General features: G+C 44.3%; 2 protein-coding genes across 2 annotated transcripts; one reads left to right on the plus strand and one right to left on the minus strand.

Annotated features, from left to right (window-relative positions):
- Positions 1-1676: 1676 nt before the first annotated feature.
- Positions 1677-28534, minus strand: Fmo5 (flavin containing dimethylaniline monoxygenase 5). The gene is made up of 8 exons (XM_032897657.1): positions 28362-28534; positions 22104-22292; positions 20290-20452; positions 18950-19092; positions 14454-14653; positions 10675-11027; positions 3656-3728; positions 1677-2771 (listed from the first exon to the last, which is right to left on the minus strand). The coding sequence occupies exons 1-8, from the start codon at positions 28494-28496 to the stop codon at positions 2426-2428; spliced, it is 1602 nt and encodes a 533-aa protein (XP_032753548.1). The 5' UTR covers positions 28497-28534; the 3' UTR covers positions 1677-2425.
- A 25244-nt stretch (positions 28535-53778) lies between these two features.
- Chd1l (chromodomain helicase DNA binding protein 1 like) lies at positions 53779-108531 on the plus strand. Its single transcript, XM_032897658.1, has 23 exons — positions 53779-53921; positions 58951-59063; positions 59888-59994; positions 60507-60621; positions 61577-61608; positions 64914-64995; positions 68829-68991; positions 71443-71598; positions 72230-72322; positions 72928-73024; positions 84312-84385; positions 85427-85537; positions 88648-88762; positions 89613-89766; positions 91336-91504; positions 98260-98408; positions 99802-99965; positions 100528-100739; positions 101726-101824; positions 103717-103787; positions 105952-106066; positions 106851-106959; positions 108195-108531. The coding sequence occupies exons 1-23, from the start codon at positions 53813-53815 to the stop codon at positions 108265-108267; spliced, it is 2682 nt and encodes an 893-aa protein (XP_032753549.1). The 5' UTR covers positions 53779-53812; the 3' UTR covers positions 108268-108531.
- The last annotated feature ends 35648 nt before the right edge of the window (positions 108532-144179 follow it).

Raw genomic sequence — 144179 nt, forward strand, 5'->3', positions numbered from 1 at the left:
TAAAAGTACTCGCTTTGAACGATCCTGTGGTATTAGTGTCGATAAGCAGAGACTCCATTCCTGGCGGTGTAGCACTTAAGTATCTTTATGAGCTAAGTGAGAGGAACTTTACATTGTAAAAGAAGAAAAATAGAGACGCTAGGCTTCAGTTTATTTTTGAATGAAAGCAATCTTCAGATTAAAAAAAAAAATCCCAGGCCAATTTTAATAATGACTAACATTCAGTTTCTAAAGGACTGGGGAAGGAAAAGGGGCCCAGAAACCAGAAACCAGGGCTCAGCGCTCAAGTTCACAGAGAGTCCACTGATATTAGGCAGCTGTCCACATCTGCACATCATCAGGAGAGTTTGAATTCTCGTGTATCTGCGTACATGCATTTATTTGTGTTAGGCCACTCCTGCAGTGGGGCAAATTACCCCCTGCTTTAATGACTGGCAACAATCCATTCACAGACACACTACACAGCACTTCTGTTCTGAAGATACACCGCCTGGCACATGCAGTACCTGACCGCAGGGAGTTAAGTGCTTCTTCGACTCTGTAGTTCCGCTCCTGCCTTTCTGAGCTACACGCAGCACACAGGAAGAACTGGTCTGGGCTGTATGCCCCTAGTTAATAGTAATACTAGTTAATATTAGTGCTAACTGAAAATGTGGACAGTCTCACTGATTCCTACTATGTAGACTCTGAAGGAAGGAGAGGGCTGGGCGGGGGATAAACCACACTCTCTGACCCCACCTCAACTGTTGGCATTACTTACTCCTTTAGCCGGAGCCTAATACTAGCCCTTCAAGATCAAGCCAGGGCAGCTAACTAAAAGCCTGGAATTCTTTAATCAACCTGTGGGAGACAGCAAATTATTTAAAAGACTTTGAAGCCTAGAAGGGCAATTTCTTTCCTCATTTTGTATTTTTGGTTGTTGCTTAAGCCAAGTTCTTGCTATGCAAACCTGGTTGGTCTGGAACTCACAGTGTAAACTAAGCTGGTCTTGAACCTGAGGTGACCCTTTGCCAGGTCCGGAATCACAAGTTTGTTACACTATGTCCAGTCTGGTAGTTTCTTTTTTTAAGGAAATAGAAGCAGGAGATAGGGAGACGGCTTGGTGAATAAGAGCATTTGCTGTGAAGGCAAGTGGACCTGAGTTCAAATCCCCAGCACCCACCTTAAAGATGGGCCTATTCAGTTACTAAAATTAATAATTAGTTAATTTATAAAATTAATGTTATTAAATGTTATTAATGTTATTAAAATTGATAATGGATCACATTAAGAGTTCTGTGGACGGGGTTAGGGATTTAGCTCAGTGGTAGGCGCTTGCCTAGGAAGCGCAAGGCCCTGGGTTTGGTCCCCAGCTCCGAAAAAAAAAAAAAAAACCAAAAAAAAAAAAAAGCTGCTATACCTAAAGACTATACATGGACTGACCCTGGACTCTGACCTCATAGGTAGCAATGAATATCCTAGTAAGAGCACCAGTGGAAGGGGAAGCCCTGGGTCCTGCTAAGACTGAACCCCCAGTGAACTAGACTGTTGGGGGGAGGGCGGCAATGGGGGAGGGTGGGGAGGGGAACACCCATAAGGAAGGGGAGGGGGAGGGGGATGTTTGCCCGAAACCGGAAAGGGAATAACACCTCAAATGTATATAAATACTCAAGTTAATAAAAAAAAAAAAAAAAGAGTTCTGTGGAGTCAGCCACTTATTTATTAGATTGACTTAGAGATGCCACCTTATTTCATAAACACCAATGAACATCTATTCAGCATGTGCCACATGTTGGAACTTAGCTAACAATGTATTTTCTGTCTTGCCCATATGATACCCTCACTGTATTAATCACGAGGCCAGAAGTTCCTCATTGTCTGCACCCTTGATCTTGGACTTCCAGCCCTCAGCACCAGATGGTTCTTCTTTCTGTACTGTCCCTCCGTGGGGATTCCAGGAATAGGCACATGGGCTCTGCTTACAAGGTCAAGTTCTAGCCAGTAAGCGCTTGATGATGTGAGCAATCTTTTCAAGTGGTGTTGTCATCCAACGAGGTCTAGCTGTGCAATATTAGAAACACAACAGAGTCAAGCACTAAGAGAACTCTGCTAATGACATACAAAGATGACAAGAGAGGCCTGAGCTCACGGCCTGGAAACTACCGGGAGAAATTAGAGGCTCAAGAGAGAGAGGAGATGAATTAATTAATGAAAACCCAGTATCACAGAAGGAAAAACAAGAAAGACTAATGATTGATGGAGGAGAGAGAGGGGGAGGAAGGGAGAAGAGAGAAGGAGAGAGGCAGAGAGAGAGAGATTGATTGATTGATTGACTGATTGTGATTGATTCCTGCGCAGTATGAAGCTGAGTGTTCAATCTTGTCATTTCTGAAGGTGTCGCTAGATGGCGCTTTCCAGTGGAAGCGGGAGCATTGAGCCGCCACATCTAAAAATAAGCCAGGATGACAGCCAGGAAAGTGACAGCCAGCATGAGGACACGCACAGTCACCAGTGACGTCCCAGAGCTGTCCCTTCCCACCACTCTTGTCATCAGAGGCTTTCGTATACGATCTTCTGTGGTGAGAATAGTTTTTCGGGCTCCAGCCCACTTCCCCGGGCCCTGTAGACGATACTGGACCGGAGTACAGGGTCCTACAAGTAACTGGAATGCCAGCTTAGGGTCGGTGAAGGCCAGAGACAGGAGATTGGGCCTGACACCCACCAAATCTGCAATGTCTTCCATGGTGTCTATATAGTCTCCCTGGATGGTATGACGCTGGCTGTCCACATACCTAAAGCAAAGAAGACCGAAGTCTTAGGCTATCGGCAATTCATGTAAACAGCAAGGCAACCAATCAGCTAATCGGTGCTTTGTGTGTCTATTTGGGGTTTGATATCGTGCTTAGAACTGCGAAAAGAGTTAGGACGATCTGTTACCTTTCCTAAGGCCCTTACGATGCACTAGACTCTGTAGGTTGATGTCAGTATGCATGTGAAGGCGGACAAGATAAAACGAGAGCGCGCACGGTTCGCGTGACGCGCACCTTTATTGTTTACAGCAACAAGACTAACGCATAAACACTCTGCTCAAGAAGGTCAGACATGGAGAAGCCTTCAGGTAAATATTCTGGGTTGGATGGGAAGATAGAAATGGAGAGAGAAGGTAGATAAGAGAGCTGTGGCAGCTTCAGGGCTTGCGGAGGGAGTTATAATGCGTGGGTGGTGGGGCGTGGGGCAAAGGATGAGCAGGACCTGCAACTCTGCTGCACAACTTCAGGAGTCAAAAGGCTGGAAAGAGAGCCCCGGGTAAGCGCTGTTAGAAAGGCTTACTGCTTGCCCCTACAGGCAGGGGAGCGTATCCTAGGATAATTTTCCTCTTTCAGCTGACAGCACAGCTAGCGTTTAAGTGACCCTCACCAAAGATACACCCCACGTTCATTCGGTGTGGTTGTTTTCCCCTCCTCAACTTCTTTTAGGCCCTAAGCATAGCCTTTAAACATGACCGATCGGATTCTCTCTCCTTCTTCGTCCACATGGAAACCACAGGCGCCATCATTCCCTCTGCGTCACAGTGTAATAGAAATCCTTAAGCCCACACATGGAAATTAAATATAGCACAATATTCTCCTTATTGAGAAATACAAAGTGTCCATATGTCTTCCTGAGAGCTTCTTACCTTTTTGCCATTTCCTCTCGAGTCTTATTTATTTCTGCCATCATTTCATTTTGGGAGGGCAATTTCTTTAGCCCTAAAGAGAAAAAAATTAAAATAGAGGCTTTAATTACTTCAGAATAAGCAGTGATCCTATGGCAATCACCACACTGTGGAGAATTCAAAGAACTACAGGGCCTCGGAAGGGGTTATCAAATGCATTCAGTCCTGTCTCTACCAGGATGAGAGGGTAAATGTTGAGCACCCCACATCTGGAAAGCAGACATTGGAAATGCTCCCAAATCCAAATTTCTTCTAAGCACTAAGGAGATGTCTTAAGGTGCTGGAGAGATGGCTCAGAGGTTAAGAGCATTGGCTGCTCTTCCAGAGATCCTGAGTTCAATTCCTAACAGTCATATGGTGGCTCACAACCATCTGTAATGGGATCTGGTGCCCTCTGGTGGCCTGCAGGCATATATGCAGGCAGAGCACTGTATACATATATATTATGTATATATATGTGTACACACACACACACACACACATACACACACACACACACACACACGAAGATGCTATAAGTAAAAGATGCTCCACAATGATCTCATGTATCAGGTCACACTCAAAGGCAGGCACCGCAGTATAAAGTCCCATAAAATGGGTATGCACAATGGTATATAGGAAAAAGCAATTAATTTCATGTTTAGACTAGGGTCTCAGCCCAGAGATAACCTGTTACACAAACACAAACTGTCTGAACTCTGCAACTGGGGATACTTCCGGACCCAAGCATTTCAGATAAGGAGCCCCCCTCTTTTCCTCTGAAGTATACTGATGTGCATAGGTTCCTTTAGTCTGCCTTGCAAGATACGTTTTAATTATTTCTCTGATTTTTGAGATTATAATACAATTATATTTCCTTTTCTCTTCAAACCATCTTTTACACCTCTTCTTGCTCTTTCAAATTTATGACCTCTTTTTTCATTTATTATTACATGTATATATGCATGTGCATATATGTTCCTAAATATAACCCGTCCAGTCTGTATAATGTTACCGGTATGTGTACGTTTTCAGGGCTGATCATTTGGTATTGCATAAGCAACTGGCGTGTTCTCCCCGAGGAGGACTATCTCCTTGCCTGCTCTCAGCATTTCTTACTGCCTATAGTTTTTGTGCAGCGTTGATGTCCTGTGGTCTTTCCTCTTCTACTTAGGCATGTCTATTTGCGGTCTTTGTTCAGTTCATGTTTGTGTCTATTTGCGGTCCTTGTTCAGTTCATGTTTGTGTCTATTTGCAGTCCTTGTTCAGTTCATGTTTGTGTCTATTTTCGGTCCTTGTTCAGTTCATGTTTGTGTCTATTTGTGGTCCTTGTTCAGTTCATGTTTGGGCAGCCATGTTGGTGGGACTTTTGGGGTGCAACTTCTCACAGAAAACTCCCTGATCCTCCAGACATTACAATCTTTCCAGCCCACTTTAAGGGATGTGGAAGGGAGGGGAAGACAGCCATGCACTGGTATCTTGATGATAAAGACATAGACATTTATACTTCAGGAGAAGATGGAGGGAAGACGACTCATCATGATATTTTATACTCAAGTCCCATGGAAGGTCAACCTCCCTGAGTTCAGTTATTTGATAGGATGGGGGTACAGTCGAGGGCAACTCATAAACTCAGTCTTCACAATAAGTTTAAGTTCTGTGTGCAAACAGTTCTGAAAGTGATGCCAATGGTATCAGCTAGATAAAGTCCAAATAGTATCTGAGCCAAAATGACTCCAGACTAACCAGTCTTCCTCACAGAAAATGACTGCAGACTAACCAGTCTTCCTCACAGAAAATGACTCCAGACTAACCAGTCTTCCTCACAGAAAATGACTGCAGACTAACCAGTCTTCCTCACAGAAAATGACTGCAGACTAACCAGTCTTCCTCACAGAAAATGACTCCAGACTAACCAGTCTTCCTCACAGAAAATGACTGCAGACTAACCAGTCTTCCTCACAGAAAATGACTGCAGACTAACCAGTCTTCCTCACAGAAAATGACTCCAGACTAACCAGTCTTCCTCACAGAAAATGACTCCAGACTAACCAGTCTTCCTCACAGAAAATGACTCCAGACTAACCAGTCTTCCTCACAGAAAATGACCAGACTAACCAGTCTTCCTCACAGAAAATGACTCCAGACTAACCAGTCTTCCTCACAGAAAATGACTCCAGACTAACCAGTCTTCCTCACAGAAAATGACTCCAGACTAACCAGTCTTCCTCACAGAAAATGACTCCAGACTAACCAGTCTTCCTCACAGAAAAGTAGGCACTGGGCACACTCCATAAAACTCTGAAACATTTAATGAAATAGAGCTTCCCTAATGCAATAAAGACTGTTATTAAACAATTTTCTAACTTCTCCTTAAACATGTGTGGTCACGGAGACCTTATCTATTCCCAAAACGTGGCATGACTGTTTGGCTGCTCTATTTGCTGGAACATTCTTTGTAGTAACCCTCACATCTACTTTTACACCACTTGAAACACTGGGCCTAACTCTGCTTCTGGGTGAGGGTTGCGTTTTAACACGTGGCAAGCTTTGAAACAAGAAATTACAACTCTTTAAAGTCATTTCATTATTAGGTCAATCTTAAGTCCCTTTTTAACAGACTACACGTCCTCTGCCATCTTGGTGGTTTTCCTTTTCTGAGCACACCAGACACTCTCCTGATAGCCTCTCTAAACATGGAATCCAGAAACCCAGTGTCCAAGAAGATCCTTCTGTGTTTTCCACGTGTCCTCTCATCTGAGCCATGAGAATTGTCCCTTACACTTCAGGAGGAGACACTGTAATGCTTCCTGCTTCAACCACAGGTCTTTAGGGTGTTTAAGAAACTCATGTGGGGGTGCTGGAGAGATGGCTCAGCGGTTAAGAGCCCTGACTGCTCTTCCAAAGGTCCTGAGTTCAATACCAAGCAACCACATGGTGGCTCACAATCATCTGTAGTGAGATCCGATGCCCTCTTCTGGTGTGTCTGAAGACAGCTACCCTGTACTCATAAATAAAATAAATAAGTCTTAAAAAAAATCCAGGTCACTTCTCCTGATTTAACCAAAAGTTTTACTTTTAATAACGGCGCACATTATGAAAGAGGTCTCCTTTCTTGGCTGAGAGACAGCCAGTTCATTTTAAAAAATTCTATAGCTAAGACAGACAAAGATGTGTAGAATAACCTGATGTAGTTCTTTCTTGATTCATCACCTCTACTTTGATTTAAGCATTCCCTTGTTTGAATATAATTTTTAAAATCGTGTTTAAATTTCGCTGGTCCAGTGTCCTCAAATAGCATATGGCCCATTGGATAGAACTGAGAGAAATTGAGAAATGATAAAAATTGGAAAATTTGATCAACCATCAGCCATGAGTTTTCAGTAGTGAGAGAAAGCTCTAATTCCAACAAAAACTCTTGCTTATGTTAAATTAAACAGTAATGGCAATGAATTGTAGTATTACAACTGTATAAGGAACCTTAGTCGGTTCCCTCTGTTCCATACTGCATTACATCATCCTCCCACCCAATTAAGCCAGGCAGCCGGAGGCTCCTTCCCGGTTTCCTTGCATTCCTCATGATTTCGGAAGCCATCTGTTTTATCCTGAAATGGTGCCGGCTGACAGGTTCTTCTTCTCAAACTGATGTTATGCATCCGTCAAAACTTCACTCTATGGTTCTGGTTGGACCCTTCAAAACAATACTGAGCAGATCTACTTTCTTCTACGGGCCATGCATTTGAAAATTTAAAAGGAAAACCTTGTTCTTCCTTAGGTTTGACTTCTGTAGCCTAAACTTCTTAGCTACTTGCTATGCATTCAGATGGTGTGCTTTCAAATCCCTTAAGTCCTATGATTTTATGTGTCTGATTGTTCTGTCTGTCTGTCTGCCTGTCTGTCTGTCTGCCTGTGCACCATGCTTGGTGCCCCTGCAGGTCAGCATCAGATCCCCTGAAACTGGAGTTACAGGTGTTTGAGCCACCATGTGGGTGCTGAGGAATGAGCCGCAGTTATCTGCAAGAGCAGCAAATGCTCTTAACTTTTGGGCCATCTCCTCAGCCCTGTTTGGGCCATTTTTATCTCTTCCTCTCTTCATTACATTTTTGCCTTTTTTTTCCCCATCCCAAAATTTATTTTCAGGTCTGGGTTTTAGTCTGATTAGAAAAGAACAGTTTTACTATCCTCAGACCTCAGGATTCCACAGTGATGTTGGATTTCAGGAGGTCTTCAGCAAGGCTTGTCACCCTAATCAAATGAGCAATGGAGACGACTGAGAAACACTAAACTTCCACAGAGAAGATAGGTTGAACTCAACTCAGGTTCAGTGAAAGTGCAGAAATATTAGTCACTAAGGTAAGCTCTGTCTGTCCTGAAGACAGGCTGGTGGTAACTTTAAGATTTCATCTTGATTTTTGACTAAGGAGCTAAAACCATCCAATGGAAAAAAGATAGCATTTTCAGCAAATGGTGCTGGTTCAACTGGAGGTCAACATGTAGAAGAATGCAGATCGATCCATGCTTATCACCCTGTACAAAGCTTAAGTTCAAGTGGATCAAGGACCTCCATATCAAACCAGATACATTCAAAGTAATAGAAGAAAAAGTGGGGAAGAGTCTTGAACACATGGGCACTGGAGAAGATTTCCTGAACAAAACACCAATGGCTTATGCTCTAAGATCAAGAATCGACAAATGGGACCTCATAAAACTGCAAAGCTTCTGTAAGGCAAAGGACACTGTTGTTAGGACAAAACGACAACCAACAGATTAGGAGAAGATCTTTACCAGTCCTACAATAGAGGACTTATATCCAAAATATACAAAGAACTCAAGAAGTTAGACCGCAGGGAGACAAATAACCCTATTAAAAATGGGGTTCAGAGCTAAACAAAGAATTCACAGCTGAGGAATGCCGAATGGCTGAGAAACACCTAAAGAAATGTTCAACATCTTTAGTCATAAGGGAAATGCAACTCAAAACAACCCTGAGATTTCACTTCACACCAGTGAGAATGGCTAAGATCAAAATGCTGGCGAGGATGTGGAGAAAGAGGAACACTCCTCCATTGTTGGTGGGATTGCAGACTGGTACAACCATTCTGGAAATCAGTCTGGAGGTTCCTCAGAAAATTGGACATTGAACTACCTGAGGACCCAGCTATACCTCTCTTGGGCATATACCCAAAAGATGCTCAACATATAACAAAGACACATGCTCCACTATGTTCATAGCAGCCTTATTTATAATAGCCAGAAGCTGGAAAGAACCCAGATGCCCTTCAACAGAGGAATGGATACAGAAAATGTGGTACATCTACACAGTGGAATATTACTCAGCTATCAAAAACAATGACTTTATGAAATCCATAGGCAAATGGATGGAACTGGAAAATATCATCCTGAGTGAGGTAACCCAATCACAGAAAAACACACATGGTATGCACTCATTGATAAGTGGGTATTAGTCCAAATGCTTGAATTACCCTAGATGCACAGAACACATGAAACTCAAGAGGGATGATTAAAATGCAAATGCTTCACTCCTTCTTTAAAAGGGGAACAAGAATACCCTTGGCAGGGAATAGGGAGGCAAAGTTTAGAACAGAGGCAGAAGGAACACCCATTCACATGTGGCCCATACATATACAGCCACCCAATTAGACAAGATGGATGAAGCAAAGAAGTGCAGGCCAACAGGAACCAGATGTAGATCTCTCCTGAGAGACACAATCAGAATACAGCAAATACAGAGGCGAATGCCAGCAGCAAACCACTGAACTGAGAACGGGACCCCTGTTAAAGGAATCAGAGAAAGGACTGGAAGAGCTTGAAGGGGCTCGAGACCCCATATGAACAACAATGCCAACCAACCAGAGCTTCCAGGGACTAAGCCACTACCCAAAGACTGTACATGGACTGACCCTGGGCTCCAACCTCATAGGTAGCAATGAATATCCTAGTAAGAGCACCAGTGGAAGGGGAAGCCCTTGGTCCTGCCAAGACTGAACCCCAGTGAACGTGATTGTTGGGGGAGAGTGATAATGGGGGAGGATGGGGAGGGAAGCCCATAGAAGGGAGGGGAGGAGTTGGGGATGTTGGCCCGGAAACCCGAAAGGAATAACAATTGAAATGTAAATAAAAATACTCAAGTTAATAAAGAAAAAAAAAAAAAGAGAGATTTCATCTGGAGATGCCTTGTAGCCTTCAGCAAGGCTTGTCACCCTGCTGACTCACACCAGATCTATTATCCTAAACTTGGACACCTTTTCACACAGAGCTGAAGCTGGAAGAGGGGCCTAAGGGGGGAGGGACAAAGGACTTGAGAAATCTAATATTCCACTTTCTGAATGGTTCTATAAGCATCTCTTAGTTCAGTGGTTCCAAACCTTTGTAATGCTGCGATTCTTTAATATAGACACTCTTTAATAGTGACCCACAACTATAAAGCTATTTTCGTTGAAACTTTATAACTGTAATTTTACTACTGTTATGAAGCCTAATGTACATAACTGATAGGAGACTATTGTGGAAGGGCCATTTGACCTCCAAAGGGGTCAACCCACAGGCTAAGAACTGCTGTCTATGGCTGAAATTAAGTCATGCTAGTCTATATTTGACTTTACCTCCAATGAAAGAATCATTAATGCTGCACACATATACGATCTGCTTACAACCAAGATGAGTAGATTCTAGTCTGTAGTGCACATTGGAGTCACCTGGAGAACATTTTTCTCAATGATCGTAAGGTAACACTGCCTCTGAACTGAGCATTTCAAGGAATGGGATTAAAGCAATGGGAGTTAAGAAAGATTTCTGATGTGATTTTCATGTGTATCTATGGATATAAATGACTACTTTTGGAGTCACTGAAAATGAAACTTCTGGCACTAGCTCTGTGCCCGGCACTGTCCGAATCATACTTGTCCTGTAGGTATTTATAAGCACTTGTCTGGGTATAGTTAAAGCGTTTCACCAACCTGTCAATGTGCATCATCACTTACCTTTGAACACCTGAGTGGCCCAGCGTCCTTGGAGCTCTGAAATAGGCATAATGGCTCCCAAGGGCTGAATCAAACCGATGATTGCAAGAGTTGGTTTTTCCAGGTTAGGGGGAAAGACCTTTTTATACAAGGAGACCTTGTTTTGGACTACTTTGACAGAGTCCTCAAGAAAAGGAAAGGCAAAGCTGTAGCCTGTGGCAAAGATGACCACATCAATGTCATCCTCCCTGGAGCCATCTTCAAATATGGCGGCTGTCTCTGTGAATTCCTTCACATTGCCTTTCACCTTCACCAAGCCAGAAATGATACGATTGGGCAGGTCATCATTTATCGTTGGATGCTGACTCAGAGCACTGTAAGTGGGTAAGGAGGATAAAGAGGTGAGGTGAGAGGGAAGAAAAAAATAAGCATGCGAACTTCTGCTCTGGTGGTCAAAGGCACACATGCTCACCCTTCTATCTGGCCAAGGGAGCTGTGGAAGGCCTGCCATATACTAGCTTGGAATACATCAGGACATCAGTGCTGCATAGCTTGGAAAGGGAGGGTATTGGGTGAATGAAGGGCGAAGAATTTTATCTGAGGAGTGTATAAGTGGTTTCTCAGGTAACAGCAATGTTCTGAGGTATGGTCAGGATACTGACCAACAGTTTTCAGATAACTCTCAAGAAACAGCAGAAATAGACCAGAAACATTATGTTCAGTCCAGTTCCAGTTCCAAAGGCCCAAGAGATAGACTTAAATCATTATTTTCCAAACCACAAACAGATCACATATGTATAGCAATCTATAGTCTATTGCAGATAGCTTTTCTGTGAATTAAATTACTTGACTCTCAGTCTTCATGATGGAAGTTGGGTAGGTGTCATTATCCATGGTTTATAGATGGGAAAACAGGCCTGGAGCAGTTGCATGACTTCCCAGAGTTCCACACTTTAAGTTCTTAGACTGTCTGTCAAAATAGCTTTGTATACTTCTGATGGGGTAAGGAGTGTCACCTGGTGATATCAGGGAGTAAGGTGCCAGGCGTCTGCTTCCAGCTTCTCGAGTCTTTTCTTTTTAAATTAATTATTTATTTAATGCATGTGAGACACTGTCACTCTTTTATGACACACCAGAAGAAGGCATCGGATACCATTACAGATGGTTGTGAGCCACCATGTGGTGCTGGGAATTGAACCCAGGTCCTTTGGAAGAACAGCCAGTGCTATTAATCACTGACTCATCTCTACAGACCACAGAATGGAGATTATTAAAGACACTATTATGTTACTGCTTCTTAATATTTCTCTTAAAGGTTGGATTTATTATTTATTTATTATTTTAATTATTATTTATTATGTGTGAGGGCATGTGTGTATGTATATGCGCCATGTGCAAATCTAGCTCTTGTAGAGGCCAGAGACATTGGATCTTCTGGAACTGGTTATACAAGGGGTTGTGAGCCTCTGCTGTGGGTGCTGGGAACAGAACCTGAATCTTGTGCAGGAGCAGAAAGTACTCTCAACCCCCAATCATCTCTCTCCAGTGCCATTTAAAATATCTGTATGGCTTTGCACTGGCTCCTTCTAAATATTATTTAGAAGACCAAATAAGCTTTCATGCCTCATGAACATGAATATACTTAATGTAATATAATAAAGGGAAGACCATTATACAAGTCGGAATTTAGAGATGATTAGTATTGTTTCTATAAAGGTCTATGTTAAAAAAAGAGAACTGGAATTATTATTTCAGATTAAGAAAAATTATGAATATATAACAGACTGCAGGAGTGTGAGCAATACACTTTAGAAAGCATAAAAAGCTATAAATAATACTGTTGGGGAAACTGTTGAAACTTTAACGTGCTAATATTTTAAATGTATTTTTATCAATTTTAAATTTTCTGACTGTGATACCTGTGTCATGGGTATTCCAAAGAATGTCCTTTTTCTTATGTGATACATGCTGAAATATTTTAGGTAACATGCCTTAATGATTACAAGGCACTCTCTTGTGCGCTGTTAAAACATGTGCACCTATGTATGTGCACATGCTGCATAGACGGCGATCTATGGATACTTCTGGAGGGGACGGAAAAGAAAGAAGATACAGTGAACTGTTCAAATTGGAAATCTAGGTGAGAGGTGTACGTGAGTGGACTTTGTATTTTCTAATTGTGCAACTTTTATATAGATCCAAACACTTAACAAAAATAAAACAAAGCCAGGGGAATGATGGCTCAACAGGTAAATATCTCTCCGGGCAAGTCTGACAGCCTGAAACTACACAGTAGAAAGAGAGGAACGCCTCTCACAGGCTGTCCTCTGGCCTAGACAATGTGGACCCTGCATGTGACTCTGCCCCGCCATCAAACAAATAGATAAAATAAAAAGGGCACAAAATAAAGCATTTAAAAAAATTAGTCTTTAGAAATGTTTCCATAGAAGTTTTAACAATCGATTGTATGTGTGTGAGTGTGCGTATGTGTGTCTCTCTGTGTGAATGTATGTGGGTTCATGTGCCACAGTGGTATACAGAGGTCAGAGGTCAACTTGTAGGGGCCAATTCCTTCCTTCTACTGTGTGGGTCCTGGGGATTGAACTCATCACGCTTGGCAGCCAGCGCCTTTACTCTGGAACTGTGTCACCGCTCCAGGTCCATTCCTTGAGTTCTAATGTCACTCTATGTTCCCACTATGTCCCTCTATGTTGCTGGTGCCCCCCCCCCACACAGAGACACTACAGTCCTGGAGACTGAATGCAAACTCACTCACACACACACACACACACACACACACACACACACACACTATAGTCCTGGAGACTGAATGCAAACTCACTCAGACACACACACACACACACACACACACACACACACACACACACATTATAGTCCTGGAGACTGAATGCAAACTCACTCACACACACACACACACACACACACACACTATAGTCCTGGAGACTGAATGCAAACTCACTCAGACACACACACACACACACACACACACACACACACACACACGTCCTGGAGACTGAATGCAAACTCACTCAGACTGAGTCATCTACTGTGCTATATTCCAACCAGCTTGTATTTCCACCTCTTCTCATTACGTTGCTCAGGCCGGCTAGTTTTGACCTAGGAGTCGTCCTGTTTCCACTTCCCCAGTAGCTAGGATTCTCGTAATCCTGTACCACCAGGTCTGTCTCTGTATGGATTTTCAAAAACCACATTTGTTCTTTTCCTTCTTATTAGCATTTTTAAGGGAGCATTGATTTTCTAGAATATGCGTCATTTCTTTTGTGTTGACCTTCGACAAGTTACTTTGTCTTTATAAGATTCAATTTATCTTTTACTCAGAGAATGAGCATTAAAATAAGGCCCGCTGAAAGGCTGGGAAGATAGCATAGGGCTCACTGAGCTCTCAGCCTACAGAAAGTCCTCCGAAGGCAAGGTATTACTGTTGCCATTAGGGCTACCAAGACGCCCTTTCCCCTGTCTGTCTCGCGCTCGCTGTGATGAGTGCCTGGCTCACAGCAGGCTTGCTGGATGAGCGAGCACTATCGCCCACTACTGTTCCGCTGCTGTCGTTGAGGGACACATATGAAGAGCTGACAGCAGAGAAGAGCTACTGCCAGAGGAACATGAAATCCTACAGAGCAGCAAGTCGGAAAAGGGAGTTCTGAGCCTGTGGGCGTTCTTAAAGCTTCGGTAACGGCAGTGCTATACGAGCCCACGTCAGTGGCCCTTGTCTTTGTGCCTTGGCCATCTCCAGCCCCACCCCCATCTTGGAAACGTACCCGTGCTTAGGCTTCAGGCCAAACATTTCATGATCAAACCTTTGGTTCAACTGTTTTTCCATGTATCTGTTTTTCAGGGCGGAGCCACAGATCTTGGACAGATAGTTGGTAATTCGAGAAGAAAGCAGAATATCGATAGGATACCCACGCTTCCCTACGCGGTTCAAGATCCAAGCTCCTCTCCTGGTACTGAGGAACACCTAGGGCGTGGGAGACATGGTTCGTTGTGATCAGTCTGCCTCACAGTCCTTCAAAAGTAGCCCCATTCTCCTGAAGGTTAAGTTCAAACTCACCAGTGTTTTAGTCCCACAGAACCTTGTAAACAGAACGCCTTGCTGTTTCCTTCCTATACACTCCTATGGTTAAGCTGGTGCATGTGCTGGCCATGGATACACCTTGCTGGGACCTCCTGCTACTTGCAAAACAAGCCCTTTTCTTATAAAGCCGTGGTTTTCAACCTTCCTAATGCTGCAACACTTTTATATAGTTCCTCATGTTATGGTGACTCCCAACCACAAAACTATTTTCTTTTTAGTTTTTTTTTTTTTTAATCTTTATTAACTTGAGTATTTTTAACTTACATTTTGATTGTTATTCCCCTTCCTGGTTTCCGGGCCAACATCTCCCTAACCCCTCTCCCTCCCCTTCTATATGGGTGTCCCCCTCCCCATCCTCCTCCCATTACCACCCTCCTCCAAACAATCACGTTCACTGGGTGTTCAGTCTTGGCAGGACCAAGGGCTTCCCCTTCCACTGGTGCTCTTACTAGGCTATTCACTGCTACCTATGAGGTTGGAGCCCAGGGTCAGTCCATGTATGCTCTTCCAGTCTTTTCTCTGATTCCTTTAACAGGGTTCCCATTCTCAGTTCAGTGGTTTGCTGCTGGCATTCGCCTATGTATTTGCTGTATTCTGGCTGTGTCTCTCAGGAGAGATCTACATCTGGTTCCTGTTGGCCTGCACTTCTTTGCTTCATCCATCTTGTCTAATTGGGTGGCTGTATATGTATGGGCCACATGTGGGGCAGGCTCTGAATGGGTGTTCCTTCTGCCTCTGTTCTAAACTTTGCCTCCCTATTCCCTGCCAAGGGTATTCTTGTCCCCTTTTAAAGAAGGAGTGAAGCATTCACATTTTGGTCATCCTTCTTGAGTTTCATGTGTTCTGTGCATCTAGGGTAATTCAAGCATTTGGGCTAATAGCCACTTATCAATGAATGCATACCATGTGTGTTTTTCTGTGATTGGGTTACCTCACTCAGGATGATATTTTCCAGTTCTACCCATTTGCCTATGAATTTCATAAAGTCATTGTTTTTGATAGCTGAGTAGTATTCCATTGTGTAGATGTACCACATTTTCTGTATCCATTCCTCTGTTGAAGGGCATCTGGGTTCTTTCCAGCTTCTGGCTATTATAAATAAGGCTGCTATGAACATAGTGGAGCACATGTCTTTGTTATATGTTGGAGCATCTTTTGGGTATATGCCCAAGAGAGGTATAGCTGGGTCCTCAGGTGGTTCAATGTCCAATTTTCTGAGGAACCTCCAGATTGATTTCCAGAATGGTTGTATCAATCTGCAATCTCACCAACAATGGAGGAGTGTTCCTCTTTCTCCACATCCTCACCAGCATTTGCTGTCACCTGAGTTTTTGATCTTAGCCATTCTCACTGGTGTGAGGTGAAATCTCAGGATTGTTTTGATTTGCATTTCCCTGATGACTAAAGATGTTGAACATTTCTTTTTTTTTTTTTTTTTTTTTTTTTTTCGGAGCTGGGGACTGAACCCAGGGCCTTTGCGCTTGCTAGGCAAGCACTCTACCACTGAGCTAAATCCCCAACCCTTGTTGAACATTTCTTTAGGTGTTTGTCAGCCATTCAGCATTCCTCAGCTGTGAATTCTTTGTTTAGCTCTGAACCCCATTTTTTAATAGGGTTATTTGTCTCCCTGCGGTCTAACTTCTTAAGTTCTTTGTATATTTTGGATATAAGCCCTCTATCAGTTGTAGGATTGGTAAAGATCTTTCCCAATCTGTTGGTTGTCGTTTTGTCCTAACCACAGTGTCATTTGCCTTACAGAAGCTTTGCAGCATAGAACTATTTTCATGTCTACTTCATAACTGTGACTTTGCTACTCTTATGAACCATAACGTTATACGGTCTTTGCAATGTTATATGGACTTGTATAATGGTCTTTCCTTTATTATATTACATTGAGTATACTCATGTTCATGAGGCATGAAAGCTTATTTGGTCTTCTAAAATCCCTGTGTTTTCTGATGGTCTTAGAATGACCCCTTTGAAAAGGTCATTTGATTCCAAAGAGGGTCGAGACCCACAGGTAGAGAATGACTGTCATAAACCCTCCTGCATCCATAGTCTTTTGGGTCTCAGATCAAATCTGCTCCTTCTGTCAGGACACCGCTGACCTTCTAAGGCGATCATTTCTCTCCATCTCCTGAACTTTTCCTAGTACTTGCCACCTATAGAACTCATTAGAAAGCACAGAGATGGGGCTGGAGACATGGCTTGGTGGGTAAGGCACCTGCAGCCACCTAAGCTCCATCCCTGAGGCCTACGTGGGGGAATGAGAGAGCCTGCTCCTGTGGGCTGTCCTCTGACCCCCACAGATGCATTACTCCATGCGCACCACTCCTTCCCCACACAGAACAAATAAGTGTAAGCATTGAAAAAACACCTATAAATCCATAAAGCTGAAAGTGACTGCACATCACTTAATCCAAAACCCTCAGTCATTTTTGCTGCCAACACTGCTTGCAGTGTTAGAAAACCTTGTTTATCATTCGTATAGTTTATATTATACCATTTGTCACCAACAACCCCGTTAGAAATATCATACATATCTATCTCACTTATTTATAAGCTCTGGACCTCTGAGTGTGTTTCCGCAGAGCTATATATAGCCTGTGCACCATCTCCCAGCACATCGATCTCACTCCTTATTGATATTGGTTACCTATAACCTATAAGTAAGCTGCTGTGACTGGCCCTTCACATTTTAAGTGACACAGTGACTCTTAAGGAAGGCCCTGCCAGCCCCACTTTATGGTTGAGGGGCACAGAGAGAGCAAATCACGCAGCCTAAGGTCATATAATTAGAGAGTGGCAAAGCTGACCTTCCTACCGTGTCTAAGAACTATTTCCCTGATTGTTGCAAACATGAAGACTGCTGGTGGAACTATAGCAGACTATAGTCTTCCTGTGTTGCACACTGGCCAAAGTCCACGTTCAAAACTGACTACAAGCTACGTTCAGTTACCAGTAAGATTATTACTTCTCCTCATCTGCATCTCCCCTAGTGGTGGGTTCTAAGGCTGTAGGAAATGTGTATTGCTTCAAGGTCTTTGTCTAGGCTCTTAGGCAGTGAGCTGCCTGTCCGCAGCGGGAGGACCCTTTCCTCCACACATACATTTCCACCGATGGAAACCCAAGGGCTCGTGTACTGAATGCTTCTGCATATCACAGATGAGAGCACGTGCACATTCCTAAGAACCAGATGGTCTGCGTATAAGCTGCACACTCTCAGGCAAGGTTGGTCCATGTTCAGAGGTGGACTAAGAAGCTCCCCACTTACTCAACAGTGACAGCAAAAACATACAGCCCAAGGTTACTGTGAGAAATGGCGTTTTTGTAAACGGCGATATACAGGAAACACTCGATAAGTGTCTTGTGCCCATTACGCTTTAATTTCAGTTTCCCATCTCTACCTTTTTACAATAAACAACATATTTATAAATGGTATTTTAAAAGGACTGTGTAAGGAAACTATTTAGTCAGTGTAGTCCTGTCTGTTCATCAAGTCACTACTCTATTGGCAATAGGGAAATGTCTACCTGCTTTTTAGTAAATGTGATGATGCTGTTTTTCTGCAAATATGCTTCAAATTACTTTAACGAAAATCCTTAATGCTACAATTTTCTTAAATGATATTTGCTCAGTAACTCTGCCCCATAACACTTCTTCTCAGTACTGTTTCCATGCCTAATCATGGAGGTGATTTCCTACATTACCCCAGGAGTTAATTCTACACTTACTAGGAAATAATGACGTAAGCACAAAAGGACATTTCTCTTCACAAAATTATGCTGGGCTGGAGAGATGGCTCAGTGGCTAAGAACACTTGCTACTGTCACAAAAGACCCAAGCTTGGCTCTCAGCTCCCACGTCAGGTGCTCACAGCTTCAGGAGAATCTGATGCCTCTGTATTCATGTGTTCATGTGTACACACACATGCACACACACACACACACACACTATAATAAAAATAAATCTTTAACTTCCTTGATACATTGATTGCATTACACATTTGATTTACAGGATCTATACGGAGCATCAGCCCTAATGCTGGAGCTTGGGCAGCAGACAAGCCCCGTGTATTTGCTGCTGGCCTGGGTGGGACCTGTGCCAGTCTCTACACTCCTTGGTAGGCCTCCCTCCTTGCTAAGAGTGAAGCAAAGTAAACCACTCATTCATGCAAACCTGCTTGGCTGTGTGGCTGATCTCTACGGCCAGGTCTCCTCCAGAATTCCCAATGCCAATGACAATGACCCTTTTCCCGGTAAATTCCACTGGGTTCTTATATTCTCGACTGTGGAAGTACTTTCCTTTGAACTTTTCAATTCCTAAAAGAAATAATTATTGAGGGTGGAGCGGTTTGTATGAAGGATATTATTTGTCAAAGCATGTATTGTTCCCTTTTGTGGAATTTAAAGTTTAACCTTCTATTTCCCACACTCTCCTTTATTAAGCAACTCTTCTTGCCTTTCTGAACACTTTTGCTTCTTTCTTCTCCCGTTGCCTTTGTGATTCCCTGCCATAAGGCATCTGCATTTTGAATTTGCAGATACAAGTCCAGATGGCCTCAGAAAACTTCCCTTCTCCTCTATCTGTTCAACCCCACACCTCTATGTGCACATTGGGCCTACATAGAATGTATTTTTAAAGGGAAAAGGTCCAGGCCAGAATCATGAAATAAAATGCTTTAAGCTTTTGCTTCATTCTTAGAAATTCATTATTTCCACCGTTTTCTTCTTCAATTTAAGAAAAATCTCTGATTCCAATTAGCACAAATCAGGGACTCCAGCCTTCCTTTTGGTCCTTGGGAAAACACAGTCACCATGAGTTTAAACGCAGTCCCGTGCTATTGGACAGAGAGACAGTCATTCTGAGAAGCAGGTTGAAGATGGATTTCATCACTGGACAGATACTATACACACCTAGATGGTACAGGTCAGTCAAAAGACGCAGTGAACCTGAGTGTGTGAGGCTGTGTTGGTATAATATGGCCTATGATTGTATAGCACAGATCTCAAATACATAGGGTTCCACAAAGTATAGTATTGTAAATGTATAATCAGCAAGTTACTTATTGCCCAGTGTTATGTATTTAACAGGTACACATGCTATAACTTTAAATAACTTGACAGTGCCATAGATTGGTATACCAGTATCACCATAAACAGTGTCTCGTGCCTTAGTATCACAGTGGCTAAGCCCTTACTAGACAGCAGGATATTTTCAGCTCCATTACAATGTTACAGGGCTAACGTTGTACATGTAGTCATTCCTTGACAAAGATGACATTCGTGGCTCATGACAGTAGACAGACCTCTAATCTTCTTCTAGCCTCCAAACTGTAATCCTTTCCACTTTCAAAATGGCAGTAATACGAATTACAAAATACAGGGGAATGCACTTAATTAGGGTAAGGCTTTACTTTTAAACCCCACAGTAAGAATCACTCAGACCATTCCCCTCCCATTCCTCAGAGGTCATACCATAGCCATGGCTGCAGCGTCTTCCCTCAGTGGGTCACTCACCAGGAAAGCTGTCCAGGGGCAGGTGAGGGTCTGTGTGATGACCTGTGCAAACAAGGACTCCATCGAAGACGTCTACCTGCTCTTTCCCTTCATGCTCAGTGACCACCTGCCACTGGCCTGAGGTAGAGAAATCAGGCTGCTTCTTCACGCTGCACACTGTGGTCTAAAAGTGACAGGGATCTGTAGTTACAGCCTATAGAGTATATGTCTTCCCTGAGACAACTCCTTACAGAATGTTATATAAACAGTTGTCACGGGCACCGTCACTTACGGGGTTTCTGTATGACTATTTGATTCGCACACAGCGGGAACAAAGCTTGGGGCTTCTGCCAAGCATCAGCGACATATGCACTAATGGCCTGTCCCTCCTCTATCCCCTGCTATCCCCACCTCCACGTCTGCTTCTCCCAGTGCAAACCAGGAGTGGCTGGCCTTTAACACATGACTAAGATACAGGTCTCCCTTCATTGGGACTGGAACACCATCCCGGTGGCCCTCCTTGTATGTGATGGAGTCTTCCTCTGCCTTCTATAGACGCTTGTTTTACAGGTGACCCTAAAGAGGCTGTGAGATGAGATGGCTGGTGGCATAATTTTTAGCTTTGTAATAAGTAAGTAAACAAACAAACAAACAAACAAACAAGGATTCCTCTGCACGGCTTAAGTACACCAAGAATGTGTTCCGGCCTGTGTCTGAAGCCTCGGGCACAGGGTCTCAGTGGGCCGATAGTGCTCCCACCTAGCTCCGACATCTTGGCCCACAGAGCGGTCTCTGTCCTGAGCATTTACACAGGCTAGGGCCTTTGCTTGGATCACACTTCTGTTCCTTCTTCTCTTGGCAGACTCCCATTCATTCTTCACTCAGCCCGGACACCATCTGCTCTGCAGTCGGCCTTCCCTGGAGGCGGACGCCTCGTGTCCTCAGGAACTAGTTCCTCTGAGCAGCATGGGAGTCTCCTCAGCTGTTCCTCTTCACTTTCATTTTTATGAACTCTGGGGTTTTTTGTTTGTTTGTTTTTGGTCTCTGCGTTTTTACTGCTTAGCCCAGAGCCAAGCTTATTCAAGTAATGCTTCTCTCACACAAAGGGCAGTCTATGGGCTGCGTGCCAGGCCTTGAGAGTCGCCATTGAGTGTAACATTGACCATGGTTTAGCAGAAGACTCAGGAAGGTTTGGGCTTTTGCAGGGTGTCATAAATATTTTTTCCCCAGTGGGCACAATTTCAAATCATAGAAACATGCTAGAAAACTTGAGAGAAAGAAGGAACCAGAAACAATCTGGGACAATCACGTTGGTTTGTAAGCAAGGGAATTTATAGAAATTGAAGGGGAGAAACGCTGTAGCCTAAGAGCACAGGTTAATCTGTGGCTGAGCAAGGGCCATTGTTCAAGGCATGGCCCTTCATTCAGTGCTCTTCCTCTCCCCAGAACTGACCTCTCTGCCTCCCCGCTGGCTTCCCAACAACCACGTCACGGGGTTGAAATGACATAAAACAGCACGTGGTAAAGCTGAGTGATCGTGGACATGGAGATTTTAAAGGTCTGACTCCCACCAGTCCCCCTCGTCAGTTTTTACTAAAGCCAGCATGAAACGTAAGCATGGTAAGCACCCTAGCAGGTGGCTTCCTGTTTCTTCAGCCAAGATGTATAGGATAGAGGGCTTTCCTTGAACGTTTCCCAAGAATCAAGAGGGCCAGAGGAGAGTCTTTGTGTTGTATATGTCTATTTCAAGGTAGTCCACAGACAACATAGGTAAACGAGCTTTCTGATTCGCTGACCTGATGAACAATTTCAAACAGGAAGTAAAAATCTCTTACCTTGAATTGGATATATTTGAGAAGGCCAAACTCTTTGGCGTACATCCTGAAATACTCCAGGACCTGGGAGTTGTGCATGAAGTTAGGGTAATGATCTGGAATAGGGTAGTCACTGAAACACATCATCTCCTTGGAAGTGTTGATGATCACAGACTTATAAATACTGGCCCTTCCTTCCTCAGGGTTTTCCTGTGCAAATAAGAAGTATTTATGGCAACCTGAGGATCAACCTCATGAAATACAAGTAGCCAATGAACATGTAAAAAAGTCACACACACACACACACACACACACACACACACACACACCCCCCTACAATGTCAAATCTATGTAAGAATATTGAAAGGGGCCTATTATAACTTGAAATGAAAGAGTAATATGCATACTATGAAATTAAATGTACATCTTAATCATCTAGTATACATTACATATACTTATGTTTATATAATTACATATTGTATATAACCTCTCCCTTGTTTAATATATCTCCTTTGAGTACACTGTATTAATTATATATAATTTGTACATATAGTCTGAATAGGAAAATAGTTTATTATAAAGGTGGAATTTTTCTTTCATTTTTATTAAAATGTTTATTAAACACTGACAAGGATGTAAAACTCTCAGTGGACTAGTATAGAAAGATACTTTCTCAAGTCAATAAGAGACAATTTAAAACATGCAAGTAGACGATAGCTGGCTAAACAGTAAGAGACCGAGTGCTTTGGTTTGATTAGGAACACAAAGATGTTCTTTTGGGACATTCCCAGAGAGGATTGCACTCGAAGTCCTAGCTGTATGCCCTACAAGTCCTGAAAGAGGAAATAAAAACCAATTTCATGACCAATTAGGTGAATGTTTATGAAAAGCAAACCCCAAAGAACGAAATGTTAAACCGACAACTACACAATACAGGCAGGCCATGGGAGAGCAGGCGAACACGGCCAGGCCATGGGAGAGGAGGCGAACACGGCCTGGTCATGGGAAAGCAGGCGAATACAGCCAGGCCATGCAAAAGCAAACACAGCCAGGCTATGTGAAAGCAGGCAAACACGGCCAGGCCATGTGAAAGCAGGTGAACACGGCCAGGCCATGTGAAAGCGGGCCAACACGGCCAAGCCATGGGAAAGCAAACACAGCCAGGCTATGTGAAAGCAGGCGAACACGAGTCACTGCAGGGTGAGAGGTGGCTCAATTGGTTCAGTGCTCACCTTGCAAGCATGAGGACTAAGTTCAAGCCTCAGAACCTACATTAAGAAATGCCTGGTGTGGCAGGCTGGAGAGATGGCTCAGAGGTTGAGAGCACTGGCTGCTCTTCCAGAGGCCCTGAGTTCAATTCCCAGCAAGCACATGGTGGCTCACAACCATCTATAGTGATATCAGACACCCTCTTCTGACATATGTATACAGAATACTGTATGCATAATAAGTAAATAAATCTTAAAAAAAGAAAAAAAGCCTGGTATGGGGCCATGTGCTTGCAATTGCAACACCGAAGAGGTGCAACACCGAAGAGGTCTAGGCAGCTGAGCCCTGGGGCTTGCTGCCAGACAACCTCATATTCTTAGCAAGTAGAGACTCTCCTAAAAAAATGCACCATGCCTGAGAGCAACACTTAAGGTTGCATACATAGGAACTGTACACGTACACACTTGTACAGAGCACACACACACAGAGAGGGGGGAGGGGAAGAGGAGGGAGGGAGGGAGGGAGAGATAGAGAGAGACAGAGCCAGAGCCAGAGCCAGAGTCAGTCAGTTCCATAGCCAGGCTTGATGTTTGTAAGCTCGGCACTCAGAAGCACCTGAAGGCTGCTGACGTTTGGTGTCAGCATGAACTACATAATAAATTCCAGACAATCCTGAGATATAGAGCAAGACCCTCAAGAATAAACAAGTTAGTAACCTACCTGTATGTCAGAAATGAACCACTGAAAATTTTTAATTTTAAAAATAGACCATGTACAAGCCCATCCTCCTCTTAAATGCTTAGGTATTGAAAGATATCTAGAACAATATGACTAAACTACAAAACACAGATAAAGAGATCAAACATAGACATAACTGGAAGCTGGCATCTTCATGGATTGGAAGAGTCAATACTGTGATAATCCTGCTCCTCCTGCTTGCCCTGAAAACAGCTAGTCCCTGGCAGCATTTCAGCAAACGCTGTATAGGTATTAACAAATGGATTCTAGAGACTTCTGGAAATAGCCAACAGTCCTTAGGTGTGGCTGGCCATAGTAACTTTCTTCCAAAGGCAGAAAAGATGAACTTTACACCAGCCAAGCCTGACCAACTCCACTGAAAGTTGTAGCACAAGCAGGGCCAATCATTACAAGAAAGGATACCCTTGACATGATACACAGAAAGCAGGAATTCACCTCCAGGATCATCTTCAGGCTAGCCAGGAGTAAAAGATCAAACAAATTCAAAGGAGGCTATTCTACAAAATACCCAACCAGTCCTCCTCAAACCTACCAGGGATAGCAAAACCAAGGGGGTAAAAGAAACAAAGCAAGAAAATCTAAGAAACCATCCAAGCCATGATGAGCCTTGAGAGATATAACTACCAAGTCTTAGGGGGATCCCGGAATAGAAAAAAAAAAAAAGGCATCAGAAGAACAAAGTAAATGTAAACTAAGCAAGGGCTTTTGAGACTTCCTGCCTCACTGGTCATGATCAATATGTCCCACTAGTGTAGGATGCTAACAACTGGGAAACGAGGCAAAGTCCCAAGTGCTAGGGTAGCAGATGTTTACCACCATGCCTGAAGAACACATATAAAATTATTGTCAGAAAGTGTTAATCTATAACACAAAGAAGGAGGCAATACTAGGGAAGGTGAGAAGAAAAAGAACAGTGGAAGGAGAATCCAAATGACGGCATCTGAGAGGGTGTTCATGAGGCAGGCAAAGACAGGATAAAGCAATCACAGGAAAACATCGGGAGTGACAGGTGACAAGGAAAGAAAACACCTGGATCACAGGGATTGGTCACTGAAAAGGGAACTCTAGCATTCTTAACTGGATACAGGGTGCCCGGGGCAGAACCTCAAAGTGCTGGGTTCAAATCTATATAAGACATCTATAATTAATTGATCAATTAACTTAATGGCACCTAGAGAAGGACAGCATGACTCCAAATAGTAAGCAAGGGGGCGACAGAAACAACTTCAGTAGATGAATTCGCAGGGAGTCCTAAGGATGTGAAGTGTCCATGAGTGTCTGGTACCTCAGTTTCCACAGCTATGTGACGACCAAGTGTGAGAATGAAGGCTTGTGGCTTCAGGAGCATCCTAAGCAGACAGAAGGACAGTATGCTCCTCAGGGATATGTATGTATGTATGTATGTATGTATGTATGTATGTATGCATGCATGCATGCATGTATGTTTTTGAGACAGGATCACACTATGTCTCTCGAGCTGGTCTGGAACTCCCTGTGTTCACTAGGCTGGCCTCAACCTCACAGACATCTGCCTGTCTCTGCCTCCTGAGGGCTGAGATCAAAGGCATGTGCCACGGTGCCCAGCTAGCATTTTAAAGTCTGTTTGTTTAAAACTCCATCTGCCTCTGCCTCTCAAGTGCTGGGATAAGGGGTGTGGGTCGTCACACCTGGTTCAGAAACCGATTTAAACATATTGGGAAGTTCATACACACAGACATGCCAGGCATCATACATGCTAGCTCACACACGCCAGGCATCATGGGTGACTCTGGACTAGAATGCTGAACCATGCAGATGTGGCTAACAAAAGCCAGGGTATTATGCCAAAACATGGCTCACTGATTTATGTAAGGTTGGCACAATTCTGCCAAGGGGACGATCAGAAAATAAATAAAGTTCATTGGCTCTTTCAACAACAGTCATTTCAAGACACTTTAGCAATAAAAATCACAAACCTGATTTTCTGGCATGATGTTGGATGCTCTCCCGGCCTCCACCCTTCGGTTGCTGATTTCATGCTTGTTTTGGAATTCCTAAACCTGGCTCTGGTGCTCAGCAGAGGTACCAAGTGCGTAGGTCCCAATCCATGCCAACTGAGTAATAACTGGCATGACACATCGATCACCCAGAATTGTCGAAAGTGACCGGCACACTTAGTCACTTCCTGCTCGTAATAACTTTACGAAGTAGGCACTATGTAAGCTCTTTCTTGAAGAAACAGCAGACACAAAGAAGTGATTTCCCCTAAGTTCCACCCCTTCTAGGTGACAGACACGGGCTTGGAAGCTAAAATAGCGTTCTCAACCCCTACCCTTACTGGAATCCTTTTAAAATTTTACTGGATTTCAAAAGTAGACTTTTCTATTGATTACAAAACCAACCAACCAAACAAACAAAAAGCCTAATCAACAAGCTTTTCAGCCCAAGGCTGTGATAAAGGAATGGGGGTGGGGGGTCCTTAGGGAATCCATTCCCCATCTGAACGAGAACCAAAGGCTAACAGAGCGGACGTCTCCTCTGTCCAGAGCCACGGTGCAGGCAGGGCTGCACCTCCATTTAACTGTGGAGCGACATGCAGCTGCCTTTAAGGATGTGGCTGGCACGGCTATATTATATGAAAAATGAAACCCACTCATGGGACTTCAGCACTACTCTGAAGATGAGTTCAAGAAGCAAGCCCAGCGCGTGCTGGTGCGGAAGCCAGTGAAGTTAGCTGACATTCACTTTATAAGTAAGTTTGTTTAAGGCAGGGTCACCCTACATAGTCATGGATGACCTGGAACTCACGTGTAGACCAGGTTGGTCTCCACCTCACAGGGATCTGCCTGCCTCTACTGCCCCAGTGCTGGGATTAAAGCATCCAGCACCATTCCCAGCTCGTATTTTAATCTTATTAGCACGTGCCTGGTTAGATATGCATAGGGTTCAAATGAAACTGACGGATAAGGCTAGAGATGAACAAAGGCCAGGGAATTTGACCTCTTCTCCAGGGAAGAAAAGTTTAAAGCACACAGGACAATCTTATTTTTATATTCTGTTCAGTGACTAGAATGGTCGGAGTTACCTCAGGTGAGAAGGAAATTTGTGTGCATTGGTGTGAGTGTGTGTGTGTGTGTGTGTGTGTGTGTACATGTTCTCTCCTCCTCTCTCCCTGTTCTGTCTCGTCTGTCTCTGTCTGTTGATGTCTGTCTCTGTCTCTGACTCTGTCTGTGTGTGCGTGTGTGTGTGTGTATAGTACATGAAGAGGCTAAAGGTCAATGTTGGCTGTTCTCCTTAGCTGCTCCCCACCTTATGATTTGAGATAGGACATTTTACTGAACTTGGAGCTAGAAGACTGGTTTCCCCGGTAGCTGGAAAGTCTCAGGACTCCTCCTATCTCTGCAACTATCCCCACAATTGGGATCACAAGGGCTTGCTGCTCCACTAGGCTTCTTCCTTTCCTTTAGTTTCCTTTCCTTTCCTTTTGTTTTGTTTCCTTTCCTTCCTTCCTTACCCCCTCCATCTCTCTCTCTCCCTCTCTCCCTCTCTCCCTTTCTTCCTGGTGTATGTTAGGGATGAAGCTCAGACCTTCCTGTTCCTGTACTAAGTACTTAGCGTTTTCTAGAAAAGCCACCTTCCCAGCCCCAAGACTATAATAATAATAATAATAATAATAATAATAATAATAATAATAATTTTAAAAATTGTATTATTATATAATATATTATTATATTAATTAATATAATAATTAATATTAATAATAATTATTATTTTATTTTATATGTGTGAGTGTTTTGCCTGCATGCATGTTTATGGGCTATGCTCACACTTGTTATCAAAAGAGGGTGTCAGGTCCCCTGGAGCTGGGCTTTATGGTACTGGTGAGCTGGAACTGAACTCGGGTCCTCTGAAAGAGCAAGTGCTCTTATCTGCTGCATCGGCTCTCCAGTGCCACTCCAGGAACTGCTTTCAATAGAGAAGATTGAAGGCCTTGCGAACAGACCCTAGGCTCAATGTCTATTTCAGGAGCCGGGGACAAGCAGCAAACTTCTAATGTTTGCTACTCTACCACGTCACAGATTGTTCCCCGTGAAGTTCAGAAACAAACAAGCAAACAAGAAGCTCTGGTCTGTGTGCCGTTTTCATGGCAACAAAAAAGGGAAATACATGGCATTTCACTTTGTAGCCCGTCTACAGAGAGGAACCGGCCCAAAATCTGACTCCTGTGCGGAATTCAAATAACTAACTACCTTGCGCAGCCTGTATGGGATAACAAGAGTAGCTCCAGAGTTGCACAGAGTCCTTCAAGTCTTAGGGGATAAGGAGATTTACCTGGTACCTCCACAGCCCTCCGATGTCATCAGACTTTTCAAAGCAGACAGGTTCCAAGCCCTCTTCTAGGCAGCACTTGATGCAGGTGAGCCCGCTGGCTCCTGATCCAATTACAGCGATCCTTTTCTTGGCCATGGTCGCCAGAGAGCTTCGCTGGTTGGGTTAGAGTCACTTGTCCTAAAGAAAGAATGACAAGAGAGAGTGAACATACATCAGGCCACAGGTAAGATCTGGGCCGGGACACGCAAACCAATGTACCAAGAGTTGTGCTTGGACCGCGGCACAGGAAGGTACCTGCTCAGGGCACTGCTCCACTAGCTCGGGACTAAGCGGGGCTTCAACTCCCGGCAGAGCAGCAGTGCCTCAGATAAACACAGCACTGGCCAATGGGGAGGGGCTGTACCGTCCCACCTCCTATCCCGCCCTCCTAAGGGCGTGCACCCTTCTTCCGTAAACGCAAAGGAAACAGCTCAGAATGTTTTGGGAAGAAAACAATAACATTATATATGTTTTAATCTATAGCTTCTCAGCAGCACTCGCACAGGGAGAGCGAGCCTCCAGGCTCCATCCCGCTAAACTCAGCCCTTCAGAAGCAACCCTTGTTCCTTTGTTAAAAAAGTGAACTTTCTATAATCCCTTCAAACAGGTGCTTGTCCTGGCTACTCCTCTCCTCAGATCTTTGAGCCCACTATTACACTAGGAATTTGATATTGCAGCGTGCTCAGCTGACGGTTGGGGGGAGGGGGAGACAGTGACGAGTGCATTGTGCTTCCTAGGTAGAAGAGCTTCCAGGTCAATGCAGGAAATCAACGCATATGCACATAATTTCAATCAAATGCATACTTTAAAAAAAGTGACTTTTCGCCCATATTTTCCATTTTGAAATGTAACTTAAACATTTCAAATGTAAAATCAGGTAAAACTACCCATCTAATGGCTCTAGGATTCATGCACGGCAGCAGCATGCAAATGTGCATTTGTAGACAGGGAGAATTGTGTCTAAAGCCTTCAGTCGTTATTGGCCCTGTATAACACTACTTGGTGTATTGACTTTGCTCAACATGGTTTGGTGGCAACAACACAGGTCCTTGGCTCTGAGGGCTCAGTATCTCCCTTCCAGACCAATGGTCAACATGGGGGTTTACTGTACATAGTTCAAATGACCTAAAGGAAATCAATTGTATAACCCTCTCAGCAAACCCAGGAGGCAAGCACTACTCTAATCACCTCCAGTATGCAGTTGGAAATCATGGAGCAAGACAGGGAGGCAACCCCAGCAGGCTGGCTCCAGGCACCTTACTTCTGCACGCAGCTCGCTTGCACCTGAGGAATTTAGCAACAAGCCCTTCTCCCATTGCCTCACTTCTCTGTTGTTCTTTCTTTTTGCCTAACACCAGCTATTACCTGTTCCTATGTTAGTTGAACTACTTTTTAACTGACCTATCACTTCGTTTGTTTCGACTACTTTAAAATGAATTTAAAAAATAATTCATTGGCTTGGAGAATCGTTTTGCTGTCTCAGGAAGACTCCTGCCGACTGTGTTGTCTCAGTGAATGGAAACATAGCAAACACGAGGAGTGGGAACCTACGACACTCTACCTCATAGTGGGTGTACAGAGCCTCCAAGCTCATACGGGATAGAACTGCCCATGATCAGTATGGTCTTGCCCCTCATTGAATTCTCTCTGGAAATGGTCTCACGGACATTCCTAAAGTTGTGCCCACAAATCTCCTAGGTGATTCTATACCCTGTCAAACTGACAATGAATATTAACTGTAACACCAGTGTTCATAGTGCCTATAAAGGTCAGTGAGAGTGTTACCGCATTGCAATCTTTAAAAAAACTTTGTTTATTTTTACTTTAGGAGCATGAGTGTTTTGACTTTATGTACGTCTGGACAGCATGTACATGCCTAGTGCCTCCAGAGGCCAGAAGACTATGCCTGATCTCCTGGAGCTGGACTTACAGATGGTTTTGAGTTGCCATTTGGTTGCTGGCAACTGAACCCAGGTCTTCTGCAAGAGCAGCCGGTATTCTTGTCTTCTGAGTCATCTCCCTGGCTATGTTTTATTTCTCTCTTTCTGTCTGTCTGTCTGTCTGCCTGTCTTCCTTCCTTCCTTTTTTTTTAAAGGCAGCTTACAACTCTTTTTTTTTTTTTAAAGATTTATTTATTTATTATATATAAGTACACTGTAGCTGTCTTCAGACACCAGAAGAGGGCATCAGATCCCATTACAGATGGTTGTGAGCCACCATGTGGCTGCTGGGATTTGAACTCAGGACCTCTGGAAGAGCAGTCACTATCTTAACGGCTGAGCCATCTCTCCAGCCCCCCATTAGGCTTTCTTATTTCCTACTTCTTTTTGCTAAGTCTGCATTTTGCTTACATCCATTCAATAACTATCCTGCTCTGGAGGACACTTGTAAGCTGGTCTCCGTGTAAAGTGGAATGGGCCTGAGTCTTGGCTAAAGGCTGGCTGTGAAGCCAGTTGCCTCACTTGCAAACTGATTGTGGCGTGACCCCGACTCACCATGGGGAAGCTTATTTGTTACCATAGCAAAGTCTGTAACAGTCACCAGGAGTTCAGGGGTCACATACACACAGCACAATACTGATTGCTTGTCTGCCATGTTGTAGGTACCTGGTTCCACAGAAAAGGGAGAGGGAAAACTCATAAGGACACAGAGAGATACATCACGGACACTGTGGGAGGCTGAAAACATGACCTCAAAGGTATCCACATCCCAGCTCCCTACAGCCTGAACATTACATTATATGACAAAAAGCCTAGCGGTTGGGAGGAAGCTAAGTTCCTGAGGCAGGAAGATCATCTCGCACAACCTGAGTGGTTCCCCTGCAAGGACAAGGATGCATTTTAGAGGGGGGAGTGTGTGGGAGATAGCAGACTACAGAACCAGAAGACCATTGGTCACTGGAAGCAGGATGCAGTGCAGAGGCTTGAACAAGCAAGGAGACAATATCTCTCCCGCAGCCCCTGACCAGAAGTGAGGCCCCAAGATGCTGACCACAGGATCAACATGCTTTAAGTTTGAGAGAATGGTAAGGCTATCACTTTAAGTGTTCATAAAGTTTTGATCCCCCCCACCCCAAGTCAACTGAATAACTATAAAAAGGGTTCGATAAGAGGGGCTGGAGAGAGCTAGCTCAGTGGTTAAGAATACTGGCTGCTCCTGCCCACTTCCGGCCTCCATGGCTACTAAGCATGCACGTGTTGCATTTACACGCACACAGGCAAAGCATCCACATACATAAAAAACAAAGCTTGGCTTTGAAAGAGGCAGAGCATAAAGCAGCTGGTTTGTGTGGTCTGGGGACTGGTGTACGAGAGCCGTACGGCTGCGTTTGAATGAGTGACTGTATCATGTAAGCGGTGTGCCAGGGAAGAGACTAAGTTACGAGAGAGACAATCAAACGCCACCAAAAGGGATGCTCAAGATGTCTAACAGAAGCCGACCGGGAACGCTCCACTAAAGCCGCCCGCTGGAGTTTCCAATCAGAGTTCAGTGTTCTCTTTGAGGCAGACAGCTAGAGTTATTGATTAAACTTTTTTTTTTTTTAAAAAAGATGAGTATTTTATGGCTGAACTTTTTGTTTTTGAATGTATTTTTATATTATGAGATGAATAATAAGAACCTTTATTGGAAATGGCTTATATGTTCGGTTTTTATTTTTCCATGTTGTGTAGTGTGGATATTTACATGTAAGTTTCTCTCTCTCTCTGTCTGTCTGTCTTTCTGTCTCTGTCTCTGTCTCTCTCTCTCTGTGTGTGTGTGTGTGTGTGTGTGTGTGTGTGTGTGTATGTGTGTGTGTATGCACACACGCTGGGCACTTGGTGGCGTCGTGTGGAGTGGGCGTTGCCTCCCCTGATCAATGCTAGGGGAACTGGAGTGAGAAACCAGGAACTCAAGGCAGCCAAACACTTGAGTGTAATTAGCAGGACAAGGCACATTTTCATTATGATAGTTCTTTGATAACAGAGTTAGGAGCTTACAATTCAGCAGAGAAATCTGCTTCACAGCCAGCATGTTCAAGGTTGTTTAAAGCACAACAATGTTAGTTGTCAAAAAAAAAAAAAAAAAAAGAGTCTGAGGTACAGGACAGCTTTTACTAACTGTTCTCTAGAAACCGATGAAGGCTGCAGGCATTCCTGCGTCCTCCGTATAGGTGATAGTATTCCGAATTCCTCCTTGAGAAATATCAACACAGAGGATCCATACCCATCCAAACACATTAGATCCTCAATTCAAACCCCAACAGCAGAGGCCGATGCCGAGATCATCCTGGATTGCTCTTCTACCTCATCCAACGGGGCAGGCTCTCGCAGTGAAGCCACGGTTTGCTGCTATGGCTAGTGTTGCTAATCACTAGCTCTGGGGACCCATCTCGGCCTTCTATGGCTGGCAGACCACCATGCCATCCTAGCATTTACATGGTTTCCAATCCCCTGATTTTTTTGGCAAGGGTTTAACCACTAAACCATCTCCCCAGCCCCCTAAAGTTGTTTTAAAGGTGTGTATGCTGTTCTTATTTTGGAGCTAGTATTGTTGTTTTGTTACAGAGTTAGGGGGAGCAGCCTATTCCCAGACAAGGGGCCTTGGAGGGCACTTTGATACAAACACATTTGAGTCTCAAATGGGAGTTAGGGACCATGTGTTTGGAGGACGCTAGCTTTTTAGTTTAACAATGTATATTGTTGTAAATAATATATTATATAGTATATATAATGTATTTATATATAGTATAACAAATGTTATACTTGGCCTTTAAGTTGCTCATGCATTCTTATATTGTACTCTAATCCTGTTACTCTTTGCTCACGTACTTGGCGACATAAAAGAACACTCTGCTCTGTCTGAGACTCTATCAGGAATGACAGCTAAATGCCTTAATGGAGCTTCCCCTGCTAGATGTTTGTAAGCCTCTAATTTGATGATAACTTTCTTCCGCCAGTATTTGCACTTTACTTAAGAGCCTCACCCTACTGAAAACTCCAGTTAAATGATTTAATAGGTCTTCCCCAGTTGATCCCTGCCAGATATTTTGAGCACCCGATTTGACAATGTTTTACTTTATACCTCTCACTTGTTAATCATTCTTTTCCTTCAGTTTGCTATTGTGGAATTTTGAATGAGAACGGCCCCCGTGAGCTCCTAATATTTGAATGTTTGGTTCCTAGTTGATACAGCAGTTTGGGAGAGATTAGGCTGTGTGCCCTGTGAAGGAGGTGTATCACTGGGCGTGGGCCTCAAGTCTTCAAAGCCCAGCTCTAGATCCAGTCTCTCTCTCATTCTGCTTTATGCTGTGGATCAGATGTAAGCTCTCAGCCGCTGCTCTAGAGCTATGACTACCTGCCTGTCGCCATGCTCCCTGGTGTGACGGTCACAGACTCACCCTCTGAAACGGTAAGTCCCCAATTAAATACTTTCTTTTATAAGTTGCCTTGGTCATGGTGTCTCTGCACAGCAAGAGAACAGTCACTACATCAGCTGTGTACTTGAGAAACTCACTCAAAACCAAAATATCTATCATCTATCAATCTATCATATCAACTTATCATATATATCAAAACCAAAACGACTATCATAAATCATTCTTTAGATCACACAGAACAGAACTGGCATATTATGATTTACGAGATCTTTAAATGTCACCTCATAATTGCAGTTTTAGACACTGAAGACCTTTGCCCTCCTAATTCTTGCAGTGAACACTCGGAGTGCTAGGTGTCTGTGGGTACAGCTCTGTTCCTTCATCACCAGCTTCATCATCATCCCACGCGGCTGCTTCCATTTTTAGAAAACATTGTATTTATTCATTTGTTTTATGCACATGAGTGCTCTATCTGCATGTGTACCTGCATGCTATCTGATCACGCTACAGATGGTTGTGAGCCACCATGTGGTTGCTGGGGTTTGAACTCAGATCCTCTGGAAGAGCAGAAAGTGCTCTTAACCACTGAGCCATCCTCCAGCCTCCCTCCCACTTTTTATGAGTTCCTTCTTTAAATCAGATATAGCATCTTACAGATGTACAGATATTCTTAATCTGCTACATTGGGCCATGTATGGAATTTAGAATCAACTTTTCTTTACAAAAAATAAAATTGAAAACAGTAAGTAGGCAAGAGAGATAGTGAAGAATATTATAGAAGATTATACTTTTGATGAAAAGGGCAAATGTTTTAAGTAAAGATACATTTTCTATAAGATTTTTGTCTTAAAAATTAAAAATAACAACAGCTCTCCCAAAGGTACAAAGCCAAGTCACAGGAAATCTAAGTTATACGAGGTTTACAGAGGATGAAACTTAAAGATAAGGTATGGTTAATGATAAAGCTCACAGGCTTACCCCATGGAGATGAGTCACTCAAAAATGAAGCTGATAGATTGACCCTTGACCTGTGGGATCAATCAAGACCCAGGGAACTATGGGGCCTCTCTGGTAAGTCATTTGTCCTCTTAATCAGGAAGGTCATGGAGTCTCCAAAGACTGGACTTTAATCAGTACACATAGAATAGAGAGAATTGTCAACAGAGAGGGAAATGTCCCCTAATTGTGATCCTAATTCACTGATAAATGATCCAACAACATCAACAAGTTCCTGAGAGCATGGAACTACTGAGAGTGCTGAGAGTACTTAAGTACCTGCGAGTCACCCCCAAAGTTGTTACCTCAACTGACAGCTTATCTGTGGCCGTATATGTGGTCCTAAACTCCTACCCAACAACCAAACAAAAGCTGACTTCTGGGGAACCACTTTTAGTCCATTTAAAGAGACAATTTGTCAAATTCCATAAAGTTATTACCTGGGTTCACTTGTCCAAAATTAAAACCCTGTTCTCCAAAATCCACTCAAACAAACCAACTGAACGAACAAACAAAAACAAAAAAAGGCCCACTAAAACAATAGACCAGTTATACACACTTTTCTCTGCATAAGTCACACACTCCCCCAAAATGTGTATTGCTTGGGACCCCTGCGGCTCAGAGGCTCTGACTAACTTTTAGTCTCTGAGGCAGCCTCGGCTAGTTTCTACTAAATGGCCAAGTGTCCAATCTGATACACCATCGTTTTCCTGCTGCTGTAGACTTAATAATCTCCTGATCACAACTATCACAGAAAACACCAACATACATGATTCTATGACTTTCATCTATACCAACCAGAAGGGGTAAGAAAATAATGGGCTCATTGACAATAGCAAGCGAAACTAGACAATTCCTATGGATATTCCAAAAAGAAATATTCAAAAACTATATGAGGCAAACAGAAAACTCTGAAAGTCATAGAACAGTCCTGTTCTATTTTATTCCTAGTAAGGAATTTTAATACTGTGAAGACAATCAAGTCTCGGGCTGCAGACATAGCTCAGTGGTTAAGAGCACTGTCTGCTTTTCCACACACACACTCATACATACGGGAGACTACTGACCACACACTCATACATAGAGGAGACTGCTGACCACACACACATTCATACATACGGGAGACTACTGACCACACACTCATACATATGGGAGACTACTGACCACACACTCATACATACGGGAGACTACTGACCACACTCATACATACGGGAGACTACTGACCACACACACACTCATACATACGGGAGACTACTGACCACACACTCATACATATAGGAGACTACTGACCACACACTCATTCATATAGGAGACTACTGACCACACACACACTCATACATACGGGAGACTACTGACCACACACTCATACATACAGGAGACTACTGACCACACATTCATACATACGGGAGACTACTGACTATACACATACTCATACATACGGTAGACTACTGACCACACACACACTCATACATACGGGAGTTGAGCAGTAGTAAAGTTGTTATTTCAAATCCCTGGGATAAAAGATGACTGCTCCCTGCTTGGGAAATAAATTAGATTTTGATTTTATGAAGAATAAAATACAAACCTGAGAGACGAATGTTTAAAGAAAAAGCCCTAGATAAACAACTAAGAAAATGCTGATGTAATAAAAAGCTTTTCTTTTCTTTTTTTTTTTAAATATTTATTTTATTAATATGGGTACACTGTAGCTACCTTCAGACACACCAGAAGAGGGCATCAGATCCTATTACAGATGGTTGTGAGCCACCATGTAGTTGCTGGGACTTGAACTCAGGACCTTTGGAAGAACGGCTAGTGTTCTTAACCACTGAGCCATCTCTCCAGCCCCATAAAAAGCTTTTCTTATTAAAAGATAAAAAAGAAAAAACTATGTAAACAGTTCTACACACAGAACTCCAAACTTCTACACATAAGGGATGCTTGACAAGGGATAAATCACAGCAATGTCATAATTTTCTACATGGAAACATTTATAACATATTCACCAAAGGTTTAAGATCTAAAATGTTTGATCATAACAAAAGATGAAGTATATGGATAGCCATTTTTTTTTAAACAACAACAACAAAAGCCTGGCCAACCAGTTTATAAAATGGTATTCGATTAGATAAGTAGCCAAAGAAATTTTAGACCGTGAGATCTATTTCCCTCATAACACTACAAAACAAAAGGTTGGTTTATTCAGAGCTAGAGAAGTGAACCAGAATAACCCACAACATAAGTGGAGAGGGGCGGCGTGCCTCCCTGGAGAACGGCGTACCAGCGTTTATCCCGAGTGTAAGCTCCATTTGCCCATCGATTCCCTTGCCAGGTTCCTGCAGAAACAGCTGCACATACTTGTGAGCAAAACTGTATATCGCAACTTGCAAGTGAGCTCGCGTTTAGCTGCAGTTGTCGACTGTGAGGACTCTAGCACTAAGTAGTTTTCAGGAGGTCAACATTTTTTCATTAATTTTATCATTTCTGAAATGAGAAATAGAGCCCATTGAGATGGCTCAGTGCAGTAGAGGCTCTCACAGATAAGCCTGACAACCTGAGATCAATCGATTGCTGGGACCCATGCGATAGATGGTGAGAACCGATTCCTGCAAGTTGTCCTCTGACCATGTACCAGGACATGTGCACATAAAATAAATAAAATTTAAAAAACCCAAACCAAACCCAACAACCTTGTAAACGCAGAATAGGATACTTCCTACCTGAAGTGAATATATGAGCTGGCATGCACCCAGATTGGCATTAGCAGTGAAAAATTGGAAACCGTTCCATATATATTCAGTATAGGAAAGGACTCTATTATTGTGTGATAACCATACTAATTCCAGAGCTCTGTGGATATGCATTGATACCCTTTTAGTGAGATTCATTCATTCTGGTATAGGAAAGAGTTACCAGCACAGCCCTTCCTGCTTTGGAGAGCTTTCCTCTAAGCTAGCATATTTAGAACTTCAACTCGTGCTATAGCAAAACTGCTGCATCCAGTATGGCTCCAGCAATAGACTGACTGAGGATGATGAGGGAATGAGGAAACAACAGACAAATGGACACGGAAAAGCTGGGCTCTCTCGTGGAGAAACTGCAGTACCCCAGAAGTTCACCATCGTTATACAGAGTTAAATAGAGAGGTTACTGCCACCACTGCACAAGGAGGCGGGACTTACGATACACAGCTGGATCACAGAGGGTAGCTAGCTAGTCTTGGTGGGAGCCGTTTCTGTGGGAAAGCGGTCATCAGGCCATAAATCTCCAGAGGGAGAAAGCTTCTGTGGACATTGTCTGCAGGCACAGTTAACATCCATGCATGGACCATAAGGGAAGGTTTTGCCATTTCCCTGAGTCTAACCCAGGGGAGGCTCTGTCATTTCCCCATGGGTCTGAGACTAAGGGCCCTGGACATGACTGTGCCTACGTCAACAGCACACACTGACTCAGGACTTCATTCACTCACTTCCTTTCTCTGCCTCCTTATACAACATGTCCATCCATCTACATTACAAAAACAAACCCACGGGCTCTTCCCACTGAAAAACACCAGAAGTCATCGAAGTCGTGTGAGTGAGGGCTTGCACGACCAATCACATCACAGAGAAGAATGTGGACACTTGGAAATAGGTAATGTGCCAAATCTGGCTAACCATGACCTCCATAACATGAGTGTGTGTGTGTGTGTGTGTGTGTGTGTGTGTGTGTGTGTGTGTGTGTATCTTCAGAATCCACACCTATATGCTCTAAAAATAGGGAAACTACTATCTTTATGGACACACCTCTCCCCCAGCTAATGAGATTCCCATTGAACCTCAACAATGAGGTTTGACTTCCTATTTGTCTTCATTGGTGCAATTCAGACACTGTGTGATTCTCAACTAAAGTCTTTGGGTCCTTCACAATACTCTTGGACATTCAAATTCACTTTCAGTTTCTTATAAATCAAATGTTCACCTCATATGGTAGGTAACATCATTTCTCCTCATTTAAATGACTATGTCACATAGGCTTTTTTTTTCTTCTGAAATTCCTTTACTATTCTACAATCTCAATAAATTAAACATTTTGTATGCTCTCCAAATATACTTTACATATTCCATCTGTATTCAGAATCACATAGGCTTTTTGAAGCCTTTTCTAATCACTGGAATGGCCTGATTATAAAGACTATGACAGTTTTGGGGGTGAAGATGGGAGCACCCCTGGGCTCACATTCTAGTTGTCTTAGGAATGTAAGCACGTATGCACCAGGTATGTTCATTTTTCCAACCTAAGATTCAGGCTTTATGGAGCAAGGGCATAGGACATCTTGGGGTTCCTGCTGATTAGGGAAAAGAAAAAGAAGGCTGGAAGAATCCTTAGGGTTGTGGTTTTGGTTAGAGACAAGTGCCCAAAGACATTTGGGGACCATTTTGCCTTTGTGGAACCTTATAATTTAGATAACCTGCTCTTTATGTGGAAATATGCTTGAAAAGCTAAATTCCAAAGTCAACAAACTCAGACTTTTCAGAGGCTATAAAGTGAACCACACAGATCACTTACTGCTCAGAAAAAGAACAGAAAATGTGAAATCGTATAGAACCAATTTGATGGCAGAATGATAGTCAAAGGCATTAAGGGAAAAAAGAAACCAGGCAAATGAAAGTCCCGAGGGTAGGTCTCAGTTCAGAGTTGCCTACAATATCCAGGCTATGTTCTCAAACATTTACTTGACAACATTCCAGTGCAGTGCCCTTACTGAGGAGGATGGATTCCCTGAAGTGACTGGGCTTTTAATGTACTATGTTGCTGCAAAATTAGAAAAAACTGGTGTCTTTTACCCCTCACTAGATCTGGCACCGTAGTGCCCCAAGATATCTGGTAGACATCTTCATCCCAGTCAGCAAAGTGTCTCACCTGCTCTGTTTCATCCCATATCACACTGCCGATGGCTTCTCTCTGAGCCTGGCAACAATCTCTCTACCCATCTAGTTCCTAAGGCAGGTTGCCACCATGCCAGACATACACATCCCAATTCCATGGCAGCCCAATATCTCCAGCCACCACATACTCTCTTAAATTCAATTAAATCACTACATGAGAGAACACACAACACAATAACCCCTGATCCAATTGATAATATATAATTTGCCTACCTAGACACACAAAGCCCTGTACACATCCATCCCTTAAGGAATATTCATAACAACCTGTAAATGTGCAGAGAGGAATCTTAACATCGGCCTCCATGTTCTCCTGGCTGCCTCTCCCTCATCTCCTGTTCCAGTCTCCTCCCCCCTCTAAAACTTTTCTCCTGCCCATCCTTCCTTCTCATCCAACAACAGGCTTCGTTCTATCTTGTACCTGCCTTCACCTGTATAATGACACCATTCTACATTACTACATATTGTTTTCTACAACAGACAAGATTTGGTCACTGATGTAATGAAGGTTGCCAGGGTAACCAACTGATTTGTGGATTGGATTTGAGGCCTGCTCTATAGGAGGGAATTCACACTTGGTCAAAAGTCTAATAGTTTGGGATGTCCAAAAAGCCCAGTGGGAAATCTCGGAAACTGTCACCCTACTAAATGGTCACATTGTTAAGGTGCCTTCTGACTGTCTAATGGGCAAGGGTGCTGTGTAATGCTATCTTTTGGATATGGTATGGTCAGTGCACTCATGAGCTCACTGTGTAAGACCAGCACAAGATGAAGTCAACAAGATCACTGCATTCCATCAGGAAACACTAATCAGACTCAAGGGTTTCAAAAGGAAGGAGGAAGAGGATGGGCAGGAAGTAGAGAGGGGGAATGTCTTGGTGTATAGGAGGGGATATGATTAAGGTTCAATGTTTACATGTGTGAAACTATCATAGGATAAATAAAAGACAACCTATTAAAATATGTCAGCTGGATGTGGTCGTGAGCGCCTTGTATCCTAGCACTCAAGAGGCAGAGGTTTGAGGCCAGTCTGTTTTACAGAGTGAGTTCTAGGACAAGCAGAACTATGTAGAGAGACCTTGATTCAAAAAACAAAAACAGACTTCCAGTTTCTAGCTGCGCCCAAACCTCGCTGATCCTGGCCCACAGCTCCCTGCTCCCAAACCCCGTGAGAGAGAGAGCTCATCGCCCAGACGTGTGGGCACTCCTGAGACTACAGGGCAGGAGAGACCGCCACTCCTGCCCACCTTTGCCCACATCCCTGGCCCAAGAGGAAACTGTATAGGGCCTCTGGGAACAGGAAGATAGGGGCACTTAAGCTGCAGGAGCCCTGCGGTCCAGACTGCGCCCAGATCTGAAGGGACCCAGTCAAACAGCTCTCTGCACCCAAATCCAGTGGGAGGGAGAGTTTGACCTTCAGAGGGGCAGACACGCCTGGGAAACCAGAGGAGACTACTCTCTGCCCACATTTCTGACTCTAGAGGAAAACACCTAACGCCATTAGGGGCCCCCGTGCACAGGGACCCAAAAGTAGGGGCAGGCCCTTCTGGTTGCTGCCCTCACAGAGAGCTGAAACCCAGCACTGAGGAGCGACTTCATGCCCGAGACCAGATGTAAGACCAACTTTTCTGCTCCAAGTGACCTGCCTGGTGGACTCAGGACACATGCCCACAGGAACAGCGGAAAGCCAGTAGACAGGAACGACTACACCCTGAAAGCAGAACACTCTGTTCCCATAACTGGCTAAAAGAAAACAGGAAAACAGGTCTACAGCACTCCTGACACACAGGCCTATAGGATGGTCAAGCCAATGCCAGAAATAGTAGAACAAGGTAACACCAGAGACAGACTGATGGTGAGAGGCAAGCACAGGAATCCAAGCAACAGAAACCAAGACTACATGGCATCATCAGAGTCCAATTCTCCCACCAAAGCAAACACTGAATATCCAAACACACCAGAAAAGCAAAATCTATATTTGATCATGATGATGGAGAACTTTAAAAAAGACATAAAGAACTCCTTTAGAGAAATGCAGGAAAACACAAGTAAACAAATAGAAGCCCTTAGAGAGGAAACACAAAAACCCCCTGAAAGAATGATAGGAAAACGCAATCAAACAGGTGAAGGAATTGGAAGTGGAAATAGAAACAATAAAGAAAGCACAAAGGGAAACAACCTTGAATATAGAAAACCAAAGGAAGAGACAAGGAGCCATAGATACAAGCATCACCAACAGAATATAAGAGATAGAAGAGAAAATCTGAGGCGCAGAAGATTCCATAGAAATCATCGACACAACTGTCAAAGATAATGTAAAACAGAAAAAGCTACTGGCCCAAAACATACAGGAAATCCAGGACACAATGAGAAGATCAAACCTAAAGATAATAGGTATAGACGAGAATGAAGACTCCCAACACAAAGGACCAGTAAATATCTTCAACAAAATCATAGAAGAAAACTTCCCTAACCTAAACAAAGAGATGCCCATAAGCATACAAGAAGCCTACAGAACTCCAAATAGATTGGACCAGAAAAGAAACTCCTCCCGTCACATAATAGTCAAAACAGCAAATGCACAAAACAAAGAAAGAATATTAAAAGCAGTAACGGAAAAAGGTCAAGTAACATATAAAGGCAGACCTATCAGAATTACACCAGACTTCTCAACAGAGACTATGAAAGCTAGAAGATCCTAGACAGATGTCATACAGACCCTAAAAGAACACAAATGCCGGCCCAGGTTACTGTATCCGGCAAAACTCTCAATTAAATTAGATGGAGAAACCAAGATATTCCATGACAAAACCAAATTTACACAATATCTTTCTACAAATCCAGTGCTACAAAGGATAATAAATGGCAAAGCCCAACACAAGGAGGCAAGCTACACCCTAGAAAAAGCAAGAAACTAATCATTTTGCAACAAAACGAAGAGAAGACAAGCACACTAACATAATCTCACCTCCAAATATGAAGATAACAGGAAACAACAATCACTATTCCTTAATATGTTTCAACATCAATGGACTCAATTTCCCAATAAAAAGACACAGATTAACAAACTTGATGCACAATGAGGACCCAGCTATTTGCTGCCTAGAGGAAACACACCTCAGAGAAAAAGAAAGACACTACTTCAGAGGAAAAGCCTTGACAGAAAACTTTCCAAGCAAATGGTCTGAAAAAGCAAGCTGGAGTAGCCATTCTAATATCAAATAAAATCGATTTTCAACTAAAAGTCATCAAAAAAGATAAGGAAGGACACTTCATATTCATCAAAGGAAAAGTCCACCAACATGAACTCTCAATCCTAAATATCTATGCTTCAAATACAAGGGCACCTACATACATAAAAGAAACCTTACTAAAGCTCAAAGCACACATTGAACCTCACACAATAACAGTAGGAGATTTCAACATCCCACTCTATCAATGGACAGATCATGGAAACAGAAATTAAACAGAGACATAGACAGACTAACAGAAGTCATGAACCAAATGGACTTAACAGATATTTATAGACCATTCTATCCTAAAGCAAAAGGATATATCTTCTTCTCACCACCTCATGGTCATTTTTCCGAAATTGACCATATAATCAGGCAGAAAACAGGCCTTAACAGATCCAGAAAGATAGAAATAATTCCATGCGTCCTATCAGACCACCACGGCCTAAAGCTGGTCTTCAATAACAATAAGGGAAGAATGCCCACATATACATGGAAGTTGAACAATGCTCTACTCAATGATAACCTGGTCAAGGAAGAAATATAGAAATTAAAAACTTCTTAGAATTTAATGAAAATGAAGGTACAACATACCCAAACTTATGGGACACAATGAAAGCTGTGCTAAGAAGAAAACTCATAGCTCTGGGTGCCTGCAGAAAGAAACAGGAAAGAGCATATGTCAGCAGCTTGACAGCACACCTAAAAGCTCTAGAACAAAAAGAAGCAAATACACTCAGGAGGAGTAGAAGGCAGAAAATAATCAAACTCAGAGCTGAAATCAACCAAGTAGAAACAAAAAGGACCATACAAAGAATCAACAGAACCAAAAGCTGGTTCTTTGAGAAAATCAACAAGACAGATAAACCCTTAGCCAGACTAACCAGAGGACACAGTGTGTCCAAATTAACAAAATCAGAAATGGAAAGGGAGACATAACTACAGAATCAGAGGAAATTCAAAAAATCATGAGATCCTACTACAAAGCCTATATTCAACAAAATTTGAAAATCAGGAGGAAATGGACAATTTCCTAGACAGATAGCAGGTACCAAAGTTAAATCAGGAACAGATAAACCATTTAAACAACCCCATAACTCCTAAAGATATAGAAGCAGTCATTAAAAGTCTCCCAACCAAAAAGAGCCCAGATCCAGATGGGTTCAGTGCAGAATTATATCAGACCTTCATAGAAGACCTCATACCAATACTATCCAAACTATTCCACAAAATTGAAACAGATGGAGCACTACTGAATTCCTTTTATGAAGCCACAATTACTCTTATACCTAAACTACACAAAGACCCAACAAAGAAAGAGAACTTCAGAACAATTTCCGTTATGAATATCAACGCAAAAATACTCAATAAAAGTCTTGCAAACCAAATCCAAGAGCACATCAAAACAGTCATCCATCATGATCAAGTTGGCTTCATCCCAGGTATGCAGGGATGGTTTAATATACAGAAAACCATCAATGTAATCCATTATATAAACAAACTGAAAGATAAAAACCACATTATCATTTCATTAGATGCTGAGAAAGCATTTGACAAAATTCAACACCCTTTCATGATAAAAGTCCTGGAAAGAATAGGAATTCAAGGCCCATACCTAAACATAGAAAAACCATATACAGCAAACCAGTAGCTAACATTAAACTAAACGGAAAGAAACGTGAAGGAATCCCACTAAAATCAGGGACTAGACAAGGCTGCCCACTCTCTCCCTACTTACTCAATATAATTCTAGAAGTCCTAGCCAGAACCCAGACAACAAAAAGAGATGAAAGGTATACAGATTTGAAAGGAAGAAGTCAAAATATCACTATTTGCAAATGATAGGATAGTATATTTAAGTGATCCCAAAAATTAAACCAGAGAAGAACTAAACCTGATAAACACCTTCAGCAAAGTGGCTGGGTATAACATTAACTCAAATAATTCAGTAGCCTTCCTCTACACAAAAGAGAAACAAGTTGAGAAAGAAATTAGGGAAACGACACCCTTCATAATAGTCCCAAATAATATAAAATACCTCCGTGTGACTTTAACCAAGCAAATGAAAGATCTGTATGATAAGAACTTCAAGCCTCTGAAGAAAGAAATTGAAGAAGATCTCAGAAGATGGAAAGATCTCCCATGCTCATGGATTGGCAGGATTAATATAGTAAAAATGGTCACTTTACCAAAAGCAATCTACAGATTCAATGCAATCCCCATCAAAATTCCAATCCAATTTTTCATAGAGTTAGACAGAACAATTTGCAGACTCATCTGGAATAACAAAAAACCCAGGATATCTAAAACTATCCTCAACAATAAAAGGACTTCCGGGGGAATCACTATCCCTGAACTTAAGCAGTATTACAGAGCAATAGTGATAAAAAAAAAAACCTGTATGGTATTGGTACAGAGACAGGCAGATAGACCAGTGGAATAGAATTGAAGACCCAGAAATGAACCCATACACCTATGGTCACTTGATTTTTGACAAAGGAGCCAAAACCATCCAATGGAAAAAAAGATAGCTTTTTCAGCAAATGGTGCTGGTTCAAGTGGAGGTCAACATGTAGAAGAATGCAGATCGATCCATGCTTATTACCCTGTACAAAGCTTAAGTCCAAGTGGATCAAGGACCTCCACATCAAACCAGATACACTCAAACTAATAGAAGAAAACGTGTGGACGAATCTCAAAGACATGGGCAGTGGAGAAAATTTCCTGAAGAAAACACCAATGGCTTATGCTCTAAGATCAAGAATCGACAAGTGGGATCTCATAAAATACAAAGCTTGTGTAAGGCAAAGGACACTGTTGTTAGGACAAAATGGCAACCAACATATTGGGAAAAGATCTTTACCAATCCTACAACTGATAGAGGGCTTATATCCAAAATATACAAAGAACTCTCGGTTAGACTGCATGGAGACAATAATCCTATTAAAAAATGGGGTTCACAGCTAAACAAAGAATTCACAGCTGAGGAATGTTGAATGGCTGAGAATCACCTAAAGAAATGTTCAACATCTTTAGTCATAAGGGAAATGCAAATCAAAACAACCCTGAGATTCCACCTCACACCAGTCAGAATGGCTAAGACCAAAAACTCTGGCGACAGCAGATGCTGGCGAGGATGTGGAGAAAGAGGAACACTACTCCATTGTTGGTGGGATTGCAGATTGGTACAACCATTCTGGAAATCAATCTGGAGGTTCCTCAGAAAATTGGACATTGTACTACCTGAGCACCCAGCTATACCTCTCTTGGGCATATACCCAAAAGATGCTCCATCATACAACAAAGACATATGCTCCACTATGTTCATAGCAACCTTTTTTATAATAGCCAGAAGCTGGAAAGACCCAGATGCCCTTCAACAGAGGAATGGATACAGAAAATGTGGTATATCTACACAGTGGAATACTACTCATCTATCAAAAACAATGACTTTATGAAATTCATAGGCAAATGGATGGAACTGAAAAATATCATCCTGAGTGAGGTAACCCAATCACAGTAAAACACACATGGTATGCACTCATTGATAAGTGGCTATTAGCCCAAATGCTTGAATTACCCTAGATGCACAGAACACATGAAACTCAAGAAGGATGACCAAAATGCGGATGCTTCACTCCTTCTTTAAAAGGGGAACAAGAATACCCTTGGGAGGGGATAGGGAGGCAAAGTTCATAACAGAAGCTGAAGGAACACCCATTCAGAGCCTGCTCCACATGTGGCCCATACATATACAGCCACCAAACTAGATAAGATGGATGAAGCAAAGAAGTGCAGGCCGACACGAACTGGATGTAGATCTCTCCTGAGAGACACAGCCAGAATATGGCAAATACATAGGCGAATGCCAGCAGCAAACTACTGAACTGACCCTGGGCTCCAACTGCATAGGTAGCAATAAATAGCCTAGCAGGGGCACCAGTGGAAGGGGAAGCCCCTGGTCCTGCCAAGGCTATACCCCCAGTGAACGGGATTCTTGTGAGGAGGGCGGTAATGGGGGGAGGATGGGGAGGGGACACCCATATAGAAGGGGAGGGGAGGGTTGGGAGATGTTGGCATGGAAACTGGGTAAGGGAATAACATTTGAAATGTAAATAAGAAATACCCAATTTAATAAAATGGAAAAAAAAACAAAAAAACAAAAATAAAACTCCAACCAATGAACCAACCACTTTCAAAATACCGTATATATTATTTAATGCTAAAAATAGATTATCACCTTAAATTTAGAATGTAGTTTCCCCTTTTTTGAGAAGGAAAACTGAAGTCTCTTTCATTCACTGTAGGGCACTGACATCCTCTTCAGTCCAAAAGTAAAAATCTGCACAAACTTCTCTCTGTAGTTGCCGCCGTTACAGCCTCGTGTCTGCCTCACTGGATGCTGCCAGTGAACTACTGTGACCCCACGGAGCAAGGACACAGAGAGCAAACATGACCTGCAGGTAACCTGTGCTTAATCACGCTTGTTTTGGAAGGAGCTGCAAAGGTCATGGTTTTAGGGGTAATTTAATGATTGCTAATCTCACTGAGATGCTGTTGCCAGATGCTTGCCTTCATCCGTGGAGAAATCACAGGAAGAATTAAAATGAATACACCTGTATAGCCCGGGTTAGGACTTGACTTATTTCCAGTCAAGGCTGAATCATGAGAATCATCACCATGTTTCTTCAGCTTTCTGTGCTGTGACTGGCCCATCCCGGGAATCTTCCCTGTGTGTCAAGGTTTAACAAGTACAGGTCTTAAATTTGGAATTGCTTCCACACACCTGGATTAATCAGTCGGGTACCTATTCTGGGGCAGGCAAATGTTTAACAACCGTAAGGCAAACATAACCAATACGTTGAGACATTGCAGTCATGCGTACAATGTCTAATGGCAGAAACGTGCATCTCCAGCACCCCAAACACCTGTTCTTGTGTTGGGAACACTCATAGTTATTTCTACGGGTTCATTTCAATCTTCAGTTAATTTTTTGCCAAGCACTGGCACCTTACTGTACAAACAACAGTAAAGATTGTTCTTCCTATGCACCTGTATCCCTGTCCCTCTAACTGCCCTCCTCCATCCTGACCCCACCTCTTCTCTACATGCTGGTTGGAATGGGGATAGGCTCCCAGCTGGCAGCACTGCTTGGGGAGGTTTCGGAAGTGTGGCCTTGCTGCAGGAAGTATGTCATTCGAGAAGACTTTGAGAACTTAGAGACTCACATTGCTAATTTGATAGCTCTCTTTGTGCTTTCGGTTTAAGACATGAGTGCCACATGCCACGTGATGTGGATGGATGTTTATCCTTCTGGAACTAGAAATTAAATAAAGCCTTCCTAGTCTTAGTGTTTAATCACAACAACAGAAAAGTAATGAAGCCACTCTAGTATCTACTATTCTACCCCTCTATATCCATGACACCAAGATTTTTGGTGTCCAGCTGAACTGAGAATGTCCCATATTTTTCTGTCTGTGCCAGACTCACTTTGTCTAACATGAGCCATCTGGGCTCATTCACGTTGTTGTAAAGGACAGAATTTCGTTCCTTTAATGACTGAGTGGTAGTCCATCGTGTGTGTGGTGACTCATGCCCTCAGTTCTGGCACTCAGAAAGCTGAGGAAGTGAGATCATGGGTTCAAAGCCAGGGTAGGCTACATAGTGAGTACAGCATGGACTACACAGCAAGACTCTTATCTCAAAAGGCCACATACATACATGTACATATATGTGTACATGCACACATACCCATATCGGTATGTTACACATGTATGCATATGTATTACAATTTGTATGTATATATGTCACCTTACACATACTCATTGAATGAAGCAAGCTGTGTGTGTATAATGAAGTTGAAGCTTGCTTCACACACAGACACACAGACACACACACACCCTCACACATTGGGCAGATGGAGCAAAGCTCCAATCATTTCACATACATACACATAACATGCATTTAGTGGACAGGGAAAACTTCAACAGGCTTCAACAACTTTATTTTTTCTCTTAGACTTTTTATACCATCAAAGACAAAAGTTCTCCACGTGAGAAAAAAAGATTACCTCATAGCCATACTCTCTAAAAACAGTCACCAAAAGAACAGGTTCTTTAAGAACAGACTGAAATCATAACACAAAAGGAAATTACAAGAGGATTATTGATTGTGTGTTCTTTTGGAACTCACGCTTAACTAAACTTCTCCCATCTATCTGTCTCTCTACAAGGACATTGTAACCCCAAAAGCAATAATTCTGTTGTAAGCACACGAAGACCCACCTTCCAGAGAGGGATGTGTACCGCTGTCCGCGGGAAGGCTGTGGAGGAACCTACACAGCCGTGTTCAACCTGCAGAGCCACATACTCTCCTTCCGTGAGGAAAAGTGCCCATCTGTGTGTGAGCACGCTGGCAGTGGCCAGACGTTTGCAGTGAAACAAAGTCTCATGAGGCACCGTGTTGTGCACGGTCCTGACAAGAAGAGGATGGAGCTCAGGTAGACCACCTCGGGAGACGCAGCTTGGCCTCCCGCCTCAGCGGGTACGTCCCTCCTAAGAGGAGACAAGAGCCAGACTGCTCCTTGCCTAACAGCGCGGAGTCCAGCAGCGGCCTGGAGGCCAAGATGCTCGCCCCAGCTGCGTTACTTACTGTCCACTAGTCGGGAAGGACTTCAGAGCAGCCAGCAGAGGCTTCTGGAGAAGCGGGACTTCTCATTAAAATTATTGACACAGGAAAAAAAAATAATTCTGTTGTCACCGATTAACAACATTTAAGCAAGCCCGTCTATAGTAGCAATTTTTTCCTATGCTTAGCTGACAACAATTTGTATTTAACAGAAACAGATCCTCATCTGCCTTACGTCTTATTTTTGAAGAGTTGTTCAGTTAACCTGGCGAGTCATCTATTGTCTATTCTTACACTCCTTATAGAATGGTTTACAAAGAGTAACCCCATCTTCTCATGGTGCACACCAAAACCTGTGACCGCATCCCCAGATCATAAGCTCCAGGGACTGAGACCCAACCTAGAGTGAATGTTTTATTTGATCGTTAACCTATCGCAAACCTATTTCTCTCCCAAGTACAATTGTGGGTCTGCAGTGCATGAGAGCTCACTGTGTTCCCTTTCTAGCCTCTGAGGCCCTCACTACTCTGCAAGGCACGGGGCATTCTACTCTTTTTTTTTTTTTTCTTTTTTTCGGAGCTGGGGACCGAACCCAGGGCCTTGCGCTTGCTAGGCAAGCGCTCTACCACTGGGCTAAATCCCCAACCCCGGCATTCGCCTCTTACTTCTACCTTTATTATATCTTCCTGGCAAAAGAACCTCAACCATCTCCTTAAACTTTCTATCAACTACTCTAACTTCCTAAAAACTATTTAAATCAAATCAGGAGTTCTGTAGTCATTAGTTTATCTGAACAATATTATTTTATGAAAGTCCATCTTCATATTGATCTGCAGGAAAGTCACACAACGGAGTGAGATGTCTCCCAAGAGGCAACCACAGCAGGCTATAGGCAGTGAGGGTCTCCCCAGACCCCTTCGCACCACGCTAGATATATGAGAAATACAGCAATGGCGGACACGAGGAGGCCCAGCAGCAGCAGGAAGCCACCCAGAGATGAAGCCCCTGGGGGCTGTGCCTCTCCACTTGCCCACTGCAGTCCCTCCTGCACGGTGTCCACTAAGTCCACATTGTGGCTATTATGAGAAAAGCAGCTGCAGTGAGCATGGAGGTGAGATAGTGCTCTGAAAGTGACCATCGCTTCTTTAGATAGATATGCAGTAGTGGGGCCGCTCTGTCATATTACTGTTCTATTCCTAGATGGATGAGGAACTCAATATTTTCATGATTGTGCTCATTTGTGTTCCCACCAACAGTGAATGGGAGTCCCTCTGTCTTCATGTACTTCCAGGATTCATGACAGTCTCCAAATCCCTCATCCTGTCTTCTTTCCTTCATGTGACTTTTTCTACCGTGTATGCAGGCTGAATTCCAAAAGTCAGCCCTCTGCATTCCGTTTCTCTATAGGTGACTCTATAGGTAAGAGTATACCTAGATATAGGTATCTATCTACGTAGCTGCTCTTCACCGTGACGACCATAAACCACCTCCTGCCCATGCTCTCGCAATGGCCTCCTGTCTCCCTGCTTCCTCTTCGCCTTCTATAGACTCATTCCATATACGATCCAGGGTAAAACCTGCGTGTTACCTGGTACAGAGACCTGGGATTTCCCAGCTACTCTTTTTTCTTAGCTGTGTTTTAAATGCCAGAGTCTCTGGATTATTTTAAGTTAAAAAAAAAAAAAAACAAAACAGGAGTGCTTTTGAATAAGGGGCAAGTGCTTTGGCAGACATAGTTAGCAGATTGGAACCTGGGGGGAAGAATGAAGTGAGACAGAGAGACCAGGTGCAAAGGCATTCCAGAGAAGCCCTTAAGAGTCGCACGTCCCTCACAAGGTTTTGAGGAAGCACAGCCAGGGACAAGCTGGGCTGCACAGTCAGTCCAGTCCCACGGTCCCACGCTGATAGCTTTTGTTCCACATCAATCACCTTCTCTGATTTTATTTTTTATTTATTATTAGACTGAGGGGTAGGGAAGTGTGACAATGTGTGATGTGATGTGATGTGTGTGTGTGTGTGTGTATGTGTGGTGTGTGTGTGTGTGTGTGTGATGTGTGTGTGTCTGTGTGTGTGTGTGAATCCTGTGAGAGTCAATTCTCTCCTCCTACCATGTGGTTCCAGGGATATAACTTTGGTCTTCAGGCACACACAACAAGTATTTTTACCCTCTCAGGGGAGCTACACCAAATGACTAATTAAAACATGCTTAAGGCCAAAATACTTTTACCTCAAGATACTCTTCTCTCACCCAAATTCTAAAAAAAAAAAAAAACAAAAAAAACAAAAAAACAACAAACCCAAAAACCCAAAAAACAAACAAAGAAAACAAACAAAAAACCTCAAACTTCACTTCATACAGACATTTCCTGAAATTGTTTTCTGTACTTAAGAACCCGGTGTGATGGTTTTTGCAAATGCTTGGCCCAGGGAGTGGCACTATTAGAAGGTGTGGCCTTGATGGAGGAAGTGTGTCACTGTGGGGTGGGCTTGGAGACCCTTCTCCGAGCTGCCTGAGGGTACTGAGTCTGTTCCTGGCTTCCTTTGGGTGAAGATGTAGAACTCAGCTCCTCCTGCACCATGCCTGCCTGGATGCTGCCATGTTCCCACCTTGATGATAATGGACTGAACTTTTGAACCTATAAGCCAGCCCCAAGCAAATGTTGTCCCTTATAAAACTTACATTGGTCATGGTGTCTGTTCACAGCAATAAAACCCTAACTAAGACACCAGGTTGCACTTGAGTGGAGAACAATTCAGAAGAACTGGAGTGCCTCAGGCTACGGTGTTGGCATTGCCTGCCTGTATTATTAACTGAATTCTATTTCCCCAGCACAGGGGAAGTCTGGTACATGATGGTCTGCAGTGTCGGTTAAATGACAACTGACACGCAAAGCCAAGCCCTTAGCGAGCATTTTAGGTGATTTGGGGATCCAAGAGTATGGCCAGAGGTGCTCCCAGAGTCCTGATTTAAGGGACTCTCAACAACCAGGTCCGGCCATTTGCCCCTCCCCCCTAAATCAAATGGAAGAAATAACAGTGAAGTACAGAATGGATTCAGTACAGCTCTATTGGGAAAACGGGGGCAAATGTGCTCAGTTGTACTGGGAAGGGACAGAGAACACACTATATTCTTAGGAGCCCACTAGTACTTCATACTGTTAACGAGAATCTTCAAGTACCCACTGAGAACAGTTTCTTTGTTTTGAGTAAATCTTTAACCTTGCTCCATGAAATGGTTGTAATACTAGTGGTGACTTGATCCCAGAGGGATGCAATGACCGTGGTGTATCTGACACCTCCCCTTTTGATCTGGTTGATAAGTATCTAGGATCTGGTTCTTTGTGTTCCTGGAGAAGTCTGTATAACAGGACGGGTAAAGTCCCTTAGTCATTAGAGGGCTATTTCTGCATAGTGGGGCCAGCTTTGGTCTTTCATAGGACAATGAGGCCATTAGTTTTTGTTTGTTTGTTTGTCTGTTTTTTAATCACAAGTAGACGTTCTGTTTGAATGGCTACTCTTGGAATCCTGAGGGGGAGGAAAGCTCTCTCACACTTTATTTTTAAGACAAGGTTTAATGCAGCCTAGGCTGGTTTCAAACTTGTGTAGCTGACGATGACCTCGAGCTTCTGGTTCTCCTGCTCCCACCTCCCCAGCGCTAGGATTACAGGCGCTCATCCTCATGCTCAACTTACAGGGCACTGGAGGCAAGCATTCTGCTAATTGAGCTTTGATATTTACTATTATTTATTGACACCTTCCTGCTATAACTCACAAATTCTCTTGCCTTAGCCTCCCCAGTGCTGAGATTACAGGAATGTACACCAGGTTCCTTTCTTTGAATGTGTTTTATCACTAACGTATCTTAGGAGATAAAGTTAATGCTATTTTGGTGTTTTCAGTCATAAATGAGGAGAAAGGTTAGATAAATATAGGATTCATCGACCTTGTAGTACCAGTTTTTAGGCATACACATCTTAACTTGAAAACATGGAAAGCTGCTCAGGAATCTGACCCAAAGTTTAAAGGAGACAGATAAGAAATTAAGAGGGGAGCCTGCTAAGCTTTGAGGCTGCTGTTAGCTACCCACGGAACCCAAATTAGGAGTCGGAGCTTTTAGCAAAGGCAGCCTCTAAGCTCCAGTCGCAAAAGCACACTTAGACCAGAGCCTTCCGCACCTTCGTGCTTCTGCGGCGTGTGAATGCGCGCGAACTGCGCCCTCTGGCGGCGGCGCACGGGAGCGAAGGCGCGGGGCCGTGGGCGGAGCCTCTCGGTATGGCGGGTGGCTCGCCGCGCTTCTTGCAGGCGCTGCGGGCCGGGGACGGACCCGAGCCAGTGCGGACGCGGGTGCAGGAACAGGACTTACAGGAGTGGGGCTTGACTGGTGAGCCGGCCGGGGAGGCCCGGGAGCGGGCGGGAGCCGGGAAGGCGCGCGGCGGCGCAGGCCTACGCGGGGACAGCCCGGCAGCCAGAAGCTTCCGGGTTACTCCAGCTCCTCCTAGTCTCCGTTTCCCCGCGGACTGGGCATGCGCACTCACTTGTTGCGACTTCTTAAGGAACTCTCAAAGCTACGCTGGTCGCGTTGTCCAGCAAAGTTTGTCCTGTCGTTTACCTCTTGTGCTTTCGTGTTAAGCCTACTTGCCACTACGAGTCCCATGTGTGGGGATCCCACATGTGGGAGCCCCAGGTGTTCAGACACCAGGTGTGTAGGCTCCAGATATGGAGACGACAGGCGTGCAGACCCCAGTGGACCGGGAACCACCGCATCCCGCGGCGTCCTCCATTCAACACCCCTAGACTCCTTTCCTTATGTGTTTTCTGGGAATGTAGTGCTGGTTTAACGGAAAGTCATAATGGCTCATCAGTTGTCCCATATGGTCTTGTATTTGGGTTTTTATTAGGTGGCCTTGGCTCTGGGAGGGAGCATTGGTCAGCCCAGATGAGAAGCACGTTAAAGCTACGTACACATTCATACACAGATTTACATTATGATAGGTTTGTTTTGGATTTAGATAGTTAATATTATTTTTCATTGTGGCTCTTTTAGACACCCGTACTGTTATTTTACCCTCTTCTGAGTAGTTAGGTTTCCAGTGCTGGGCAGACATGTTTTCCCTCTTACTGAGCAGGACTTTCTCCTCCCTCCCAAAAGTGTACTCCTCCCTTACCATGCCCCCATGTGTATCTGATTTAAATCTGTGCCGATCAAATCCAGCTGCATGTAATACCCCAGGAGGAGTCTATATGTGTAGGGGCATTCTTGTTACTAGAAAGTGATCAGATAGGAGGTTGCAGGTTCGAATGCATGGGATAGATAATCAAATGTATATATTACCACAGCCAAATACTTATAGTTATGAATTTAATACTTTAGATTTATCATTTTATGTGTGAATGTTTTTCCTGCATGTGTGTGTATGTACTGCATGGGTGCCTGGTAACTATGGAGGTCAGAAGAGGACATTGGAGCCTCTGGGGCTGGACTTCCAGAGTTGTGAGCTTCCATGAGGGCACTGGGAGTCTTGAGTCTCTGCAAGAGCAACAGTGTTCTTAACCTCTGAGTTGACTGTCTAACCCATAGCTGTGGACTTTTAAATCCTCATCATAGTGTATTCAGAATACAGAGTGCGGAATGTTTGAATGTTTCTTGACATTGAGCAGCACTGGTAATTTCTAATTTGACAAGTTTAAGTAGCTTTTTTATGGTTTACCAGAATGTTTATTTGGTTATTAGTAATGGTGGAAATTTGGTTATGGATCTTTGGATTAAAAAGAACCTTAGGACTTTTTTGGTGTGTGTGTGTTTATGTGTTTGTTTGCACTGTCACTTTGGCCCTCTGCCTGAGAGTGAGAGACTAACCTGGACACTAGAGGTTAGGAAGCAGAATGTATTTTCCCCGTAGAACCAGTTCCCCGTGGTTCTGTTATGATTTGGTTGTACGAAAGGAAGCATGTAATATGGAGCGGGAAAGCCACGGACAGTTTGGAGTTGGGGTTGAGGTGTTTCCAGTTTTTTTCTTGGCTCTTACCATGGGCTTTGGCTAGGACAGCATCTATGTTGGCGTGGATTAAGGTGGAAGGTGATCAATCAGTTTCTGGAGCTGACTGTGCAATGGCCTGGGTTTTTGTTTTTGTTGCCCCCGTCCCTGCTTCCCGAATTCATGGAGGTTGACTTGGTGGGCCAGTTCTGTGGTGCTGACTCACTGTTCTACCCAGGTGCTAACCTTACGGCTATTCCTCTAGTCTTTCCAACAACTTTACAGTGACCTAATTCTCTGTATTAAACTCTTTTTCTGTCTAAACTACTTAGGATAATTTCTATCTCAACATCTGACTCTTTTTTTTTTTTTTTAAGTTTTATTTATTTTATTTATGTGAGCACACTGTCACTGTTCAGACACACCAGAAGAGGGCATCCGATCTCATTACAGATGGTTGTGAGCCACCTTGTGGTTGCTGGGATTTGAACTCAGGACCCCTGGAAGAGCAGTCAGTGCTCTTAACTGCTGAGCCATCTCTCCAGCCCTGTTTTTAGGTTTGTTTGTTTGTTTGTTTGTTTGTTTGTTTTTGTGGTTTCACCTCTCTTCCTGCAGTGTTGAAAACCTCTGTGTGCTGGTTTGTGTTAAGTCATCATTTTCTTGTGACAATCACAAGGGAGTTCTGTGCCTGGGTCAGGGGCTGCTTGCATATTTAAAGAAAGTGTTATTTCTTCCCCTTACCTGCTGTCTCACCCTGGATGCCACTTTGTTTTTCCTTTCTGGATGTTTTCTTTTGTTGTTTTCCTAATACTGGTGATGTCTTCCAGTTGTTTTCTTTTGTTGTTTTCCTAATACTGGTGATGTCTTCCAGTTGTTTTCTTTTGTTGTTTTCCTAATACTGGTGATGTCTTCCAGTTGTTTGGATGTGAATATCTCTGTTTGCTTTATCTCTTTGATTTTCTCATCCAATTATTAATTTGAATATTTTTACTTCGTTTTTGAGTTCTTTTTCTATTCTAGATAGTAGGATTTTCTCTTACATATATGAGCTTGCAAAACAATTAGTTTGCTCAAATTTATCAGATTTATTTTATGTATTTTTTTGTTTGCCTGTTTTTGGTGTCAAGAGTAAGACTTTGGGCTGGAAGGATGGCTCAGTGGGTGAAGGTGCTTGCATGTAGAGACCTAAAGACCTAAGTTCGGGTCCTGGTGCCCCAAGGTGGTGGTGGGAGAACCGACTCCCAAGAGTTGTCCTCTAACCTCTATAAGTGCACTGTCACTCATGTGGCTCCACTAGCACATACATGCATGTACCCTATGCACAAATTAAAAAGAAAAACGAACTGTGGTCTCTATAGAGCATAAAGATTTTGTGCTTGAGCCTGTGATCTATTTTGACTTAATTTTTGTTCCTTAAGTTTTGATGGAGGCTCTTTTTTTTTTCTTTTAAAGGTTTATTTATTTATTATATACATTGTAGGTATCTTCAGACACACCAGAAAAGGGCATCATCAGATCTTATTACAGATGGTTGTGAGCCACCATGTGGTTGCTGGGATTTGAACTAAGGACCTTTGGAAGAGCAGTTGGTGCTCTTAACCACTGAGCCATCTCTCCAGCCTGCTTAAGTTTTAATATATTAGGTTTCTATTTTCATTCAGACTGGTGTAGTTCTTTCCCTTGAGACTTTTGAAATGGGTTATTTAAAAGATTTGTAAATATGTGTCGTTTAGTTTCCTGGAGCTTGAAGCTTCCTTGTTACATTTCGGTTTGCAGTTTCCAATTTGGCTGCATCGTGGTCAGCACCGTTGTATCCTCTGAGGCTTGTCTGCTGGCCTTTAGTTTGGTGGCTATTCCACAACACAGAAGAGAATGCATATTCCGCACTGTTGGGCGCCAGCAGGCCTGTGGTCCTGTTTGAGAAACACATTTCCTTGTTCTTTCTAGCATCCAGAGGTTGAGGGTTTGGACTTGCTCCCTGGCTCCAGGCGTAGAGCCAGCAACTTTGTATCTTTTGGATCCTTCTTCTGTAGGCATTGGTAGTGTCCACGTGCCTTTCTCCTTTGTATTTGTTCTAGTGATAGAGTGGCTCTTCCCACCCCAATTAACCCTCACAGACACTTAAGAGATTTAGTTACATCTTCCAAGCTGACAGGAGAAACCAAAGCATGTTACTTGTAAAAAGTAACAGGAGGGCATCCCATTTGGAGGAGTTTTTAAGTCTTTTAATGGTCTGCAGGGTAAGAGTCTCAAAACGAGGCTCCCACAGGTTTACCTTCTTCTGCCTCATCTATAAATTCGCTCACTTACCCTCCTTTGCCAAATTATACATTTCTCATGTTTCTCTCTTATCCCTGGATTCTCACTGTAAATCTGACTAAAAGTAGTAAGCAGAGTCTGTGCCACAGTCTAATGCTGAATTGTATTGAAATTCCTTTTGTTAAGAATTTTGAACCATTTTGAATTCAGCCTCAGGACCCCAGCAGAACAAAGGCAGTTAGTTTCCCAGTGTGCACCAGGTCAAATCCCCCCACCTCCCATCCTCCCAAAATCTGTTCTCTGATCCATACTCCTGAATTCCTGTTGGCATCCTGGTTTTCTAAATGCCCACCAGTGTCCAGCTTACAGGACTCTAGGTCTTCTTTAGGCTACAGCTCTAGGCTCTTAACTTCCCACTTGCAAACCAGTTCTATAAATCACAAGGCCAGATTGATCACAGCAGTGACCCCGTTTCTTGGTACCAATTTTCAGTGACAGAATAGCCGATGAAAGTAATTTAAGGAAGGCAGCATTTATGCAGACTTAGGATGTGGAGATAAAGGCCACTGCAGGATGCCTGGTAGTTGGAGCCGGTCCCAGAGAGGGCAGCAGGAGGAGGCAGCTCACGATACTGTGGCACAGGCGAGCTTAGGTCAAAGGTGGAGTCAGGCTGTTGCTCCAAGGTCTTCCTCTAGTTTCTTCCTCCACTTCCTCCAGCTGAGCCCCACACCCTAAAGCTTCCTCCAACCAACCAAATTGTGTCTCTTGCTGGGACCTAAGTTTGAAGTAAATGAACCCGTGGAAGACGTTTAACATCCAAGCATTGTTCCTTGTTGAAGCGTGGTGTGAAGTAGTTCGGTCTGCCTCTCTCCATAGCATGCACAGCCCCTGTGCTGTTTGTCCATGAGCTACGTTAGTAATTCTCGTCTCTGGGACTGAGTAGCAGGGATGTGAGGCTCCGTAGACTTTCTGTCAGGTGGATTAGGTGACAAAGACAACATGCTTTAGGAGTCTGAATGAGTGACAGATGGTGACCAAGTCTGCATAAGAAGTAGCGGGGAAGTGAGTGCTGTGGCTGGTCAGATTTGGAGTGTGGGAGGTGAGGCTGCCATAGAGCCCGAGGCTTGCCGGAATTTCTGCTCTTCTCTTCGGACCGCTTCTGTTTTTTATTTCTAGGGATTCGTCTACGCTCTTACCAAGTGGAGGGAGTCAACTGGCTAGTCCAGTGCTTCCATGGCCAGAATGGCTGCATCCTGGGAGACGAGATGGGCCTGGGGAAGACCTGCCAGGTATGTTACTGTGGACCGAGCACGGCTCACGTCCACACAGCTCATGGTTATCTTTACACGCTCAGTACAGCACTGTGTTTCTTACTAGGGGATAAAATACATAAAGTAGCATGCTGAAGGATTGAGATCTTAGAGCTGCTTTTTCTAGTCTGAGTTTTAAAAATGGTTCCATTGCCCTCATTTGACTTTTTTTTTTTTTTTTTTTTTTGAAGTTTTTAAAAAATATGTGTTTGGGAGAAGGCATGCTAATGGCCCTGGCCCAGGACTTTTCTCTATAAAAAAATAATTTACCCATCTTAGCATCAAGTTGATTATGACTTCTTTAGCAGTGTTTTGTGTGGTATCCACTTTCTGGATCTCTCTTAGGATAACTCGGTGTGAATGTGGTGCCCTGTGGTTTCTAAATTCAAAGCTAACTAGTGGTATTAAAGGAAGCAGCATACAGTGTAGAGACCCAGAGAGTCTGATCGTTAGGACGCTATTAGGCAGGCAGAGTATTGATATTGACCCTTCAGCCGAGATGATGAGCAAAACTGTCATTCGTGGGTTTGGGTTGACAGACAGCCCAGTTGCATCATACCACGTGGTTAATCACATGGGCTGGGGCAGTTCTAATCTATAGAATCTTAAAGATAGGGTAGTCAGGATACACAGGCAAATGCCATGGTGATAGCACTTCACAATCTGACATTCAGGGCTCTTATCAGTCGTTTGAGGGATGTGTGTGTGTGTGTGTGTGTGTGTGTGTCCCAGTGGTTGTGAGGACCTTGTGGTTATTTCCCATGAGGAAATGTGATCAGAACTGGTATTTTTCTCTGTTCCAGACCATCGCCCTCCTCATTTACTTGGTGGGGAGACTGAACGATGAAGGGCCATTTCTGATCCTTTGTCCCTTGTCTGTTTTGAGCAACTGGAAAGAAGAGATGGAGAGGTACGGAATGGATTAGATGAACTGTTATTCTTTGCATTGCTTAAGATATTCTGGCTGGTGTAAAAAAAATATGGTAAAATAACAGGGTCTTATGCAGCTAAAGAGTTTATTCTAGAAGGGCTGAACTGAAGCAAGGTAGGTAGGCACTGGGGATCCAGGAGAGGGGTCCAGGTCTTATCACTTCTGTCTGGCAACTTAAAAGTCAGTATTCATTTTTAATGAAGTTTATTGCACTGAAGAAAGTCATCCTTTTCATATCGATGTAGGGAATGACTAATGTGAGGAAAGTTTTCTTTTAAAAGCCAGTGCCATGCCTTTAGACAAGGCCTAAACATTTACATCAGGGCCTAGCCATGATCCTGGGCATGGTTTGGAGGCCCCAGGACTCTTTCTGGATGCCAGGCCTGCTGGGGTCTGCACGTTGCACTGTCTCATGCAGTGTGGCTTGGTAACCTACACTGTCCCATGGGTGGCTCTAACATTGCACTGTCTGCCTCTTCTCTTTGCTTCAGATTTGCTCCAGGTCTTTCCTGTGTGACATACACAGGTGACAAGGAAGAGAGAGCCCGCCGTCAGCAGGACCTAAGACAGGAGTCGGGTTTTCATGTGCTGCTGACGACCTATGAGGTAGCCATCTGCTTCTCTAGCAAGAGCTCCTAATGTGGGTCAAAGGCGTTGTTAAAACCACTGTGATTCTATTTAAACAGAGCATACTTTAGGGGGCCTGGAGGGAAGGAAGTGACCCTTCACCTCATTCTCAAAGGGACTTTGTGACCACAGAAGTGAAGGATCATGGGGCTTTGTGTTGGTTAGCTTCCTTCTCTGTCATCCCTGCTGCTTCGTGGGGGGTGGTCTTGGCAGAGTCACTTGAGCGTCTCTTGTTGGATGAACAGAAGTGTCGAGGGAAAGGAGCTCTTGTTTGGTAACTGGAGCAGGGAAGTGGGGGACACTTAGCGTCTTAGTTACCGTTTCTCTTGCTCTGATGACAGCAATACCAAAGGCAGCACAAGGAACAAAGAGTTTATTCATCTTATACGTAACAGTCCATCGCTGAGGGGAGTCAGCAGGAAGTCAAGGCAGGAGCTGATGCAGAGGCTGCGGGGCAGTGCTGCTCATGCTTTTTGTGGCTTGCTCAGCCTGCTTCCTTACAGAACCCAGGACCACCAGCCCAGGGGTGGCCCCACCCACAGAGAGCTAGGCACCCCATATCAGCCATCAATCAAGAATACACTCTACAGACTTGGCCACAGGCCATTCCGATGGGGGCACTTTGACAACTAAAGTGCTCTCCTTCCAGTGACTCTGGCTTGTGTGCACTTGACTCAGAGCTGGCCAGCACACGTACCTACAGTCTCATTGTTAGTTCTTGTTAGATGAAGACTTGGGCGCTTGTAAGCGAGATCTTCCCCTTAGCTGACTCCCTTTTGTCTGGACTTAGTAGGACGTTCAGTGCCTCATGTCTCACTAGGGAAGCAAAGGCAGAGCTGTTGGAACCAGAGAGTCCCCAAGACAGGCAAGTAGCTGGTCAGCGCCGGAACATCCCAGCACCAGCCTCCTTAACTTGTCTCCTTTACTTTTCCAGATTTGCCTGAAAGATGCCTCATTTCTAAAATCGTGAGTAGGTTGCGCTGCCCAGGACCTGTTGCATGAGCCGTGAGGGTCATCTGTTCCCTTCCTGCTGTGGAATTCTGCCCTCCCCTGTGTTTGTCTTATTTTGAAGTCTTGATGGCTAACATAGATTTTATGGCTTCTGTTTAACATTTTCTTTTACTGAAGTAAGCATAGTATCTCGTCCACAAGAGGAATGTATGTTTCCCCCTATATTCCCTTTCGTCTATTTTAATATCATTTTACTTGGAGGGGAGTACTAGAGACTGAAGCCAGGATTGCACATGCGAGGCAAGAGTACTGCCCGTGAGTCCTCACTGTCTCACCCCTTCTTTTTCTTTTTAACTGGCCGGTCTGCCTGCTCACCTGCCCTCCCCCACCACGTGTGTCTGGATCTGTGTGCTTGCCTCTGTGTGTGTGTGTGTGTGTGTGTGTGTGTGTGAGAGAGAGAGAGAGAGAGAGAGAGAGAGAGAGAGAGAGAGAGAGGAGAGAGAGAGACACAGAGAGAGAGAGAGTTGATACTCCATCTTCCACTGTTTTCTGCCACTGTGCAGCACATTCCAGCCTAGCTGACCCTTGAGGTCTGATTCTCGTCTCTCAGTGTCCCGTTTGCCATAGGTGTGCTGGGACCACAGATGCACTTTTGACTTTTTTAACTTGGGTTGCAGAGACCCAACTTAGGCCACCAGCCTTGCACATCAAGAACTTTTACCTGCTGAGTCAGCTCCCTGACCCCGTTAATGGTCTGTCACTGGAAAGGAACTACGAGAAAGCTCAGCAGTACCAGGAAACTTGGTCAGAGGGCAAGCTCACAAAGACACAGTTCAGTTAGGAGTGAGAAGTGCACGGAGGGTCTAAAGAGGTGGCTCAGTGGTGAGCGTGCTTGCTGCCCTTCCAGCAGACCTGAGAGAGCACAGCCCACACCACCGGCTCGCAGCTGCCTGAGAAAGGCCACACCTCCTAATCGCGCTACTCCCTAGGGCCACGCATTCAAACACATGAGTCTGTGGTGGCCATAACCATTCAAACCACCACACCCCTGCTGTGAGCACGCACATGTGCACACACACACACACACACACACACACACACACACACACACACGCACAATTTAAGAACTCATAAAACCCTTCTCAGGCAGGTTACTCTACAGATGAAGAAGATGAAGCTTGGGTAGCCCACAGAGGCCAAGGTCCTAGTTCTGTTTCTGTTGCTGTGATAAATATGTGACCCCACACGGAGAGGGAAGGGCTTATTTCACCTTACAGTTTACTGCTCATCACAGAGGGAAAACAAAGAAGGAGCTTGAAGCAGAGATACTGAGGGAAACATATTTACAGCCCACTGTTCCTGGCCTCCTCAGCTAGCAGGCCTAGGGTTGACACCACCCACAGTGGGCTAGGCCTTATATCAATTAGCAATTAAGACATACATCAGAGATGTGGTCACAGGCCAGTCTGATGGGGGCAGTGGCTCAATTGAGATTCCCCCTTCTCAAATGTGTCAAGTTGACAACCAAGATTAGCTGTTTTTACAGTTAATGAAGCAGGGCTTCGGTGGCAGCGCCCAGTGCTGCCAACCCTCCTATGTATATAGCTGCACCGGGTGTTGCATTCTCAGAAGAAACGCTGTCTCTCTGTCTCAGGTAATCTGCTCTAAGCACATTGGTAGGAGGGCTTAAGGACATAATAAATGAGGACCATTTATAATGTTGACTCCCACAGTGTAGATGTATTCTATAGTGTGGTGACACTGTCCTACGGGCAGTGTACACCTCTCATGGCCACTGCCCAGCCATGTACTTTATCCATCTTGAGTGCGTCTTGTCCCTGGGCTCCTTGTGCTCTCCCTGGCTCCTTCCCCCATCTGCAGAAGACGAATGAGATAAAGGGCACAGGCCCCCGAGTTCCTTCTCCATCTGTCGGTGTGGAATTTTCTTCCCATCCCCGTGGTTTGTGGTTTGTCTGTTTTTGGAATAGACTCTTCCTATGCAAACCAAACCTGAGGATCTGAGCTCTATCCCAGAACCTACACGGGGAAGAAAAGAATCAACTCCTACAAGTTATCCTCTGACCACATATACCATGGCACACACACGCCACCCCCAGATAAATACATCTAAAAGATAATGTCTAAAATATAATGCGATATCCCGTGATGTTTACAAGCAAAATTAAGTCTTAATAGGTTCTACATTTTATCTTTTGTTTGACCTTTTTTTCTTTTTTGCAATTTTTAAGGACATACAATATTCATGTCTTGTTTGGTTAATTTTTTGTTTGAAGACTGTTTTGCATGTAGTCCTGGCTGGCCCTGCTGTGTAGCTGAGGCTAGCCTCACAGTTGTGGTATCCTTGTACACCTACCTCCCAAGTGCTAGGGTTACAGATGTGTTCTACCACGCCCAGCTAACCTTCGTATCACAGTGACCACATACGCCTTTTCATGTAGCCATATGCTTTATCAAGTATTAATACACATTTATTTTCAACTTTTGCAATTTTAACTAATATATTCCAGAATACACTCATGGATATATATTTACTGTATTTGGGGAAGACGTGCAATGGAATTCCCAAAATAGTTGTCGAAATGTGCTTTTATAGCCAAAGTGTAGTGATCTATGCCTGTGATCTCAGCACTTGGGAGGCTGAGGCAGGAGGATTGCACGTTTGAGGCCTGTTGGAGCTGCATAGAAATATGCACACACGTGTGTGTATGTGTATGTGCTTTTTGACTGGGACTTCCTGATAAATTGTTCTATGAACATACAGCAAATCACGCTTTGTAGGAGTCACTGAGGACCTTAGGGTCCACAGAGGAGGAGAGGAGGGGGCCGTCTCCGTAGTGCCCGGTTCTGTTCAGGACTTGTTTAAACCCACCTTTTTGTCTTCTGTGGCACAGCTATCTCTTTAAGGTTTCTTACGGGTTCGACTCTCAGTTCTGCTCTGGTAAGCCTGACCAAGTCACCTCACCTTTCTGAGCCTCCGTCTCCCTATTGGTCTCATTCTGTCTGCTCATCATGTCCTTTTGGACTAAACACACAGAACTACAAGTTCAGGACCGGGCACTTGGTTATAAATGTTTTTCCTCTCTCTGGCTTTGGCTCCTTCCTTCCTGCCATCTTCTCTGTCTTGGGGGGAAGCTCCTTGAATGAACCGCCTCGTGCCGCAGCTGTTGTCCAGTCAGTAGGCAGGTGCTTCGGACGCGTCTCAAGGCCGGCAGTGATAGTCTTTCTAACAGTAGTTGCGGTTCTGTAGCATTCTAGACGCTCTGAGTTGCACAAAGCTGAAAGTGGATTTTCTCTCACAGCTTCTCTTGGAGTGTCCTTGCTGTGGATGAAGCTCACAGACTGAAAAACCAGAGCTCCCTGCTGCATAGGACACTTTCAGAGGTAAATTCACAGGGTAGCCTTGGTTCTCATCTAAATGCCTGTTGCTGAAGATCGACTTTGAAAGAGTGGTTTTCGTTTGACAACGAAGTTGAGCAGCAGATGCAGAGCCACCCCTCAAACCCTCTGTTCACACCTTCCCTCATTACCGACATCCCCGATCAGAGCAGTGGATTTGTCGCAAATGCTGGAACAGTTTTCACATTATCACTCAGAGTCTGTAACTCCCAGATTCACTTTTGATACTGTAGAGGCTGCTTGGTTGGGAGAATTATACAATGGCATCTACCCACCATTGCAGTATCATGCATGGTGATGTCACTGCTCTGACAGCACTCTGGAGCCCCGCCTCCTCATCCCTCCCCCTAAAGAACGTTAACCAGGTGCATTCTGTAATCACAGCACTCTGGAGGGTGAGGGAAGACGGCCGCACAGTCAGACCTTTTTAACAAATAGTTAGACCTGAGTAGCGTAGACTCAATTGAAACTTTTTCTTTCAGTCAGATTACTTCCAGGCTAAATGATCGCTTGGGGGTTTGGGGGCAGACAGAATATGTAATGTCTTTCCTTTTACCTTTTGTAAGGCAATGTTTATTAAAATCTGGTTGTCAAATGTGACCCCATTCCAGGAAAGCGCATTGCACTTTTGGAAGCATTTCGCCTCTCTTTGATCATCTTGGTTTCTTTGCAGAAATGACCTCACTATAAATCTGTTTCCCTAGCAGACACATTGGGCATGTTGTGCCTCTTTCCCACTACCTGTTCCAAGCATTTAGTGGCCCACACGAGGACCAGTTCCATTCCGTCGAGTCCTCTGCTGTCTTTGTTATAAAGTGTGATCCACTGCTCTCATCTTCTCTTGGCCTCTCACACTGTTCTGGAAACACGGGCATGACTCGCCGAGTTTTTCAGAGATGTTTGTGAAAAGTGGTCTTTCTCCTAGTTAAAAGGCTCCTTCATTCACGAGACTCCACGTTTTGGTAGTGATGAAGTTTGGCTCCATCCCATAACAAATCAGATCCAGAGAGGCGTTGGAAAGAAAACCTTTGATCAGCGTTCTGTAGTTACTGGCCTAGAAGTTGCATTTTTGGGTGTTTGAAAGCAGATACGTTCTGTGGAGATTGCTGCCCCCTCATAGGCATCTTCTGGCTCTGGTACCATTGCCTTCGTCTTGGGGACCCTTAACAGTGCCTCTTTCCCAGGAGGTTTTCATGTTAGTCCCTTTGTGCTGCTTTAACACGGTACCACAGGCTGGGTCAGAACAAAAAGACATTTATTTATCTCACAATTCTGAACGCTAGAAAGTCAGATCGAGCTGTTGGGGACTTTGCACTGTGATCTCATATGGCAGAAGGGCAGGAGAGAGAAGAGAAAGCTAGCTTAATGATTCTCTTAAAGGCCCATGATCCCATTCAAAAGGAGCGGCCATGGCCTAATTACCTCTTAGAGGGATACCCCCTCATACCGCCACGTTGTGGCGTGCCTTGTGGAGGGAGCACGTTGAGTGATGGCAGTCGTCATATTCTAGGTCTCCATCCTTGTAAGAGAATGCTTCATAAACTCCTGTGCCAGTTTACTGACGTACAGTGAGAGAAGAGGCAGGCACAGTAAAGGGGCCCCGGGCTTGTGGATTTGACATGGGGAGATTCATTTTGGACAGGTCAGTGTTCCTTTTAGGTCCTTTTGGATTGCAGATCATTGGATGGTTGAAAAGAGAATTCGTTTATTTAGGTGAGCTATGGTGACACTCGGGAGGCAGAGGCAAGCAGAGCTCTTAGTTTGAGGCCAGCCTGGTCTACAGAGTGAGTTCCAGGACAGCCAGGGCTTCATAGTCAGACCTCGTCTTAAAAAGAAGAGATAGAGAGAGAGAGAGAGAGAGAGAGAGAGAGAGAGAACACGAGTGAGAGAGCGCGAACCAAACAAAACCATTTATTTATTTATTGGACTGAAAGGTGGAGAAGGGGATTGATTCTGTCTGTTTTTATATCTGTCAATTTTAATACAGTTTTCAGTTTGTTTATGAAAGTCAGAAGTGATCTAAATGTGAAAACAGTTAGTGCCAGACTTTTTATGTCATACTCACAGTGCATTTACCAACTGAAGTTGCCATTATGTGGAAAAATACTTAATATTTAATAAGGAATGTACTTACATAGTATTTTATACACAGACCTTGTAAAGTACTATAAAGGCAGATTGTTTCTGACTTTTATTTTCCAGTTGTAAGTTTTGATGCAAAAAAGGACTCTACTTTGAATCAAAAATTTTATGCATGTCCTAGGAAAAGCTAAATATCATGACTAGTGGTTACCTGTGTGAGCCTGCAGTTTCTGATCTTCTCAACTCTTTACTGAAATACACCTCGTGAATTCTGATTACCATACTTTAAAAAGAATAAAAAGAAATCTCAGTCCAGATAGCTGAAGTACTTCAAAAACATCGTCTAACCAGCAGAGCCGGGGCTGATGGGTAGGTAGTGAATGGGCATTTCAGAAAGAACAAAAGGAGGTTGCCAAGACTTCTGTAGTAAGCTCCAACTGGTCACGTCACATCACTTTTTACTCCAAAGGCACTGTGTCCTCTTATGATTCACCCAGAGCCAAAATCTAGACAGACAAGGAAAGGGAAAGACCCCTGACCCACTCCTGCATTAACATCTCAGTGTATCTTGTTGTGCATCTGTGTATGTGTGCGCATCTGCATAGCGCCCACTGTATTTTGATATTTAAAATAGCAGACATAGGGTTTATGGCGTTTCTATCTTGTTACATTAATTTTGATAGCTCCCGTTACGTCAGCTTAGGGGTTGACCAACCTTGATCTAATGTCTCTTGTTAATGTTTTTCTTTCTCCTTCTGAGCAAAGCAAACTGATGTACGGAGGAAGCAGGGGCGGGGTGGGATTCCCAGCAGTAGGAGGGGTCCCAAGGGAGGACCTGATATTCCTGTTTCTCTTAACTTTTTATTTCATCACCAATTACTAGTATTTAATTACTGAAAGGAATTTTCTATTTTTGGCTTTCTCACTTGTTCCCGACTGTTCAGGAAATCGTGTGGCACAGTGTCTGGAAAAATACAGAAGTCTTGATATTCTATAAGGTTTTACAAAAGGCATGGTTTTGGTATCAGTCTTGCTTCTTACCTGTAGTGTTAGGGCTCCGTGTGTTAACTTTTTACTTCTCCATCTCCACGTGCACATACATACATGTCTCATTTGTTTCAGTAAGCTCCCCAATGTCAGGTGCAACCCATAATTTAACTCTCTAAGACCGAGTAACAATAGTGTATCCCATGCTGCTCTGTAACACTTGTACAGGACGTGGTGTAACTTGCATCCTTACAATGCTGTCTTCTTTGTAGGACTCTTTCTTCTTCTTCTTCTTCTTCTTCTTCTTCTTCTTCTTCTTCTTCTTCTTCTTCTTCTTCTTCTTCTTCTTCTTCTTCTTCTTCCTCTTCTTCTTCTTCTTCTCCTCCTTCTTCTTCTTCTTCTTCCTCCTCTTCTTCTTCCTCTTCTTCTTCTTCTTCTTCTTCTTCTTCTTCTTCTTCTTCTTCTCTTTCTTCTCCCTCTCCTCTTTCTTCTTCTCCCTCTCCTCTTCTTCCTTCTTTTTTCTTCCCCTTTCTTCTTCTTCTTCTTTTTTCTTCTTTCTTCTTCTTCCTCTTCTTCCTCCTCCTCCTTGTTCAAACTGGAGTCACTTCCTTATTCAAATAAAACACACAGCCGGAACCGGAGCTTGCCCGTGTCATGTACCTTAGTCCTTCCCACTCATTGTTGGGTAACCCAGTCTTTCCTCCAGCCTGTGGGGGGGGGGTTTAATTTTGTTGGTCTGTGTGTTTGAGTTCTCAGTGGTCTTCCGTCTCCTGCTCACCGGAACTCCCATCCAGAACAGCCTCCAGGAGCTCTACTCTCTCCTCAGCGTCGTGGAGCCTGATCTCTTCTGCAGAGAGCAGGTGGAAGATTTCGTTCAGCGTTACCAGGACATTGAGAAAGAGTCCAAATCAGGCAGGTCTCTCTCTTCCTAATCATCCTCAGGAGGGGTTGGCACAGAAGCTGCCACCATATCTAAGAGTTGTAGATAGAAGAGAGACAACCAGAAGACCCGGGAGGCAAGGAGCCACAAACAGAAGGCCCGTGCTAGATGCCTCGCTGTCCTCACTTGTCGCTTATGCTTGATTCTCTGGGGCTCATTAATTCATTTTTGAAAGAGGTGAGAGGGTCCCTACCACAGGCCATACTGCCATGCAGTGCCCTGTAGCACTCTTTCTTTTTAACCATGCAGTCAAACCACTAGTTTGAGAGAGGTGAGGTGTGCAAGTGTGTGCGTTTGTGTGTATTGGGGATGGGGGAGGGGGAGCATGCTTTATCCTTCATGCAGGGGCAGCTTTCTCTTGTACCTTTGCCCCTCTGTTCCATAGAAATATCTGACTGTCTATATACTACCCTCAGATGCTTATCCAATATAATGATTGTGTGTGTATGTACTGGTTAAGTTTGAGTTAGAGGGGCTTTTCCCAGCAGAAATCTTGGACTGAAGGCTAAAGATTTCTCCTATATAACTCCCATGCCTAGAGTTGCCAGATAAGTTTTAGCCATCCTGTCAGATATGATAGGGGCATACTGTGCTACCGAGTTGCCTCTTGTTCTGTGAGAGTCCAGTTTAGCTGGTTATCTACCCTGCGTGTTTATTTTCTATGTCTGGCAATCCTAATGTAGTGAGATTCTGATTTAGGATGGCTTTGACGTTCTAGATACCTGGTGAGGGAACAAAGGGTTTGATGCCAAAAGAAACAGATTTGAATGCTGACAACGTTGGCAGTCAGCTCTGTGGCTTTGCTCTTGGAGCAGTACTTGTCTCTGATATTAAAATGGGCACAGTTGCTTGCACAAATTCTAAGCTGTAATGCTGCTCAATAGGAATAGATGCAAAACACCCTCCAAATAGGAGAGCCTCCCATACCCAGGACTCTTACTAAGAGCAGAGTTCTTAGGTGTCCCAGTTCCTGGGTTAAGAGCTAATGGCAGTGAAAGCAGCCAAGAGCTGGAGGAGGAGGAAGAAGTACAGACAGACAGACGGTCCTCCCCTGTGATGTGGCTTGGGGTTTTTATGTTGTGGAACAATGCACACTCAGTGGAAAATGCATGCAGATTTTGACCTGCTGCCAGTACCCAGCATTTGTACAGATTCATGAGGCACAATGTGGTGTGTGGATTCATGGATACACTGGGTAGTGATGGAACTGGCGTATCATCTCTTTATGATGAGTGCTTTCAGATGCTGCCTTCTGCCAGAGTACATTGTATATGTGCATGAAATTGTCAAAGAAGAAAATCAGTAAAGGTTTGCATAAAAATGCTTTCTTCTTAACTCCTTTGTGCTGTATAGCACGTTATTGCTATATAACAGTAAGTGCTCAGTATCAGTAATTGTTAGGGAAATGCAAATCAAAGCCACAAAGAGGACTGGAGTTTGGGCCCGGGGCTTTTCCTGAGGACCCAGGTTGTCTTCCCAGCACCCATGTGAAGGCTCACAACATCTGAAACTCCATCCCAGGGATGACACTCTCATCTGATCTTTGTAGGCATTTCACACACATGGTGCCTTTACACACATGCAGGCAAAATGTTAATACACACAGAATTCAAATAAATATTAAAATACAAAAAAAGCCTACAATGATGTACCATTCGCCCCCCTTCCCCAAGATCCCAAACGCCAATGAGGGCGTGGAGACTGATGGGTTAAATAGAAATCAGTAAACACAGAGGTGAGGTGCCGCAGAGCAGAGAACTAAACAATGCAGCTACCATCCTAGAACACCACAGTCCTGTGAAGGGAGCGGAACCACGCCCACACAGCACTCCTCATGGTAGGCAAGCTAGATAAAGGTCACGTGGCACAGATACCCACCAGGATACTGCTTAGCCGCAGAAACTCAATCTGTCTTTTCCTGGGTTAGTGATGGGGTAAGATTTTCTCTGCTCAGGCTGGGCAGGCATCAGCACTCGCTTCTCAGTCAGCCATGAGAGTGGGCCTTCATGGCGCCTGCATTGCCGAACCGCCTGAGTAGAGCTGCCAGTGACGTTCTCTCTCTGTCTGTCTGTCTGTCTGTCTGTCTCTCTCTCTCTGTGTGTGTGTGCGCGCGCGTGCACGCACTAGCAAGCATGTGGAGGTCAGAGGACCGCTTGTGTAGGTCCGTGTTTTCTTTCTACCACACGGATCCCGGGATCAAGCTGTGGTCATCACACTTGACAGCAATCACCTTTACCCATCGGCTGTCCTGCTGGCTCTCAGCACTGTATTTATTAACTTTATTTTCCCTAACTGAAAACTTTTTAAAGCATTTTTAAGGTAGACCAGGATAAGCCATGCTGTTTGGTAGATTCCGAATTGTGTTCAGTGGCGGAATGCCTGCCTCCATTCTACACTCTTACCTATGCGTCTTTCTTACACAGCCAGTGAGCTGCACAGACTCCTGCAGCCTTTCCTCCTGAGGCGAGTGAAAGCTCAGGTGGCCACAGAGCTTCCCAAGAAGACAGAGGTGGTGATATACCATGGCATGTCAGCACTGCAGAAAAAGTACTACAAGGCCATCTTGATGAAAGACCTAGGTATGGGGCTATGGCTGTCGAGAAGCTGAGAGGGCGTGGCTTTCAGGCAGGAAGTGCTCAGTAATCAGGCTCCCTCTGTACAAGAAGTACAGGAAGGGGCGGGGTCTTAAGTTCTGAGGGATTCTCAGGTGGGCTGGGCTGGCAGTGAGGCTGGCTGGGGCTCTCCAGAGTAGCTCAGAGTTGGTTGTTCTTCGGAGTTCGTTCTTTCCTCTGGCCCCATTTTCCTTACTGCCTTGAAGCCAGCACTTCTGAGCGCCCTAGTCCTGCCCTGTCTTTCCGGCCCATTGGACGCCTAACGAGCTGCAAAATGCTGTTGACTCAGACTCACCGGGAGGCGTGGGGAGTAAGAAGGGAAGCGTCTCTTGATTTCCATCTTGTCTCGTCCTGTTCCCCACTCCAGAACAGTTAGAGTGGGAAGGGTGAAGGTTGGAAAAAGGATAGTAAGGTGCTAAGTTCATTTTACAGTTTAGTGTTCCTTCTTAAGCGAGAGGGATGGCTAAGCAAGCTTCACACACGCATTCCGTCCAGTGGGAGGCTACGTGTGTGATCAAGTCTGTGAGGCTGTGGAGATGTGGGAGGAGAGGGTTGCTTCGGTAATCTTTCATTCCTCCTATTGTCTTTATGATTTCAGATGCATTTGAGAACGAGACGGCAAAGAAAGTCAAACTCCAGAATGTCCTAACGCAGCTTCGGAAGTGTGTGGACCACCCATATCTGTTTGATGGTGAGTGGATAGTGCACAGTCCCTCCTCACTGTTTTGTTAACAGTCTGTCGCTAAGACCACAGCAAGGTGCACCCCTCGGGGAGGTGTGCCCCTCAGGGAGGTGTGCCCCCCCCACCCCGGGAGGTATACCCCTCGGGGAGGTGTGCCCCTCAGGAGGTGCGCCTTCAGGGAGGTGTGTCCCCCAGGGAGGCGTGCCCCTCAGGGAGGTGCGCCGTTTGTATCTTTGGTTGCAGTGAGGTTGGTGGGTTTATGCTCACTTTGTTGTATCAGTGTTACCTCACACATCTCTGTTGATTTCTTTACATTCTTCCTAATATCCTTTTAGATTATGTTTTTCTTTTTTTTTTTTTTTTACTCCAAGGTTCAGTCATAGACTCTACACTGTGTTTGTTTTGTCTTTTTGTTCTCTGAGAAGGTGGACATGTTTTAAGCTTATTTTCTGCTGACCCCCACTCCCCTCTCTTGGTATTGACATTGGAAAATCAAAGTGTTCTCCAGAGCCGCAGTTTGGGTTTCCCTGGGTGTCTCCCCACCATTCATTTCTCCGTTATGGAGTCTGCTCCTAGCCAGGCACATTACTGGAGATGGGTTCTTTCTTCCCTAGGTGTGGAACCAGAGCCCTTTGAAGTTGGAGAGCACCTGATTGAGGCCAGTGGGAAACTTCACCTGCTGGACAGGCTGCTGGCATTTCTGTACTCTGGGTAGGCAATGGGTTTACCCTGGACAGGCTGCTGGCTTTTCTGTACTCTGGGTAGACAGTGGGTTTACCCTGGACAGGCTGCTGGCTTTTCTGTACTCTGGGTAGACAGTGGGTTTACCCTGGACAGGCTGCTGGCTTTTCTGTACCCTGGGTAGGCAATGGGTTTACCCTGGACAGGCTGCTGGCTTTTCTGTACCCTGGATAGACAGTGGGTTTACCCTGGACAGGCTGCTGGCTTTTCTGTACCCTAGGTAGACAGTGGGTTTACCCTGGACAGGCTGCTGGCTTTTCTGTACCCTGGATAGACAGTGGGTTTACACTTAGTACTTTGAGCTGGTAACCATTAAAACCCAAATGGTGAAGAGCCATTTCTTGAGATTGGTCCAAGTTTCCTTTCTTCAGGGCCTGGATTAGGGTTCTCCCTTCCCTGCTACTGCTCCTGGCCCTGCCATCCCATCCCTGCACCGTCATCCTTTTGTCAGGATTCCTATGCCATTAGGATCCCAAGTCAGCATTGGCAGTGTCCTCTGATGTGCCGTCTGACTCACCAGTGTGTGGTGTCCTTATCTCTGTGACCTTGTTCTGTTCCCCCAGGACAGAGACAGCACTGATCTCTTCTTCCACAATTGCCTGTTAGCAGCTTGTGTTGAATCAGTATTTATCACAGGGGCTCAGTTAGTGATTCTTCCCAGGTACTCTTCGGGTCTTGGTTCAAACTCAAGGGGAACTTGGGGGACATTTTCTCAGAGACAAGCATTGGCCATCAAAAGATCTTGTGTAGTAGTGTTTTGCTGCTTGGTTTTTAGCTTGTTCTCCGAGGAAGAAAAGGGATGACTTCAGGTGTCATCAGAAGTACTGCCTATGTTCTCCGAGACTCGGTCACTTACTGGCCTGGAGCTCAGCAGTTTGCCTAGACTACCTGTCCAGCAGGCCTAGGGGAGCTTCTGCCTCTGCCTCTTTGGGACTGAGATGCTGTGCCTGTCACAACTCCCAACACTTTTTACATGGGTTCTAGAGAGCAAGCTCAGGCCTGGTACTCATGAGGCAGGCCCTTTACTGATTGAGCCATCTCCCCACCCCTAACGTCCCCCTAGCCCGTGACGTCATTCTCCTTATTTTATTTTTTTTAAAGATTATATGTATTTTATGTGTTGTCAGTTTTGCCTACATGCATGTTATAGTCAGTGTACCGTGCATGTGCAGTAGCCATACACAGGCCAAGAGAGGGTGTTGAATCCCCCGGAACTGGAGTTACTGCTGGTTGTCAGCTGCTTGATGGGTTCTTGGGGTCAAACCCAGGTCCTCTAGAACAGAGCAGCCGGTGCTTTTAAGTGCTGGGCCATCTCTCCAGCCCGAGACTTCATCTTTCTTTTCTTTTCTTTTTTTCCCATGCAAACACAATAAGTTTATTTTCCGGCGCATTGGGACCTTCAATCAGCCCCTTGTGGCGAGTGACTAGAAGGCGACCCCGAATGGCTATAACAAGCAGTTCTTATACTTTTTAGGGGTACAGGTTACATCAGCAAGGTTATAGTTTAAACTTACTGGCTAAGCGTTTTGACCTTTGAATCTATTGGCTAGCAAGCACACGACATGTGATTCGAACTCTTATCTGGGACCAGAGGGTCAGGTAACTGTCAGTACGTTCTGCAGCTTTTCAAGACTGTCCTGTCCTTGCTCTTCCTGAGAATTGTGGCTGGAGAATGGAACTTGGCCTAGCCTTGACCCGAGGCGGGAAGCTGGTACTTAGCCTAACCTTGACCTGAGGCAGCGGGTGTAAAGCTGGCGAAAGCCCCTAGGGTCCCCAAGAGCTACCTGCTTTCTACCAGGCCAAGCCTCTTTATAGCTCTTACCCTTTAGTAAGAACTAGGGTCCTTCATTCCCCCCTTTTTCTTGCACAAGTTCCAATCCTGGAGCTATACTCAGATGTCTTGGGGAATTAACTCATATTCTTCAGGTCTCGTCCTCAGGGTCTCATGTCGTTGGCCCAGGACCATAAGCCGCACTGCACCTGTTCTCTCTCTTATGAAGGCTCTAAGCTTGTTCGATATGCAGGGTCCAAAGGTTAACAATAGTAAGAGAATGATTAAGGGTTCTAAGGGGGTGGATATGTGGGTGGTTAACCAAGGGGAGGCATCAAAAAGAGAGGGATACCAGCCTTTGGATTTTTTTTTTTTTCTTTTTGGTGCTGCTCTTAACTTTCTCATACTTTGGCTAGGGACTCTCTAACCCCCGAGTGATTTACATAAAAACAGCATTCCTCATGTACTGCAGCACAATGTAGTCCTCCCTGTTGTGAAAACACTAAAGCTAGACTTCTTCTGTTCTGTAACACAGCCTCCGCCAGGGAATCAACATGACTTTCTCAATGGGAGATGGATTTCCCTAGGCATTGAGTATCTTCAGCAATATGTGCTTTGAGGCCGTTATAATTCTTACCTTGTAGGGTTAACGCCGAAATCCTAGTATCTGCCCAGGTAGGCCTGCTCCCAAAATATGGCCAAGGTCAAAGAGACAGGTTCTCTTTTCTGGACCATTAGGCTTCCAGTCGGGTTCCCTAGTAGAGCCTAGAGGACAGTTTCTTCAGAATAATAGGTTATGAGGGGCACCGACTAGACTAGTACACAAAACCCTTTAGGGTGGGAGGAGTTGAGAATTTCCCCATGTACACCAGGGGTCAACCCTGTGGTGCAAGCCCACCAGGCTTGACTGGGGGGACTATCCAGCTTGAAGGTACAGAAGAGTTAGTCTGGTTGCATACACGTAGATGGGGAGTTGGAACCTCTCCAATACCGCCTGATATGGCCTGATACGGTCTGTAAGGTCAGTGCAGGCCCCTTGAGACCATCTGCATGTCCCATCATCATCTGAAATGCTGTACTCTGCAGCCAGTCTCATTCCCTCATAGAAGGGAGGCTTTGTATTCTAACATAACCAATAAGAGGTGGTGAGTTCAGGCTGTGAGACATTAGGATCTCGAAGGTTTTAACGTCATAGACCAGAGAGGGTCTACCAGTTCAGAGGGCTTGAGGAAAGGAATGGAGGTTGAGGTCCCGCAGGGGCAGGTGCTCAGAGAGGCTAGGAGCTACAGGCTTTAAGAGGTTGGGTCAATATTGTCTTAGAGGGTGCTAACACTGGGTTAGGTCCCAGTGCTATGGGTAAAAGGTCAGTAAGTGGCTGTACCAAAAGTCTAATGGTAAAAAGTAACCCAAGATCATATCCTCCTGTGACCCATAGTCGAAGACCCCAGGACTTCCCCATTTCCCATCCCTTAGCCCGTTTTCCTCTGTCTGAAAACTTAAGCTTTACCAGTGTATCTGTGCCTTCCCTAGCTATGGTGACAAGGTCCTCCCGTGAGGTTGTCCAGGGGTTATTACCTCCCACAGACGTCTCGCATCCCCATGCTGCACAGTAAAATTGCTCTGGTCCTCCACACTTGGAGGTCCTATTTCCTCCTGGGCAGATGTAGAATGTTCTCCATCGGCAGCTGGGATATGAGTCCCTTAGAGTCTTTTGAGTATCAGAATCTGGCCATGAACCTTCAGCCAGTTTACATAGATCAAATGTTAGGTCGGGAAACCAGGAGCCACCCACAGGTTGTCTGGTGGTTTTGAGTGGAGCCCAGTATCCCGTATCAGGGTTCTCCACTATCCAAGTCAGATCGAAGGGTTGGTGGGAGTTTAAGGCCGCAAAGCGGCCAGGAAGGAGGAAGTACCATAGCCCCTTCATGGTGTCTCTTGTCCAATGGAGGGGTGGGAATCTTGAGCTTGAGCGGATTGTCCATCTTGATTCCCGGGAGTGGGTGTCTGCAGGTTTCACATGAGAAGCATGCACCCAGGCCGCAATACCGTCCACCTTGAGGGCTGTGAGAGTGATTAGCAGCACCAGGAAAGGTCCCTTCCATTGAGGTTCCAGTGACTGTGCCCAATGCCTCCGGACATAGACCCAGTCATCAGTCTGGAAACGTGAGGGGTCTCTGGCATCCCTGACATCAAGCTTGAGCTGTTCCTCTGATCACTGTTCCTCGTGACCTCATAGGGGAGTCTGGCTTCCCGGCCAATGCACCAAATGTAAGGCTCGAAGTGAGTCTTAACTACAGGGAGACCCCCCAAGTGAGACTCGAGAATGTAGTTCAATGCAAATGCAAGAGGTTTATTTTCCACCACAGCGGGGTTGACCTTCAGTCAGCCCATCATGGTGGGTGAAAATTGATCCTGAAACGTCATTCTTTTTTTTCTCTTCCATTTTTATTAAATTGCGTATTTCTTGTTTGCATTTCAAATGTTATTCCCTTTCCCAGTTTCCTGTCCATCAGTCCCCTAACCCCTTTCCCTCCCCTTCTATATGGGTGTTCCCCTCCCCATCCTTCCCCCATTATGCCCTCCCCCCAACAATCCCCTGTACTGGGGATTGAACCTTGGCAGGACCAAGGACTTCCCCTTCCACTAGTGCCCCAACAAGGCTATTCATTGCTACCTATGAATTTGGAGCCCAGGGTCTGTCCATGTATAGTCTTTGGGTAGTGGTTTAGTCCCTAGAAGCTCTGGTTGGTTGGCACTATTGTTCTTATGGAGTTACAATCCCCTTCAGCTCCTTCAGTCCTTTCTCTAATTCCTCCAATTCCAGCATTTGGGCTAATATCCATTTATCAATGAGTGCATACCATGTGTGTTTTTCTGTGATTGGGTTACCTCACTCAGGATGATATTTTCTAGTTCCATCTATTTCCCTATCAATTTTGTGAAGTCATTGTTTTTTTTTTCTTTTTCTTTTTCTTTTCTTTTTTTTTTTCAGAGCTGGGGACCAAACCCAGGGCCTTGCGCTTGCTAGGCAAGCGCTCTACCACTGAGCTAAATCCCCAACCCCCGAAGTCATTGTTTTTGATAGCTGAGTAGTACTCCACTGTGTAGATGTACCACATTTTTTTAATCCATTCCTCTGTTGAAGGGCATCTGGGTTCTTTCCAGCTTCTGGCTATTATAAATAAGGCTGCGATGAACATAGTGGAGCATGTATCTTTGTTATATGTTGGGGTATCTTTTGGGTATATGCCCAGGAGAGGTATAGCTGGGTCCTCAGGTAGTTCAATGTCCAATTTTCTGAGGAACCTCCAGACTGATTTCCAGAGTGGTTGTACCAGTCTGCAATCCCACCAACAATGGAGGAATGCTCCTCTTTCTCCACATCCTCGCCAGCATCTGCTGTCATCTGAGTTTTTGATCTTAGCCATTCTGACTGGTGTGAGGTGGAATCTCAGGGTTGTTTTGATTTGCATTTCCCTGATTATTAAGAATGTTGAACATTTCTTTAGGTGCTTCTCAGCCATTCTATATTCCGCAGCTGTGAATTCTTTGATTAGCTCTGTACCCCATTTTTTAATAATGTTATTTGGCTCTCTAGAGTCTAACTTCTTGAGTTCTTTGTAAATTTTGCATATTAGCCCTCTATCAGATGTAGGATTGGTAAAGATCTGTTCCCAATCTGTTGGTTGCCGTTTTGTCCTAATGACAGTGTCCTTTGCTTTACAGAAGCTTTGCAGTTTTATGAGGTCCCATTTGTCAATTCTTCACCTCAGAGCATAAGCCATTGGTGTTCTGTTCAGGAAATTTTCTCCAGTGCCTATGTGTTTGAGGCTCTTCCCCACTTTCTCTTCTATTAGTTTGAGTGTGTCTGGTTTGATGTGGAGGTCCTTGATCCACTTGGACTTAAGCTTTGTACAGGGTGATAAGCATGGATCGATCTGCATTCTTCTACATGCTGACCCCCAGTTGTACCAGCACCATTTGCTGAAAATGCTATCTTTTTTCCATTGGATGGTTTTAGCTCCTTTGTCAAAGATCAAGTGACCATAGGTGTGTGGGTTCATTTCTGGGTCTTCAATTCTATTCCACTGGACTATCTGTAATACTACTTGAGGTCAGGGATACTGATTCCCCCAGAAGTCCTTTTATTGTTGAGTATACTTTTAGCTATCCTTAGTTTTTTGTTATTCCAAATGAATTTGCAAATTGTCCTTTCTATCTCTATGAAGAATTGGATTGGAATTTTGATGGGGATTGCATTGAATCTGTAGATTGCTTTTGGTAAAATGGCCATTTTTACTATATTAATTCTACCAATCCATAAGCCTGGAAGATCTTTCAATCTTCTGAGATCTTCTTCAGTTTCTTTCTTCAGAGGCTTGAAGTTCTTATCATACAGATCTTTCACTTGCTTGGTTAAAGTCATACCGAGGTATTTTATATTATTTGGGACTATTATGAAGGGTGTTGTTTCCCTAATTTCTTTCTCGGCTTGTTTCTCTTTTGTGTAGAGGAAGGCTACTGATTTATTTGAGTTAATTTTATACCCAGCCACGTTGCTGAAGTTGTTTATCAGGCTTAGTAGTTCTCTGGTAGAACATTTGGGGGTCACTTAAGTATACTATCATATCACCTGCAAATAGTGATATTTTGACTTCTTCCTTTCCAGTTTCTATCCCTTTGACTTCTTTTTGTTGTCTGATTTTTCTGGCTAGGACTTTCAGAACTATATTGAATAAATAGGGAGAGAGTGGGCAGCCTTGTCTAGTCCCTGATTTTAGTGGGATTGCTTCAAGTTTCTCTCCATTTAGCTTAATGTTAGCGACTGGTTTGCTGTATGTGGCTTTTACTATGTTTAGGTATGGGCCTTGAATTCCTATTCTTTCCAGGACTTTTATCATGAAGGGGTGTTGAATTTTGTCAAATGCTTTCTCGGCATCTAATGAAATGATCATGTGGTTTTTATCTTTCAGTTTGTTTATATAATGGATTACGTTGATGGTTTTCCGTATATTAAACCATCCCTGCATACCTGGGATGAAGCCTACTTGATCATGGTGGATGATTGTTTTGATGTGCTCTTGGATTCGGTTTGCCAGAATTTTATTGAGTATTTTTGCGTTGATATTCATAAGGGAAATTGGTTTGAAGTTCTCTTTCTTTGTTGGATCTTTGTGTGGTTTAGGTATAAGAGTAATTGTGGCTTCATAGAAGGAATTCGGTAGTGCTCTATCTGTTTCAATTTTGTGGAATAGTTTGGATAGTATTGTTATGAGGTTGTCTATGAATGTCTGATAGAATTCTGCACTAAACCTGTCTGGACTTGGGCTCTTTTTGGTTGGGAGACTCTTTTTTTTTTTTTTTTTTCTCTTTCTTTTTTTTTCCGGAGCTGGGGACCGAACCCAGGGCCTTGCGCTTCCTAGGCAAGCGCTCTACCACTGAGCTAAATCCTCAACCCCCTGGTAGGGAGACTCTTAATGACTGCTTCTATTTCTTTAGGAGTTATGGGGTTGTTAAAATGGTTTATCTGTTCCTGATTTAACTTTGATACCTGGTATTTGTCTGGAAAACTGTCCATTTCCTCCTGATTTTCCAGTTTTATTGAATATAGGCTTTCGTAGTAGGATCTGATGATTTTTTGAATTTCCTCAGATTCTGTTGTTATGTCTCCCTTTTCATTTCTGATTTTGTTAATTTGGACAAACTCTCTGTGCCCTCTGGTTAGTTTGGCAAAGGATTTATCTATCTTGTTGATTTCCTCAAAGAACCAACTTTTGGTTCTCTTGATTCTTCATATAGTCCTTTTTGTTTCTACTTGGTTGATTTCAGCCCTGAGTTTGATTATTTCCTGCCTTCTACTCCTTTGGGGTATATTTGCTTCTTTTTGTTCTAGAGTTTTTAGGTTGCTGTCAAGCTGCTGATGTATGCTCTCTCCTGTTTCTTTCTCCAGACACTTAGAGCTATGAGTTTTCCTCTTAGCACAGCTTTCATTTTGTCCCATAAATTTGGGTATGTTGTACCTTCATTTTCATTAAATTCTAAGAAGTCTTTAATTTCTTTATTTCTTTCTTTCTTGACCAGGTTATCATTCAGTAGAGCATTCTTCAACTTCCACATATATGTGGGTGTTTTTTCATTATTGTTATTGAAGACCAGCTTTAGCCCATGGTGGTCTGAAAGGATGCATGGGATTATTTCTATCTATGTCTGTTGATGTCTGTTTTGTGACCGATTATATGGTCAATTTTGGAGAAGGTACCATGAGATGGTGAGAAGAAGGTATATCCTTTTGTTTTAGGATGGAATGTTCTATAAATATCAGTTAAATCAATTTGGTTCTTAACAGACTTCTGTTAGTCTGTCTATGTCTCTGTTTAATTTCTGTTTCCATGATCTGTCCATTGATAGAGTGGGATGTTGAAATCTCCTACTGTTATTGTGTGAGGTTCAATGTGTGCTTTGAGCTTTAGTAAGGTTTCTTTTATGTATGTAGGTGCCCTTGTATTTGAAGCATAGATATTTAGGATTGAGAGTTCATGTTGGTGGACTTTTCCTTTGATGAATATGAAGTGTCCTTCCTTATCTTTTTTGATGACTTTTAGTTGAAAATCGATTTTATTTGATATTAGAATGGCTACTCCAGCTTGCTTTTTCAGACCATTTGCTTGGAAAGTTGTTTTCCAGCCTTTCACTCTGAGGTAGTGTCTGTCTTTGTCTCTGAGGTGTGTTTCCTGTAGGCAACGAAATGCTGGGTCTTCATTACGTATCCAGTTTGTTAATCTGTGTCTTTTTATTGGGAAATTGAGTCCATTGATGTTGAAACATATTAAGGAATAGTGATTGTTGTTTCCTGTTATCTTCATATTTGGAGGTGAGATTATGTTTTATTCGATATTAGATATCAGCTTGCTTCTTCACACTATTTGATTGGAAAGTGTTTTTTCCAGCCTTTTACTCTGGGGTAGTGTCTGTCTTTGTGTCCGAGGTGTGTTTCCTATAGGTAGCAAAATGCTCTGTCCTCTTTCATATCCAGTCTGATAATTATAATTTGTGTCTTTTTATTGGGAAATTGAGTCCATTAATGTTAAGAGATATTAAGGAATAGTGATGGTTGCTTCCTGTTATTTTCGTATTTGGAGTTGGGATTATGTTTGTGTGCTTCTCTTCTTTTGGTTTTGTTCTAAGGAGATTACTTTCTTGTTTTTTCTAGTGTGTAGCTTACCTCCTTGTGTTGGGCTTTGCCATTTATTATCCTTTGTAGGGCTGGATTTATAGAAAGTTATTGTGTGAATTTGGTTTTGTCACGGAATATCTTGGTTTCTCCCTCAATGTTAATTGATAGCTTTGCTGGATACAGTAGCCTGGGCTGGCATTTGTGTTCTCTTAGGGTCTATATGACATCTGTGCAGGATCTTCTGGCTTTCATAGTCTCTGGTAAGAAGTCTGGTGTAATTCTGATAGGTCTGCCTTTATATGTTACTTGACCTTTTTCCCTTACTGCTTTTACTATTCTTTCTTTGTTTTGTGCATTTGGTGTTTTGACTATTATGTAACGGGAGGAGTTTCTTTTCTGGTCCAATCTACTTGGAGTTCTGTAGGCTTCTTGTATGTTTATGGGCTTCTCTTTCTTTAGGTTAGGGAAGTTTTCTTTTATAATTTTGAAGATATTTACTGGCCCGTTAAGTTGGGGTCTTCCCTCTCTTATATACCTATCATCCTTAGGTTTGATCTTCTCATTGTGTCCTGGGTTTCCTGTATGTTTTGGGCTAGGAGCTTTTTGCATTTTGCATTTTGACTGTTGTGTCGATGTTTTCTATGGTATCTTCTGCCCCTGAGATTCTCTCTTCTATCTCTTGTATTCTGTTGGTCGTGCTAGCATCTATGACTCCTGATCTCTTCCCTAGGTTTTCTATCTCCTGGGTTTTCTCTCTTTGTGCTTTCTTTATTGTTTCTATTTCCATTTTTAACTCGTTGATGGTTTTGTTCTTTTCCTTCTCCTGTTGGTTTTTTTTTCCCAGTAGTTCTCTAAGTGATTTTTGTGTTTCCTCTTTAAGGGCTTCTACTTGTTTACTTGTGTTGTCCTATAATTCCTTACGGGTGTTATTTATGACCCTCTTATGGTCCTCCATCATCAGGATAAAATATGGTTTTAAATCTCTATCTTGCTTTTCCAGTGTGTTTGGATATCCATTGTTTGCTTTGGTGGGAGAACTGGGCTCTGATGATGCCAAGCAGTCTTGGTTTCTGTTACTTGGGTTCCTGCACTTGCCTCTCCCCATCGGGTTGTCTCTGGTGTTAGCCATTCTTGCTGTTTCTAATGGTGGTCGACCTTCCTGTTGGCCTGTGTGCCAGCACTCCTGTAGACCTGTTTTCCTATTTTCTTTCAGCCAGTTATGGGAACAGAGTGTTCTGCTCTGAGGTGTTTAGTCGCTCCTGGCGGCTGGCTTTCGGCTCTCCGTGAGGGCAGCAACCGGAAGGAAGGGTCATGCCCCTACTGCTCCTAGATCCCTGTGAGCAGGGGCCACAGGTGGCGCTAGGTGTTGTCCTCTTGAGTCGGAAATGTAAGCAGAGAGTAGTCTCCTCTAGGTTCTCAGGGGTGTCTGCACCTCTCAGGGTCTACCTCTTCCCCACTCCCCACAGGATTTGGGTGCAGGGAGCTGTTTGACTGGTTCAGTTCAGATCCAGGCACAGATCTGGACGGCAGGACTCCTGCAGCTGACTGCTCCTATATTCCTGTGTATAGAGGCATTATGCAGTTTCCTCTTGGGTCAGGAATGTGGGCAAAGGTGGGCGGAAGTGGCAGTCTGTCCTGCCCTGCAGTCTCAGGATTGCCCGCACTTCTGGGTGAACAGCTCTCTCTCCCACGGGAATTGGGAGCAGGGAATTGTGGGCCGGGATCAGAGAGCCTAAGACTTCATTCTTAATCCACCATTTATCTTTCTTCTTTCATCAAGTGTCTTGGGAAATGAAATGTCATTTGCCCACTTCTAAAGGAACCATCTCTGAATTTTTAACTAAAATAACTAATACGAGTGACTTTCTCCCCAATAAGATTAGTGATTGATAGGTGGCTGACCACAGTTTTCCAGGTCTTAGCATTTGCATATGTGTTTGAATTTTACATGTTGCTCTGTATAACTAATGTGTTTTATCTTGCTTTTGGCGTGAAAGCTTGTGTTACTTTCAGCTGACTGAGTTGACATTCCAGTGAGGCCTCTGGTTCATCTGGGGCTGCCCCTAGCCTGTGGTTTATTGACAGATGCCCTTGGGAATTTCTCCACTATAGTTCAAGAACTGCCACGTTGCAGGGAACAGAACATTCTTTACATAACGTTCTTAGGGTTTTTGAAGAAGGCTTTAAGTTATATTTATACCTTAGTATTTCATTTATTTATAAACTTGGGTTGTACTTTACCAAAGAATTTTGCTTGAGGGAAATATATCTTAAATATTAATAGAATTGTCACCTTTTTTTTTTCTTGCCAGGGGCCACCGGGTTTTACTCTTCTCCCAAATGACCCACATGTTGGATATTCTGCAAGACTATATGGATTACAGAGGTGATTCCCCTCGCCCACCTCATTCCCTGAGTCACATACAGAACAGTCAGTCACACGAGGCGAGGGAATTACAAAGAGAAAATGTCGCCACACACTCTTCAGAATCTCGAGCAGAGGAGGGGTGTGGAGGAAGCACTGCAGCACGAGGGGATATGTGGCCGGAAGTCAGCAGCCGCACTCTCGCTGGTTACGTGGTTTGCGGTTATGGGCACAGGGGCGGATGCGGCAAAGTGTTACATGTATAATAGACAAGTTTCGGTGGCAGTAACTTTCAGGGTCATGAAACATTCATTTCAGCAGCTGAGTACGTACTCAGAGCCACTAGACAGACGCAAATACAGACATCCCACAAAATCAACGGGAGAGGCCGGGCCAGTTCTTAATTATTTAACACTAAGGGGTGGGGTGATACCTGAGGATTCTGCTTAGCATAAAATAAAACGGAACAGCTGTAACTGTGGTTGACCTCAAGCCCCCGGGTGAAGGGGGATGAGCTCCAGACCTCGCAGTTTGAGTTCGACTGCAGTTAAGTCCAGACTGGAACTTACTGTACTAATTATACTTGACGCTCCTCTAATACCGTGGGGTGCCTAGGAAGGGCCCTCTTGGGAATCCCCGGAACTGAGCTCATGTTCAGAGTGCTCTCTCGTCTGGATCGAGATGACAGGAGGACACTCTCTCCCCCAGCTTCAGAGAAAGGCAAACACTGAGCCTCCAGACACAGTCCCTCGCCTTCCCCCATCCTTCCGCTTACCAAGCTCAGTCTGCCATGGGGCGACTGTTCACGACTACTTGGGAATGGTCAGAACCACATATTAACGCCACGTCAAGTGCATTTAAGAACATGAATATGTTCTGATGTGTTCTCTTGGAGAATGGTAGTACTGCCTCCTGAAATTCCCATGGGAATGGTTAGAGGTAGAGCTTCTGTCTGTACATGGAAAGGGTAGAACTGATGTCTGCTTTGGATTGATCTTTGTTCGTTCCCCAGAGTCCTTGGAAAGAATTAACAGGTTGCCCCGCTTTCTCCTCCTTGTCAAGGGTACAGCTATGAGCGTGTGGATGGCTCCGTGAGAGGAGAGGAGAGACACCTGGCCATTAAGAACTTTGGAAAACAGCCCATCTTTGTTTTCCTCCTGAGCACCCGGGCAGGTAGGCTACACAGGTCTTGACAAGACCAGGCAACTGGTCTGGTAGAGAGCTTGACATTCTAGCCATTAGTCTCTAGCGTCTCTGAAAGATGGGGTCGTTACTGAGGGGTCAGAAGGAGGGAATGGAGGCTGTTGCTATGGTTGATGGAGGGGCTGGACTTGTAGCATGGGACCTTATACCCGAGCTGTGGGCCCGTCCAGGAGCTGCGACTGAAGCCTGAGTCCTTCGAAATCATTCTAACCTGCTTTGACTCCTGCCCTGGGGACGTCCAGAGAGATTTCCGTGGGAAGTTTTGTGCACATGCCTGGATGCCGATCTTCTTCCCAGCTCTGACAGGGGGTGCGAGAGCCAGTTCCCTTTCTCCAGGGTTACTTCTCCAACAGAGCAAAGGTTAAAATTCGGTTAGAGTAGATTGTTAGCTAATTAGAATTAGGACAATGTTTATATATATAACTTTAGTCATAAATATTATTTATCACATTCATGGGATGTTATCAGGAAGAGGGTGCCATTAGCTTTTGGAACAGGTTTTGGATCATCTTTAAATAACTTGTTAACTCACATTCTCAGTTCCGTCACTTTATCTCTTTAAGAAACCTTTTTACTTATGTGCACGTGCCTGCTTGTTTCTGTGTGCGTGCAGGTGCACTGGGAGGAAAGAAGAGGGTGTCAGGTCTCCAGACTGGAGTCACAGTTGTGTCAGCCAGCAGACAGGGGCAAGAGCAAGAGCACGTTCCCTGCAGGAGCAGTGCGCACTCTTACCTCCTCTCCAGCCCCTCGCTCCCTGTTTCTGATCAAGTGAAATCTGGAATAGACGTGGTGAATACAGAGATGCGTGCTCCTCTGTTAGAGAGAGATCAGCATCTCAACGAAAAGGTTCAGTCTTATTAGGAAGCGTTCACCGAGTGATTGGTATAAGGGTGTCTAGAAGGAGCACGGGATAGAATCTGTGGTGAGGAGATTATTTTCCAGAGTACGCCCTATAATAATAATAATGTATAATAATGTATGATGTAATCGGATCCTCTGGGCATCCCTTTCTCCCAAGGCCACAGCCTGCATCTCAGTCCTTCATTTATATCATCATCTGTCTGTAGCAGTCTGAAGAGAAACTTAGAGGGTCAGGTCAACCAGTGGGAACACAGTTCTATTTGTGATATTTAAAAATGTCATCCTTTGAGCTCTTTGTTTGAAACGTCTGAGGTTAGGAAGGACGAACAGATCACACTGCAGTTGATTTCCTTGGAGAGCCCTGAGCAGATCCTGTAGGAGCACAAGCACCTGGGCACTTCCTTTTGCAGAAGCAGACCGTGGTACTCACTGCCATGGTTCTGCTGCAGCCATGCTGCAGTCTCAGCACTCACCATCCAGGGTCCAAGTGTCTCTGTGGATGAGTCACGTTGCCACCAGGGGGCAGCAATAGCTCATGAATATGTCTCAACAATTATGAGCAGACTTACTGAAAAGATACCACTCATGGGCTTGAGTGTTAGCTTGCATGCTCGCATGGCAGGTACAGGGCCCTAGGTGCCTCTCCTGGCACGTCAGGGGAAGGGGAACCCACCCCTCGTTGAGAAGAGCTGCATTTTGATAGCCTTAACCCGGGAAGGACGGCGCACATCTTCATATAGTGTGAGGCCCTAGGCACCAGATCACCGGTGGTGATGTTGCAGATTTCTAAATGAGACAAGTACCTGGGAGCTGCTCAAAGTGTGGTGAACAAGGACAGGCTCTGGAGCTGGCGCGATGGAGCAGCCTGCAGCACTGGCTGCGTAGGAAGCTCAGTGTAAGGGACTGCCTCAGCCTGCAAGCTTGAGTCAGTCCTGGGCAACACAGTAGGACCCGGTCTCAAAAAAAGAAAAGAAAACAAAAAGGAAAGAAAGAAAAAAGAAAAGAAAACCTCCAATTCAACCACAAAAGCAAATGGACCTAACAGGTTCAAGAGCCACACGTGGAAGACTCAATCTTAGCTCTTTTATCTTCTAGCTGTGCAACTTTGAATAAGTGTCTTGACTTCTCTGTGTTTCCATCTCCCTATCAACAAAAGGCGATGATGAAAGACTGGAGCCCATGAGGTGGTTGTGTGGGGTATGAGAGGGTCTGTGCAAACTGCTCAAACGTAGCCGGTGATACCTAAGTGTACTAGCCCTGCTGGGCAACCTGGCTCCCCTCAGTAATCAGTCTATCCACTCTTTATCCCAGGTTTGATTTTATATGAAAGCTTAATTAGAATATCCCTGCCTGGCTTGTCTTGAGACCCAGCTGGGAGTCAGTAGTCCTTCTGAGAGGTAACCTTTAATTCAAGCTCTCGGAATAAGCCCCATCAGGTTCCCTTGTTTCAGCTGTGATCTCTAATGACCCAGACAAGCGCCGGTCCATTTTGTATTAGTTTTCACATTAATCAAAGAGAAAAGGCTGTAACGTGCTTTCACGGTTCTTTTAATTCCCGGAACCCACGGTCGCATCTCACCCTGCAGCACCGAAGAAAGCCCAGAAAGTGACTGTGGTTCTATCACACTACATCTGGTCAGAGTGGACACGGTTACAGGACACCTGGCTAAGGGCTTCTGTAGGGAGTGGGGCACACAACACAGGATGTGGGGGGGACCGGACATGGGCACAGCGCACAGTCTCTCATTCTGCCCAGGAGCAGCAGCACATCCCTCAGCATATCAGAGATCTTGCTATAGCCTGGCTTGTGAGTGTGGGTAAGGGCTCTTGCCTTACGAACACCCACACAGATTGTCCCATGCTCACAGCTCCTTTCTGAAGGAGTCTATGTCCTTTTCTCTGCAGACTGTCCTAGGTGAAATGCAGCCAAGTGTTTTAAATGAGGGGGAGGGCAGATATAAAATTGCTTCATGCTCCTGACTCGAGCATCTTCCGTGGTTGCTTGTCAATACTCCCCCATTCTGCTGTGCGTGATGATTCAGTCCTCCCAAGTCAGGCCAGAGGAGGTTAAGGGAGCAAGTGTGACCATACCAGGCTCCAGAGCTGTGGGTGAACATCCGTCTGACTGATTTCAGTTGATCAGCAAGATCCTGTCTGACTGTCTTTATTCTCCCGTCCTTGTCTGTGCCTTGGGTGACACAATTCTCACCTTGTTCCAGGCGGAGTGGGCATGAACTTAACAGCAGCAGATACCGTTATTTTTGTCGACAGTGATTTTAATCCTCAGAATGACTTGCAGGCGGCTGCCCGAGCTCACCGGATCGGCCAGAACAAGTGAGTGAGTTGAGCATCAGTGGTTTTCCACTTCCTTGGTCTATTAGACACTCCTGGGCTAGGAAGGAGGGAGAAACAGAGTCCTTGGTGACGGCCCCAAATGGGGATGGGAGAGACTCCAGTGTGAGCCTAGCTTCGCTGCCGGCCCCTGCAGCTGCCCTGGCTGGGTCACACTGTGGTCCACACTCATTCTGTTGAACAAAGAGCCAGATTATGAAAGGATTAGAAGGAATTGTTAGAAATTATTTACTCATCGAGCTAAGAACGGCATCACTATAAACAAACAAGCAAACCAACCAACCAACCAAAGGCCAAAGAAATGAGCTCAATAACGTTCTTGTAGATTTGTCTCATATTGCTTTACTTGGGCATTTTTAATCTTATTGGCCTTTTGCTCATATGTTATGGTTTTCAATCTTGAGTTTTTATCAGTTTTATTTGTGTGTGTGTGTGTTTGTGTGTGCACATATGTATTTGTTTCTTGTGGGTTTGTTTTTTTTTTTTCTGGTTTGGTTTTTTTTTTTTCCTCTACCTTTTTTCTAAGAGAGAAAGAAGGCCTGGCGTTGGATGGGTGAGGAAGGCCTGGGACCTTGAGGATGATAGTGCACCGAGGAGGTTTTCCTTGGCTGCAGATGACATACTTCCTTTCTCCCTTTGTCCTTGCCTCCACTATTGGAAAGGTCCAGAGGTAACTGAAGGCCGGCCGTGTCTTGCAAGTACTCAGGGCCCGGTCAAAGCGTCCTTCTAACTGGCCCTGTGTAGGGACAGTGCTCGCTTTTGCGTCCTTTCAGGTGTCTCCTCCTGACTTCGTACACACTTATCACACTGCCGTTGTTGGACTCGCTCACAGGTCTGTTAAAGTCATCCGGCTCATCGGCCGAGACACCGTGGAAGAAATTGTGTATAGGAAGGCGGCCTCCAAACTGCAGCTTACCAACATGGTAATAGAAGGAGGCCATTTCACCCTAGGAGCCCAGAAACCTGCAGCTGAGGCCGACTTACAGGTTAGGATCAGTTCTTACCCTCAGGCTTACCTGGTACCTGGGTAAGTTGTACCTGCCTTGGTGTCTGCTATGTGTAGGGGACTGCAGGTATAAACATGAGCAATATGTGTGTGTGTGCGTGTGTGTATGTATGTGTGTATATATATATATACACACACACACACACACACACATATATATGTATGTATATGTGTATGTATGTATATATATATATATATATATATACATACACATACATATATATACAGTGAGAATCAAAGGGGTGGGTGCCGGGCTGTCTAACCTGGGTTTAAATCCAGGCCTCATCAGTCACTGCTTGTGTGGCTTGAAGCAGATACCATAACCTCAGGGCTATACCTTCTTTGCTTTCCTCAAAGTGAGGGTTCCATTAGTTATGTCTGAGGACACTGAAAATTAGAGGATTACAAACAAAAACCAAGGTAATCATAGCAATCAATTCTGTCTTAGTTTCTTTTCTTCTTGCTTTGATAAAACACCGGACAAAATCAACTTAAAGGAGAACAGGTTTGTTTTAGCTCACAGTTCAGATTCAGCACGGCAGGGAAGTCAGACCTCAGGAGCCCAAAGCAGCCGATGTCATAGCTACAGTAAAAAGGCAGGGGCCATGACGGGTGTGCACAGCCCCATTCTCTACGGGCCAGGATACAAATGCAGGAAGTGCTCTGCCCACTCTTGGTGCAGCTCTTCCCACCTCCGTGAACCTAATCAACACGGCTTTCCAGTGTGGCTGGAGGCATTGAGTGCAGATCTCTCCTCCGAATCCCATCACAGGTAGTTGGCTTTCTTTGGCTTTTAGTACCAAATGCAAAGCCAGTCACATTGGTTATGTACAGCAGTGTTAAATATAAATGTATCCAGATGTCGGTGCTTCAACGAACTGTGGAAGGCATTCACAAGCTATTACAGCGTACCTTAAAGGTTTCCAAGTTACGGATACAACGGGCTAGAGATAAACATTCCAGTCATAAAGGGCAAGACGCAAGTGAGCCGGAGTTATTGTTCGAGAATATGCAGAGTCGGGAGCTAGGAAATGCCTGTGTGGATGACGCAGTGAGTGGGTGAGGGGACTCGGGGAAGGGTGAAGGAAGGAAGCAGAAGACTCTGACCGGGTGTTGGCACCGGCCTTTGCCACAGTGGCGAGCAGGAGCACTGTGGAAGCAGATGGCCAGAGGGGTCAGCCAGTGATGAGATCCAGAGGTTTAGCAGGGAGAATCCAGCTGAGTCTGACTTCTCTTGAGGTTCCTGGAAAGGCCTGTGAGGATGAGTCAGTGGGAGGCACTCTGGGAAATGCTTTAAACGACTGTCATTCTTACAAACAGCATCGGGAGTTTCTCCGTGGTGTGTTGTTATGAAGGCTGACAAAGTCAGTAACTGATAATCCTGTATCGCCCATCTGCTTACCCATCACCCACTTGTGATGGATAGGAAATGCTGGCTGCCCGCCCATCAGAGAAGGAAGGATCTTGTCCTAGCCATTAGCAAGTCACCCATATCTCCACGGCTTTTTTTCCATCAGAATTAACTAGACTTTTGTTTTCTCCGTTAAAGTTAAGTGAGATACTCAAATTCGGCTTGGATAAGCTGCTGTCCTCTGAGGGGAGCTCCATGGATGAAATAGACCTGAAGTCCATCCTGGGAGAAACCAAAGATGGCCAGTGGACCCCTGATGCTCTGCCCGCAGCAGCAGAAGGAGAAAGCGGAGAACAAGAGGAAGGAAGTGAGTTTGTTTTAAAAACAGCCACAAATGCGCAGGGAGGTTTGTGTTGTGGCTTAGGAGGGATCAGTTCTAGAGACCGTCCTGTGGGCTGCAGAGGATGGTATCCTGTTGCTATGGATGAACTGTTGCATTCGTTCTGTGGGACGGCTTAACTCTGAGGTCTTTGTTGTTTCTTAGTCTGGCTGACCTCTCTGGAGATGAGAGTGGGTTACTGAAGTCTCCACTATTATCGAACCAGCTCCTGCCGGACCCTGTATGTCTGGTTCTGTATGTCTGGTTCTGTTTGTTTTTATTAAGTTGGGAGCCCCAGTGTTGGTGTCCATATTTAAATCGTCTTGTCCTTCTGATGAGCGGCTCTCCTCAGAAGTACACAGCAGCCCTCTTTCCTGACTGATTTTGGTCTGTAGTCTCGCTTTAGGTTTGCTTCCCTGACTTCCACACTTCTACCCGCAGTTGTGGTACCTCAGCCCGGCATGTTTCTTGGAGATAGTAGTTAGATTTACTTTATTTTATTTTATTTGCCAGCTAGCTCATCTGTGACTCTTCGGTGAGCCGAGTTCATTTGCATTTCGGTTCTCATTGACATAGTTACTACTCCGTAATTTTGCCGGCTCTTTTTTATTTATTCTTTCCCGTCTTCTGTTAGTATTAAGGTTTGCTGTGTACTGTGTTGGGCTGAGATTCCATCCCAGCTCTCCTTTATTCTCCTTTCAGGACTTTTATTCGTTCCTATGTGTTCATGACAGACTCTCTTCCTCCCCCTCTGTGTGAGTATTCCTGGAAGTGCCTTCTGCAGTGCTGGCTTGTGCTTGCCGTGAGATCGCCTCCATCTTCCATGCTCCCCACTGCTCCACCCCTGTGTGTGTGTGTGTGTGTATGTGGTATGTGTGTGGCCTGTCTGGGTGGTATGTGTAGTGTGTGGTGTGTGTATGGTCTCTGTGTCTGTGTGTGTCTGTGTAATATGAGTGTGAGCATGTGGTCTGTGTATGCTTCATGTATGTCTGTGTGTGTGTGTGTGTGTGTGTGTGTGTGTGTGTATGTTACAGGTGCTTGTGTATACATGGATCTGTGGAAGCACATGTGGGGCTAGAAGAGGGTGTTGTGTGTCAGGATCTCTCCCTGAACTTGGAGCTCACTTTTCTGTCTGGGCCGGCATCCAGCAAGGCCCAGTAATTCTCTTGTCTCTGTCGTCAACAGTGCGGGGGTAGCAGATATGCAGGGGTGACAGGTATGTAGGGGTGACAGGTGTGTAGGGGTGACAGGTGTGTAGGGGTGACAGGTGTGTGGGGTGACAGGTGTGTGGGGTGACAGGTGTGTAGGGTGACAGGTGTGTGGGGTGACAGGTGTGTAGGGGTGACAGGTGTGTGGGGGTGACAGGTATACAAAGGACCATGCCCAACCTGTCTGTAAGTGCTAAGATCAAACTCATATCTCCATGCTTGAATGTATTTTTTTTAAAGATTTATTTATTTTTATTTTATGTGTTTGGGCTTTTGTGTACCACATGCCTGAGGAGGCCAGAAAAGGGCACAGGGTCACCTGAGACTGGAGTTACAGGTGGTTGTGAGCTGGCACTCGGGTGCTGGGGATCAAACCTTGGTCTGCTGGGAAAAACAGCAGCTGCTGTTAACCCCCGGGCCATCTCCCCAGACCCTGGACGTTGTGTTTGTTGACCCTGTCTGCCGTCTTTGAGATTCTTGCTGTTTGGTGAGTGTTTTGGTGAATCCTCTTCCCTTTTTCCTTGTTCAGAATCTCTCGCCTTGGTTTTATTGTTTACTCCACATCGCTGCTCTTCTCCTCTGTTGGGAAACCTTCCCTCTGCGCTGCTGGCTCTCCTCCCGTCCTGGATTCATCTGTTCATGTGTAGCCCCTTTCAGGTCACTGATCGTCCGCCTTTGCAGTCTTTCTCAGGCGTTGTCCGTGGTTTAGAATCTTTGAGTTCAGTAGCTGGGAGGTGATTGTTGGGAGATCCATGCTGCCTTGCTTGTTCTTGCTTTTTGTTTCTGTGTTCCGATATCTTGGGCCATAGACGACCAATAGGTAGCTTCAGAGTTTGATCTGCCAGCTGGCCTCAGAGCTGTCAATCTGGGATAAGCTCGGTTGATGAGATCTGTCCTGCACGGAGGACAGGGCTGTCTCTCCAGCCTTCTGCCACCTGCGTGCACTTGCTTGTCAGTGGCTGGCCCTCCTGCTTGCCATAGCTGCCTTGCAGGGCCTTCCCTCACCTGGGTTGTGCCAAGCCAGCTCGAAGCTCTCCCCACGCTTGTCCCTTCGTCTCACACGGGTGGAGTAGGTTGCTTGTTTGTTTGTTTTATCAATAGAGTCTCAAGATGTCAGGTCGCTGCCTTCCAAGTGTGATTGACAGGACGGTCTCTTCGAGGCTGACCTGTGGCTGGAGCAGTTACCGTTTCACCGAAGCCTGCATCTGAGTTTTCAAGAGCCGTGGGCTTGTCTGGAGGGCCAGCTAGCTTAGCTCTGTGGTAGTTTCCTGCCCTTCCTTCTTCCTGCACCCCTCACCTGCTGGGGCTTTGCTCTCTTCCATGCAGCTTTCTTCTCTCTGCTCTTTCTGGAAGGCTTTTGCCTCATTCCTGAATTTCCAAAGCACCTCTTCTAGGTGAGTCTCTGGGATAAAGTCTTTTCCTCTTTCTGTGACCGTTGTCACACAGAGACAGCCTTTAGTCTGCCATCTTACCCCAAACTGAATGGCTTACTTTTAGTTTATTTTATGCGTGTGAGTGTCCTGCCTGCGTGTGTCTGTGCACCTCGTGTATCACTGCCTGAGGTGCACCTCATGCATACACCGGCTGAGGAGGTTACACGATCCCCTGGAACTGGACTCATGGACAGTCGTTAGCCGCCGTGTGAATGTTGGGACTGAAGCAGGTCTGCTGTAAAAACAGCAGGTGTTCTTAAGTACCAAGCCACCCCTCAGTCCTGAATGGTTTGCCTTGTAAATCCACATACGGTGATCAGCAGTGCAGACTGTCGTGCTAGACACAGGTGTATGCAGGGTTTTCTCTCCACCCCAACCGTGGCCAGTGTTCCAAATTTTTGGATTTGAAGTGTTTGTTCATTTGTTTTTTGGGGGATCTTGTGTATCCCAGGCTGGCCTCAAACTCTTTAGCTTTGAATTCTGACGTTCCTGTGCCCACCTCTGGGGCTGGGGTGACAGGCGTGACCCACCATGCTGGGTTTGGGGTACTAGGGATCGGATGCAGAGCTCTGTGCGAGCCGGCAAGCACTCTGCCAGCTGAGCTACAGTTCTAGCCCACTGCAGTGTTTCTGCGTGAAGAATGCTCCCGATGTCTCATGGCTGCTGTCAGTGACTGCTTCCCTGTACCAGCGGCGACAGGAAGTCGATGCTTCTAGCTCAGGCCGCCTTCTGCCTGAGAACTTGGCCCTTATAACCTGGGGTGACGGGTAGGCCGGGCATCTCCTCTGGCTTCTCCAGAAGCTGATTTTCCACCACTTGCCTTCTCTTTCCCTTTGCCGTAGCACCGTGAGAAGGGGACACTTACCCCCGCAGCCCCAACACACACGGAGCACAGTGCCCTCCAAGCTGCTTGCCTACAGTACTTCCTAGTCTCTTCCTTTCCCATGGTGGTTATTGCTCTGGTGCTCCAGGACTCGGTCTGTCCACGCTACCTCATGCTACTAGACCCTGCCGCCTGCTCGCCTGTTCAGTGTGTGTGTCTGGGTTTTGCAGCTGCTGGCACTGAGCTAGATGTCTGTTTTCTATTCACTTGCGAATGGGAGTTTCTAGTACTTCCTGACTCCTCCTTTTGTAGCGGGCATGGACTAGAGGGATTCTTATGGGATGCGTAGAGAAATTGGGAGTTTAGGCAGCTGGTCACTTCAGAGGACACTGCTCTTTGACCCTTGTCATGTTTGATCTTTAGATTTCATACAATAGCATCCTATTTGTATTCCTCGAGACGCTTTCTTGTTCTCTAATTGTATCCTGCTGCCTTTCAAAGGTGTGGTATTGTCCCTGATTCTTCTTTGAGAACATTTGTTGCAGGTCTAGAACATATATTACCAGAAGGACATTTGTTGTATTTTTCAAAAGATCCCCTGCACACTTATCCACTGCATTGCTTCTTCCCCCCGGCCCCGTTTTGGAATCTTTTAATTCTTGTTCATAGTCTCCTAGAGCGTGCCTGGTGTCCACTGGCAGTCTAGCCAGGGTGCCAGTACAGTGACAGGAGGCTAGCAGGCAGCGCTGCTGTGAGCACATAGACGCTGCCAGGGCCCCACCCCCACATGGTGAGCCAGATTTTGCATAGAGGGAGCCATCCTACACACTCATATTTTGAAGTGTTTAATTGGCCAGTGTAGAGACAAATACTCTAATATCATCCAGGAAGAGTGAGGGGTTGACATAAACTCTTTGATTTAAGCTGAAAAGAAGGGCGCATCAGTGGCTGAGTGTTTGCAGTGTTTTGGGCGTGCGGACGCTCTCTTGAGGCCCCACCTGTGATACTCCACACTTGTGAATTCTAAGCTTTTGGAGGGTGGAGAGGGTCTCTCCTCAGGGTTAACATCGACTGAGCACCCCTGTTCTGCGCCCGTGGCTCATGTTAATCTGTTGCTCCCTTCAGCCACTTTACGGAGAGTGCTGGGCTTGTCCATTTACCATTGCCTCATATATCTTTCTCAAAACCCTGTTACTGCCATTTAAAGGTTTCAGGTGAAGGGAGAAATAGATGCATGTGGCTGTATTTTTAAGTTACATTTGATTACCTTAAATACCAAAGCTTACATCCATTTTTGTCACCCATTTAGATTAATTTCAGCTTTTTTTCCCCAACATTTGCCAGAACAAAATAAAATTGCCGTGTTTTCAGAAAGATCCGTACACTTCTAAGTCAATCCGACTGCTAAAAAATTATATATTTTTAGACAGGCCAACTGCTAAGGGGAAAAATCCCCCATAGAATTAGCATTTGGAAGCTTGTCTTTGATGAACGGGTCTAGACTCCCTAGGTAGTAGGTGGCTGGACTGGCAGGGTGTATATGAGGGTCTAGAGTAGTGGTTCTCAACCTTCCTAATGCTGTGACCCTTTGATACAGTTCCTCATGTTGTGGTGACCCCAACCATACAATTACTTTTATTGCTACTTCATAACTTTAATCTTTGCTGTTATGAATTGTAACATACAGAGCTGATGGTCAGGATATCTGATAGGCAACCCCTGTGAAAGGGTCATTCAGCCCCCAAAAGGGTTGAGAGCCAGGTTGAGGACTGATGGTCTGGGGTGTGGTTTCAGCCTCCTCTTGGCTGCAGCCTGAGGGTGCAGGATTTAAAACAGCATCGGTGGATATGAAGGACTCATCATTAAAGCAGCCCCAGTGGCAAATCCCAAATATGATCAGTTTACCTTGAATGCCAGGGTTCTTAGAAGACACATTTATGTTAGAAGTTAGCATTTCGTGCTGCGTGTAGCTACATCTGTTGATTGTGTTGTGACACTTCTCAGGTCTTTATTTTCTTTTCCACTTGTTGATAGAGCATCTCACTGAAAGCCCCCTGCTGATTTAATTAGCAAATGCCAATTAGAATTACAGCTGGTTAGAGTTTGGTACAAGTGTGAAGCAATTGATCTCTTGGGAATGAAAATGTTTTGCTTTTGTACTCTCCAGGGAAAACATACTTATAGCTGGCTTCCCAATGCTCTGAAAATACAGGGTTTGGCAACATGAGCTGTTAAGTGCACCTCGGCTTCTTGTCCTCACCTGTTTGTGGGTGCTGATCACGATGGTTCTCACTTGATTCCTGATCTTGAATGTTCACCCATCCTCACCAAGCCTCTGTCTGTCTGTAAAATGACCCCATAAACGTGTGCTTTGCCCTTTCACACAGTTATAAAACACAAACGCTCAGAGCGTTCGCTGCTCGTCTGGTTCAGATTCTGCCACCTGTGCCAGGTCCCTCACAGCTGCCTGCAGCTTCAGCTCTGGGGGATTTGACACCGTCTTCTGGTACCCACAGGCACAGTACACGTGTACAAACCCACGCATGCACGGATGCACACAATTAAAAATGAAATCTGAAAAATAAAGCAAAACAGAGACCTTGCAGAATGAGTGCCGCTCAAGAATGTCTTCTCTGTATTGTTATCTACTGAGTAGAGCCCTCGGGCCTCAGAATCAGCATGCCCCTCCTTCAGCTGAATAGCTGTGGGAACTGAGGAACCCACCCCCACCCCCACCCATGTGCGCCTCTGTTAGCCAGGATGCAGATGCTAGGCCGGAAGGCGCAGCGTGGGGGCTTCAGAGCTGTAGGAGCAGGGATCCCTTCTGTGCTGCATCGTTTTCTCCAGCTCTCTGCCATTTGTCCTTTCTGTGTCACTAGGAGCCAGCAGAGTATTAAATGTGTGCTTGACACTAAAAGCGGGGGTTCACTAGGGAGCCTGCGTGTCAGGGAGATTCGTGCTGAGGAGTGGAATGGCGGGCGCATTCATCCCATTCTCTATGGACACTTGGCAGGGTGAAGGGATTCCCCAGTCCTTGGTCATCGAGGATGGACCAGCGGGGCCCTGAACTGTGTTTTATCCTATGACAAGAGAACATACAGGATTCCCATGCGGGACCCAGAGGTGTTCCTGACAGGAAAGAAAGTGGTGTGGCCGTAAGCTGGGCTTGTCTCATTTTAGATTATGACCCATTTCCATGTTGTCTACGAGAGCTGCTTTGAATAGTATTAATCCATTTCCCCGCGCCTGACTTCCGTTTCTCTGGCTTTGTGTCCACAGAAAACCACATGTACTTATTTGAAGGCAGAGACTATTCTAAGGAGCCCAGTAAGGAAGACAGGAAGTCGTTTGAGCAGCTGGTGAATCTTCAGAAAACTCTTCTAGAGAAGACGAGTCACGGGGGCCGGTCCCTCCGGAATAAAGGCAATGTAAGAGCTGTTCTTTTCTATAAACCCATGAGTTCTTCAAACTGTTGCCCTAAGAAAGCGAAGGGTGCTGCTGGGGTCACTTCGGTCTCTTGGGATGGGTTGTAATAAGTGAACTGCACTCTGTTCTGAAAGCTCTGGTCATACAGGGGAGGAGCTGGAGGGCTGGCACACTGGTTAGGAGCCATCCCTGTCCTCAGGAGGGCCCAGGTTCTCAGCATCTGCATAGCAGCTCACATTCTTGTAGCTGCAGTTCTAGGGGCATCCAACACTCTCCTCCGACCTCCACAGGCTCCTGCACACACGTGGTTCACATACATATATGCAAGCGAAGCACTCATACACATGAAGTGTAAAATAAATCTTTAAAAGACATTAAGGACTGGCAAGGTGGTTCATCAGGTAAGAGCACTTGGCTGTGCTAGTCTGGTCGCCTGAGTGTGATTTCCAGAATCATCGGAGAAAAGAGACCCGACTCCCAAAAGTTTTCCTCTGACCGTCACACTTGTGCCATACACAGATACTCATGTGCACGTACACACACACACACACACACACACACACTATCTTTCTTTTCACACACATATACATTAGTAATAAATAAAATAAAAATTTATTTTTATAAAAGAGTGAAGTTGAGCATTGTGGTGCATGCCTATAATCCCAGCACTTGGGAACTGGAGGCAAGAGGATCGGGAGTTCAAGTACAGACTATTTCTATAATAAGTTCTAGGATAGCCTGGGCTACATGAGACCCTGCCTCCAAATATACATTAGGATGAAACATGTGCTTTATGACTTCATGCAAGTAAAAGCAGCTCTTGGTCCTCTAAGCCACCCCTTAGGGATCTCGTTGTTACGAGAAGATGCCATGCCTGCTGTTGGCCTTGTGACCCTAAGTCATCATTCATTCATTCATTCATTCATTCATTCATTCGTAGGATGGCAGTCATAAACGATATGCGATGTTCCAGTGCCTGGCACTTCATGTATGCTCTGCAGAACCGTCACTTAAGTAATGAGGCTGCTGAAACCACACGGTTCAAAAAAGCATATAGTGATTTGTAGAAAGTTGCACTAAAATTGTTTAAGCTCGGGCTGGCATCCTGTAAGCTATGATTTCATTTGAGAAGGAAAAGTTCTTTGTTCTTCATGAGGTGATCGTGACTGCCTCTACCCACTTCAATGCTTTGGCTGAGCTTGGCGCCCAGTGGCCACGGTGCCTGTGAGGCGTTGTGTTTAGCAGTGACCCACAGTGACCCACAGTCAGTGCCCACCACACAGGCAGAGTGGGGATGCGCTGTTTCCATTGCTCCCATGCAGAGTGCTTTAGACGGAGCTCGCAGAGGAGCAGCAGGCCTTGAGTTTCCTGACCGTGGGTCTTTGTCTCTCTAAGGTTCTTATCCCAGGCCTTGCAGAAGGGCCCATCAAAAGGAAGAAGATTCTAAGTCCTGAAGAGCTGGAGGACAGACGGAAGAAAAGACAGGAAGCAGCAGCCAAGAGAAAGAAACTAATGGAGGAGAAGAAGAAGGCCAAGGAGGAGGCTGAACACAGGAAGAAGTCTGTCTGCATTTTATCAGGATGGGGGTCACTGTTGCTGGGGGGAGTCTTGTGTGGCGAGCCCAAGCTGACATGGCTTTAAGGACGGGAAACCGTGATCACTCTAGTTCTTACTGGGGACAGAGTCCAATTTTAAAGATTAGACCTTTATATTTAGTCCTCAGTGCCAAGGCGAAGATGCATTCTGTCCAACAAGAACCCATCTGTCTGTCTATCTATGTATCTGTTTATCTATTTAGAGAGAGAGTGAGAGAGAGAGAGAGAGAGAGAGAGAGAGAGAGAGAGAGAGAGAGAGAGTGAGTGTGTACACAGCACACAGGAGATCAGAGGGCAGCTTGCAGGCAGTTTTTCTTTCCCTTCACCCTATTGGTTCCTGGGATTGAACTCAGGTTGTCAGGCCCTGAGACACTTGGTGGCTTCTTGTGAGTGTAGTAGGGAGGCAGTTAGCCTAATCAGTAAACCTTGCTTATTTACACGTAGGTAGAAAACTTTAGTTGGGGAGTTCACTTGTCACCTCCTATAAGTAGATCATTAACTCCTCTCTCTCTCTGATCTGGTGAAGGATGGCCTGGTGGGAATCCAACGGTTATCAGTCCTTCTGCCTGCCCTCAGAGGACAGCGAGCTTGAGGACCTCGAGGACCTTGAGGACGGAGACGAAACTTCTGCCGAGCTAGATTATGAAGATCTAGACTCAACCTCCATTAACTATGTTAGCGGTGACGTCACCCACCCCCAGGCTGGCGAAGAGGATGCTGTCATTGTGCACTGTGTCGGTACGAGTAGTGGGCTGGGACCCTGAGAATACCTTGTCTTTATGATGCCAAGAACGTGGAAGGCTAAGGTCAAATGTGACCTAAACGTGATCATCCCAGTGCAGCATTATATGGCCAGGGGGCGTGGCTTCCATCAGTGAGAGTTGACTCTTTACTGCTTTGAGTTACCCGATCTCCTTGGACCCCAGGTCCTTATACATAGGGCTGTTGGTATCAGCTTTATCCTCTGCACGACGTGTCTAAGAGGGTGGGATGAGGTGACCCTTGGAAAGTAAATACATCCTGTGAGGAACAGCAAAATCCCACATGTGTTCCTCCTGCGACCAGCATGCTTTAGCCTCCTCCACCTGGAATCCTCTTTCCCCGGTAACCACACTGATCATGTGCAAGCGCCTGCTTCCCGTCCTGTAAGCGAAGAGGCCTCCGTCTTTGCCTTCTATCTTCTTCTGTCCTGCTCTCCGCTGTCATGCAATGGTTTATTTGACTGTCTCATTGCACTAGAAAGTGGAGCTGGGACTGCTGCTGTTGTTCACTGGTATAAGCCTTGTGCTTAGAATGGTGCTTGGCACGTCAGATGTATGAGCCAATGTATGGAGAGTAAATGAGTATAAACACAAGCGTTAGCCAGCTGGACTAGTGCCAGCTTGAGTCGAGTCCTACTTTTCTTCCTCCTTACTGCGTGTGCAAGTGTCCACTCCATTCCGTCTGTCCGCTCTGCTCTGTATTCTGCACCCCACCCCTACGTCCTGTACGTCCCGCAGTCGTAGGCGCCAGAGCTTCTCTCTCACAACACTTCATTCCTGACATTCCCATTTTGACCATTCTTGGCACAATGTATTCTACTATACCTTCTAGAATAGTCTAGGAGATTAGCTGTATTTCCTTGTCTAAAAAGTCATTCTCCCACAAGCCTATTGTGTACGTTGGTTTCCTGAGTCCCAGACTAGACTTGCCTCCTGTAGATGGACATTTTCTCTCTCCATCAGATGACTCTGGCCGCTGGGGCAGAGGTGGCTTATTCACAGCTCTGGAAGCACGGTCCGCTGAACCAAGGAAAATATATGAGCTGGCTGGGAAAATGAAAGGTAAGATGCAGAGGAGAGGAGAGGGTCAAGGAGACAGGAGAGGACACTTAAAGTAGTACATGGGGTGGGCCGGGGTGTACTGCAGGTGAGAAGCACCAGCCGGGGCCTGGCTCCTGCCATCTGTTGCTCCTCGTGTGTGACTTTGAGACAGATCATGAGACAGTGCCTCTTTTCTCATAATTTGTGGCTGACACTGTTGCCACCTTCCCTGGGGCTGTAATAAGGCTGGTAGATGCAATTGTTCTGACTGACGACCAGCTCCTGCTCACCCTCCTGACCATCTCCCGAGAAGAGCATCACACCTAGTAGAGAGAAATCGGACACACTTTTAAACTTCAAGACAGCTCGGGCTTGGTGCTGTGGGGAAGCCGGGCTACCACACTCCCGGACGACAGAAGTCTGGTTGTGTAAGGACTGGGGGACTTGATGGACAGTATCAGCCTTTGGTACCAGAGCCAGGAAAATCACCTTCTTTTATGTGCAGCAGTCACAGTGTACAGAGTTCACATGTTTCACAGACGTCTACTAAGCAGTGTGACAGTAATTTCGCACAACTGTATTTTTAATGACCCCCCACAGGCAGTCAAGTGGGTTACTTCCTGTTCCGGTGTCATGTGAGAATCTGAATGCAAAACTCCCTTTTGGCTCACTTTGACTTCGGGTGTCTAGAGTAGAGATACAATTAAATGTACAATTAAAGAGATGATGGTGAAGGCAAAGAGACCCATAGTATGTCACGAGTGGAATTAGAAAGTCACTGGTTGGGATTGGGGATTTAGCTCAGTGGTAAAGCGCTTGCCTAGCAAACGCAAGGCCCTGGGTTCGGTCCCCAGCTCCAAAAAAAAAAAAAAAAGAAAGTCACTGGATTTTGCCCTTCTCAGTGATCATATTTCCTTGGAACCCTGGAGGAGTTTGCAGTCTGAAATGTGCTATTTAGATGTAAAGAGCAGTGGTCAGTGTAACTAGAGAGGAACCGTGCATCTCTCCAAAGAGGGATTAAGGTTGGGCAGCAGAGTAGGTGAGCAAGGCTAGAGCTGCTAGGGAAGGCTGAGAGCATTGCCTTGGGTCTGAGAAGATGAGGAGAGTTCCCATTGCTGGAAGGAGGGGGAGGACTGTAGAGTTTCCAGTGTTATCTCATTCTTCTGTATCTTCCCCAGGCTTAGCATTCCCAGGTCCCAATGACTGCAGGATCTAGGCAGTGACAGCCCCAGGCAGCCCAGGGTAGAGCCACCATCCAAGGGGGAGGGGACGCTTAGCCACTGTCATAGAGACCATTCCCAGGTAGTCTGCTTATTTGGGAAATCTGATCCGGAGAATGACTTAAAAGATTAGGGTTTGTGGGTTACTTGTCATTTTTGTTGAAACAGAAAATTCACACTGGGTCTATAAAGCCCAGAACTAAAATGGCCCGATTGTCTAGAGCATTGGCTTGATTTGATCTGCATGAGAGGGAAATGTACAGGTGAAACGGTAGAGCGCAGTGGGTGGGTGATTTAAGACAAACAGGAACTCACCCAGCCTCATCCCTTTGCCTCTCCGAATCACTGTGATGGCCACAGGGCACCAGGTTGGTGATGTGAGGACCAGAGTTTGGAGGGAAGCAGCTGAGGACCTGCCGAAGAGGATGACAAGTCAGGGAAAGGGCTGTAAAAAATTCAGAGGGAGGCGCAGTACCAAAGCTAACCGGAGCAAGCCATGGTGGCCCATGCCTATAGTTCTGGAACCAGGGAGGCCAAGGCAAGACAGCAGGATTGCTGCAATCTCAAGGGTAGCCTGAGCTACAGAGTAAGATCCTATTTCAGAAAGCAAAAAAGTAACAGAAATGTGATTGGCGTTAGAAAATGAACCCTTTAGGAAATTAATGTTCTTTTTACTCTCTCTCAAAACCTCAGACCTGAGTTTGGGCGATGTCCTTTTATTTCCCATCGATGATAAAGAGTCACGAGACAAGGGGCAAGACCTGGTAAGTAAAAGCCTGTCACACGCCAGAACTAAAGCTTGGCTTGTAACAGGTACCCTTGATATGCCCACTGCCAGCATCTGCAGTAACATGGTGGCTTCTTAGGACTGCCACATCTGTGTTACCTAGTGGGTGGCTTCCGCCTTAGAAACATATTACAGTGTTGCTTGAGACAGCATGACCAAGGGGGACAGTCGGTTCTGTTTGCATTCACTTTACGTCTGGATCACAGACCTCCCTCCTCCCGCTCTCACCCTTACAAGTCCCTTCCCCCATTGCCCCCTCCCCTTCTCTCCAGAGAAGGGGAATCCTCCTTGGTACCACCTCACTCTGGGACATCTAGTCCTAGCAGGACTGGGCACATCCTCTTCCACTGAGGCCAACCATGCAGGCCAGGTGGGGGAAGGGCATCCAGTGACAGAGAACAGAGACTGAGACAGTCCCGGTTCCAACTGTTGGGGGACCCACATGAGGACCAAGCTGCACATTTGCTACAAATGTGTAGGAGTCTAGGTTTAGCCCCTGCATGCTCCCTAGTTGGTGGCCCAGTCTCTGAACTCCCATGGGCCCATAGTTGACTCTGTAGGTCTAATTGTGGTGTCCTTGACCCATCTGGCTTGTTCAATTCTATCCCTACTCTTCCACAAGACTTCCCGAACTCTGCCTGATGTTGGGCTGGGGGTCTCTGCATCTGCCTCCATCTGCTGCTGGATGAAGCCCCTCAGGAGACAGTTATGCTAAGTTCCTGTCAGCAAGCATACAAGATGTGCTGGGATAAAGAAGGAGCAGAGACTGAGGGACCAGCTAACCAATGGCTGCCCCAGCCTGAGCCCCATCCCATGCTAGAGACACTATTAGTGATACTCTTCTATGCTTGCAGACAGGAGCCTAGGGGCCTTTCTAATAGCATTACATGACAGCCACCTTCTCACCGTGTCCTCTCAGTCTGCCCTCTGTGTATGCACATATTGATGCCTTTCTACATGTCCTAATTTCGTGTGTGTGTGTGTGTGTGTGTGTGTGTGTGTGTGTGTGTGCGCACATGCATGTTGGTTTAGAGGACAACTTGCAACTGTCTATTGTCTATCCACCATGTGGGGCTTTGGGATCAGGCTCGGGTCATAGGCTTGGCAGCCAGCCCTTTCCGTTCCTTTTAACATTAGTACTCCACGCGGTGCTGGCCCATAGAGTGTGCCCCAGAGCATTCCCTGAGCAGAATAAGAAAGTGTGATGTAAAATTCTCAGGGTTCATCATTTTCGTTTATACAAAAATTCGTGCGAAGGATTATGCTTTCTAGCCGGCAGGAGACAGGAAGCAGCCCACACCTCCTCTGCTTTGCATCTTAAGGATCTCCTCCTCGCTTGTCGGTTGGAGAATCTGTAGTGAGTTTTATTTTTTACCACAACCACCTGACTGTCTCTCAGGGCCAAGTCCATGAATTTTGAGCCAGATCACTGCTGACTTAGAAAAAGAGTTAGTGAGACCAAGAGATGCTCACACTCAAAGACCTGTGTGGCTAACAGCAAAGTGTCTTCTTCTTCTCTCAGTAATTTCTACAACGCTGTATGAAGTGGGCGGAAAGGGGACAGCAGTATCCGTGCATAAGAAACAGAATCAGGCTGGTGGCCGTGGCGGGGGTAGCATGCTTGCCTAGCCTGGGCTTAATCTCACGCAGCTCTGCAGAAGGAAGGCTGCAGTGTACAGCAGCATGGCAGTGCATCTGCATGTCTGGATGGATTGCATCGGCCTTAGCAATTCCCGGGAGGATCTCTGGGGGTGGAGGGGTTGGCACTGCCACCACAGGGCTTGTTAGGATGGGAATGGATGACTCTTGTCCTGGGGCTGTGGAGTCGATGGGTACCAGTTAGAGGGCTGAAATACAGAACTCCGAACTCCGACAAAATATCAACAGTTTCTCTTCTCCCGAGAACAGTTAGGAAAGTCCGTGTTTTGGACTCTGGCTTGACCTTATCTTGAAAGAAGAAAGAAAAGCCTACATAAGTTGCCATGATGTAAGATGGGCCAGCTAAGTCGCATGTTGGGTATGCTGCTGTCCAGGCAGCATCCAGAAGGGGTAGGGCTGAGCCTTGGTCCTCCGTGACGGTCTGTGTCTCGTGGGTGGCCCCTCACGTGTGCTGCGTCAGCTTTGAGTGCTTACTCTTTCAGTTGGCCTTGGTGGTGGCTCAGCACCGCGATCGTACCAATGTCCTGTCTGGCATTAAGATGGCAGCCCTGGAAGAGGGCCTGAAGAAGATACTTTTAGCAGCAAAGAAGAAGAGAGGTAAGCCTTCCCTCTGTGCTCAGGATCAGGAGGATTTCTGTCCAGACATGTGCTGTGACTTTTGAAGGGAGGCAAGAAATGCCAAGACTCTCCTTGATGTGCCTGACAGAATCAAACCAGAGGTCTCACCTACATCATTTATGTTTGCATAGCCCTTCCTTTGTGGGCTATGTCCAGCCAATGGGCACTGTTGTCATGGTTACGAAGCAGTCCTTAGCTTTCTCACCTGTCTGTCCAAGCCTAGCGTGTCTCAGTGTTTGTGAGATTCTTGACTTGTGGGAGAATTTGTGCTAGCTAATTTATGATTTAACCATCAATCAGAATCCGTGCCCATCCCATCTACTTACATCTAGAACCTGTGCGTTCTTGCGTTCAAGAGAAAAGCGTACTTTCCCCCTCTTCCGTGTAGATGTTAGCTCTGGTTCTTCCAGTCCCATGCTCCCAGAAGGCTCTGTTAAATCAAACTTCAAATGTCCCATTTATTTGAACCTACATACTGTCACACGGCTGTTTACCTGTGCTCCGTCTCCTCCCATCTTCCCAGTGAATCTCTCTGCCTGGCTCTCTCTCCTCTCAGATGTCCTACCCCCTATTTCCTGCCTACGCCATTGGCCATCAGATGTTTTATTGACAGGTGCCACGTCCATACAGGCATCGGATATCCTCTCTACATTCCATTTCCTACACAGGATACCTTTCACACTGTAACTGTATACTTTGTATGAAACCATCAATAATTATTTTGTCCTGTATATATTTTATTTTGTCATAATCTTTTCAATAGCAAGTGTTCATCTTCCACGAATTGGACATGCTACAAAGGGTTTTAACTGGTATGGCACTGAAAGACTTATTCGGAAACACTTGGCTACACGAGGCATCCCAACTTTCATGTATCCTTTTGTGGTCTGATTATACATACTTCAAACAATGAGGAAAATCGTACTGCATCTCCTGATATTGCTGTTTGATCCAAGGCTGTCTACCGTCATGTCCTTCACTCTGTCCCTCTTCAATGAGACGTAACCAAGAGACACTTTCCAGCTTGTACGATCCAGAGTATACACCCAAGAGAATAAATACCCACAAGCATTTCTGTGGGCGCAGAACTAGATTAGGACAAGGCTCAGCAGATAAAGATACTTGCTTCAAAGCTGGACGGCCTAAGCTCAGTCCCCAGAGTCTGCGTGGTAGAGGGAAGGAGAGAACTGACTTCTGTAAGTTTCATCTGACCTCCTCACATGCACCACACATATATAAAGTATGTGGAAGCTGGGCATGGTAGCATTTGCCTTGAGTTCCAGCACTCAGGGGACAGAGATAGGCAACTCTGAGTCAGATCTACAGAGCTAGTTCAGGACAGCCAGTGGCACACAGATACAGTCTGCCTTGAAAAATAAATAAATAAATAAATAAATAATCAATCAGGGGAAAGTTAACTGTACAGTTGATAACATCTTTTCTTGTCACTTCTCCTGAGACCCTTCAGGTCTATAGTAGAGGCCTAATTCTAAGCACCTAATTCTATTCACCGATGTTAACTTAAATAAGTCAACTCTTGCTTTAGAGCCCTTTGATGTACTCTTCTTTGTTTTTTGTTTTAATTACAGTGCTTACACATGCTAGGAAAGCACACCCCCACTGGGTGACACCACCATCCCTTTCTGAAGTACTCTTAAGGGCAGTGCGAAATCCACTGTGAGCATTACGTTTCCATCTATATTCACTACAGTAATATTTTTTTCTCAAGACCTGGCTCTACAGACCAGCATTTTTAAATTGTAAGCTGTGTCCAAAATGGCTAGAAACAACAGAATTAACCTCTAGGTTCTCTGTATAGAAGGTCTTATCTTCTTACCTAGATCCTTATTATGCACTCCATGTGGTCCCTAAAGGATTTATGTCCCTATAAAGCCTTAATAAAGAAGTCACATTTTATGTGCTTGTGCAATGTCAGTAATTTTAGTACACCACGTAACAGTGACCATCACGAGTTCTCACAATAGTAGAAGAGTTTCTGACCTGAAGAGAAGGCATTAAGTGTTTTACAGTGATTACCTGAGCACTAGTAGTTTGGGGAAGGTTGAGTTACAGTGATGAGATGTGCCTTCCTTAACCATCTCTGCAGATACTACTTTCCCAGAAGTAAGGCCTGCCATTCACAGCCTGGATCCCCGGCCTCAGCACCACTGGTTCCTTAGCAACCAGTCCAGCATCAGGTCCAGTTTTCAGCAACCAGTTAGTTTGATTCATGTCCCAAGAGCAACTGTTAGTTTTCAGAAAACAAGGCTGCCTTTGGCCATGTCCTCCGCTCTGGAATTTCTGAGCTAGTCTTTTCCGAATTCTAATTCTGTTCGCCTGGAAGTGTTCCTGTAATACAGGAATGCACAGCTTATATGGGAAAGCCCTTTGGCTTCAGATTGCCTGAGCTTTATAATAATAAATTTCCTATTGTTCATGGTTACGTTGCTTTTTTTCCTCACTGAGTCTAGTTTTCTTACCCTCCCCCAGACTGGTGCACAGAAGGGTGAGCTGAGTGAAGACAGGGTGGGGAGACCTTGCGGGAAAGAAGCTACTTCAGCCAACTCGTGCCTTAAAGTGAACACCAGAGCAGAGGCTGGCGACAGACTCTCCAGCCTTCCGCACCAGCAGGACTCCCTGCCCTTCTTTACTCAGTATTGGGATCCTGAAGACAGATGGTTGGTCTGGAGACCTGCCAAGGGTGACTTTAGGAAACCCTGAGTATCCTTTCCTCCACTTGCAAAGTCAGTTTAGTTTCAGTATGCCGCTCCTGGCTGGCACAGCGTGACCTGTGAGCGTCCCTGGAACAGAGAACCACTGGAAGAGCAATCTTGGAGGCCAGGCCATGTAAGCAGTGGTTCGTCACACCTGTGTGAGCCCTGGCTTTCGACAGCTGTGTTCCAGCTGAGAGTGGTCTCACACGAGATGCCCATAGTGCATGGGTGAAGAAAGTGCAGCCTATTACAGGAGGACAGCACTACTCGGCCATAGGGAAGAATGAAGTTGTATCATTTTCAGCAGAGTGGAGGGGACTGGAGGTTACTGTAGGAAGTAAGCAGTACACAAGAAGAACTATTCTCTGTCGGGACAGAGGCTGCAGAACTCCAAGCTGTAAGTGGAATAATCATTACAGACAGGATATATGCGGCTGAATTTGATCAGCGAACCCTGTGTTCACGGTCATAAAAGCACACCAGGCCCGGTTAACGTCCACTAACACGTGCTGCAGTAAAGATAAGTACCGTGTTAATCCCACGGATGCGAGGAGGAAGACCACCAACCCAAATTATGTCCCAATCAAATCAGCCCTGGGCTAGTTTCCCAAGCCTCCTTCATAGGGCAGATCTGCAGGGTCGGGGGTTTTGCAAGCAAGCACCTTCTGCACAGATCCCCCAGGAAGTGGGTTTACAGATAAACTGCCAGGTCAAAGTAGGTCAGATTCCAGGAATCAGAAACTTACATTTTACAGTAAAGAGAAACCTAACTGAGCTAGCATATCAAACTGTCTCCTGATTACAAAACAGAGACAGGCTGGTTCCTCATATGCCTTACAGGTATCTAATGGGCATATTGGTGTATTAATTAGTTCCTTAGGAACCAAAGACTTTGAGAAAGATCTTTCCTTACTCCTTTTCCACATCATATGAAACAATTTGGGGCACACAAATGTCACTTGAAATGGTATGTAAATTGCTAGCCTCCAGTATGAGAGAAGCATTAAGCCTCTGCCATCACTGATAAATTGGAAATGGAGTGTATACATAAGCATAAAACCTGAAAACAGAGAAGCTTGTCATTTTTTGTGATCCCCTGACTAGCAATAGCCACTTAAAACTTCTCCCTATGTTTCACTAACATATCAATGGCATTCAAGTACAGATTCATAGTCACGCTAAACATAGCTGGCTAGCCAACCCAATGGAAGTCACAGTGGGAAACCATGCTAGTTACAGGTACAGCTTGGCTGAAATCTCATTCCAGGAAGAAAAGGCTGGCTAAAGCTAAGGAAAGTAAGCTGCCATCCCTCTGTCTCTAAAGGTCTATATATAAGTTGTCTTTCCCATTAAAACTTTTTAATTGCAAAATTAAAAAAATTAATTTCTCATTTCCTTTCCAGTAATACCTCAATTTAAGTGTTCCTATATTCAATTTTCATTTCACACACATAAACGCACACACAAAGATATACATACATACGTACTATGTACATACATAGACACACACTCCCACATGCACACCCCACACACTCTTGTGCACACATGCTTGAGTACATTCACCAGCACCCACACGTATGCACTCACACACTCCTCATGCACACAGGTTTTACTCTTGCTTCTCCAACAGAGAATCAGTAGAAAGGATACCAGTGACTTCTGAGTCATGAAGTCCATTGTTTACTTTTTGAGTTCCACCATGACCTCCCAGTAGAGTTCATTCCTGTGATTATTTCTTAACCCATGGAACCACTCTTGTCTTAGCTTCTATGATAAGATACTTTTCTGTCACAAAGTAATGTCAGTTTATCTTTTCTCATGTTTACTTTAAAAAAAATTTTTTTTACCCCAATGTATTAGCTCCCAGGAGATGCTGTGATCAGATGTCACAGGCTAGATGGTTTAAACAGCCAGTAACAAGTCCAGGATGAAGGCATTGGCAGATTGGCTACAGCATGTGTTTCTGGTGCCCCTGTTCAGTGGAATTATATCTGAGGATTTCTCAAACCTAAAGACATCCAAGCAGGATGAATCCAGACCCACCCTGCATGACATGTTGCATTCAAAATGTCAAAAATAAGCAGATAAACCCTACAGGGGCTATCAGAGGACAATGTTCCTCATAAGGAAACATCAGAGTAACATCAGGTGTTTTATCAACAACCCCCAAAACCAGGAAAGCGTGAACTGGCATATTATATACACTAAACGTAAATAAGCAACTCAATGAAGTTATCTTTTTAAATTGGTGGAGAAATAAAAATTGAAATATTTTAAAAATAAGCATACAGGGCTTAAGTGATGGTTTGGAGGTTAAGAACACTGCTCTTCAGAAGACTAGAATTTAATTCCCAGAACCTACATATTGGCTCACATTTATCTGTAACTCCAGTTCCAGGGGATCCAATGTCCTTTTCTGGTCTCAGGCACCAGGCACATGTGAGGTGCATACAGACTTACATTCAGGAAAAACACCACACATATACAATATTAATTAGGTAAGTTGTATAAGTTAAGGCAATTGCTAAGGAGTACTATACACAGAAGAAAAAGGCAATTTCACCCATGAGAACACAAAAAGGGTACATACATTACATGAGAAGAATGACAGAGGATAGATGGGAAAGAAACATTCAACACAGCAAATGAGAAGCCCCCAATACTGGAAGAAGAACCCCCAATAAGCCAGCCAACTCTAACAAGCAGCATGATTGTCAGCTGTGCAAACCTCTTTCCATAGTAACCTTGAATGCAAAGGCTCTTCACTCACAAAAGACACAGCTTGACTCAAAAAACTAGATCCAACGTCGTCATCAGTACCGAACTTGGGAAATGCACAAATAATTGGAGACTGAACAATATACTTTTGAATGAACAGTGGGTTCTTGAGGAAATCAGAATTTTAAAAAACTCCTAAGATCAAATGAAACACAGTCTACAAGATACATCCAAGTCAGTCCCAAGAGAGAAGTTTATAGCTATAAGATGATCAAAGAGAGATTTCAGATAACTTAGTGATCCACCTCAGGCTGTGGCAAAGATTATGGCAGAAGTGAATGAAACAGGAAATAAATGCACTGAATTGATCAAAGAGCTGTTTGAGACGATAAAGGAGTGACAACCAAAGCTAAACTAACCAAAAGCAAGAGAAGACCCAAATGATTCCGTTAGAGGTGAAAGGGCACTCGTGGGCTGGCTCGGTGGCTCAGTGGGTGCTTGTTCTGCAAGTTTGAGAACTTGCTCAGATCATCACACCCACATAGAATGGCACCCACAGCTGTGCGTGCTGCCAACACCATCAGGGTGTGGCGACAAGTAGGTCCAGAGTGCTCATTGATCGGCCAGTCTTGCTCAAAACGTTGACTGTAGGATCAATGAGAAACCCTGTCTCAAGCCTTTAAGGTGGAGAGCAACAGAGGAAGCTACCCAGTGCCCCGCTCTGTCCTTCATGCATGCCCATGATCATCCATACCTTTATATACCTCACGCACTTCACTAAAATGTCTTCCCAAGGAGACGCACACAATGGCTAACCTTCCTCCTAAGTGTCCAGTGACAAGGAGGTACAGTTACACTCGGAAACCACTGAGTTTATTGGGTTTACAGAGCACACCTCCCTGCCGCACCAGGCAGTCTAAATCTAGGAGGAATAATGGTGTTTCTGTAGCCACATAGATGGAGTCGTCCTCCCTTAGTCTTCTCCAGCCATATACTCTATCTACAAGTAGTTAGATCAGAGCTGCGAACCACAGGTAGAAGAGGCAACTAGACGCTCATTCGAGGGTCTGGTGACCTCCCGTGCCCTTCTGTGAGGGGATGTCAACAGTCAACACGCCCAGCGGGGATGTTCTTTGCAAGTTAGCACAGGCGAAGTCCACCTGATGGCAGTTGCTTGTCTTGTAGAACAACTCTGTCCAGCATACACCATACATGAGAGAAGGGGTGGGGGAGAAAGGAAGGAAGGAGAAAGAAAAGGGAACGTTGTAATAAACTAAGATTCCAAAGAGCCAGAAAAACTTCGAAACATAAAATTCTAAACACAAGACCAACAGTTCCAGTTTATTTTCTATTGCCATAACAAAAAGCATAACCAAAACAACTTGGGGAAGAAGGAAGTGATTTGGGCTTACAGTTCCAGAAAGGTCCATCGTGGTGGGAATCAGGTCCACAGGAAACCAGACAGCTGAGAGCTCACGTCTCAAACTGTAAGCAGTAAGTCAAGAGCAACTGTGAATGGCACATAGCTTTTAGAATTTCAAGCCCATCCCCAGTGCCCTTCTTCCAGCAAGCCCACACCTTGTGAATCTAGCCAAACAGCACCGCCAGCTGGGATCCCAGCATTTAAACACCAGAGCCTGGGTGGGACATTCATGTTCAAACCACCATACCATCCAGAGCTCAGGCCAGAAAACCGAGACAGACTCATTACTAGCAATGTGATTGGAGTAGTTAAAAATCTCACAAAAAAGAACTCAGGGGTGAAGAGATTTCTTGCTGAATTTCAGGAAAATCTAAAAACACTTCTGAAAACGTTCTACAAAACAGAAATAGGAATGAACACCTGCAAATTCATTCCATAAAGTCAGCATTACCTTGACACCAAAACCAGGTATCACAACATAACAACAAGGAAACAAAAACAAGCAAACAAAAATCCCTATAGACCAATCTCGCTGATGAACACTGGGAAAAAATGCCAACAAAATGCTTGAAAACTGAGCTCAAGAGAGCGTCAAGATCATACATCACGACCAACTTTGTTTCAGCCCAGCAATGCCATGCTGGTTCAATATATGCAAGCATGTAATACATGTAACACAGCATGTAATAGGCCTAAAGACAGAAATCTTATGATCATCTTGATGGATGCAGAAAATGCATTTGACAAAGTTCAGCAAGTCTTAAGGACATGAGTCATGAAGACAGTTGGGATTGACGGAGCATAGCGCAACATAATAAAGGCTACAACAGGCACAGCCAACATTATACGAAGTGTAGAAAACAGCATTTTTTTTTCTAAAAAATCTAGAATGAGACAAAGATATCCATTCTTTCTATTCTTATTCAAAATAGTGTTTGAACGCTTGGCCAAAGCAATAAAACAAGAGGAATATATAAAACATAAAAAATGGAAAAGAAGTAAAAATATTCCTATTGCAAATGATGTAATTCTATACTTAAAAGACCCCACAGATTCCAACAGAAGACTGTTAGACCTATTTCAGTGAAGTTTTAGGACATAAAATTAATACACAAAAATCAACATCTTTTTTATATATATACTTATTTGGCTATATACACATTTGCTGAGAAACTATCCCATTCACAATAGCTTCAAAAATATCAAGGAATATACCTAGCCAGGGAGGTGGAAGACCCTTCAATGAAAACATTAAAATACTGAAAAATCGAATAAGACACTAGACCATGCATGGTAAGACCATGTCTCCAAAACCAAACAAAACTCTATTACAAAGCCCTAGTGACAGAGGTAGTATATTAATGGAATAAAATATATACCTTGGTAAATGGAACATAATAGAGAAAATAAATACCCAGAAATAAACCCAAATAGCCATGGCCACCTAATTTTTGACAAAGTTGCCAAAATATTCTTGAAATAAGATAGCCTATTAAATAAATGGTGCTTGCAAGTCTGAATTTCCACATGCAGGAAAATAAGTTTAGATTCATGTCTCTCACCTTTAGCAAAGTCAGTTCAATGTGAATCAAAGAACTTGATTTAAAACTCTAAATGCGGGGTTGGGGACTTAGCTCAGTGGTAGAGCACTTGCCTAGCAAGCGCAAGGCCCTGGGTTTGGTCCCCAGCTCCGAAAAAAAGAAAAAAAAAACTCTAAATGCATAAACAGCTAAAGAAAAACATGAGAAATACTTCAAGATACAGGTACGGGCAAGAACTTTGAGGAGAACTCCAGTAGCACAAGATTGGGATCATGTGGTGTTAAAAGGTTTCTGCAAGCAAGAGAAACTGTGAACAGAGCAAACAGCATGCAGGATGGGAAAGACATTTTTCCCTACTCTGCCTGATATGGGGTTAGTAGAACAACTAAAGAACAGAAAAAACTAAACACTGAAACCCCCAAAACTGCCCATTAGGGAATGGATCAATGGACTGAAAGGTCAGTTCCTAAGGACTACAAACAGCCAATAATTATTTTTAAAGTATTTAACACCCTTAGCTCTCAGAAATTGCAAGCTGAAACTTGCCATGCAGGCATAAGGACCTAAATTCAACCTTTCGTGCACGCACATGCACACAGAGCCAGATGTGCCAGACGCTTATAACCCAAGCACCGGGGATGTAGAGAAGAGCTCCCTGGTTAGGTCCAGTCCAATGAGAGAGCCCTCCCCTCCCCCCGAAACAAAACCAAGGTAGACTATATCTCCTGAGGCATGGCACCTCAGGTTGTTCCCTGGCTTCCATTGCATATATGTGCACACACAACAAAATTGCTTTGAGATTCCATATCACACCAGTCAGAATGGCTATGATAAAGACACCGATTGACAGCACCACTGAGGAGGATGCAGAGGGAAGGAGCACACTCATTCACTGTTGATGGGGAGCATAAATGTGCAGCAGCAACTGTGGAATCAGTGTGAAGAATTATCAAAAAGAAAAACGGAATACAATATGTCCAAAAATCCTCTGCATCCTACCCAGAGACATTTTTCGTGACTGTTGCCACTCTACATAATAGCTGGGAAATGGAATAGGCCTAGATGTCCATCAACTGATGAGTAGATAATGAGGATATGCTATACATATACACAATAGTATTCGATTCAGGTATAAAACATGAACTTTTGAGTGAGGTAACCCAGATCCAAAAGGATATACATGGTATGTACTCACTGATAAGTGGATATTAGCCAAAAAGTACAGAATAAACCAGGATACAGCCCACAGACTTTAAGAAGCTTAACAAGCAGGAAGGCCCAGGTAAGGATGCTTCATTCCCACTTAGAGGGGGAAACAAAACACAGGAGACAGAGGGAGGAGGTATGTGGGTGGGAGAGTACAGGGAGAGGGGAAAAGGGGAACAGGATCAGGTATCAAGGAGGGGACGGAAGAGAAACCCAGAGGACCAGGAGAATGAATGGAAATATGTAACTTCTGGGGATGAGAGGTCAGGGAACTCTCTAGAAAGTACCAGACGCCTGGGAGATGAGAAGCTCTCAGGGCTCAATGGGGGTGACCTTAGCCAAAATGCGCAGCAGTGGGGAAAGGGAACTCTGTAAGCTTCCACCTCCAGTAGACAGGGCCCCAAGTGGAGGGACTGGGTTACCAACCACAGTCAAAATTTCTGAGCCAGAATTGTTCCCATCTGAAAGAACTGCAGGGACAAAAATGGAGAAGAGACTGAAGGAAAGGCTGTCCAGTGACTGGTCCAGCTTGGGATCCATCTCAAGGGGGTGGAAGGGAGGCACCAAGGCCTGACACTGTTACTGATGCTATGATGTCCTTACAGACAGGAGCCTGGCATGGTTGTCCTCTGAGAGGCTCAACAAGCAGCTGACTGAGACAGAAGCAGATACTTCATACACAACCACTGGACCCCTGTGGGGGAATTAGGGGAAGCTGAAGGGGAGGGGAACCCCATAGGAAGACCAGCAGTCTCAACTAACCTGGGCTCCTGGGAGAACCCAGAGATGGATCCACCAACCACACAACATACACGGGCTGGGCCACAGCCCCAGGCACATATAGAGTACAGAACTGCCTGGTCTGTGAGAAGATGTGCCTAATCCTCCTTGAGAGACCTGAGACCCCAGGGAAGGGGATACCCTCTCAGAGGCAAGAGGGAGGTGGAATGGTGTGAGGAACCATGGGGGTGGGGTGTGGGGGGTAATGGCTGGACTGTAAGTAAATCAAATAATTAATTAAAAAATGAACTTTGCTAGAAAATGGGTGTAGCAGAACTATCTTAAGTAACTCAGGCTCAGAAAGATAAAAGATGCCTTGTCTCGTGTGAACCCCATCTTCTACTCCGTGTGTATGTGGGCATGGCTGAGTAGCAGACATGAAACCGGAAAGGGTCCATGAGAAATACTAAGGAGGCGGGAGAGAAACGTGAGATGAAACCGGAAAGGGGAAGGCAGCGGGAGGAACGAGAAGCAGGACACGGGGAGCAAGGAAGTGATTTGTGATGTGGGAATCAATTAAACTAAGTGTGCATGAAAATGTCATAGGGAGTTCTGTTGCTGTGTATCTAATTAAAAAATAAATTTAAAAAGAAAGTCGATCTTCATACTTTACCAGTCAGTCATCAGAGCATCACGTTTATCTGCCAACTGAGTGCATATCTCTAGGTTTTTGAAAACCTTATTTTTTATTTATTCCTTGAACTTTTCATGTATGTATACAATGAATGGTGATTATATGTACCTACTGTTTCCTCCTCCATTCCCCACCCCCCGGACCCCTTCGACACATCTCCCTCTCAACTTCATAGTCTTTTCCTATTAGTGTCCCTAGAAGTCCACTTAGCACTGTCTGTGTGTGCATGTCAAACAAGCATGGGCCATTCGCTGCAGGACAGGCAAACTACTGCTGGCTACACCTGCTGGACACGTCTGACTCCATCTCAAGATGAGAAATCATCTTATTACAAGGTCAAAATAGATTCATTCCTGTGTTCTATAAAATTTGGACTTGACTAGTTCTTGACTCATTTTCTGGAACTTGACGTGTTCTGTACCCTATACTCTAACACCCACCCCGATAAGACGATCTGCCAAGTACTTGAGATGTTCAACCAAGTTTCTTTGTAACCAAAATTCCTCTAGAAATCTCCCAACCCTTAAAAAACCCCTAGTCTTACAGTAGTTAGGGATATAGAAACCCATTGTCTTCTAGGTTCAATGCCATTTTCTCAAACCCAGCTTTAGGGAGATAACTCTGTCTGAACAAAACCAAACCAAACAAACAAACAAAAATCCCCCAAAAACAAACAAAACAAAACAAAACAAAACAAAACAAAAAACTTGCATAATTTAACCAAAGAACTTAGGTAATGAATGGCCTTCCTTACTCTTGTTTGGTGGGGATTAATACACCCTCAAGGAACAGTGACTTCCCTAGTAGCCATTGACTGCTGATAGCTTAGCTGTGGGTGAGTTCTCACTCTCACTTAGTGCTGAGAAAGCCATTTGTTCTCAGCCCTCTAACCAGGTATCTGTCCCTGCATTAACCACTGCCCACGGTGAAAAGAAGCTTCTCTAAAGTTGAGAGTAGCACGATATATGGATAGCGACATAAATATTTAGAAAACATTTTGACAACATGACCATCTAGGGCCTAGACCCTCCAAACCATGGCCTTTTGACCAGGCTTACAATATCACATGTGTTTCCCCACCTATGGACCAGTTCTCAAACCCAGTCAGAAAGCAGGTTGGTTACCACTATAACCTTTGATGCCACTGTTACACCAATGGGATATTCTTGCTTAGCAAGTTGGTATTGTTGAATATCAGATCCAGCACTGACTAGGACCATTGATGTTTTCCCGCCTCTGTGGTCTGAATAACACCTTCCATTAAAAACTTCCTCACTGTTTCATAAGGGCTGAAGCACAGCCTTCTGGGAGTCCTCGCAGACCAACTCAATAGTCAAATAAATCTAGACTGCTACATGCCACTGAATTCTTTAGTTGTTTGTTACAAATATATTATATTTGTTATAAATATATTAACATAGTGAGAAAACAGCCATTTCATTGCAGGCCGCATAGATGCCACGTACAGTAAAAATAGAATGTCTGGGTGGGTATCATACCTGTAGTCTCAGCACTCAGGAGATAGCATCATGAACTCAGACTTAGCCACCTAGTGAAAGACACACACACACAGACACACAGACACACCACACACACACACACACACACACACACACCACACAGACACACACAGAGGGGGGGGAGGGAGAGGAGAGAGACTGACTAATGGGGGTGAGTAGAAAGATGGGAGCTAGAGGAATACCCGGTTCTTACATACATCTATCTTTATCCCACTGCAGAAGCATACTATGGTCTAGACATACTTTGCGGTTTGGATTACCACCAATGAAAACTGCATGTGTGTTGAGCAATCCGGCACTTGATGGGAAGAGTTACAGCTCTTATTATATAATACTAATTACTGCTCCTGTTCTGTAATAGCCATGTGCACAGCAGGAGCCAAGAGCTGGAAAGGGTAACCAGACAGAGTAGAATTCATAGCAAAACATCAAGGAAGGCCACCTCATATTTACAAAGAATATGCAACAAATCTAATTGTTGTTAACTTTTGTGTTCCTATAGCTGCAGATTTAAGTGGGTTTATCATCATATGATATGATAGTAACCCTTTTACTAACACACCTGAGGGGGAAATTGTTTTATCACTGTAAATTTTGAAAAGGATTTCAACAAACTAAGACTCATTCCTTATATCTAAAGGATGAATAAATAAAGATAATGAAAATATAAATTGATGGCTGCAGCCTAAACAAGATGAAATAAACATGTTACCGCCATTAATATTTTGCCAAGGAAGCTTTAAAGCCACTTCCACTACATCAGGAACAAAACAAAGATACCTATTAATGCCATCTCCTTGGTGAGTTCAGTGTCCTGGGGGGTTTTAGCTAATGTAAAAGGAAAGAAAAAAATTAGAGACATAAGAATCACAAAGACAAGAAAATGATCTCTGTATAAAAGGAGAATCATACACCCATTCAGAGTCTGCCCCACATGAGGCCCATACATATACAGCCACCAAACTAGGTAAGATGGATGAAGCAAAGAAGTGCAGGCTGACAGGAACCGGATGTAGATCTCTCCTGAGACACAGCCAGAATACAGCAAATACATAGGCGAATGCCAGCAGTAAACCACTGAACTGAGAACGGGACCCCCGTTGAAGGAATCAGAGAAAGAACTGGAAGAGCTTGAAGGGGCTCGAGACCCCATAAGAACAACAATGCCAAGCAACCAGAGCTTCCAGGGACTAAGCCACTACCCAAAGACTATACATGGACTGACCCTAGACTCTGCCCTCATAGGTAGCAATGAATAGCCTAGTAAGAGCACCAGTGGAAGTGATTGTTGGGGGAGGCATTAATGGGGAGAATGGGAGGGAACACCCATAGAGGGGGGTTAGGGGTGTTGGTTTGGAAACCGGAAAGGGAATAACACTCAAATGTAATTACCCAAGTTATTAAAAATGGAAAAAAAAAGGAGAATCATTTTCATATCTATTGTGAGAGTCAACAAAGGAGAAACATTTGATACTGTTGAGCAGCCTAGGAGAACGGAGCTACATGCGTGGATAAAAAACAGCCCCACTGCCGTAGACTGGAATCTAAATGAGTTCCCAGGTTTTCCTTATTCTTAAATGTCTTAAGTTAATGTACAAAACAATGGGCTTCACTGTGCCTCTGTTGTATCTGCGCCGTCGGACCTTGCTCCCCTTTGCCTCCATTCCCACCTCTCTCCCCGTGTCCTCTTTCCTCTTCTAGTTCCTTTACATCTCCCATGTGGCCTTTGTGTTGGCTTGGATGAGAGCGGTCCCCATAGGCTCATACATTTGCACACCTGGTTCCAGTCGGTAGAACTGTTTGGGAAGGGTTTAGGAGGTGTGGCCTTGGTTGAAGAGGTACATCACTCGGGGTGGGCTGTGAGGTTCCAAAAGCTCACACCATTCCCAGTTACCTCTTCCTGCTTCCGACTTGCAGATGCTTCATGAGCTCTCAACTGCTGCTTCGATGCCTGCCCGCCTGCTGCCGTGTTCCCCCACATGCTGGTCATGGACTCATGCTATGCCCCCAGTCATCTCGTCTATAAATTGCCTTGGCTATGGTATTTTCACAGAGAAAAAAAGTAACTAGATAGCCCCCTTCTTTTTCTTCATTGTGTGTATTCTTTACCGTATTTCACATCTGTAAGGGCTCTGCTTCCTGTCTCCTAATCTCCTTTGTAGTTTCATGACCCATAAACATAAAATATAATTAATTACACATGCATAAAATTTAAAATATAGGTTCCACATAAAAGAGAAAACTTGCAGTGCAGTATTTGCAGTATGTGAGTCTGGCTTATTAAGTGATTTCTTGAGGCATCCATTTTTATGTAAATGTTATGATTTCATTTTTCTTTATGTGGAAATAAAGTCCAATTGGGTATGTGCATCATTTCTTTATTCATTCATCCCTTGATGGACATCCAGGCCTATTCCATTTCCTGGCTATTGTGGACAGAGTAGCTGTAAACATCAATGTGCAAGTATGTCTGAAGACTGCTGACCTGGCGTCCTGTGGGCGCCTGCCTGAGTGATACTCGTGCATCGCGTGGTGTTTTGAGGAACCCCCATACTGACGTCCACAGCGGCTGCACCAGTTCACGTTGCAGCAGCAGGGAGCAGAGGTTGTTCCTTTCCAGTATCCTCACCAGCATCTGCTGTCGTTTGTTTTCTTCGTGATGCCCACTCTGACTAGAGGAAGATGAAATCCCTAGTTTTTTTTAACTTTCTCTGATGCCTAAGGATGTTAACCATGTTTCAAATATGTATTCAGCATTTGCATTTATTTGCAGAATTGTCCATTTAATTCATAAGACCACTTATTGATTGATCATGGGGGTGTTTATTTTCGCATACTTTATATATCTTAGATATTAGTTTTCTGTCTGATGTTAGTTGGCAGAGATCTTCCTCATTCTGTAGACTGTGTTCACTAAGGCGATTGCTTCCTTTGCTGCTAGGGGATCTTTATTTCACGCAATCCTATCTGTCAATGAGTGTGTGTGTGTAGGGGGGTGGGGATGGGGCTGTTTCCAGTAGTGTTGGAGTCCTGTTCAGAAAATCCTAGTGTATGCCTATATCTTGACACGTTCTCACATACAGTTTCAAATCTTACAAATAAGGTTTTGATCCATTTCTAATTTTTTTTTTATTTTTTTTTTGTTTTTTGTTTTTAACCTTTTTGTAGGATAAGAGATATGGCTCTGCTTCACTCATCTACATTTGGAAATCCAGCTTTCCCAGAACCATTTACTAAGGAAGCTGTATCCGCCATTTATATATTAGACAGCTTTGTAAAAGGAAACCATTGGGCTGTTCTAGCTGTGGGTTTGCTTTTGGGCCCTCTCCTCAGTTGGCCTATGTGTCTGTTTTGTGCCAGTACCGTATGATGGCTCTATAATATAATTTGGATTTGGAAATTATTCCTTATGTACCACTGTTCTTTCTGCTAGTGATTGCTTCCACTATGTGGGGCCTTTGAAGTTCACAGTTTGAAGGTATATAATACTTATATATTTGATTTTGAATATATACATGAAATTGAAATATGTATAAAATTCCAGCATTGCCTTGACTCTTTACTTTGTGTGGCCTATAGCTGATCCTAATAATAGTGAATGAGCTTAAAGCTCAAATCTCAGTTTCTAAATAAAAGAAAAGCTCCAGAAGACAATTTGAAATGGTCTCCAATGGCCATGTTCTGAATTTGAACATCAAAATAAATAATGGTAGCATTGATTATGACCCACTTTTAAAAAAAAAAATAGGACTCCAGCCAGTTCTGAGGCTGAAACAGATGTTTTATTTTTCCAATCTGTTTTTATACCACTTTAATTACATGCAGAATAATAACATCAGTTCTGGGTCAATAACAAGCAAGTCTCCGGTAAACACCTTTCTGGGGGCTACTCAGCGTGCTCTGAGCTTTGCAGTAACTCAAATGTAAATATTCTTATTCAGGGCCCATTTCCGAGCCCAAGCCCAAAACCAGATTTCTGCCCTGGGCTTCTTTCTTTTGTCCTGATAATGTCAGATTCCCACCAAGTATCTGGAAGCAAGTGGCCCCAAAGGCTCTCTACATCTCCCTCTTTTTTATATCATAAACAATACTGAACCTGTCTTAGGTTGTTCTGACAAGAATGCCTTCCTTACCGGTCATGGAATATGCATTATCAAAAGCAATGCACTTCTGTCTTAGGTTGGTAAGGCTCTGTGCAGAATCTCACCCGTCTTTGGCTTGCCAGCCTACTAAATTAATAACTTAGTATGGGGATCCATATTTAGTTTTAAGCCATATATCTTGGTGGCCAACATGTTGCTGTTGTTAAAGGCAGGCAGACTTTATCACAATGGGCAGGAGTAAAAGTATTCCCAGGCTCTGAATGGGTGTTCCTTCTGCCTCTGTTCTAAACTTTGCCTCCCTATTCCCTGCCAAGGTTATTCTTGTTCCCGTTTTAAAGAAGGAGTGAAGCATCTGCATTTTGCTCATCCTTCTTGAGTTTCATGTGTTCTGTGCATCTAGGGTAATTCAAGCATTTGGGCTAATAGCCACTTATCAATGAGTGCATACCATGTGTGTTTTTCTGTGATTGGGTTACTTCACTCAGGATGATATTTTCCAGTTCCATCCATTTGCCTATGAATTTCATAAAGTCATTGTTTTTGATAGCTGAGTAATATTCCATTGTGTAGATGTACCAGTGGAAGGGGAAGCTCTTGGTCCTGCAAGACTGAACCCCCAGTGAACGTGATTGTTGGGGGAGGGTGGTAATAGGGGAGGATGGGAAGGGAAGCCCATATAGAAGGGAGGGTTGGAGGATGATGGCCTTGAAACCAGGAAGGGAAAAACAATCAAATGTAAATAAGAAATACTCAAGTTAATAAAGATAAAAAAAAAAAAAGTATTCCCAGGACAAGAAGGGCTAGCATGATCAAGCTAAATATGCTATTCTTGAAGCTTGACCAAGATGGAAATACTAACCTCAGGCCATGAATAACTTTACCAGCAATCTCAGCATCAAGTCTCAGTGGAGCAGCATTTTTTAAATTTATAATCTCGGTATGCAAAAGTCAAAACATCTGGAGAAGTGTTAGAATTATGCCAAATGCATTGTAAGTGTCTTTGAACCTTTTTCCAATTATAGTGACTATCCTTGTAAAGTTTAGAAGTAACACAAATCCATTGGTATTTAGCATGATACTCAAGATGGCTTCTTGCTCTTAAACTCTGAATCTTCTCTCCAATAATTTGAATAGTATCATAAAGATCATCGGTCCATTCTTCCAAATCCCTAAATCCTCTTGAATACTCAAAACATTAGTAACATTTTTGCTAAGTGATTAACAAAAGTAGCTGTCTTAACTTCTTGTGCCAAAGAAATAGTGCTATTAATTAAATAGCTATACCACTATACCAGCAATAATCAAACCCACTATCCTATTGCTTCTGCTTAAAGCCCAACTCACTTCTTCCAATATTTGCAAGCCTTTGTCAGAATATCAAGGTCCTATAATACTCACAAGCAATAAAACAAAAGCTGGTTGATAGACCATAACAGACATGTTAGATTTCAACACATTAGTACAATTAGAAAGTGTACAATTAATACAACTTACATTAAATACTGTGGAAGAAACAAAAGTAATTTTTAACATGACCAATTAATAAAAGATTAGGAGTTAACACATGCACTAACATTTGTTCAAAATCCAGATCCTGTATCAATTTTATCCACCGTAAGTATAACTTCATACAATTGTGAATTTTTAAATGTCTCTGAAAATGTCCAGAAATGTCTTCCAAATGAAAACTGTTATTTCCAATATTGGATTGATTTTCAGACCAGTCTATGATTGAGTTAGAATAACTTGTCACATTAAAGGAAAGAGAAGAGACATTATAACTTCTCTTTTTAATTTTTTGAAGGCAGTTTCTACAGTCTCCATGTTCTTTGTCCCACAAGGTCTAAAATTTGAAGCAAGGCAGCTTGTCCATCTGGGATATAGGCAAGCAAAGGTGGGTCAGGAGCATATGTCCAATACAGCGTCCCTGTGACCACTGTCAGGGCACTCAGCAGCTCACTGGTCAGCATTGTTCTTTATCCCAGCATCAGTATGGCTCACCAGTCACTCTGGCAGCTGGCACACTCCTGCAGCATCCTGCAGAAAAAACACAAACATGCCCTCTTCCCCATCTTAATACCTGATCAGGACCATGCCATATGCCAGTAAGTGGATCCTTCCATTTCACCTAGGCACAAGTCTGCCTAGTTGCAGGGTGCCATAGACACTCAGAGAGTTCCTTGGCATCCAAATTTTAAAATTTAAAATAAAAGAACATTATTTAAATAATTGTGTGGTATACAGGGTTATAACTCCCCCTTTTTATTTCATGAAGATATTGTTTTAAAGTTTCACAATAATACCTTGTCCTTGAGGATAAGAAACCCCAGTAATTAATATGGGTAATATTAAATTGTTGACAAAACATCTCAAATGCTTGACTGCAGCAGACAGTTCCATTATCTGTTTCAATCTGATTTGAAACACCAAGCATAGAGAAAACAACATTTTTACATTTTTAGTTGCTTCTCTCGTTAAAACAGTTGCAAGTAGAAAGCCTGAAAAAAAATGTCGATAGTTGTGTGTACATATTTTAATTTTCCAAAATCAGAAATGAGTAACATCCATTTGCAGTAATTGATTAGGTTTAAGTCCTCAAGGATTAACACCATTATGTGGTATAGGAGGAAATTGAAGACACTGAGGACAAGTATTTACAATTTGACTTGTACATTCTCTAGAAATACCAAATTATTGTCTCAAGCTATTACTGTTTTGATGGTCTAAGGAAGGAGATTGTTTGGCTAATTGTTCCTATATAAGGCCTATAGTCTGCCTGGCATACAAATCTGCTGTGGCATCGTCCTCACTAAGGGGTCCGGGCAGTCCAGTATGAGCTCTTAAATGTCCTGTAAAGTAAGGAACAGAACATTCTCCAAAATTCAGTTGTATTTGCATAAATAATTGCAAAATCTGAGAATTAGCAGTATCTAAAAAAGGAACAATCTCAATCAATTGCAAACCTATCAATATACAGATCGAAAGCTTGATTTTTCAACATTTCAAAAACGTAATTCAATAATCTGTGCTGAAGCCAGGGGAAACTCAAGAGAATAAACATGTGAACCAATTACATATGCTGCCTTCTCATTAGATGAGCCATCTATAAATACAGTACGTGCATTTTCTATCGGCTGCATGTGTAAATTTACAGGAAATACAAAAGCATGTATAGAGGCAAATAGTAACAACTTGTCTTTTGGATAATGATTATCAATTTTGCCTGAAAAGTTTGCACGTGCAGTAGGCCAAATATCGGTATTCTGCAATAACCAATTTAATTGCTGTTTGGAATAAGGAACAAATCAGGTTGTTTCCCAAAATATTTCCGCAACTCCTTCCTACAATTCTGTATTAACACAATAACAGCTTCATAATAGGATCTTAAAACTTGGAGAGGAAGCAAGATGAATCCACATTAATGGTCCCTTTTGCCAAAGGACTGCTGTGGGTACAACCAACCAACCATTGATCATAGTCTAGACAATGTATCTGTTGTTGACTAATAGCTTCCAGCTTCCTCTACTTTCTGTAAAGCTATTCCTCCCTCATCAGTTCATTGTCAAGGGGAATTAGGATTCGCATCTCTCTAAAGAATATCAGGGGGTTGGGGATTTAGCTCAGTGGTAGAGCGCTTGCCTAGCAAGTGCAAGACCCTGGGTTCGGTCCCCAATTCCGAAAAAAAAAAAAAAAAAAAAAAAGAATATCAGAGGTTTAAGTTCTCCTGTGGTAAGCTTAAGGTGAGGTCCTACCCAATTAACATCTCACAGCTTTTTGAAAAGAATTTAAGGTAAACTTTGTTTAGGATATAACTGATGTCTCAAATATTGCAAAGGATTGCCTTTGAATCTTTTCTGGACCAACAACTACTTCAAAAATTTAAAGCTCTTTGTATAAGAACAAAGCTTGTAGTGAAACTCCTTCAGAGGGATCAGCTAATAAAATATCTATATAATAAATAATGTACACTGGAAGATTCAGAGTCCTAACCTGTATTGAAGCAGTGACACACTTTTGACATAATGTAGGCTATAAGCCATTCCTTGAGGCAAAACTTCCCAATGATATCACTTCATGGGCTCTCCAAAATTACAAGCAAGCTCACTAAATGCTAACCTTTTATATTCACCAGGATGCAAAGAAATAGTATAAAAATAATCCTCCAAATCCTTAATAATTCTCTATATATCTCCCCAAATAGCAGTTGGAGTAAGCAAACCAGGCTGTTCCCTCTCACAAGTTCCATAGCCCCATCGACCCTTCGCAAACCCTGCAGCAATCTCCACTTGCTTGATTTTTTTTCTTAATTACAAATATGTGTGAGTTAGAATCCTGAGCCTGTGATCGAACTGCAAACGGCAGCCAATGGAACACTGGCAGTTTAACCACAATCTTAAACTTTCCCTTGTAACACCAGAGCACAACCACAACTTTGGAAAGCAAATTCAACCTCCAATGATCAATCCAGTCTCCAAAATCCAGTCTCTCCAAAACACCAAGTCCATCCCTCATGCTACAAAGTTTGGCTGCCAGTTCCTACACACAGCCTCCAATACCTCAAGGAGACATTTCCCTAAATCTTATCTTTTGTAAGTCTGGTTTCTAGGATAAGAATTACACAAAATATTACCCAAGTTAGAAGTATCTTTAGAGAACTGTTTCCCTGGATTGGCTCATGCCAAGTGTTGTCTAGAATGACTATATTGGAACTATCAGTTTTAAGCCAACTTTCTGTTACCAATGTTACAAATTTTTAACCATACCCAATAACTTAAAAGCCAATAATCTATAACCAAGACATGTAGAGCTTGTTTATACATTTAAAACCAGTCAGAAACAAAAATGGAGTGGCTACACACATCTTATATATTTAGAGCAAACACAATTCTTACTTTTTCTAGCTGTAATTTTAAGAGAGTAGCACTTTGTCACCTGTTGAATTCAATAAACACAATCACAGAGAATTTTCTAACAATCGTCAGATCCCTTACCATAGAAGCTGAGAAGCTGCTGGCCTCTTTAAGAGCAGCTTGTGCAGACAATCAGCCTCTGGCAGGGATTCTCCAGCTATGATAGACTCCTAGCTACAGGTACAGGGCTCCAAAGGCCAATGGAAACTGCTTTTTTTAAAAAAAAAATTGAAACAAGTTAAAACAAAATCAAAGGGTGAAGGACTAGCAGATAAAGTTTTAACCATTTTTTCTTTTGAACATGAAACACAGAACAGCATTCAAGCAACGGAACAAAAAACACAGACATAAACTGACAGACATGGACAGATGGTGCACCAAGAGACAGACAATAGACGTAGAGGGGAGAGAACTAGATGGAGTCTCACCAAAGGGACCCAGCACCAGAAATAAGCATTTCTCCAATAGGAGCCAGCAAGGAGGCAGGACGTCTCCCGACCTCCTTCTGTCCCTAGGAAAGCTCCGAAAAAGGTTATGCTCATTTTCCTTCTCTTTTGCCAAAGCATCTGTGGAGAGTCCATGGGAAGACTGTTTTTCTCAAACATTTTCTCTCATGTCTAGAGTGTAAACTGTCTTTAGTCAGGGTCCAAAGACTGAAAGAATCTATGAAAATTATCTTTGCTTCTCTAGATTTTAGCATAAGTCCAAAAGAACACATCCACAAAAACACTTTACTGTTACCTCGTCCCTTTTCACAAGGTTTATTCACTGCTGGCCCAAATCTTCCTTACTTTCCTTCGCACATGCTTTCAGTTCCCTTGGTGTCCTTCACTGTATCCCGCTTACTGGAGCTCCAACCTTGAGACACCATTTGACCATGCCAGCTCAGTCGGTCAACAGGTTCTCCAGGGCAGGAGTGAGGATTGAAAAGAAAAAGAGACAATTAGACAACATTTAACATGACTCCAGCCAGTTCTGAGGCTGAAGCCTGTGACCCACTTTTTAAACTGCCCCCTTTTCATGCTACCAATAACAGATGGACTATAGAAAGATTCCTTCAGAAGCCCGTGGAAGGAATAAAAGAACAATTGTCACAAAGTGCCCATTCTGTGAAAACTGTAGAAATAAGCAAATCAAGCAAAAGTTATTTGTTCTATACAGCAAATTCCAGGTCAACCGGAGCTACACAGTGAGGCCTTATCTCAGAAAAAAAAAACAGTCATTAAAACTATTTTCAAGTTTTAGAAAGAAGAGCAACAATGTTACTGACCAACAATGTTGCTACCGATTACTTAGATTACTTACTCGTTACGAATCAGGAAGTGGGAATTGTATAGTTTAATACATCGTGCCTAGCAGACATGATGATTGTCATACAGGACCAACAGGAGAAGCAGAGCTGAGGTATTGCTGAACGTCCCAGATGAATGCTCTCCAAACCTGGACTGGAAACGTCTCAGAACAGAAAGAGAGTCATAAGGTACTTTGGTGAGAGCCACCATACAAACTGCTCCACCAACCCAAAGTGTCAGGGACCTTTTTTTTTTTGTCTCCTGTTGGTGCCAACTTTTCCACCCACAGTGCCTGTCCAAGTTGGCTTTACTCCAGCCTTGGTACACCGTAGAGCCACCTGGGGAGGAAGTCTCTATCGAGGGGTTGTCCAGATCACGCTTGCCTTTGAGCACATCTGCAGGGAAATGCCTTGATTTTTATTTGACGCAGGAGGGCCTAGATCACTGTGGACAGCACCATTCCGTGGGCTGAGGTGATAAGAAACCTAGTTAAGCTTGAGCCTATGTAAAAGCCATCTAAACACCATTCCTGCTGCAGGTTCCCACCGGGCCCTCCCGCAGTGATGGACTGGAACCTATAGCATGAAAAAGGCCCTGCTCTCACCTAAGTTACTCTTAGTTGTGGCATTTTATCATGAACACAGAATGAACCTAGAACAATAGCTGATATAGAAATGAGAATAAACCAGTTTCAGGAGAGCAGGAGAAATGAACAAGGCTCTAATGAGGGACTAGAAACCAGAGGAAGAAGAATATGTAAACAGTCAGAAATGGCCGTTTATTACCATGACTTGCCAAAAAGGAAAGGAAAATAACAACTTAAACACAGAAGGTTATTCCTCCATTTGCTTTTACAAATAAAACTGTCGCAAGGGAGGCCAACCAAAGACATCGCGTGGCCACTCTTAAAGCCAAAAGCAAAGCCTTTATTGCCATCAACAGATGCACAGGGAACTTGTCCAAATCCTGCAGCCCCAAGCCCTACAGCTCTTTGTCTTTTATGCACAAAAACCATATCATGGTTGCCACATTTCAGTTAGCAAGAAGCAGAGCTACAGAAGCCCAAAAGCAAGGTTAGTACATGTAGGAACTTTTTACTTGGAGACTTTCCTGGAACTGTGGACTAGGTCTCTGTTTCTGTTTTGGCAGGTGGTGGGGACTAAATTCTGGGTTTTAAGGTCAGAATGGTGCCTCTGACATGGGATCAGTCATGTGGAGTCTTGCCACAAAACTCAAAAATGTTTAAGCTGAAGTTTCATGATAAATTAACTTTAGGATTAGATGGGGATGGATAATAGAGGACCAAGTGGGAGAAATATTCCGAAAATCCGACGAGAGATATTAAGATAGCATTATGAAGCACACAGGAGGCAGAGGCAAGTGGATCTCAATGAGTTCAAGGCCAGCTTGGTTTACGTAGTGAGTTCAAGGCCAGCGAGAGGGACACAGACCCACTCTGAGAAAAGAAAGGAAAACGCATTATGAGAAAAGGAACTCATCAGAAGCAGAACCAGGGAGTCTAACATGCAGAGACAAGTTCAAGAAAGAAACCAGACGGAAGCAGTACGTCAAATAAGAAGATCAAAACTTCCTAGGTCAGTTTAGAATTGCGTCTGTAAGTTTAAGTTATCCTATAAGTGCCAGTCAAAATTGATGGTGTGGTGATGAATACTGGTTGTCAAGAGGATGGATCTAGAATCCCCAAAGAGACAAACCACTGGTGCCATCTATGTGCAAGCTTCTAGACTAGATCAAAAGGAGATGACCTACCTTGATATTCATGACACTGCTCCATGAGCTAGGGTCCTAAGTGGGATAAAAAGGAGAAAGCAGTTGCTGCTAGCATTTATTCAGCAAATATAATGTGACCGGCTGATTCAGACTCCTGTCCCGGTGCCTTCTCCACAATGATAGACGACCTTCAAACCATCCAGCCATCCACTTCAGCAGCACCGCAAAGCTTTCTGCATCTCCCATAGTCCCTGAGTGGTCGCCATCAGGTCTACTGAGCTAAAACAAATCCCTCTACAATTTGCATTGGTCAGATACCTCTCATATCAACAAGAAATATAAGTAACGTAAAATTGGTGCTGAGAGGTGGGGCTGTGTGATCAACAGGATCACGTGGTTCTGAGGCCTTTGCAGCTCATTTGTATGAGGCATATGCCAGAGTTTCTAACTGTGGGCTAAAGCCCTAGGATTCTGTAATCATTGAGCCATTCTGGTGAACTGGGAAGACCAGAAGATTTCAATAGGAAAAAGGGGGCTCTGGGGAATGGGCATTGGGGATATCCACCCAATGCTCTATCTGGCTGCATCTGCCTATGTTCTGAGAACACGAGTGAGGATGAACTAAAAAGTAATGGGTTAATTTGTTTGCTGGAAGAAATCTCAAGAGGGGATAGCATTCCACCTGGGTCCTGGTCACTGCTCTTATCCAACAGTGAGAGAGCCATGTTGTGGGGGAGCCTATGAAAAATGTGTACCATTAAAGAGAAACTTCCGTTCTATGCTAAGACCACAGGAAAAGTGGCCTCAGGGTAAGACCCCGTCTATTGCAGGCTCTGTCTATGGAAAACCAAATTTATTTGAGGGGAAAGAGCCTTACTTTCCTAAGCCTCACTTAGCTTTATGTCAACTTGACGCGAACCACAGGCATCTCAGAAGAAGGACCCTCTGTTGAGAAACGGTCTTCATAAGACTGGCCTGTGGACGAGTCTGTTAGGCATTTTCTTTTTTGATTACTGATTGATGTGGGAGGGCCCAGCCCATGGTGGAGGGTTTCACCTCCAGGAAGTTAGGCCTGCATGGTGTAAGAAAGTAGGCTGAGAAAGCCATGAAGAGCAAGCCAGTAAGCAGTATTCCGACATGGTCTCTGTATCAGTTCCTACCTATGGGCTCCCGGCATCGCTTCCTGCCCTGGCTGCTTGGCTTCAGTTGCAGGCTACGACCTGGGTGTTGTGAGAAGAAATAAACTCTTTCTTACTCGAGCTGTTCTTGGTCATGGTGTTTTATCACAGCAACAAAACCTTAACATAGACACTGATCAAAAACGACTCCTAGAGAGCTGCTTCTCCAGTGTCAGCACACAAAGGCCCTTGCAGTTACGGGAGTCAGACTACATCCTGAGCGGGCGGTAGAACTGGTGTTGTGATCCACATGAATTTGATAGGCATGGGAGATGCAATATGGAGATCATGGAGTCTTGTCCCACATCTCTGAAGGTGGTGTGGGGCAAGACTGGAATCCTGCATGGAGCCCTTATCATAGTGAATCATAGTTGAAATGGAAACTATGATATTGGAGACACCGGAATCCTGGGACATCTGCTGAGGAAATCTGCAAGCACAGCATGAACCCAGAGAGACGCCACATGCGTTATAGGAGGCAGAGTAGGGCAGCAGGAGTGCCCTAGGCCTTTGGAGCCCAGATGATGCCACTGTGAGCTCTAGATGACAGGCTTGGAACTGCAGAGATTTGTGTTTTTCCCTGCTGGGTTTCTGTCTTTCTTTAGTCTGATCTTTCCCAGTTATGGTTCCATTCCTCTCCTTTGGAATTAGGTTGTTACTCTGTATCATTTAAAATTCTTTAAGAGACTGCCTGAGTCTCAAAAGGGACTCCACATTACTCCTTTTCAACTGTACTAGAATGGTTATAAAGACTATGCGGACTTTTGAAGTTGTCCTTCAAAATTTTAAAACAATCCAAACTGGTTTTAATTCATTTTGCATTGTGAAATGTCCCAGATCTTTGAGAACAGGAAGTAGAAAGTCATGGCTTAAAAGTAATATATTTTGGGGCTAGAGAGATGGTTCAGCGTTAAGAGCACTGACTGCTCTTCCAGAGGTCCTGAGTTCAATTCCCAGCAACCACATGGTGGCTCACAACCATCTGGGATCCAATGTCCTCTTCTGGTGTGTCTGATGACAGCTACAGTGTACTCATATAAAAATAAATAAATATTAAAAAAGTAATATATTTTGGTGTAAAGTTGACAAGGAATAGACTTAATACTGATTGTCATCTTGACAGGATCTAGAATTCCCTAGGAAGCAATCTTTAGGGGTGTCTCTGAAGGTGTTTCTAGATTAGCTTCACTGGGGTGAGATGTCCCACACTGTGATGGCTTATATGTGTTCAGTCCAGGGAGTGGCACGATTAGAAGGTGTCTTATTAGAGTAGGTGTCACCGTGGGTGTGGGCATTAATACCCTTGTCCTAGCTTTCTAGAAATCAGTTTCTCCTAACAGACATCCAATGAAGATGTAAAACTCTCGGCTCCTCCTGCACCATGCCTGCCTGGATGCTGCCATGCTACCACCTTGCTGATAATGGACTGAACCTCTGAACCTGTAAGCCAGCCCCAATTAAATGTTGTCCTTATAAGAGTTGTTTTGGTCATGGTGTCTGTTCGCAACAGTAAAACCCTAACCAAGGCAACACTAAATGCTTATGGTACTCAACATCCCAGGGGATGGGTCCTGGATTGAATGGAAAGGAGAAAGCAAGTTCAGTTTATTCTGTCTCTGTCTCTGTCTCTGTCTCTTTCTCTGTCTGTCTGTCTGTCTGTCTGTCTGTCTGCTTCCTGCTGGGGAAGCAATGTGCTGAGCAGTCATGGCTTCCCCACCATGATGCACTGTACCTTCCGACTGTGAAAGGGAATAAGCCTTTCCTTCCTACAGTGGCTCGTGTTGGGCATTTGTCACAACAACAAGAAAAGTAACTAATGCAGACGGGAGAAGACAACTTAAAATGATTCTAGATTTTTTTTCAACCAGAGGGCAATAGATAAATCTTCTCATCCTCCAAAGAAAAGGGTAACCTGTTCTTTTCTGTGTTTCATTTTGTCCTGACGCTCTTGCACTGTGCTGCCGAGGCTGGTCTGATCTTGGGACACCCTCTCTCCTTCACATCCTTAGTGCTGGGATTTCAGGTGTGCAACAGCGAGACTGGCATAAAGGGTTTTTTTGTTTGTTTTTTAAGTAAAGGTAAAATAATTGCACCGGACTTCCCCTCTGAAGGGTAGTGAGTAAGGCTGTGGCATAACCATGGCAGACAGTTAAGGGAGGGCTGTGATGTGAGACTCTTACCTGGCCAAGCTACTGTTTAATTAGCACAGGAGTCAGAGGTCATGCCATCCTCATCTGGGACCTAAAGAAGATGCTGAAGAAAGAACTGTGACAGAAAGCTTATGTCCCCCCAACTCCTATGCTGCAATCTCAATTGCCAAGTGATGGCATCAAACTTGAGAGGGGCCAAGTTCTGGGGAATGGTATTATGAAAGAGAACTTAGCGACATCCCTGTCTTTTGATTATGTAAGGTCGTAGTGACAGTGGTTTTTCCAGTCAAACCTTTGTCTTCTCTCACTCCAAGAATGGAGTGGGTGGGAAGAATGGGGAAACAGACAAGGGGACCTTTACTTGCCATATGTGAGTACTTTAAGTGGATGAGTAGGAAGCAGGCAGCCGAGACTGTGACAGCTCTAAGTCTCAGCAAGTCTGGGTGCCAGTGTCACAGATACAGCCCTAGCAGAGGGCACTTCCTTTCAGAGCCAGGATGCAGATCTGTGGAGGGTGGGGAAATAGGTCTCCCATGTCTAGCAGGTGTTGAAGGCTGAAGAAGTCTCTCTGTTTGCAACTGGATTAGCAAATGAGACCAATGAACACACACACACACACACACACACACACACACACACACACACACACACACAGACGCACACGCACCCTGAGAATTCTCAGTCCCGGAACTATGAACTGGGAAAGGTTAAAAGGAAAGGGCATGAAACCCCAGCCTCATGACTGCCACAAGGCAAAAGCAGCCTGCTGGCTGTGTTGGGGTGTTGGTGTGTATCTGAGTTTGTTTTCAGCGGCCTTCACGCTCAGCTGACACAACCAAAGCCCCGATCTCTCCCTGGGCCCAGCCATTAGTTGCTGTGGGTTGCCAGACAGCCTGACGGGAGGTCAGGGGCCCGGCCTGTGAGGAGCTCTGCTCCTATATTTATCATTAAGACGGGCCCTCACGCGGCACGAAATGTGACAGCACCCTCATCTTGGACTCCTCGGCCTTCAGATCGGACAAAATACTCTCCTGCTTTTACATATCTACCTAGTTCATAGTGTGTCATGATTCGTTGTGGGTGTGAACTTGCATTGATTCAGGGGTGAGCAGAGGATTGGTAAAGTGTACTTCCGGCTATATCTGTGAGAAAGTTTCTACAGAAGATTGGCATTTGGATCCTCATGCTGAATGGAAAGACTGCCCAGCAGCAGCCAAAGAACTGGTGAGCCGAGCAGAACAAAGCTCACAAAGGAGAAACCCACTCTCCCTTATTCCAGCCTTTCCCTTCGGAACGGGTGCAGCGTCCTGCCCTTGAACAGCAGCCTCAGGCTTCTCATCCTTCGCACTCAGCTTGCCCCAGCCGCCTTCCGGTTGGGTGGGAACTGTCCAGCATTGAGTCTTATGCGTGCGGTATCACAGGTCTCTCTCCGCTGAAATTTCCGTGTTCTTTCATTGGGCTGCAGCTTTCCTTGGCTCTCCAGCTTGTCCACTACTGTGGGACTGCTCAGCTGCTGATCATGGGATCCAATCCAACAAACTCCTCCCCCAAGTGTGATCTCCTGATTCGTTCACTACTAAGTATTTTGATGAAATAGCCTGAATAGACTAAGACAGAAGGTTTGAAAACGATAAATAAATAAGAATCTCATGACAAAGTATTGTATTAGTTGTGTTATTGTCGTTGTTGTTATTACAATTACAACAGGCTAGGAGTCCATGGTGGCAAGACTGGGGCATGGTGGCTAGGGTTGGATGCCAAGAGCACACAACTTAAACTGAAAGCAGGAAAAGAGAGAGAAAATGAGGGGGAGAGGAAGAGGGAGAGGGAGGGAGGGAAGGAGGGAGGGAGAGAGAGGGAGGGAGAGGGAGGGAGGGAGAACTAGAAATGTCATGAGTCTTTACATTCTCAAAGCCAGTCCCCAGTGGCTCACTTCCTCCAGCAAGGCCACACCCCCTAAACCTACCCAAACAGCTCCTGGGGCCCACGTATTCAAATTCCTGAGACAATGGGGACAGATATCTCGTTTAAATCTCTACCAAAATGCTGAAAAGAAAGCAGGTAATGAGTTCACAGCAAAAACTGAACTCTATTCTAGCCTCCGTGTCCCTTCCCCAAGCTGCCTTATCAAGCTACCTTATTACATGCATGTACGTTTATATCTAAATGGATTGTGGTTGTTAGCATTCCTTCTAGGCTTCTCTCAACAGTTACCTGGCAACAGCTAGGTAGGCCTGGCTTGCTATAAAAGAGGCTGTTTGGCCCCTCCTTGATCTCTGTCCATTTCTCTCTGACTGTCTTCTCTCCCTGACTCCTTTGTCCCTTTCTCCCCTTTCCCCTCCCCATTTTCTCTCTCCACGTATTCCTGGCCTACCTCCCCTCCCACCCCTTGTCTGTCTGTCTTTCCCTGTCTCTACTCTCTCATCAGCTCCCCTTCCCATGCCCTAAATACCATTCCACGCTATACCTGTCGTACGGCTGGTACCACAGAGGGAGGGGACGCCTCAGCATGGGCTCGCAGAGGCACCCTCCCACACCATACCGAGCTCTACTAAATATATTCCAGCTCTTTTTAAATAAAATACAACAGTGATAATCTCTGGAGTGTACAATTTAAGTGGGAGATAAGGACACTCAAAATAAGAGACATTTTGCAAAGAAAATTCTAGCATAAAATATTCTAACAAGTCTGAGTAAGCCAGAGGGGATGGCTGACGAGGTGGAGGTGAAGATGATGGCTGTGATGTTATTTTCACCTTTCCTGGTTTTCAGACGGAGGAAACTATAGAGTGAAACAGTTCAGTGCGTACCAGAGACAAAGGTACAGACCACTGAGTTTCAGTGGTCTAATTAGCTCCAATTAGTAATTAATTCATCATTGGAAAACATACTGTCTACGAGGTTGAACCCCAGAGAAGTGTTTGAGGGAGAAGACTTTCAATGCAGAAAAGGTTGAACAGAGCAAAGCCAAGGGTGCCATGCGCTCTCACCCCTCGTCAAGAAGCTAGCTCCATTGACATCTGTTTACAAAGGAGAAAGAGATGTGTTCTCTTCAATGGACCCTCTACGGAGGACCCATGCCCAATACAAAACGATCTCAGTGATAGTTTGAGGAATTTTTTTTGTCTCATGTTGCTTTTTTTGGGCATTATTTTTGTCTTACTGTTTGTATATTATATATATTTTTTTATTTTATGCTGTGTGTGTTTCTTGTGTTTTTAAATTTTTCAATCTCTTTTTAATTCTGTTTGTTGTTTGCCTTTTGTTTACTAATGAGCATTAAAAAGGGCATGGAGTTGGGTGGGTGAGGAGTGAGAGGATCTGGAAGGAGTTGGAAGATTGGAAACTATGATTAGAATATAGTGGAGAAAAAATTCTTTTCTCAATTAAAGGAAAAAAAAAACCAAGAGGGACTAAAAGGATTGGTGTTTCCAAACTGCTTTCTCATAAAGGATATTATTTACTCTTTGGGAGAAAGTGTAGCTGACTTGTTACAAAGTAAACAACTTAAGATTTAGTTAGGTGGTGTAGAACCTTAGGCTAGGCCTGTTTTTTTCTCCTTAAACAGAGCAAATTAAATAGAACAATATGTTTTGATTACTAGTGCTGGTAAAGAAAAGGTAGTCATTAAATGAACTGAACAATAAAACCAATTAACATGGGACAAAAAAGAACAAACAACAATTTGATACAACTGGCAACATTAGGAAGAGGAAAAAAAGATTCAAGTGCACTGTTAAATACAAGAGCAAGACAGTCAACTACATCAGCCAGGATATTTTACACTGAATTTCTTCATAAAATACACGAAGTGTCAGATGAAATTTAAAATGCCCACCTCTATGTACCATTTATATGAAGAAAGGCAAAATTAAAGACATGCACAATGAAAGTCTCTCTCCCTCTCTCTCTCTCTCTCTGTCATACACACATACACACACACACACACACACACACACACACACACACACACACACACAGATGGTCTTTGAGACCAATTTCTGGCACTGAGCTTCAAAACCCTGGAGATTTTCTGAGTAATAGGAATGTCTTTGTTATGCTAATGAGGCAACTCCAGGTGGAGGCCTTAGATAGCTTCAAAATGGTGACTGTCAGAGAGCCAATCACATGATTAGAAGGCTGGAACTTTCAGTGACTTGACCTTGGGAGAGAGGAAGGATGCTGGAGATTAACTTCAATCATAAGGCTAGTGATCTAATCAATTCTGCCTATATAATGAATGACGGAGAAAAAAATACCAGGTCACTGAAGCTTGCACGAGCTTCCTGGTTGGAGAATACATTGTGAGGGGATACATGCCTGATGCCACAAGAGAAGCCCCTCTTCTTCCTCCTCCTCCCAGACCAGGCCCTGTGTTTGTTCTGTCCTTGAACTATCTTTTGTGTCTTGTCACGATGTAAGTGTAAGGGTAATGTTTTATTTTTATTTTTCTTAATACATGTGGGTATATGTACATATATACATACATATATATATATGGACATGCACATACATATATATGTGTGTGTATATATTTGTGTATATATATATATATGTGTGTGTGTGTGCATATATATGTGAGTGTGTATGTATGTGAGCATGTGTGTGTACCTGTGTGTGTGTAGAGTTGGTGGTCAGAAGACAACTTTGAATATCTCTTTTCGTCATGCAAACTCCAGGGATAGATCTCAAGTTGTCAGGCATGGTGGCAAGTACCGTTACCTACTGAGTCATCTTGCTGACCCATACTTTAATTAATTTAAGCCTGAAGTGGATTTTTAGAAACCTTCACATGTAGAGGACACAACCTGTGGTCGAGTAGGCTCAAGGCAGATCTCCATTTTAATGAGGTAGCTAAAGGTCTGGAGTCTTAGCCAATGAACTTTGCTTCCCAGTCACTCCTTCCTGCAAAAGGCATTTAATCTCAGGCCCACTCATCCACTTTCTGCTGTGACTATAACTGTCTTAAAGCCATGGACTGTCTCTTTCCATTGGAATCTGCCGTGGGGAGTCATGGAGACTCCCCTTCGCCTACAGAGCCACAATCTACTCTCCAGTAGAAGGCTTCTCTGTGCTCCCAGCCATGACGTCACCAAGCTAAGCCCAAACCTCAAGCAATGAAGCAAAGAATTCTCCCTGTTGGATCAGCCAGAGCTCCCCCATCCCAGCCCCCAGCCCCAGGCTAAATCCAGTCCGCAGGGCCCCACTCCGTTCTCAGCTCTTCCAAGGCACCCCAGAGGCGCCTGGGTGTCCAAGAGCCTGAGAAGAAAATGGCCCGGCCTTGTTGCAGGCCCGGGGACCCCCGAGCCAGCTCCAGCTATCCCACACCTCGGACTGCGCTTCCCTATCCCAGAGTGGTGTCCCGTGGCTTCTCTTCAGCTGGGTACCCACCTGGGGACAGCATGGGGTAAGCGCAGTCAACTCCTGAGTCCTGCCTCCTTGGGCAGCCTTGCCCTGTGGCAGAGCAGACATGGGACCCATGACCTTACAACCAGACACTCCCTTCTGCAGGCACTGAACACATGAGGCACACACTGAAACAGACCCACACACATACATGTAAATTAATATAAGAATAAATCTTAAAACAAAAACCCAGCCACCCCTTCCTGTCTCAGGGCAGTCCCTGAATCTCCATGGAAACCAAATCCACTTAAGCTCAAGTCCCTTATCCAAGCTGGCATCATAGGTGGATATAAGCCACATATATCCTCTTACATATTTTAAATCATTTCTAAACTTTATATCAAGCTTTGTAAAATTCAAACACTATGTAAATAACCATTCCTCTGTGCTGCTTAGGGAATAGGGGTCAGAAAGGGTCTGTACATGATCACTGTAGAAAGTTTATCTAGTCTGGGGTTGGTTGAATATGTAACTATTGAACACACATGGCCAACTGTTTTAAGAAACACATTTAAGATAATCCTCAGATAAACACACACACATGGGCGTGCGTGCGCCACCCCCCCATCAAACCTGAACCATTCTCCACTCTAATCCCCACAATGAGCACTCCAAGAACTTAACATTAAATATCTTTATCACTTGACAAGTTAAGCATAAAATGATTTAGTGTGCATCGTAAGGAGTTAAAGTGAACATCAAAGTAACCAGAAAGAAGGAATGGACTGAGGCCTAGTTGACATATGAAATAGAATAAAAGCTAGAACGGATAATAAACGAAAGCTTCATTGAGAAAGAAAGTAGCAGAGAGCCACAGACTCAGAGAAGGACATGCGGAATGGTGCTGCTGTCAGGGACCCACCAGAGGAGACTGCCCAGACACGGGTTCCAGCCTGCACAATGTCTTTATTAGTCACTATACTGAGTTCCTTTTCACAGCTTCTAAATAGTTCACACTGGAGGAGAACACACTCCTTTATGTCCCTGTGCGTGTTATACCACAAGTGTTTATCTAGAATGAAAAGAAGGGTGTGACCCATCTGAATCTAGATTCTGGGCTTCCTCATGCTCAGCAAGCTTTCTCCATCACCATCCCGCTGTTGGTGGGGACAGGCACCATGGCTGTGCTGTAGCTGGGACTTTAGCCCTAGTTATGGGGGTAAAACCTTAAGGAACTCAGTGCCCTAGCAGATATAGACCTGGGCCACCTAGAAAATTCTTCTCTATCTGGAATCCCAGTTATATTCCTTAGCCCAGGTTGTTCTTCAGGATGGAAGAGGATTGGATCCACTTTTTAAGAGACCAGGAGGTCTCTGTAAGACACTGGGAGAAACCTGTTGCTTCTGTGGCACTCGGGATATGCTTTTGTGCTTACAAGGTCACCCCTGAGAGAGGCTCAGGCCTTCACTGAGGTCCCAAACACACAGTGTTCTCGCTGGATGACTTAAAAAGACTTTCTGTTGGCCCAAACTCATACCCAAGTAGTCTTCTCTGGTGGATACCTCACAACAATGTCGCTGTGTCAAACTGACAGCAAAAAGGAAGTGTATGACTTTTGCGAAAACATTAATGATTAAAACATTGGTTTTAAAAAGAAACAAGTAGAAAGGATCTGTGGTGCTGTGAATAATGGCCCCCACAAGGCCCATAGAGAATGGCCCTGTTGGAGTAGCTGTGGCTTTGTTGGAGGAAGTGTGTCACTGGGAGTAGGCTTTGAGTCTCAGATGCTCAAGCCAGGCCCAGCCTCTCATGCTCCTCCTGCTGCTTGCCCGTCTGATGGTGAACTCCAAGCTACCTCTCCAGCACCGTGTCTGCATGCTTCCCACCATGACGACACCTCTGAACTATGAGCCAGCCCCAGTCAAGTGTTTCCCTTTCTAAGAGTTGCATGGTCACAGTGACTCTTCACAGCAATAGAAACCTTAATTAAGACAATATCCTAAGGGGAAAATAAAGTAAATCCAAAGTCCTGGTAAACAGAGCTACTGTTCTGCTCTGCTCGTCACCAAGGAAACAAGTTAAGGCTGCAATATGTAGTTTGTGCTGCCAAAGGAGCCCCAGTGTCCACTACAGACAAGAGGACAGCAAGCTTTCTCCATCACCACCTTCCTTACACCTCGGATGGAATTCTGTCACACTGCAGACCTTCTGAAAACCGTCCGATGACAGCAACGAAAGTACAAGGGCTGGAGAGGTGGCTCGGCAGCTAAGAGAGCTTGCCATTCTTCCCAGGGACCCTGGTTCAATTCCCAGCACTTACGTGAGTCCTGTGATGCCAGTTCCAGGGCATCTGATGCCTCTTACTGTCCTCCTTTGGCTGTTACGTGCACAGGGTGCACATGCACACACTCAGGCATCCGTACTCAGATGGAAAGGATCATTTTTTTTAAAAGCCCTTCTATCACATGGTCTCAATATAAGAATGTATCGTATGAATATAAAATACAGGCTTACACACATAAACACATAAAAGCTGATTCCTTTACTATACGTGAGACACAGCACGCCATTTGCACATAGCTGCATTTATACTGTGTGAACTGGAGATAATTATCTCTTCAACAACTGAGGATGGAAAGACGGGCGGGCCACTTGGGGGCCCCACAGCATCCAGTAGTGACTTTAGAAAGGCTAAGCTGGGAAGTGGGGTCACTGTAGCCTAGGACTTACTCTGGAGGAACATAAAGACAAACCCCCAAAAGAACCAAACTGGGCCGGGTGTGCTGGTGTACACTTTAAGCTAAGCGCCTGGGAGGAAAAAGCAAGGGTGTATCTTCATGAGTTTGGGGGCAGTCTGGTCTACACAGCATGTTCCAGGCCAGCCAAAGTGACACAGTGAGACCCTGTCTCAAAACCAAAACCAAAACCAAAACCAAAACCAAAACCAAAACAACTAACCAAATAAACCAAACGACTAACCACAGCTAAGAATACAGTTCAAGAATCTTTTGTCCTCCCAGTGGAAAAGCTGAAATCAAGCAACCAACCACGTGTAAGTCCCAGCCTGCCGTTTCTAATAAGACAGGACATAGTCCACACGTGTCAGGAGAAAACCAAGGCTGCGAGGAGGCAACCTGACACGAGATTTCAAGGGACACAGGAGGTTGATCAAACAGGAAAATGTTCAGCAGGTGCTATAAATACACGTGTGCTCAGAAATGTAAAGAAAAATGAACACGACAGAAAAAAAGAATACATAAATACAAAGAGAGCTCAAGAAACGAGACATAACACGGCAGACATGAGCATTCTCCTACGAGACGATGAAGAGAGAGCTCAGAGACTACAGGAAGGAATGTTATTTGGAAAGGCATCGCAGCAGAATTTGTCCAAAGGGTATCAGCTGGGCAAGTCTCCGAGGCTCTCAGAATACTATGCTGTGTAGCACAGCATCGTCAGCAAGCCACCAGGGCAGAGACAGTCCTGGAAAGAACGGCTCGACGCTGTCAGGTGTTTGTGAAGGCTGCAAACACAGAATGGAGTCTCAGGGCTAGAGGCGTGACTCTGCAGAAGGGCATGACCCAGGATGTGGGTCAGATCCCAGCCCTACTAAACAGAGGAACAGCAGCAAATAAAAAGGATATGCGCGATGGCTCAGTAGCTCAGCTATGAAGTTACAGAACCGAAAAGGCAAAGACAGGAGGACCAAAAGTTACAAGCTAGCCTGGGCTACATAGTGAGATACCGCCTCAAAAACTAAAAACAAAAAGACTCCCGGGGAACCTCAAACAAGACCGGTGCCCCCCACACACATGCACCAATCACTTCAACACACATCACGATTATTTTTAAAAGAAAGCAGAGACATCATCAACCTGAAGAGGAAAATTAGAAAAAAGAAATTATACACATAGAGACAAAAACGGGAAAAACAAAGACTATAATTTCTAAGACTATCAGCCATTCTGTCCGTTCAAAGCCAAAGCAGCAGCTTTCAGGTAGGGAAGGAGAGGGGGAAATTCCCTGTCTACCCAGAATTTTCCGTCTAGTGAAATTATCCTGTAGAAATGAAAGCTAAATTAGAACATATTTTCAGATAAACCAAAGATGAGATAATTAAAGATGAGATGCAGAACCGCACGATGAAAAACGGCACAGGATAGTTTCCAGGAGAAACCAGAATGATGTCACTGCATTCACTCACAGAAGTGCAAAGCTGGAAATGGAGCACATGTGGGTCAACTAGAAAAGGTGTGCTTCGGAGAGGTGGCTCAGTGGTTAAGAGCTCTGACTGCTCTTCCAGAGGTCCTGAGTTCAAATCCCAGCACCCACATGGTGGCTCACAGCCATCTGTAATGGGATCTGATGCCCTCTTCTGGTGTGTCTGAGGACAGCTACAGTGTGCTCATATAAATAAAATAAATAAATAATTTTTTTTAAAAAAAGGTGTGTCTCCTAATGTGCGAGGTCTTCAGTGAAGAACGGTCTGTTAATATGAAAACAATAACGTACTGTTGTTTAGAACACAGAAACGAAATGCAAGACAGTAATAGCATAAAGGACAAGAGAAAGATTTGGAGCAAATGCTGTAAGGTTTCAAATCACATATTAAAATAGGGAATAGTGTACACCTTTAATCCCAGCACTTGGAAGGCAGAGGCAGGTAGATCTGTGGGTTCAAGGCCGGCCTGATCTGTAGAGAGTTCCAGATCAGCCAGGGTTACACAGTGAGACTGTGTCTAAACAAAACAAAAGCAAAAAACAAACCAACCAACCAAAACCATCAACCCAAACACCGAAACCCACAAATCATACGCAAAGCATTATAATGTATTGTAAAGTTATA

Source organism: Rattus rattus, chromosome 3, assembly GCF_011064425.1.
Source record: "Rattus rattus isolate New Zealand chromosome 3, Rrattus_CSIRO_v1, whole genome shotgun sequence".
Lineage (NCBI taxonomy): Eukaryota > Metazoa > Chordata > Mammalia > Rodentia > Muridae > Rattus > Rattus rattus.

Excerpts from the sequence above, each read along its gene's own strand:
- Chd1l (XM_032897658.1), top strand. The coding sequence starts at position 53,813 with ATGGCGGGTGGCTCGCCGCGCTTCTTGCAGGCGCTGCGGGCCGGGGAC. Across the intron at positions 98,409-99,801 it reads CCCTCCGGAATAAAGGCAAT|GTTCTTATCCCAGGCCTTGC; the intron begins GTAAGAGCTGTT and ends TGTCTCTCTAAG. Across the intron at positions 106,960-108,194 it reads CGAGGCATCCCAACTTTCAT|ATACTACTTTCCCAGAAGTA; the intron begins GTATCCTTTTGT and ends CCATCTCTGCAG.
- Fmo5 (XM_032897657.1), bottom strand. The coding sequence starts at position 28,496 with ATGGCCAAGAAAAGGATCGCTGTAATTGGATCAGGAGCCAGCGGGCTC. Across the intron at positions 20,453-22,103 it reads TCAAATATATCCAATTCAAG|ACCACAGTGTGCAGCGTGAA; the intron begins GTAAGAGATTTT and ends TGTCACTTTTAG. Across the intron at positions 2,772-3,655 it reads CGAGAGGAAATGGCAAAAAG|GTATGTGGACAGCCAGCGTC; the intron begins GTAAGAAGCTCT and ends TCTTTGCTTTAG.